Source organism: Eutrigla gurnardus (genome assembly GCF_963514095.1).
Source record: "Eutrigla gurnardus genome assembly, chromosome: 17".
In the NCBI taxonomy this organism is placed as follows: domain Eukaryota; kingdom Metazoa; phylum Chordata; class Actinopteri; order Perciformes; family Triglidae; genus Eutrigla; species Eutrigla gurnardus.
The window spans coordinates 17,961,628-18,068,662 of NC_139928.1; the positions used below are offsets into that span (position 1 = coordinate 17,961,628).

The 107,035-nt window shown below is 43.1% G+C and overlaps 2 protein-coding genes across 3 annotated transcripts; both read left to right on the top strand.

Moving 5' to 3' along the window:
- The first annotated feature begins 15,615 nt into the window (after positions 1 to 15,615).
- Positions 15,616 to 65,128, top strand: hivep1 (HIVEP zinc finger 1). 2 transcript variants are annotated; one of them, XM_084031770.1, is made up of 9 exons: positions 15,616 to 15,820; positions 18,040 to 18,170; positions 51,393 to 51,446; positions 54,320 to 60,123; positions 60,206 to 60,339; positions 60,450 to 60,625; positions 61,831 to 61,932; positions 62,623 to 63,155; positions 63,430 to 65,128. In XM_084031770.1, exons 2-9 carry the CDS (start codon positions 18,131 to 18,133, stop codon positions 64,528 to 64,530), a joined length of 7,944 nt encoding a protein of 2,647 aa, XP_083887896.1. In that variant the 5' UTR covers positions 15,616 to 15,820; positions 18,040 to 18,130; the 3' UTR covers positions 64,531 to 65,128. The 2 variants fall into 2 exon arrangements, with proteins under 2 accessions (XP_083887896.1, XP_083887897.1); XM_084031771.1 differs by having other exon boundaries at positions 15,663 to 15,799.
- Positions 65,129 to 72,629: 7,501 nt separating this feature from the next.
- Positions 72,630 to 75,016, top strand: edn1 (endothelin 1). Its single transcript, XM_084032544.1, has 5 exons — positions 72,630 to 72,830; positions 73,032 to 73,185; positions 73,290 to 73,448; positions 73,659 to 73,727; positions 74,163 to 75,016. Exons 1-5 carry the CDS (start codon positions 72,770 to 72,772, stop codon positions 74,272 to 74,274), a joined length of 555 nt encoding a protein of 184 aa, XP_083888670.1. The 5' UTR covers positions 72,630 to 72,769; the 3' UTR covers positions 74,275 to 75,016.
- Positions 75,017 to 107,035: the final 32,019 nt, after the last annotated feature.

The window sequence follows — 107,035 nt, forward strand, 5'->3', positions numbered from 1 at the left end:
GAGAAATGCATGAGAAGAGTTGAAAGTTGCTTGAAATGTTGTACAAGGTGTGATACAGAGCTGTGGATTTGAGTCGGCCATGTAAGACATCGCTGCCACTTCAAACGTATGAGCTAAAAGAAGAAGTGAACGGTCTATGAACAGTGAAGTTTTGAGCATTTGAAGAGTTGGAACAGCTGTATTCTTGCTTGTTGTTTAAGGTGAAGACGTGAGTGTGGAAGTGTAAGTACTGAAAGGAGTTGTTGAAGAGAAGGAGATTAAGCTAGAAGTGATGAAAACAGTTGAAATGTCATTTGAAGAGTAAGAAAACTATTTTTTTTTTTGTGGTAGTCAGCTCCTCTTCCCGTCTCCGAGGCGGATTCTGTTCCTGGATATTAAATGATGAGGAGGGGGAAAGTCTTTTTCTATACCTCCATTGTTCTGCCGAGCGTCTTGTCGCTACTCCCCGGGAAGAACAATGTGGGATCCCCCTGCTGGGATCCTCCTCCGTCGGTGATTACTTTCTGATGAGGCGCCATTGTCTCGACCCGTGGCGATCGCATGCGAGGGACAGTGTGACGTTAACCAGCAAGCGTCCCGATTCCTGGGCTCTGTCTCCAGACAGGAAGGACCTCAACATGCGACCTAAGGAACTTCTGAGGACAAAGTCTTCACATGTGATCTTTAGGCTTCTTGTATACATTTCATGCATATGTATTTGTCAAAAGCACATCTGCAGCTCCTTTATTAACACTCCAGACTGAAACAACTAATATGGTTATGAATTAGCATCATCTTCCACAGAAATACATCCGTAACAAATACATTATTATATTTCCTGTTATAACTGGTAGGATTCACAATTAAAACACAAAAACATATATTTATATATTATATATTTTTTTTATTTTCTCTTTCTTCCCTACTGAGATGTTCCACTCAACATGAACTTATACATTAAAACAGTTTTATATATTTGAAGATCTCTTAACAGCAGAATATTTGATTCTGCCAAAGAAATGCCGTTGTCGTTACAATTACTTGTGTGTGACTTTGTTTAAATGATTACATCTACTATACCAGAACCAACTTCCCAACGTTTATCCCCAACAATGAGTTGCAGAATAAAATATATAATAACTATATGATCCGTTACGACCAGCTGTGATATTTCAGCAGCTTCCTAGAATAATGTTGTTCTCCATAAAAGCCACAAGAGAGCAGCATCACATGGCTCACTGTGTCTGCCAGCCGTCCACACACTCACACACACACACACTCACCGGGATCACCCCGTGGTGATTCATCCTCCGAGCCGCCGGGAACGACGCCTGAGTCACGGAGCCATCACTCACTCAGCCGCTCAATGTGATCCGAGCTGCCATGATCCTCGTAAACGGAGGCATTAGCCTGATATTCACCTGTGGCTCCGAGGCGTCTCACTGAACTGTGGCTGGGTGGAGGGTGAGACAGGAGGGAGGGTGAGACAGGAGGGATGGCCTACTGGTTTTTATTTTTCCAGGATTATACAATCTATCAGTTTACTTGAGTGTTTCCATGTTATGCTGCTTCATACTTTGACTCATTTCAGAGGAAATATTGTACTTTTTACACTACGTCCCTTTGCAGATTCAGATTCTTAATACAAAATATATATTATATAATAATAATTATATATCTAATTAAACTTGCTGCAACTACAAGCTGAAGCTTGCCTATTAATGTGTCAGTGATTATATCACTGTAGTACTTTATTCAAGTAAAAAGATCTCAGTACTTCTTCCACCTCGTTGGCCTTTACCATAAAGTAACATCCATTCAAACATGTAGGATCTTAATTTAATAAATGATAGTGCATTTAAAGAGATATAAACATGTTAAACATGTATATTTGTGTTGTTTTTGCTGGGGATTGAACCAGCAACTCTGCCTTTTAACCCTTTAAACCCATTTTAATCACATCATCTTACTTTTCAGTAAAAATGTGCTTCCCTGAACAGTTTTTCCTTCCTCTCCCTTCTGACAGGATTTGGTTTTATTCTCAGCTGGCGATTCGACGTCGTGATGCGAGTCTCCATCAGATCACAGCCGACTGTCTGTTTGAGGATGACACGTTTCCACGCAGTGTGATGTTCACACAGAACGTGTCTCTCAGCCCAGATAGCGTCACGCTGCACAGCGAGCATGTCGGCAGCTTCCTCAGACTCAAGACTAAAGGATTTCCTCCTCCGTCTTATGTAACGTCTTCAGCCATGACTGCAAAGAGTCGGTTGGTTTCGTGATCCAGATGACTTGTGCTATAAACAAGCTTTATCTTCATCAATAATGGACCGCCAGTGTCAAAAACCGCTTGTTGTCCCTGCTCTTCAGGAGCGCTTCGCCTAACTCCAGCAGAACAGTTATGTAACGGAGGCGGGTTCACAAAGTTGTGAGGGGGGCGGAAAGGCTCGAGTTGGAAAGGAGGGGGGCGCGTTTCTTCATGAGTGGAAATGTGTGAACGCTCTGGTGTTTTGGCAAGAATGGCATGCAATAAAAATCACAAATTAATGCCAAATCAATAAATATTTCTTTAATTCCAAATCGGGCAGCTTATGAGACGATGGGCCCCTGGACACCGACATGTCAAAGGCCCCCCATCCGTCCAACATAGCAGCAGATACATGCTTCTTTGTGGTCGTTTTGTGGCTCTTTGTGGTTGTTTTCATCTGTTTTGAATCTATCGTTATGGTTTTGGAGGGATGGAAGCAACAAATTACATTTAGCAGTCGTACAAGTCGTTCCATCTCTGTGGTTTTGCATCTCTTTGTGCTTGTTTTATAGCTATTTCTGGATATTATGTGTCTGGTTCCGGTTTTCCCATCTCTTTGGGGCCCCCGGTCCTGAACCCGGTGTGAAGGCTCCTTCAGTAACCACCCATGATCCTAACCAGTGATCTACCTATCACTGTGGTCTGATTCCAGGGGGGCGTGCCACACGGCTGACCAGTAAAAATGCCACAAGACGGGGAGGATGAAGGTGACACTGGTGGACCCCCATCAGGCCCCCCCTCCAGACCTGCCAGCCCGGACCTCAGCCTTCCTGCCGGGCCTGGGCTCTGACATTTTTATCGAGCACGCAGGGTCGGTGGCGGTAACAAGCCCACCGCTGAGATGTCGCTGCTGATTTGGGCTTCGTCTGCCATCCTGTGCCTCCCCCCTCAGAGAGAAGGGGGGGCTTTCATCCCGGCCATTACTCTCAGTCTGCTGGCTGCAAGCGCTGACCTTTCCACCACGTTGGTCTGGAGGTAAATACTGATTATCGAGTTGTACTGAGGGGGGAATGTGACGGTGACGCGCTGACAGGTGTGAGCCGAGACTGCAGGTTGCCGGGCACAGGATGAGAGTTTGGGGGCGGGCGTAGCGTTATGTAATAAAACATAATGCTGGATTCGTGCTGACTGCAGTCTCTTAAAATTCTGACTATGCACCAAATAAGATGAGTTGTTGTCTGAGGCGGTGTAAGGAGGAGGTGGAGGAGACTTTACTGTGTGCAGCTCTTTATTTCCATGCAGATACACTTCATCATGTGATCACAGATGTATGAATCATTTCACTACATTTGAAATATTGGAGATCATTTGTATCTACACACATTTGTACAAAAAACAGTGCTTTTTTTTACAACATTCCTGTTAAAATGTTTCTTTTAAACTCAATCGAAGAGGAAACTTTACACTTTGAGATGTTGTCTTCTACAGGATGTGGAGCTCATATTAAACAATAACCCTTATAAATAGATTTTTTCCCATTAGGCTTGGTAAAAACTATACTTCACAAAAATGATTATATAAGATGACGCCCCTCCCACCATCTTGGAGTAGATGATTGGATGATGGCAGAGGCTCGTCAGCTGATGAAGCTCACCTGAGGCTGACGCTGGATGTGAGCCCTCCTGGTCTCCAACCGTCCTCTGAGGTAACGGAGCCACTTTGTTCGTACGACATAAAAGGTTTTCAACTTTTGATTGTAAATCATAAGGAAATAGTCTTGTGTGATGTAATCATGACGTCGAGGGAACGATCTCAACCACACACAGTTTTCCTCGTAAATATTAAAAGTTTGATTTTTCAATTAACTTTACGGAAAGTTCATTAATTAGTGATGATTTCTTGTGTGGAAGTTAATTTCTTGTCTGTATTATATAATGTAATGAATTTAGTTTTTTTTATACTGTATACTTTAATGTTGCTCGCTGTGTGTGTGTTTGAGAGAGAGAGGGTCAGCCGTACAACGTTCCTGTAAGTTATTAAGAATTATTTAATGGCAACGTTATGAATGAAGCTTTAAACTATTTGGTGCGTAGGCTATTCAATACTTTTGATGTTTGTTGTAGAGGAAGTCCGTGGAAAAGGTCCATCGATTTGTTTATTCTTCCCCCTCGCAGTGTTGTTCACCTACAGGAGGCTGAGTGACCGATTTAGATTTTCATCATCATCATCATGGGCGAAAAGATGCAGTAAAACATCGTACAGTTGGGAAACGTCTAAACTAATACTCTTCCTTCTCTTCTTCTGCTCAGGAATAGGCGGTGGGTGGGTGGGCGGGCAGATGTGGGGTGAAAATAAAGAGCAAAGAGAATGAGTCACCGTTCTCTCAATCCCAGTCTGGATATAAATACATCCACATAGACACTCGTACACTGGTACGCTGCTCCACGCGTGGCTGACATTACATAAGCTGGAGCGTGGGAGGTGTGATGCGAGGCATGTATAATTCAACGATGTGGGACTCTGCTGAGGGGTAGCTCTTAAACCCAAGCGAGCCCTCGAAAACCTCACCGATGTTTAGATGAACCCGAGGAGCAGACTTGAGTGATAAATCGGTCATTCGTGTAAACTGACAGACGGCCCGGAGGCTGCAGCGCAGAGAAGTTATCAAATGCGACAGGAAGTGAAGACAAAGATCAGATTGTCACGGTGGCGGAGCAAAGTCGAGACACGAGGATGTGCTGACAAATCTCCCAGGAGTTGGAGGAGGAAAGTGTTCCTTCACTTCAAATATGCCGGAGTCAATTCAGTTTGAATTCATTTTAAACCTGCAATAACACTTTTTTTTAAGTAGCTTGTTTACTCATCCAGCAGACACGAAGCAATATTATCGTTCATTTGGAGCAACGTTTCTGACCACCTGTCAAATGCAAGCCCAATATTCACTCTCTTTTAGCTCTGCTTTTGGTCTCCACCAACCACTGAGGGAAATATCTGCCTCTTCAGCTGCTCATTGCTCCGCTTTGCTCACAAAACTAGTCTTCAATGTGTCGGTCTTTCGCAAAAACGTGACTTGCTTTCAGACGTGACACAAACATCGGTCCCCTGGGTGAAAGTCCTGTGTTTGTTTGACCCATCCATCAACCCAGGTCGCAACTACCCAGTGTCAGAGGGGCCAATTCCAATTCCATGTAACATTAAGGGAGCGCAGAAATGATTTACCATTTCTTTGGCGCCCCCCCCCCCCCCCCCCCCCCCCCCCCCACCACCAGGTGCGGCACCCCTACTGTATGTAGTCCATACCCACTTTTTGCGCACCACTGCATCAACCTCAGATCCACAGTTGACAAAACATTTGCAAAGTAACTTTTTTTTAGCTACACCTGTCTGATGAATGAAATGTAGAAGTATAAAGTAGCATGAAAGTAAAATACTCAAGTTGTATTCTTACAATACTTGAGCAAAGTGTACTTTACAGTACTGCACACAAAATTGTATATATCACAACAAAGGTATTTGGCTTCAGATATATTTCTTTTGTTATTTATTAATTCAGGTGCAGTACACAATCACAGTAGAAAAAAACTGCAGGCTGAACTGTCGGTTTTGTCCACAGGGGGCGAAAGAGAGCTTAAAACACAGTGACAACCACTGCAGCAAAAGTCCTCATACTTTACCGTTTACATGATCCAGTATGAATGCTGCATCATCCTAAAACAATTTAGATTTTTTCCGAAGAGAATACTTTCTCTTCTTTGAAAGCACCCTGTCTGTCTGTCAGAGAGAAAAAGAAAATGAAAGCTGGAGCGGCTGCCAGCAGTATTATCTAGAGAGCAATGAGGATGTGAGAGAGCAGCAGCACTGGGGAAAGCCTGCATTTGATTTTGATTACAGCTACTTAAACTACTTACGATCCCATTTTCCAGCCCACATTGATCCCATTCTGACTGTAGGAGACGTGAAAGAAGTGTTGAAAGCCTTATAAAATGTTTGATTTAATATTTGTCTTCCCACAATTTGAGATATAATATATATATTTGTTTTCATAATGTTATTTGCATTAGAAACGATCCATTAAATCACTTTTTTATAACACGTTTAACCATTAGAAAAAATATATACATTTTATATATGTATATAAAAAAATAATGATAGTGGCAGTAAGTCATTTAAAGGAAGGGAAATCCCGTCTGTTGTAACCTTTAAATAATTTATAGTTACTTACACCATATGTTAATACTTTTGCTTATCAATATGCAACATTTGTCAATAATTGAGGTTGAAGGCAAACCAAATTTTAACAATATAATTTGTGTGTATAGATTGATTAAAGAAACCTTCATTCACACATTTTGGGGAAACACTTTATTTCAACAAGCAACCGGGAGATTTTCACTTCCTTCTTGTTAATGTCAGATGTCGATGCGGTTAAAGAAAATGAAACAAACTGGTTCAACCAGTCAATTAAAAACAAAAACAACAAGCTTAAAATAAACTGCCACTTCTCGTGATGTTTTTAGATTTCTTAAATCCGTCTGTCCTTCATGTTGTCCTTGGTCGACACTTTGGGACATGATTGACATCATGAGAGTCGATCTTCTCATCAATGATTCCCTAATATTCATTTTTAAAGGATAATTCAGTGGCGGTCAACAAAACACTCAACAGTTTGTTTGTTGTTTGTCTTCCAGGGTTCATCGTTGACCTATATACTTGCTGTAATTACCATCTGGGTGCGTTCACTTAGAACCGGACCGATTCCTCTTGTTTACAACCTGTCTGGTCGTCATGACACCCATCCATCAATCAATCTCCAACTTTTAGCGACGCAGAGCTAGAGAAGCTCATCTTTTTAAAAGATTAAATCAGCGTTATTTCACTCAGAAATATACGCCTCAGGATGAAATGCTGTTTCAGTCAGGACGTTGTTATCTTCTGTGAGTATTCTCACAGAAACTGAATATTTGAGTGGTTTACAGTGACAAGAGTGAGTTAAATCCTCTAAAAAAGTGAGCGGGTTGAGAATGTAATGCTTCACTTCCCCTTATCGCTAAAAGTTGCAGATTGATTGACGGATGGATGTCATCACATCATTGGTTGAAATCTCTTGGTACTAGCTGATGTAAGTATTCGTGGATTGCAGTCTATTAAATATCACAGTATGGCGTACAGAGGTGCCAACGCCACAAAACGGGAAGGAAATCACGTGATTTGTCCACGTCGTCAACAACAGTGTTGCCCTGGAGACCGACTGACAGGCGGCAGGTTTGTAGAGACGGTTTGAGTTGAGAGAGAAATGGATTTGTTAACAAAATAATGGTTGAGGTTCAGAAGTTTAGCTAATCTGCAATGGAGCACATTGACCTCACACGGTCCAGCCTTATAATCTCTTGTTTTGTGTTAAATGTGTTTAATATTGGCACAACACGACCAGGGATGTGATCTAAAAGGGTTTTTATTTAATCCCGACTTTAAGTGTTCATCAGTGTGGATGTGAGGTGAACAGCAGGTCTACCTTGCAGGACAATTAATAGATCAATACACTGGATGCTGGATTCCCCAACACACTGGCCTCTGGGTCTCTGCTCCAGGCGTTGGACTACTTTGCCGGTCCCCGGGGCCCATCCTAGCAGGGCCAGTGGAGGGTTATTAAGCGCTGTGTGTAACCCATAAATCAGCTGATGTATGAATCTCCTCCTCTGCTCTCTGGCTAATGCAGCATTTTTCCAAGCAAACCCAGTGTTTCTTTCTTTCCTCCCTTTTTTCTTTTTCCAGCGAAGGATCTAAAAGCAGCAACAATAAGCTGACACAACGCTTTCCCAGACATGTTTTTTCCCCCTCTTTTTCTTCCCGCAAATGTTTTCCAGGCATTCCGAGTGCGAACAAGTGGAAACAAACCACGAAGACTTTAATTTAATAGATGGAACGGACGATGTGTCAGAAATGTTACATAATGAATGAACTCAGAAGCACACACAGACTCATTGATGGGGAGAATATTTAGGAGCCGTGTCAGAGTCGAGATATAAAGTTAGATTCAATTCACATTCAATGCCGTTATTTTAAAAAGTAGGACACATGCCAGTTTTTAAATCACCTTTTTTTTTTTTCATTTTTCCACTCTCAGAAGAAATGAGTTCATGAATCAATGCAGTGTTGCGTAACACCATCCTTAGGAAATGACTTGCAACCAAGAAAAGTTTCTTGATTTTTATCCAGATTCTTTTTCAGTCAATTCAGTCTTAAAGGTTCTTAGTTCTAGAGCAGCAAGGTTGGTACGGATTACCATGGTTACGCATCTCCATCCAGCTCCCAGGAAGTGACGTGGTAATTACAGCGTCTGAAAAGATACAAACCTGATGGAATAAATATTTTTTATTAATAAAAGTTAATAAAACTTAATAAACTTTAAGTTAATAAACGTATTAATAATGCCCCCACCTCCCAACACCACCCCGTCCAGGTGGGAACAACCTCCCACATCCTCAATGGTCGCCATGGCACCACTTTAAAGCACCGCTGTGCATATTTTTAGCAACAGGAATACAGAAAGGTCTCTTTAATATTTCTTTTCTGCTCCACCCTGGAAAGGAATCATTGCATTTCTCCTCCCACAATGGTGCATTTACTGTCACACTGTATAAGCAGACACTCAAAGCATTTTCCCCTTATTAGCAAAGGCTGGCCTTCCCAACAGCAGGGATTTTTTTTTTCCCCCCTCTGGGGGTAACGTCACTGGAAATGTTGACACAACACCAGGCTTTTCCTCACGAAAAAAAAACACTCCTCCACTTCAGGTTCCAGGATTTTTTTCCGGTCTGGCCTCCGTTAACCCACATCCTACCCGGCGATGCCGCGGAGGCTCGCTGTCCTGCAGCCCGTCTGCAGCTTCGTGTCTGCAGCTGAATGGAAACTCAGCTGGACTGTAGTAAAAACTCACTGGCACTAAGTCTCAACGCAGGGCAAGTTAGCGAGCCACGCTTTAAAGAGTGGCTTAAAATGACATGATTTGTTTTCCCTCTGGACCATATATGGGTCACATGGGAGCAGCTATTTATTTTTCCGAACAGCTCATTTTGCAGTGCACTGGGGGGCTGGACGGAGCCACCGGGGTTGATAGAGACGGTGTTTACCTCGGCCATACTTTTCCCAGAAGAAGCGTTGCCTTCAAAGTGATTTTCTCAGCAGCGATTAGTGTCGGGATGTAAAAACGTTCCGTTTCCACTCCACATCCAATCCACATACTGTTAGATGCTTAAAGTCAGGCCTTTTAAAGAGGCTTTAGCTTGAGTGAGATTCCAACTTTAACCGAGAAGATTTACAAAACAAATTCCATATGAAATGGGTAAATGTCAGCCTTTCCCCCCTCACTCATTCACACCATTTTACACAGTTTGTATAATCTTGCACGGTGCTGCACATTGAGGTGAAACAAAGGTTTGCTATGGATTCGCTGCCATGACGGATGACACGAGAGTGCTGCCAACGATCACGTCTGCTCACCGACACGGAAACACGTAATACCCGTAATACACCCAATACACGCGGCCCTTTTTTTGTTTTGTTTTGATTAGCATCTCTGGATCTGTGCCCGACACTTTTACGATCCCTACGTGCCGGAAGACGTCTGCAAGACCTTGAGGGCTCCATTTCTTTCTACATGCATGTGAAAAATGCCGTGTGAACAGATTATACACACATACCTTTTCCACAGCTGATTTGCTGAACTTTGCTGTTTGTAAACTCTACTTTGAAGCATTTGGTTAAAAAAAGGAAGAAGAAAAGGTCACTTTTTTAGCTCTAAGTGCTAATGTCGTGGCTGTTGACATGCTCAAAATGACAATGCTAACATGCTAATGTTGAGTAGCTATAGGCCCAATAGGGCTGTCCCACTCCCACTGTCAACTCTCTTGCAGACACCAAAATCAGTAGGATTCATCCTCTTGGAACCATGAATAACTCAACAAAATGTCATAGTAAACCATCCTGTAGATGTTTGGACCAAAGTTACAGATTTGGACTTAAAGAGTGTCTTTCTATAAACTCCAGCAATCATTTGAATGGCACACAACTGTATAAACGATGTAAAGCAGCAGCACAATGTCGACTTCATACTTTTAGACTGCTTTCTTTGAAACTGGAGATAGGTTCAGATAATTGTCCAGGGGGGGGACAAAAAAAAGGCTTTTAATTGATCAGTTTGCTGACAGATGCAGCGGCGGGGGAAGTCCAGATCCTATTTCTGCCTCCTGGACCAGAAGCCGGTTCGATGGACTGTCAGATGGCGTGTGAATGGAGCTTTGAGACGGCGCCGAGAGCCGAGCGAGGACTCAGCGCTGTACCCTTCAACACAAAGAGACAGCTCTTGTGCGGGGATGCCTGAGGTTGTTGTTGTGCAGCTCAGGGAAGGCAGGAGTGCCTCCCTGACCTTGAATTCAACTAGCGGAGCCGACCGCTCACACAAAGTAACGACAAACTCGACCCACACTGTTGCCATTCAGCCGCTGACATGTGCATTGTGTTGTGCGACCTGTGTGAGAGTGTTTTTTTTTTAATGCTCAGCCATAAATAACGGGATTGTTTGAGTGCAAGGAATGAAATGTGGCGAATGTTTCATTTCTTTATCAAACACTGGGGTGGATCATCATAGCGGAGATTTTTCCCCTCCTGGAGGCTGTAAAATATCTCTGAGGGAACAGATTTTCCCGGACACCAGAGAGAAGCCGTATCATTAACAGAGAGGACCAGCAAGCGTTAAATCATCCAGTCAAGTCATGTGGTCACAGAATGTCCTGTCGCCTGAGCAGGGCGTGCATATATGTTATATATCATATATATAAATGAGTGTCTATGGGTGGTTGGCTGAGGGGTGGAGTCTTGGCGTTGCCACGGCAACAGCCTCAGTTATGTAACATCATATGGTGCGGTGTAAACAAAGCATGCGTCGATGTCTTGTATCAGTGCTGAGGGAAAATACAGAAACATTTTGTTCCAATCAATGCACAGCAGTTACATTTTAAAGTAATGATTAGAATAATGTGGATTTATGGATACAAATTACACTGAGAGCAGTGGACATGATAGCCTCCTGATTTACCTTTTACAGCCGTGCACGGTCCCTGTAATTGAAAACCCTGAAACACAGTTTGTCAGGGAGGCGAGCAGCTTCTGCATTGTGTGACGGTGTTTAAAGGGAAAGCTGTCCGGTGTGATGTGTGTATAAGGTAGCGCTTATCTCCACAGGACAGCTTGGGTGTCAGGACCATTGTAGCGTGTTTATACAGGGTGTTTATGGCCGGTTCCTTGCAAAAAAAAAATAAAAAATCTGCAGTGATAGGAAGTGTACGGAGGAAAGCAAAAAAATAAATAAAGCAGGGATGAAAGGACGCCACCCTATAAATACTTCAGCAACATCAATCTTTATCCAAAACGCCTCGCTGTGTGCCAAGAGAAATAGGACGCTCAGGCAATCCCCTGATGAATACTGTCTTTCTTTGGCAGGTCGCGTTTCAATAAATATCTATTTTTTGATGCGAAGGGAAACAAAGATAGAAAAACAGCAGCAGAACCCCCGTGAACGTCAACACAGGCGGCGGTGTCTTCCCTTCACATAAGACTCTATTGTTAAGAAGAACAGTTCTGTTGGGCAGCTGTGCTTTTTTTCTATCATCGGTCCAGGATATTAATAGGTGTGTATTCGCTGATACTGCCTTTGACACTGGGCATTACAGGAAGTCCCCCTCTTTAATGTGAAAGATCATATTGCCCCACTGATAAGAGTGCAGGCAGACGGCAGACGGACAAACACCTTGCTGATGGCACAAGAAAAAACAAAGAGTCTGACGGAATGGCAGGACAGCAAAACCAAACAGGCATGACGATGTGTTGCTATGGTGATGGAACCAAATATATGCAATAAAGTCATCCAGCAGTGAGGGAGATTTTGTGACGTTTATGACCCAACGTGAGGGCGTTGAAAAGGCCTTTACTGCATGAAACTAAAAAAGTGACATTTAAAGTCTTCTCCGATACAGCATGATGCTCATTTAGTGAATTATGGCGGTATGATTTAGGGCGGGGTATCCATTTGGCGGTATGATTTAGGGCGGGGCTACCTTGTGATTGACAGGTCGCTACCAATGCAGTTGGCTACTATGACACTTTAACACTTAGCTGTAAAGTAAACAGAAGCAGCAACCTCCTGTGACCATATTTGGACTGCGGAGGAGCGACGGGTGGATCTGACGAACACAAGCGGCAACAACATTAGTTTCCATAATTCAAGTTCAACTGCCACTCCAGTAAACCAGACCGCTAGCAGCTAGCGACCGGAGACAGCACCCACCTGTCACTTAGAGCGACCTCACCCTCAGTTATGTCTAACTATAACCCTCAATATAAATTACGCCCCCCATATAGTTGTCACCAAGCGAAAATACATTTTGAACCAGGTCGTAAACATGTTTATTTCTGCTGTAAATCTGGCATATTAACACTGCCCCTCCCCTCCAGACTTCAACCGTAGAAATCTACGAAAACCTCCATAGCAAGAAACACATTTCTGCTGAAACCTTAAAGACAAATGACTCTGATTTGATCTGCTTTTGCATTGACTTTGGCTGAGAGAGTGGCGACCGAGGGCGAAATTAATAAACAATTAGTCTACTTTTGGCACTGGACTAGCTCAAACCAAACAAGCTGTCTTCTCAGGAAAAATGTGGTTATGTAAAAAGGTTCCACACACACACACACACACACACACACACACACACACACACACTCCTCCTCCTCTTGCCTTTTTCATCCTGCACTGAAAAATCAAAAAAACATCTCAATTTTTATGTGGGCGTACAGACAGCAGAGAATTCACGGAGCAAAGTCTCCTTCTCTCAACAGAAATAGAAGCTTCTGTTGCCGTTTTAGAGACATTTCAATGGTCGAGAGTTTTGTTGACTGAAACACTTTTACATGCATGAAATCATCAACAGCACCTCATGCAAAATAAATCCCCCAAACGGACAGAAACGCTGCTCAAATCGTTGTAAAAAAAAGACAACACTTCGCCACTTGCAGGGAAGAAGAAGAAAAAAAACTTCCACTATTTAAATGTGCCATTTTAAGTTGTTGCAGTTGAAACAGGTGACTCATAAAGCAAGAAGTCTGCGGGAAGCCTGTGATAGGAAGGTGGGCGGATGTCACACAATCACTTATTAATGATTTGCCTCACTACAGCAAACTTTCTTTAGGTGTTTCTCAGTTTTTTTTTTGCAGCAGCATTAATTGCAGTTTGATATGAGAATATCAACCTGGGTTATTACACTAAAACATTACCTTTAATACAAGTTAGCTATATCTTTAATTAGAATCTTTGTGCAAAATACACTGTGATGCTTTCTCATACATATTTAATAGTTGCTCTGTGAACACATCATTAACAAGGAATGTGGTTGCTGTTGAAAACCTTTGTTTTATTCACACGTTTATTTGAGAGCTATTTCTGATGGCACAATGATGTGTTATAGTTTGACCTACTAGACGCAGGATAAAAATAACAATACGTCGTCCTCTTGGTGCTCAACCCACCAGTTCCCCTGCTGCCAGTGACATGACGATATCAACAATATTAAAGACGCATCCAGTGAATTAATGTTAAAATGTAAAATAATAAATGTATTGAAGCAGTTTCAAAGCATCTCATTGTGTTTTAAAGACTTTTCTGTGACTGTGTAGGCTGTGAGAACAAGTCGCTCTTCACTAGCTTTAAGACAGCAGCCTAACTGGCTCGCTGAGATAAAGCCACTCTGGAAAATGTGAGTTAACGGTGGAAACACACGTTTAAAAGAGTGTGAATTCTACAAAGGTCATTTTGATGTTTTAGTCAGACCTAAAGATGTGTTACTTTTGTGTAAAAATGATCCAAATACAAAAACACAGGCTTGTTTCCTGGAAGTTAGCCTTTAGAATGATTGGGGAACTTTAGCTGAAATCATTTTGAGAGCTGTCAACAAAAGGTGTAAGAGTCATGTAGGTGATTATCAATTAGCCCTTAACTTATAAAACAAAGAATGTCTGCTTTGGATGTAGCTAGCTCCTTTAGCGTTTAACCCTCTGCACTGACAGGTGCCTAAATAAACAAGCCTTTGCTAACTTTCATGAAATGTTGGCAGTGATACATAAAAAACACTTTTCAGAATCTAAAACAGATTATTTTAACACTTGCATGTATGTTTTCAAGCGTTGGGCCCTGTTTCTGTCAGTAGCTAGCTTAGCTCATTGCTAGCGAGCCCGCAGAGTGACATTAGCTAGCACTCTTTTGTTGTGGATATTTGTTTTCCGGATTGTTCTACAAGATATGTTACGACCCCATGTTTGAGGACAAGAAGAAGAAAATAACATGTTCGTACATTTCAGTCCACTGGTGTTCTGTTTGTGCTTGAGACTGGATCTGCAGTTATTGCTCCAGGCCGATAGAAGGTATGCAAATGAAGTTTAAAATAAAGCATTCTGATTGGGTGAATTCAAATCATAAAATGAATCCAATGTAAACTACTGTAACTAATGCAACAACTGTAAACAGCCAACTGAAATAAAATTATATTACAATTAAAGTTTTGAACAGTTCATTAATGAAACATGAATACACAATTAAATACCATTCAAAGTATTAACTACTACTACATTTGGATACTAAAACAAGCTTTTAAATTTATTTTATTAGATTTGGTTACATTTAAATAATTAAATGAAGTTTGTTTGATGTTAAACTCATATATTTTACCTTCAGGTTTATTTATTTATTTTATTTATTTATTTATTTTTTGGTCCGTAGAGAAACATCACAATAGGCTAAAATGTAATGGTTAAAATTAAAAATATATTTTTTATTCATACATTCACACAAATAGGCTACTTGGGATAATTAAATCCAACTCAGTTTATATAACTTAATTAAATACAATTAAAATTCGTCGAAGCTGGTTAAATTTAAAGGTCAAGGGTTATGAACTGTAGTTATGTGAGTGGTTATTTGCCCTCGGACGTCCTCCATGTTTTCTAATTTTCCTGGTGCAGACGGACCCATGCCCTGTCATGAGCCTGCTGCTGCGGGTTCGTGCATGGGAAAGCCCGGTCGCTAGTGGCGGAGGGGCACAACGTGACCTGACAACAAGGAACCTCCGGGAAAACCGTCAGTCCTAAAGTATGTGCTCGAGAGAGAGGGTGGATGGGGGTCCGCCAGGGGGGGCTCCGACAAACGACGCGACCTGCGGCCCCTCTGGAAGCGACTAGAAACGATTAACACCATCGTGCCGCGCAGAGAGGACGAAGAGGAGGAGGAGGAGGAGGTGTCGCTTTCATGACCGAGCAGCAGCGCGCGGGTGAAATCCGGGCCCTGCGGTGACGGAGCGCTCGTCGGGAGCCCCCCGCCGCCCGGAGAGGACACCCCGTGGCTGGGAGGCGGAGACGGGACCCCCGTTGACGTCAGTGGGCCTGTCTGTTTCCTGCAATAGAAAGTGAGAGAGAAGGTGAAGGGAGAAAATACAGAGCCGTACCCCCTCCTCCTGCTTACACTAAAAGGTGTGTTACAACCCTGCACCTGTGAGTATTAATAAATCCACTTGGCGTGCGCGTGATTTGTTGTTATGTGTGTTATATTTTGGGGGGTAGGGGGGGGCTGGAACCGCCGCCGGAGCGGGGTTTGTCACTGTGTTATATACGTCGCTGCGTGTAGCTGCAGCCCGGGAGAGTCGGACATGCTTTTATCGGCGTGTCGTCCGGTGTTAGCTTTTAGCTGCGAACTTTAAAGGCTCTGTTACGAGTTCGTTTTTTTTTTTTGGCGCAGTGTTGTTCGGGACTCGAGCCGCAAACCGAGGAGGCAACTTGAGCTCCCCTGCGGTGCTCCTTCTCTACGCTCTTTGTTGCTTTTTTTTTTTTGTCGCTTTGTAGGTAAGCCACGCGCTATTTCTATCACACAAGTGCGCTCGTGCGCTCACTGTCATCGCCGGTGTTGTGATAAATGTGCGCGTGTGTTGGCTGCGGAAGGGTTTGTTTTTCCATCAGGGGGGGGGGGCTTTGCTGGGAGAAGGTGGAAGTGTCCCGTTCGAGCGCCGTTGCGGAGACAGCGAGGGGTTTTCCCAGGCTCCTCCCTCCCTCACAGGGCGTTCACGTGTTGCAACGGGCACCAACATACGCTATTCCCACGCATTGTTGTTGCTGAATCCGCTGCATGCTGTTGCATCCAAATGTCTCCCCTCTCGCTGTGTTTGCACCCGAGGAACTATTTCTCCTTGCTAAAAAAAAAAAAAATAATCTGTGCAGCATCACTATATTTATATTTCCTCGCATTTATTTATTTATTTGTGTGATTATATCACGCACTGTTTGGCCAATGCGTGCGTGTGCGCGCGCTGCCGCCTCTGGTTGATCCTCAGGTGTGAGCGGAAATCATCATTAGTCACCTGCAGGTGCATTCCAGCCAGCCGGCGTTAGGACATCGCGTTACAGCGCAGCTCTGACTCCAATCATCGGTATGTTTTTTTTCTCTCTCTCTCTCCTCGTGTCAGTATCAGGGTGTTTCCTCAAATATCTGTACACGTACGCGCGCGCGCACGAGCAGACAGACCGACTGACAGACAGACAGACAGACACGCCAGAGAAAAAAACAAATGTGCACGTCTCTCTTTCCTCTGCCTCGTCACGCGCGCCGTCGATCCTGAACTGACACAGAATCTTGTGCATCGCAGGTGAGACGCATGTTTCTACCAAACCTGTTTTCACGCGAACCCTGCCGCAGCCGCCGCGCGCACACACACAAACACACACACGTACACACGCGCGCGCGCACGCGACTCCATACGCCGACATCCAGATGATGTCATTGCCACAGCGCCACATGTACCAACTGTATGGAGCAGACACCATCATCCAGTTGTAGTAAGTGTTATGTAATATCGGTGAGGAGGGGGAGACAAAGGCTGCATCCTGGAGCAACGCTGCTCTCTGCAACCCCCCCCCCCCCAGGCAGGTTGGCATGTTGTGGAGGTGATGCAAGAGACAGAAAGCTTAAAAATTATTATCGAGATATTAATTCATGATTTGTCTCGTCTGGAGGTGAGATTTTCCTCCCGAGGTTGTTCCTTTACGAGCTCACAGGAGGTTGACATCTCTGCAACATTTAACTTCAACACCCGCATTTTGTTTTTTTTGGCTCGCAGTATATTTGCATGAAGCTTTTGACATTGTGACTTTTCTGCAATGCTGGAACTTCAACGGGGAGGTTTCTCAGATAGTAACCTCTGTGTGGCCGCCCAGCTGGCCCGGCGTCATCACCGCCACACACACACACACACACACACAGGACCTTATTGTCATCCGCTCTGACATTCGTCAAAGTGCCGAGCGGGCGCCCTGTATCAGCCGCTGACATGTCAATCAGACGTTTCCCCCCCGTGAACAGCCGATCCTCCACCTCTCTGTCTTTTGTTCGACATCAGAGTGGCAGATAGCAGCTGCTGCAGAGGTTATATTGATAGGGGGGGGGCATATTCACACCTCCTCCCACTGACAGCAGACAGTAGGACGAGCCTGCATTGCACAGCAGCTCGGAGAGGAGAGGCATGAAATGAAAAAGGCCGGCCTTGTCCGGGGCACCTGTTTGAGGAATAAACTCAATCAGCGACTCTGTCCTGGACTCCCAGGCAGCTGCCGAGGACGGCGCTCGCTGCAGAGCCAGCATAGTGCCTTATTGATCCGAGGGAGTTCACGTTTTAGCCGATTCTCACTCAATACGTGTGTGTGTGTGTGTGTGTTTTCTGTAGATGTACCCAGACTGTGGCTCAGGATTCGGCTCTTCTCCAGGTCCAGCGTCAGACTTTCCCCAAGATGCACCTGTGAACTGAGGGCGGAAAGATGCCGCGCACCAAGCAGAACAACCCGAAAAACTTAAAAGGTGAGTTCCACGCTGCTGCTCCGTGCTGCGTTTCCTGTCAGCTGCTGGGTTTGTTTATTTTACGGCCATCGAGAGAAACTGCTCGGTTGTCTCTTCTGACCACAAAGTAATGAGATCGCGTCACGTTGTCGGCCTGAGATGTTTGATCGCTTCCTTCCTGCGTGTCATGAAATAGGATTACGGTAAGAGGGGACGACAGTAGATGGAGTTTTGGTAAGAGCGAGCGGTTTTCTGTCTGTGATATTGCCTTAAAACGATATTGCAGGATCTATTTCTGGTATATATGATGAAATATGAGAAATACTTTGTGGATTCTTGTTGAAACAACGTACTAGCGTTGGTATGGCGATGCTTGACTTGTTTTTTAGACCTGACATCATGTTGCTGTCATCATTTATCTAAATTGGGTGATTTTGTAAAGGAATCCTTTCATGGATTAAGAGGAATATGCTAATTCTTAACCTTTTCTCCTTCATCGACGTAGTTTTTCCACGTGGTTTTGTCTTCCCTTGTAGTCGACCGGCTGCTCGTGCTCGTGTTACTGCCTACATGTGACCTTTTACCGGGGCTGGGTATCTGCAAAAATCTGACGGAACAATATGCATCATAAAGAGGTTACAAGGCTGTATGGACATGGATCTTTAATACAAATTAGGTGGTTATTTATAATAGAATATCATCATATTCACCTTCACTTATATAAATAATGGTAATTTCATACTTTGCACAAACACAAACCCTCTCCAACCTAATGTTGTTTGACATGACATAAATTAATCATCAATTCAACCTCAATCTTCAACTTCTGCTCCATCATTGTTGGATGTAAATGGACCGTTCTGGCTTTTATTTCTTAGTAATTACACGTATTAACAAGCGGCGGTGTCATTGTTTGTTTTTAATCTCCCTCCGTGACGTTCGTGTTGTCTCATGTCTGATGAGGCCGGCGTGTACGGTTGGATGTGGGATCATCACGCAGCAGAAAAACACTTGAATACCAACAGAGATGCAACAGAAAGTAGTGAAAGCACATGTTGAAGGAGCCGGGGCCCGACGCAGGGAAGTCGACGACACCGATTGGCTTGGAAGATGTCGTGTTGTGTCGAGAATTGACAGATCTGCGTGTCAACAGACGTTTGCGGTTCACAGATCCAGGAATGTGCAGCGCGGCATGCTGGGTGTGAAAATGTGCATCACTGCCATTCGGCAGCAGATCCACACGACAGATTTCCTCACGTCTGCCGGCAGAGAGCCCCTCTGTTTATTTAGCATATAAACACTTTCCTCGCGCTTTCCTTTTCGTCGGCCAAACAACATAAATAATTAAGTTTCCGAGCGGTGCATTACATCGGCCAGCGGAGGACGATAGGAGCGGCGGCTAAATGAAACTTGATGCTATTTTTAATGGTGACTGTTCCCTCGTTTCTCGTCCTGCACACAATAGAGCTGCAGCTGCTGCAGTGTGTTTTGTTTTTTTTGTACTTGAGAGTAAAAAATCTGTAATTGACGGTAATTTGAGTGGGATTCAGGGTTTGTTGAGCAAGAAGGGAGACACGGTTAGAAAATGAAAGTATTTAAAACTCTGCTTCTCAGGAATAATAAACTGTAGCAACTGTTTTTTATTCAGTGTTTTGACTGAATGACCAATAATATGAAATTAAATCAATAAATAGGTGCTATTAGTAAATCCGTGTAGTCTACAGCCATGGACAGATTGTGAGACCGTTTTCATCAGGGATCACAATTAAAAACACTCACAATAAGTTGAATTCGAATTATGGTGAAAACCAAAATATCGTCACATGTGAAAAAGATGTCCAGCTCACCATCATGGTGGAGAAGTGAAAAGTAGAAGTAGAGCCTGATTTAAAAAAATACAGGATCCAAAAACACATTATTTATGCAGGGAGACCTTATGCTTCATTTGATTATTTCTCACCGACAAAAGTCTTGTTAAAAAGTGTGTTAAAGTGTCGTTTTAAGACTTTAAAGCAATTATTTTGCCCGAATAATCATTCCATGAACTTATCATATCCACATGCCCGGAGGCCCCAGATACAGAGACACACAACATGTCTTTTGTAGTCTCTTTGTGGTTGTTTTGCATCATTTTGTGTCTCTTTGTGGTCGTTTTGCATCATTTTGTGTCTCTTTAAGTGAATCTTTATCTCTATAATTTAAGACCTCACAGCCTTTCTAAGCTGGCTAAAGAACCACATTTAAAGGCAGTAAAACCAGCGGTGGCGTCTCATGTATATAAATTCAGTGTCTTCGAAACCTGAACTCGACACAACTCGCCATCCCCACTTCTGCAGAAATGACTCACCGTTGTTGTGCGTTCACTTCCTCATCATCGGGTAACTTGTCGAGACTTCTTGTTTTGCCTCCTGACCCGGCGGTGGATCACCTCTCCCCCCCCCCCCAGCCGGCACTCAGGGCTTCTCCACCACCAGACAGGAAGCCACGACGATAATTACACGGCATGCTATCACATGCTTGAACCCGGCTGTGGCGAATCGGAGAGTCTCTCCTCTGATGGCTAATGATGCTAAATGCTTAAGGCTAGCATTAAAAAAAAAAAAAAAAAAAAAAAAAAAACAACTGCTGTGCTTGAAGCTTAATGAGGTTTCCACACTGTATTTTCCTTGCTTTGTAACGGCAATAAATCATCTGGAAAGAAACCACATTGACATTTTCCCTCATGGCCGTCTGAAATCTGACTTGACACACTTTGCTGCGTTTTGGGACACAAAGAATGAATTGTTTATCGGCAGCGGCCGACCCGGCTGCACCGCTGACATCGATCAGGTGAATGAAGAACGCCATGAGAACGAGTCAGCAGAGCTGCAGTCTGAGCTCCAGGTCTCTGCATGATCAAATCTTCACTTTTCTCTCGAGGGAGATTTTTTTTATGACTTCTTGCATTTTATGTCATAATTTCCTAAAGAGACCAGTGTGAACTCTCTTGAACGCAGCACTGTGGCCGAGTGCGGTTAATCAATACGTAATAAAACGTCTGTTTCTCACGTGTTTTTGAGATCAGGTTAGGAGTGAATTCTTTTTTTTTTCATGGTTAAATCATATTGGAGTTTTCGTGTCGTCTGTCTGTAAACACGAATATCCACCTGAACTCACGGGTGAACTGATTAGAATTTAGAGGTCAAAGGTCACCGTGAGCTAGAGGTGGTAGAGAAGTGAAAAATAGAGCCCGATTTATTTATTTATCCAGGAAGACTTTATGATTTCATCTTATTTGTGATTATTTGATTGTTTTTTTACAAAAAAAAATAAAAATACTAAAAGTTGTCTTTTAGTCGCAAAATCTAAAGTGATTCCAGGATATTTTAGTTGAGTTTTAAGCATATCTTGATGATTATGGGGATAATATTTTGCCGAGATAATCAGGATGTGAAAATTGTTTACTGTGAGCTCACAAAACACGAGTGGTCAGCAAAACAACCGCAAGTCAGTGATTCTAGTTTGTCCTTATCTGAAGAAATGTAAAGAAGGGGGGTCAAAAAGCAGGAATTAACTCATTTTTTAACGTTTCTAACAGCAGCGAACACACTGATTCCTACCCTGCCCGAGGCTTCTCGGTATATAGTTCATGAGCTCCTGTGTTTGTGTGTCCGATGACGCAGTTTGTGGGCAACAATGCAGGAAGTGAGGAACTCCTGTCCCCCTCCTCCCAGTCTGTTTACTTTTCTCTAACAGCTGGTCTCTCTCTCTCTCTCTCTCTCTGTCTGTCTCTCTCTCTCTCTCTCTCTCTCCGGACCGCAGCAGAAACACACATAATGCTCTCTGCTGCCAGGCAAACTGTGAAGTAATGAAATATTAGGATTTCCTAATGTGTGCAGTGGAAACTGTAAAACCAACAGAAAGCTGGTTTATTCAGACGGTTCCTCCTACGAGCTTCTCTGGCTCTGTGTTTCTCAGCGAGTGAATCTGGGCTGCCTCTCTGCACTTAATTAATTCAATTCCATTTTTTATTTTTATGGCCAAAAAATCACAAATTTGCCTCAAATGAAAAAGGGGGATAAACGTCGGCGGCATCCTTCCATCGGGATGGACACAAGTGTAAAAGACGTCACGCGTGGAGAATAAAGTAACGTTGTAATTAAGACGCAGTGGATGACAGAAATGATGCATGTAATCAGAGCGGTGATGGCAGCAGTGAATACTAATGATTAACAGCAGCAGAGGATATAATAGAATAATAATAGTAAAGGAGATATGGCAGCATGGTAGTAATAATCGTAGCAGTGGAGGAGAAGCACGTCTTCACGTCAGGAGAGGGAGACTCCCGGGAGGAAGTCGACTTCTAACGAGCGTCGATGCAAACAGATGCTAATTAAATGTTTCCTTTTTTAAGTGATTTAGAGTTTGAAATGATTGTTTCTGCTGCGGCTCACACCTGTGAGACAAATTCACATGAAGTGCTTCTACACTGAGATGAAGTCACCGCGGCACTGTGGGATGTGTGGCCTAGTTAGTCAGCGGCAACGGAAAAATGTGAAACCCACCGCTTTAGAAATGAGTGCAGTTCATTAACCTTTCCTCTGCTTTCACTCTCTCTCTCTCTGTGTCTCTCTATGTGTCTCTATCTCTCTCTCTCAGTAACTTAATACATTTACCCAAGTACCGTACTAAAGTACACATCCAAGGTACTTTACTTGAGGATGTGCATTTTATTAACACATCTCTGAGGTAAATGTTGTACTTTGTACTCAGATGCCAGTTTCTCATCTCATCCCCTTCCTGTCCAGTAAAAACCACGTATCTCCAGATGTGTTGATGGTGAATGTTTTGAAATGCTCCTTTAGTTCTCGCCACCTGAGTTGAAAACAGTTTTTTTTTTACTTTTTAGACACATGTGCTTCTAAGACATGATGATTTTATAGATTATGATGCAGATTTAAACTACCAAACAGTATAAAAAGTATTAATATTATTTATAGCAGTAATATTCATCCAGAAACATCTAACCCTACTTTTACTTTTGATGCTTTTAGTACATTTAGCAGATTATACTTGCATATACTGAAGTAATGTTTTGGATGCGGGACTTGTACTTGTAGTGGAGTATTTGTGGTAGTACTTGTACGCAGTGTTTGTCCTCTGTCTGCGTGGCGTTCCCCCTGAGAATGGCCAGACTTGTTAGCAGCCCCGGTGTTTATAGAACTGACTCTTGCATTCCTCTTGTCTTATAAAAAGGCTGGTCGCTCCCGAGCCCAACAGGTCTTTAGTGGAGAACACGCTGCGTGATAAACGGCCAACAACTGCAGTGAAAGAGGGGAACGTTTAATAAGGTGGAAAATGTTTACCCTGTAAAGGCCGTGCAGGGAGGTGGGAGCTGGAGACGTCCGTCACCGTGCCGACGGGGATGCTTATACACGGGGGAATAAAGTTTGCGTGTTTTTTATCACATTAACTCTGATGGCTGATTCATGTCGGGAGGATTTATTGCACTTTAAACAGGTGCCGCGTTGAATTAGAAAGGATGGAGGCCGTTCCGACTCGCTAATTTACAACAAACTGACAACAGTTTCCTGTTAATGATCGACTTTGTCTCCTGGTTGAACATCCAGGGTCAGAATGAACTGCACTAATCACAGTTATACGATAACCCAGAGATGGCCCAACGCCGGACACACAGTTGTTTGTTTGTTGCTTTTAAAGCGACAGTGCGAGTCGGGCTTTTGAGCTTCGTTTAGTCCTAAAAGTGTCTCAAAGTAAATGTCAGAGATGGTGACGGCTCTTCTGTTAGCCCTGACCTTGGGCTTTGTCTTTAACCTGCTGGGGAGTCCCTCCACAAACCCCTTTAATCCTGCTGTCAGCAGTGTGTGTGTGTGTGTGTGTGTGTGTGTGTGTGTGTGTGTGTGTGTGTGTGTGTGTGTGTGTGTGTGTGTGTGTGTGTGTGTGTGTGTGTGTGTGTGTGTGTGTGTGTGTGTGTGTGTGTGTGTGTGTGTGTGTGTGTGTGTGTGTGTGTGTGTCCGATCTAAAACGTGTTCTTGCAAACAAATTGGCATATTCGTGATGTTCTGTACTTATTGGGTCAAAAGTTTGACAGAGAGTTGTATTTACTTTCCTGCAGACACAGTGTCCCCACAGTGTAAATATTAATTTTTGATTGGTGTGATATCTGTTTTCTGTGGACACTGAAAGGTTTTCGTAATGCCACGTAATTCTAGCCAGGCAGCAACGTCCGGGTCTGAAAAGTGAAGCCAATGCTTTAAACTTGCATTCTCTCAGGGTGGCTAAAAGAAGTCTGATTGTATAGAAGTCTATGAGAAAATTACCCTACTTCTCATTTAATATATTATCTCACATCATATTTTATTTTCAGAAATATTGTTAAATATCTGCACATTATGAGCGGGAATTAGATTTAAAAAGGGTTAAAAAGTCATTTTCATTTTCAGCTTGAGTTATAATGCAAGACTTTTACTTGTTACTGAGCATTTCTGCACTACTTATAAGTTAAAGAAATCTGAGTATTTCCCACCTTTCCAAGTGTCAGCTAGTTAGCTTCCACTTCTTCATGCAAGCCCTCATGTCAGTCAACCGTTGCCATGGAAATACCCTGAAACCTGTATGATTTAATCCTCTCAGCATGCGTCTGCTGTGCTGTTTAGACCAGGGATCCTCCACTAGCTTTGCCAGAGGGCCACCTTTGCAAAATGACACGATTCCAGGAGCCTGTTAATCATTTCCAGGATTTGAGGACATTTTAAACTTGTAGCTCTGACTGACGGTGCTGCAGCTCCTCACCTGGCTCTTTATTTTCTTTTATATAAACAAAGCCTCGTCTATCTGTCTGTCTAGCTATTAGAAGAACAAAAAAAAATTACAATTGTGAATCAATTTGTTTTCATTGTGAAATATGAAGGAGTCGTAAACTGAGATTCACTGTTTGGACTATTATAATGTCTATTAAATGATGTCTTTAAGCGTCGGAGGTGCAGACAAAGAGTTAACACGTTGGCCCCGGCGAATGGATTTTTACATGTTGTGTCATGCTCAGGCAGCCAAACCAGTGTTTCCGTACGGTCCCTTCAAATTACAGTGTGTTCGAATGCAGCGAGATTCACACAAAGGGAACTTCTCTCCCGGAGGCAGGAATAAACCGGGGTTTTAGCAACAGTAACTACAACAGAAGGGCTGAAACTAGTTCAGGGACGTCTGTTTGAATTAGCGGTAACCTCCGAGAAGCTTTCACTTTGACAGAGAGGCGGCGCTGGGACGGGTAGGGAAGGAATTTTTATGGCCATATTTTGTGTGAATGAAATTGAATATGGTGAAGAAGAAAAAAAAAAGCACCCAAATGTGGGATAATGTGTATTCCTTCTTATTAATGGAGGAATAAAAGCATATACCCTGATCCTTTTTCACTGTGTGCTGGTTTTAATGGGTCAGCCGTTCTGCAAAATACATTTTTGGTGGTGGAAAATGTGATTATCAGGATCCTTTTTTTCCATTTTTGTGAACTCTTTCATTGCGAGGTGTATCTGCGTTGACTAAGTGAAGGGCGGTCGCTCAGCCGTCGGGGTAACGAGGGCTGCAGAGAGGAACCTAGGAACATCAGCTTTAGAGGAAACCATCAGTGGCCGGCATATTTGTCAGGATTTCAGATGGCAGCTTGGTGATTAACGGCCAGTCAAATGTTGACAATACGCTCGCTGTAGTTCAGGAAATATAACAAAGTAGAAATAAATTAAGAAATATTGATTTTTAATTATTTAATCTCTTTATTAAGTGACTAAGAGACAACACGTCTTGTATTTGTTTTCCGAGCTGCAACAATTAGTCAGTTAATTAATCGTAAAATTTAACTCCAACTATTTTTATATAAGAAAAACATTAGATATTGCCATGTTCTCAAAGCCTTACTTCATAATGAACATTCATATTTTTTGGATTAAAATATAACAATGCTGAGTACTTATTTTGGTGATTTAATTTGATGCTAATATTTCTGTACATTTATTGAAGTTAGATTTGAAGTATTTTTAGTATTTCTACATTTACTTAAGCAAAAAAAATTCTGCAATACTACTTAAAGTGCAATTAATCTTTTATTTGATTATTTCCTCAATTAAGTACAGCGTTGATACGTTATTTTTTCCTGATATTCGTCTCCCATGACTTCTTCTCTGTGTCTTTAAAGTGTCGAACCAAGGAGCTAAAATTGAAAAATGTATTAATCCTTGTTATTTTTCCTCCACTTCACCCATTTAATCCCATATGACTATTTATTATATAATAATTATACAATTTTCAGTCAAAAATCAAGTCTAAATATACATATAGGCATTAATGTTTATTTTTGTGTACATGTAAATGCTAAAATGTTGTTTAAAACCTGCAACGAATGGTTATTTTCATTATTCTGGCAGTTGTTATCTTGATAATTTTTTAAAAATAGAAATCTTTTGTGCCAAAGGTCATCAGTTTACTATCAAGCACGACAAAGAAAGAGATTTGAATCCCTCCCACTTTGGCGTCTTTTCCTCCCACCTCTCCTCAAACCGCTCGCCGTGTGCAGACTCTCGGTTTCAGTGTCTTTCAAACTCTGCCTGTTTATCAGACGTTGGTGACTAATACAGCAGCCAACATGCCCGCCTGCGTGTGCAGAAAAGGTCTCGTGTGTGTGTGTGAGTGTGTGTGTGTGTTTCTACCTTCGTTAAAGCCGTGCACTCTCTCATCTTGTGCTGCGAGCGTCTCTCTGTGGAGGCAGATGCACTTTCCTGTGAGACAAAATGTTCCCCAAATGATCAAGGCGTCATTCATTAACAGGCTGCCAAAGCCTGTTTACCTGTATTGCAGCTGAGGCAGGCGCGTGTGTGTGTGTTTGCGTGTGTGTGTGTGTGTGTGTGTGTGTGTGTGTGTGTGTGTGTGTGTGTGTGTGTGTGTGTGTGTGTGTGTGTGTGTGTGTGTGTGTGTGTGTGTGTGTGTGTGTGTGTGTGTGTGTGTGTGTGTGTGTGTGTGTGTGTGTGTGTGTGTGTGTCGCCACCCACAGCCATTTACGTGCGCCCCCTGAAGACGGATGACCCGACTGTTTACAGCCTTCTTGTGTCAGCCGGCCGGCCGATCAATCAAATTATTGGGCTTCAACTCTTCAAACTGACGCGTTGTGAAGGGCTCAGGCCGGCCGAGGTAAATTGGAGCTAACGAACGGTGACCTTCTCGCTCTTGTTAGTACCTTTTCCCTCCGCAGGTGAGCTCTCGTGGCCCGCAGAGCCACTTCCTGGAAACTTTGTTGAGCAGCATTGATGTTGGCAACTCAGAAAGGTGAGCGGGAGTGACGAGGGAAGGGTGGAAAGAAACCGGGTGGGGGGGGGGCGGCAGGATTTGCCTCCGCTCACGTCAGCGCAGAGACCCAGAATAGTGGAAGAAATTCTCCCCGTGGCGTCGGCGGCGACGCAGGAGCGCTGCCGAGCCTGGACGTTACGTGGAAGATGTGTGACACATAGAGGAGGCGGGGATGTATGTCATCTGCAGAGAAATGCCCCAACAAAACCTGCCTCTGTTCCACGAGGGTCTGCTGATACTCAGGGGGTCCTTTTTTAATGATTGCGGGGAAAATGTGACGCCAGTTAAGCAGCAGGAGTTAAAAATAAAATAAAAATGTAAAAAAAAGCTTAGGAAAAACTCAAATTAGAGGGAAAAAAGTCTGTAAACCGGAAACCCTTAAAAGGTGTGTGTGTGTGTGTGTGTGTGTGTGTGTGTGTGTGTGTGTGTGTGTGTGTGTGTGTGTGTGTGTGTGTGTGTGTGTGTGTGTGTGTGTGTGTGTGTGTGTGTGTGGCTGGCGTTGCTTAATGGTTTGCACACGCAAAGCCCGATGTAGGGGTTGCCAGGGAAACAGAGCAGCATGAGCCTCGGTCTGCAGGTGCTGTTCCTTGTGTCCTACTGCTGGAACCTCCTACGACTGTGCAGGGAGGGGTAACAAGACGAAGGAGGGCAGAAAGGCATTCTGGGGCACGAAAGCTCAGCGAGACTGGTAAAAGAAAACGGTTGGAAGCAGGAAGAGTAGGGATTATTATGACTAGAGAATGGTGGGATTAAGACTGAAGAATGGTCAAAGACCCGTTAATCTGATGATGAAACATGTGGGCCTCACATCTGATTAAGTCACTTTTACACTATTAAAAAAATGTTACTAGACGTTTGAATTGAATGCCTTTGAATTATATATTTCTATAATTATTTGGGGAAAAGCAGGAACTATTTTGATAATAAATTCTCGTTCTCTTTAGTGGATGATTAAGTCACATGTTTCGTGTACATTGTGATGCATTCACTGTCCGTCTCCATAGAGAGGTGAAGTCCCGCCCCCTCTGGTGCTCCCTGTGGGACCTTATTTTGGAATAATATGTATGTAGTCCGCAAATTCTCCACCTCAACAAAACGTTAAAACCTTTCATAAACCCTTTAAATGTCTGAGGCGGGAGAAGAATAAATGGCTAAATGGAGGAGGAAGAGGGCAACGAATCCTGTCACTTCACCCCGAGTACCTGGCGGAGGTTTGAGGGAGAAGATGTCCGTGTGGATGTCGGCTGAGATCTGGTGTTTCCCCTCCTGTCCTCTGAGCGACAAGCCCGGAGGGACACTCAGACATTCCTCGCCGCTTTCAAAAGCTCCTCTGTGAATCCCCCTCTCTCTGCTCTCTGCTTGTCATCCCTTTTTTTTTTTTTCCAGGCAGCTTCCAGTCAGGGTTGCGCCCAGATCACGCGTTGATTAATTCGGCCGTCAGGAGAGCAGCTGACTCTGATTTCCTGCCGTGTTCCTGAAGCCGCTCTGCTATTAGCATTAATGGGAGCTGATTGATGCAGCGACATAATAGCTCATAATTAATTCAATGGCAGCGTCTTGATTCTGCTCACGGCTGCTTCTTTTTTTTAATACGCATTATGCTGAACTTAAGATGGTAATTTAGATGTGAGTTTCGTGAGTCTAGGCGTCCTTCAGGAGACCTTCAGGAGACTCCTCTGCTGCCTTGCTCACCAGATGTTGAGGGCAGGTGGGCAGACGGGCGAGAAGCAGAGTTTAGCGGCGTGGTTTCCTTAAGGTCAGGCCGTGGGCTGTATTTATCAACACTGACACTTGGCTGTTTCTCTGCTGCGTGGGACGCAAGCCCTCGTCACTGCAGCACGGCAGCCAATCAGGGCGCAGCTGTGTGGGGTCACATGCATCAGGCGGGGGGAGCGACTCACCCACCATCAGGCCTCGTGGGAACAGAAACTGTTGCTTACAGGCGACAAACCGAAGCAACACTTCACCGTCCACGCATCGTCTCTCGGCTGTTCGTCCCGTTCCCCCTTAAACACTCGGTGATGTGTGGAGAAGCTCAGAGGGGGAACTGGAAGATGTGCATTTAGCAGCAAAACAATTTGAAATTTTGCAGTGAGTGCTTTGTGGTGTGCAGTGAAGGATGTTCTGTTTGTTTAACACAGTTTGTGATGGAGGCGCTACAAAAACATCTCGTCTGCTTCTACATAAAAACAAGACGTATGTTTGATATCTTTAAAAACCTTTAAAGCCTTTTCCATTCCCCTTGCTTCCAGTTTTTATGCATATCTAAGCTAAAAAGTCTGCTTTTACTTGAATCATGTCATTAAACAGCTTAGGGCTCGGCTAATTTAAAAAAAAAATAGATAAATCATTTTTTAAAATAGCTTGAATGGACAATTTCTTTGTTTTTCTATACATTGTCAGAAAATAGTGGAAAATCAATTGTAATGTTTGATTTTGTCCGACCAACTGTCCAAAACTCAAATAAAATTTGTATAATTTACAATGTTATAAACAGAGAAAACCCACACATCTTCCTTCAGAAGCTGAAATCAGTCAATATTGGACTTTCTATGCTTGATAAATGACTTAAGTGGTAAACAGCAACTGAAATAGACTAATCAGTGAATACTTTGAGCCACTCTGAGTAAAACAAACAGAGTCTGGGGACACGGAGGCTTCATCAGGAGGCTGGATGATGGAGCTGAAGGTTAACTCCAGACTGAGGGCGTTTACGGGAATAAGCGGACCCCTCGCATATCAGCCAACAACTTCACTCTGTAGGGAAAAACAGGCCCCGCCTTTTATCACGAAGCCTGTTCATTCATAAAGTCTTTGTTTTGTTTCCTCGCTGCTAGCAATCAGCAGGAAATGCTGCGTCTGTGCGGTTTGTGTATGTAAAGTATTGACGGGGTGAGGATGCGGAGGAGGAGGAGGAGGAGGAAGTGAGTGTTGCAGCATCGGGGCTGGGGGTGGGGGGGGTGGAGGAGTTGGGCCTTGGCTCCAGGACCCCGTGGACTTCAGCAGGTCGATGGTGAAAGATTGAAAGCCCTCAAATAGAGCGTGAGTCATTGGGAAGGTTGGGGTCAGCGAGGTGGGGTCAATATTTTAAAGACGTACGCGTATATTTAGAGCGAGGTCAGGAGGTCGTCGGCCGGAGTGGAGACAGCAGTGATGTGTGGCGGTCAGGTGTGACAGGTCGATGGTGAAAGTGTTGCATATCATTCGATGTGGTATTAAAAAAAAAAAAAAAACCAAGCTGGTGAACCCTGCAGAAACCCTGATAACGAGGCGTTACCGCGGGGAACTCGTGCTCCGCTCCCCTCAGCAGGGTCAGGCGATCCCATTCAGCCTCCATCAAGCCAATCGAGTCAGTTGACTATTGTAGCTTTCTTTTTTCTTTTTTTTAACTGGAAAGCCACTCAGCCATGCAGCAGCAGCAGCAGCATCGCAGTGTTTCAAAGACAAATGCCTCCGACGGGAGACGGGAGAAGAGGGTGAAAGGGAAGCTGAAAAGGGGGCAGTCGAGGACGGGGAAGATGGCAGAGCGCCAGAGTTAAGGGTGGGAAAGGGAGCGTGAAGGAGAGGGGCAATGATGTCAGGTTAGGAGAGCGATAGGGACGAATGTAAGGAGGGTTAATAGGAGGCTGTGAAAATATGTGTTAGACGGAGGAGGTGGAGGAGGAGGAGGAGGAGGAAGGGGTGCCTGCCTGCCTGCTGGCGAAGCTTCATCCTCTTGCATAACACAGGGCCGTCTTCCTGCGACTTGCCACCTTCAACAGAGAAGAAGAGCGTGTTTTTTTTTTTTTAAATCCTCTGGTGATATTTTTAGAACTCGCATTCTGTATGATTTCAGTCAAAGCATGAAGCGAAGCTGCAGGCGACGAGCGAGCACGTATAAAATAAATAAGGAGGCAGGTGCTGTTTGTGTGTGTGTGTGTGTGTGTGTGTGTGTGTGTAGGTGTGTGTGTGTGTGTAGGTGTGTGTGTGTGTGTGTGTGTAGGTGTGTGTGTGTGGGCCTGCAGGGCGTCGATGTGTGACTCAGTCTCTGGTTCAGGTGTGCCTCGTAAACTGAAATCCAGGCATTGTTTATAACTGTGATTTTATTTTATTTTTTATGTGCACTGCATGACTAACAGTCTCAGCAGTGAGTGTGCAGGTGTTGTGTCTGGTGTGTGTGTGTGTGAGTGTGAGTGTGTGTGTGTGACTGTGTGTGTGAGTGTGTGTGTTGTCATCAGCCTCGTCCAGTAAGTGAACGATGAAGAAAACACGTATCGTCCTTAATGGACTCGATCAAAACCGCTCCTGCCTCCCTCTGTTCGATGTGAAGGAGGTGATTAGCTTAGCATAGAGGCTACAGCTGCTAGCTTTGCTCTGTCCAAAGATCAAAACTTTTTTCTTGTTTTTTAGATTGTGGGAGTTTAAAATTTTATGTGAAAATGATGTGAATAATAAAAGTAGATTAATTGATGAAAAGAATAGCTGTCAATGGAATAATTGATAACATTTATTTTTCAAGCAAAAAGGTAAAATATTTTCTCGTTCCATCTCGTCGTCGTAAGGATTTGCTGCATTTCTTGGTTTTGTGTTTCTGTGTTTTGGTTGGAAAACAGAAACGTAACTAAAGAGCCGAGTAAAACTAATCTGCAGATTAATCATTAATGAAAGTAAAAAACCCTCCACATCATGGTGTTTCCTGAGGCGGCGCTGCGTTCAGGTGCAGCAGGTTAACCCTGTACTCCTCACACCGTCTTCCTATTAGCGCCTTCATTAGTCCCGGCGTCACGGCTGTCCCCGGCGCTCGCCCTTCGCCGATAGGATCAATGCACAGAACGGATAGAGGAGTATTTATAGCCTCCGCGGGGGCGTGGGAGGTTGGACGCCACAAGTAGGTTAGCTGCTAATCTGATGTTGACAGCGTGTGTGAGTTACAGAGGAATTAGTGGCGTTTTAAAGCCTCCATCCTGCTTTGTTTTGCTTTTTTTTTTTTTTTATAGAAGGAAAGCTGCTGCTCGGCAGGGAGGGCTTTCCCAGATTTAAGAGTAGGGATTCTTTTTTTTTCTTTTTTCTTTTTTTAAAGGAAGACTAGGAGGGAGGAGAAGAGAGGAGGAGGGAGGAGGAACACAAAGGCAGGCAGGGAGGAGGAAGAAGCGTGGTTGCTACACTGACAGTGGAGAAAGCAGGCAGAAGTGAAAGCACAGCGACACAACTGTGTGTTAGTTTGAGGACGGACGGCCGTCAGACGCTGGGCTTCCTGCTCTGCAGTGGCATTTCAGGAGGGTTTTTTTTTTCTGTTTCCCTGGGAGACGCTCAGGAATGTCAGCGGTTATTGGTGGGGAAAGTGTCCGTCTGTCTGTCCGGGTCGGGAATGTCAGGTGTTTCCCCCGTAAGCACAACGGACTCCGGGAGGGAGAACCAGCAGCTCTCTGAGAAAGTGGCGACTTTCTTTGCGCTCCACTTCTAACAGGTATTGTGTGCTGAGGGAGCTCGTCTCCGCGCTGAGCACTTTGTGTTTTCATCTTGAACGGAGGCCGTTTGTTTCTCTGTGGCCTCAGGTTCATTGTCTGCCGGTATGTTCCTCCTCTTTTTTCTCTTCTTACATCGTTTCATTTCTCCTTCATCTTTCCAAAGTTTGTTAGTGTCTCTGGTTCGTAGTTTGTTGAGCAGGATTCTTTATTCTTCACTTATTTTAGCGGTTGTTTAAACTGCCAATTTATTTTATTTATAGACTCTATAAAGTCAGGAAACTGTGACTGCACCCACTCTGTCCTCTATTATATATGTTTAGTCTTAATGTTACTTTCTTATTTATATTGGTTTTGTTTTGCCTCTTGTTGTTGCACCTTCCTCTTTCCTGCGGTAATATTGTAAATGTCACCGCTGTGGGATAAAGGATGATCTTAGAAAGACACATATACGCTAATTTATTGTTCTATAGTGTAAGATGAGCAAAAAGCAGAAAATCCTCACATTTGAAAAGCTGGAACTTTGAGATATTTTAGCTTTTTTGCGTCAAATGATCATCAGAATAGTTGATGAATGAATTCAACGATTTGAACTCTACTTATTTTACAGAAAATCGTCAGTATGTCACGATGAAAACACGTTTCTGAAGTTTTTTGATTGTTGCATTCCACACCAGCCCAAATCATCCCCCGCTGCTCGTCCGTCATCTTTGTTATTTACATCTGTTGTGAGTTGTAGCGTCGGCCGAGGGCTCCGGGGCCCCCGCCGGCTCGCTAACCGCCCCCCGGCACTAACGAGCCATCGTCTGCGGCGGCGTGTTCGTCCTCGCCGTCTAGGCTGCAGCAGCTGACGTACAACATGAGGACAGGATAAGCCTGTGGATGAGCTGCTGGGGTTATGCAACAGCTCGGCCCAGAGATAGAGCAGAGCTGAACTTAGACACTTCTGACTTGTTCTTCAACACACCACGAGATCATCAGACTCCCCCCCTGCAAAAATAGATGTAGCTGTTCTGGAGAGGAAACACGGCGAGGTCAGTTATGACTGCGGCTGCTGTATAATCTCCCCCTGACTGAACTGTTTATTTGCAAACATCCTTTTGGTTAATTTGTCTTCCCGTTAATTTCATTCCGCTCTTTTGAATGTGTCATCTTATTAGCTCTCCTGGAAACATCCAACCTCAGCTGCGAGCCTCCGTTAACGTCTCGCAGGATTTCCTGCTTTGTCGCATTTTACTCATTAGGCTCCCACTGTTTTTATGGATATCTCCAATTTGCAGTTAAAAGAATTGAAAAAATTGAGGGAAAAAAAGAGTCAAAACATCATGTTTTTACCATGAGATGAGGTGGGAAAGTGGATGCACATTCAGAGGAAAGGCCAAAAACATCAGATCTGTAATGTTACTGAAATCAGTACGTGAAACAAACATAATTTACATCCCGTCTTCTTCATCTCCTCGCTTCCTCTTCTTCGATAGTTTAATGGCACCCGATGGGAGGATTAGCACCACCAGCTGTTTATCTCAATCATCCAACTCCCATTATTGACATAACAAACAGCGATAGATAAAAATGGGCACACATTCTCTTTTTTCTCAAAAATGTGGAAAAACTTATCTCGGAGAAAAAGGATGTCGTTAGTAGAGCTGCAACTGTTTTGATAATAATTCAAGCAAAAATACAAAAAATTGCTTCCAGCTGCCTCTCCTTGTCCTTTTGTCCTCAATAATAAACTGAAAACGGTTGTCTCGGGCTTTAGGGAAGTTGCGATGTGCGTTTTATGGGCTGAATGATTAATCATTAATGAAAATGATTGTAAGCTGCAGCCCTAATTGGGACTGGCATTGGTATTTCTGTGCTGGGATGGTTGGCTGAACATGTGAGCAGAGCAGTTTGGTTTCATAAAGCAGAGACATGTTGCTGGGTACCTCGTCCTGGTGCTGTTTTTTAACTCTGGAGGTGGAGGCAGGGAGGGGGTCAAAGATGGATGATGATGATGGGAAGAGGCAAAAAGGAGGGAGGAGAACGGGAAGACAAGGTGGGGAAATTGAGGATTTAGAGGAGGAACATAAAAAGAGAGTGAGGGAACGCCATGTCTCTCATGCTCGGTGTGGTTATGTAACGTTACCTCCTGCCTACTGCTAATGGCAGTAAAGCACAGCTGTGGGTGGCAACCATAACACCACAGAGGAAGAAGCTGCAGCAGACCTTTACAATATTAAAGGTCAAAACCTGCTTATATCTTTCTGTCATTTACAGATTTTTTTGTCAAAACCTGTTTTCTTTGACTTATAAGGTGTTATAATAAATCAATAATTTTGGGGGTTGTTTGTGCTGTTATTAGGAGACGTCAATTTGAGATTTAGGAAATTCTGAAAAGGCATTTATCACCATTTTCTGACAGAACAATGCATTGATTAATTAGCCCTAATAGGTAATTCGACAGACAGTCTGCAGGGTTATGAGAGTGCACATAACAGCAGAATGGCTGACGCACATTTCATCATGCAGTCATCAAAGAGAATGAAAATATAATGTTTTGGTTTGTCTGAGGTTGGATCCCTCCAAAGGTTCATTTCTGACACTGTTGGTAACATACACATGGCCTTCCGTCACGGCACTGTTGGTAACATGCACATTACACCTGTTGAAACATGTCCCTGTGTGTTTACCGTACCAGCCGTGTATATACGAGAGCGTGTATGTGCTAAATGAGCTATAAAAGCAGATGGTTGTCTGGCGGCATCCACAGAGAGAGAAACCAGAGAGAGCCTCGGAGCAGCTGCAGCAGAGCCCTGTGGGAGTCTGCAGAGCCGGCCACCGGTCTCTGCAGGCGAGCCAACCGCACACTGTAGCAACTCACTGTAGCAACTCACTGTAGCAACTCACTGTAACAACTCACTGTAACAACATACTGTAGCAACTCACTGTAACAACTCACTGTAGCAATGCACTGTAACAACACACTGTAGCAACTCACTGTAGCAACGCACTGTAGCAACGCACTGTAACAACTCACTGTAGCAACTCACTGTAGCAACGAACTGTAGCAACACACTGTAACAACACACTGTAACAACTCACTGTAACAACACACTGTAGCAACACACTGTAACAACACAATGTAGCAACTCACTGTCGCAACTCACTGTAACAAAACACTGTAGCAACTCACTGTAGCAACACACTATAGCAACTCACTGTAGCAACTCACAGTAGCAACACACTGTAGCAACTCACTGTCGCAACTCACTGTAACAAAACACTGTAGCAACTCACTGTAGCAACACACTATAGCAACTCACTGTAGCAACACACTGTAACAACACACTGTAACAACATACTGTAACAACACACTGTAACAACACACTGTAACAACACACTGTATGACAGAAAAACACTGTAACAACACACTGTAACAACACACTGTAGCAACACACTGTAACAACACACTGCAGCAACACACTGTAACAACATACTGTAACAACATACTGTAACAACACACTGTAGCAACACACTGTAACAACACACTGTAGCAACACACTGTAACAACATACTGTAACAACATACTGTAACAACATACTGTAACAACATACTGTAACAACACACTGTAACAACACACTGTAACAACATACTGTAACAACACACTGTAGCAACACACTGTAACAACACACTGCAGCAACACACTGTAACAACATACTGTAACAACATACTGTAACAACACACTGTAACAACACACTGTAACAACACACTGTAACAACATACTGTAACAACACACTGTAACAACACACTGTAACAACATACTGTAACAACTAGGGCTGCAACGATTCATCGAGTTACTCGATTAACTCGATTATGAAAATTCCTCGAGGCAAAACATCTGCCTCGAAGCCTCGTTAAATTCCTATGACGCGCCTATGTGCAGGGATCCAATTGTTCCACACGGACCGTTGTTCAGGAAGCACACCAGCGCGTCATACACGGTCATTCATTCTGAATTTAGTTGGCGCGATGGCGGAAAATCAGCCTCAGAATGTCCGTAAACGACAGAGAGTATCGGGGCTAAACAACGGTATCCTGCTTGCCCATGTGAGCGATTTATTTCTGACAACAAAACGAATGCGTAAAGTAGTAAAATGTGTGACTAGATGTCTCCTCGTCTCCGTGGCGCATTTCTCCGTTTTGTTGTATATCGATCACTTCTCATCCGCCATCTTGCGAGTGACGTATAGAGTTACGTTTATGCATCGGACGCTCGTATTGGCTCCCGTAGCGGCTTTTACAGCCAATCGGAAAGCCTGATTTACGCTTGGCTGTGAGTTGTTGTGTTTGCCCAAACGGGAGACACGGAGGAGTTCAGAGCAGAGAAAAGAACGGTCAAACAGTTACTGTAGTGATAGAGAAAGCTAAATACATAAATGGCACAGAAGAAGTACACTATATACACACATATTTAGGGCAGGGAGAGGAAAGGGCCATTGCTGGCAAAACAAAACGTAAATTAAATGTTATCCATGTTTTATCCAAGTTGATTTAACTGTATTGTTAAATTCTCACTGGCACTTAATAAATGGGCTTAGTTTTGGAGCCAAATTTTGGAGTTGGAATGAATACCTCTGTTTATTTTTTTTAGAAATGCTTGATCATTTTACAGCCACATCATTTTCGTTATGCATTATTTGTTTTGGTTGTTTAAAAACGCAATTTTTTTTATCCGATTCCTCGATTAATCGATCGATAAAGTGCTAAATTAATCGATTACAAAAAGAATCGATAGCTGCAGCCCTAGTAACAACATACTGTAACAACACACTGTAACAACACACTGTAACAACATACTGTAACAACACACTGTAACAACATACTGTAACAACATACTGTAACAACACACTGTAACAACACACTGTAACAACACACTGCAGCAACACACTGTAACAACATACTGTAACAACACACTGTAACAACATACTGTAACAACACACTGTAGCAACACACTGTAACAACACACTGCAGCAACACACTGTAACAACATACTGTAACAACATACTGTAACAACACACTGTAACAACACACTGTAACAACACACTGTAACAACATACTGTAACAACACACTGTAGCAACACACTGTAACAACACACTGTAACAACATACTGTAACAACACACTGTAGCAACACACTGTAACAACACACTGCAGCAACACACTGTAACAACACACTGTATGACAGAAACACTGCAACTAAACACTAACAACAACACTGTTTTGTCCAGAAACATGTGGTACTGTACAACGATTAATCATCTATCAAAATAGCTGCTGCTCGACTAATGGATTAATTATTTGGGCTCTGAAGTGGGCACAGCCTGAAATACGAATCACGTCTTCATTCTGAGACAGAAAGGACATTTGTTTGATGAAATCGTGATGGATTTCAGGCCGTTAACTCGCCTTGTACACTTAACGTACACTTGCATCACAACAGCCGTCATTAACATCTCGGCTCCTCCCCTGAGGAGTGAGTAGTGGGAGGCAGCGGATGGAGAGGCTGATGGGTGTTTTGCAATCAACAGCAGGGAGGAGGAGGAGGAGGGAGAAGCAGGAAGAGAATAGGCGAGAGGCAGCCAAGAGACAGAAGCTGATCCTTAGCAGGATACCACCGCTGTTTTGTAACATGATCAATGACCTCACGTACCTTTTAGATCCTTATTTCCTGTATAGGCTCACTGCCTTTTGTTACACCCGCTGCACTCAGCCTCATAAGCTCCAGATCTAATTAAGAGTTGTCTCTTTTCCTAGAAGGCTCGGCGGCTGGGATAGTTTCTCCTCCCGCAGCGAGCACTGTGATTCGATTCGGAGATACGAGAGCAACATCTGTCATCCGGGTGAAACTTATTGGCCAGATATGTGTTAGATTCCTCTGATTGGACTCACACTTGCATCAAGGCCTCAGAGTTATAAATGTGTCTCTGATGGTAAATGGATGTGTTCGGGTTACACTGGAATTTTTAACAGCAAGTAAAAGTCAGCAGTTGATACCCTTCAGAAGTATATATGGCTTTATTAGACTAAACGCTGATAGCATCCGTGTGTTAACAGCGTTTTACTGCTGTAGCTGTTTTAACTTCTTCTAATACCGTTTAGTCCAGTAGTTCTCAACGACATGGTCACAGGAAGTGTTAGAGGTCGTGAGATTAAATAAATTCTGTCACAAATCTGTTTTGAACTTTTCTCTAAGCTGCTTTTTGTGACTTATTGGATAGTTTGAACATATATTAGTGTATTTAAATCAATATTAAAATCTGAAATGTGACACTGGACCTCAACCCGACATTATGTTTAAGCTTAATCTTAAGGATACCCTTTACTTTTGCTATTTGAATGCAGCAAAGTAAAAGTTTAAAGAAGGCTGTAAATACTCAAAAGTACAACCATCTCACTGTTGTACTTGTGTAAATGTTCTGAGTGGCCTCGCCGGGTTCAGGCTGCACTTTGACATTTTGCTCCGGGTAAAAGTTGAAGTATTTTTTTTTTTACCATAAAATCAGCTCATTCCGGATGAACAAAAGCACTGGTGAATGTGGCCTTTGTGTGTTGCGGCGGCTGAATGCCGTTCCGATAGCGACTGTACGCATTACAGTTTTGATACGAAGCCAAGTGAAGAGAAGGGTTACGATCGGGAGCTTTGTGAGTAGTGTCGAACTCTGCGATGGAGCTTTGTTATTCACCCCCCACTCCCTCCTCCCCCTCCCACACCCGTGGTGTTGGATTGGTTTCGGTTTGGTATTCAGGGTATGAAGGGGTCAGCGTGGGCGTCAGCTTGTATGCAGACGGGATAGAAACATTTTTTGGCAACAGAGTGGATTTGAATTCATGACTATTTCCAAGCTGACTGGATGTGTGTGTGTGTTTGCATCTCTAACCCACCGGACACACAGACGACGGCGTATTGGAGGTTACTGGCTGGATTACTTCATCCGGGCAGCTCAGCTGTCATTAACGCGGTGCGTCCCTCGCCGTAACGCAAACCCACGGGCCGTGTTTCTGCAGCGATCCCTCCTTAGGTCATTTTTAAGAACAGGAGAGGCCGTCTCCGTGACTCAGTGCTTATTTTTTTTCACCAACGCCAACTTTACGCTGTTGCTCCAGCTGCCCTAATGACAGAGGATGATGCGGTCTTTGCCTGTGAAGTATTGAGGCGATGACACTGCACAAACCGCTTGGTCAGGCTGTCGTCTCCGGCCCTGCGTAAATATTTATCTGATTTTCTGAACCTCTTTTTGTGGCCAAACTCTAAAACCCTCAGAATTCCCCGTGATGAAAAAATAGAGCTCAGGGAGCTTCCTCTTTTTTTTATTATTTATTTTTCCAAGTACAGTGAGGTTAAACTTAGAGGCGTCGAGTCGGAGATATGCTGATGTCATTTCGCGGCGGGTTTGTTGTGTTTCTGTTGTCAGCCTGTCGGTCCTGAGCGGGCTGACCTGCAGCTTTATCTCAGCCGTCACTGTCAACAGCTCTGTCACTCACTGTTTACTGAGTGGCACAATTTAATGTTGACTTTTACATTCAGCAGGTTTCATGGTCACTCCCAGACTCTCGGTTTGAAGCCCGAAAACCAATTGTACTGCTCTGGGTGTCTCTGTTTTCTTTGGGTTTCCTCTGTTAAAGAACAGCAGTGGTTTGCTGTTTCTTAGGCTCAAACATGGGATACTACAGGACATCACATGTGGTTTACATTCAATGCAAGCGGTGAGAAAAGAAAGGGAAATACTGCATGTTAAACAATAAAATACACGTTGCAGTGAATTTCCATTAACGGGATCATTCTGAATAAAGTAAATTGAAAAATGTGTATCACGCACCTCCAGGAAATATATAAAGAATAGAAGAGTTTAGAGCATATTATGATTATAATAATAATAATATCCTGATTCACAGTAATTTAGCTCTTTCTCCACCAGACTGAATCAGGAAATCATGGATCTGAACACCACCTGTAGTTGTAGGTTAATATATGTATAGTGTATTCATATATTCTTTATATTTCATATTCTTTAGTGTTTATGTAGATTAAATGTGTATTTACAGTTGTTGGGTTTTTTGGAAGCCAGCTGCTGTAACACAACAACGACCCAGTTTGGGATTAATAAAGTCCATCCATCTTTTAATTCAAGCTCACATTACCCATCATATCTAAATCTTTTTAACAACCTATTAAAAATAAATAAATAAAAATGTTCCAATGGGAAAACACAATGTCGTTCCTTCCTGGAAAACAATTATGACACATCAGTTCGTACCAACCGATTAAAACCAATAATAATATGACATCCATCCATTAATCAGTCTGCAACCTTTAGCAGCACCGTTCTAGGGAAAGTAATCAATCCCAGCGTTATATCCGATTTCCCTCAGAAATACGTCACAATTGGGAAGATCGGTACTCTGGATATGATGTTCCAGCTTAAAGGGAGGCAATGAAAGCGAAAAACGTTAAGATTCCACATCATCGTTGAGAAGGAGGCGAAGGAGAAGCTGTGGGAGGAGAGTTGGAAGGCGTCCTCACCCGGTGACTGAGCTGTTGGGCAACCAGTTGAGTTCCTCCCCCTCCGACACAAACAGAGAGCGGGATGGAGAGCGAGAGGGAAGGATCCCCTGGAGGCTGCCAAAGCCGGTTTAAGTGACGTCAGCCGGCCTGCTCTGTTTGGGCAGGCCCTCCCCTCCCCTCCCCTCCTCACCTCTCCTCCCCCCTCTTCCTTGGCCTTACAGGAATTCCCCTCCTCGTCACTTCATTCGGAGGAAACCGCCCCGCACCGCTGCAGAGCCACAGCTGATTGGGCGGAAACGCAGACTTGTGACTACTTGTGTTGACACTGCAGAGTGTGTGCGAGTCTCTCTCTCTCTCTCTCTCCGGTTGTCTTTTGTTCCAGTTGAGTGTTTGTTCCATGAAACATCAGCCGGGGTAAGAAGCGAACATTTTGTCCTCTAGACTGTTGGGAAACACTCAGAACCGGGGACACATCCCGACACATCCAGCATTATTTGATGTTTTAGAGTCTCTGTGCTGAGCGGCAGGTTGCTGTCACATCGAGGTCAGCTCTATGCGCAGCTGCAGTTTTGTTTGTTCGTGCTGGTTATTCCACTTCTGCTGAAAGTCGGCGGCGGCGCGCCTTCGCTCGCTGAATAAGACCGCTGTCGTCAAAGTGAACGACGCGTATACAGGAAGCAGTCAGTGTGCACGTCGCTCAACCGTGGCGCCGTGGTAACCAGCGAGCTCTTTCAGCTTTCAGTTTTGATTTGACAGGACCCTGCGGGACGCCAAGCCGCCCTGTAGAAAACAGACTGACGCGTGAGTCCTGGCTTTAATTTGCGATGAAGTTTGTTTTTTGTTGTTAATCGTTCGTGTTCAGCTCCACATTCTCAGAGTCTTGAGTGCTCGTCATCTCTGTTACCTGTTAAGCTTTTGTGCGTACAAGTATGGCAACTGTCAGGCAGAGAGTTCATTACAATTATGCTCATTGTTGTGCAATCTGGACATTACTTTCTCAGTGTTTCTATTAACCGTGTGTTTCTTAAGGAAACGTTTGATATTTTGGGAAGTACAGTTCACTTAATTGCTGAGAGTGGCATAAATATGATGCTGGAGCCAGCTTAGCTTAGCATAAAGACTGTAAACGGGTAGAAACAGCTAGCCTGGCTCCAATCGGAGTAAACAAACCCACCTGTCTCCATGTCTGGAGTGGGACTGGTTACTTCCTGGAGTCTTTGTTGGTTGCCTGCAAACGACTCCCAGCCAAAAAATACATAATAACAATGACATATAACATGTTAATTACTGAGCTTAGACAGTCATGCTAGCTGTTTTCAGTCTTTATGCTAAGCTAAGCTAACTGGCTTCATATTTACATGAGAGGGATGTTTATATCTAACTCCAGCAAGCATGTCAACCTATTCCTTTAATATCGCTTGTGTTGTTGGTCGACCCTGAAACATATTCTAATTCATGAAGGTTTTTCCAGTTCATTCTTGACCTCGGAAAGAAGTTACGTTTGCTATCAAAACAATTTCACCTGAAGAACCCAGTTACCCCGTTGTCATAGAACCGTGGAACTAATATTATCTTTCTATTATCTATTTTGTTTTTATAAGAGCAGCCAAAGAAACAGCCCTCCCTTTTATGACACAGTAGTATTGAGCAAGCTTCAAAGTATCCAAGTTGCGATAATAAAGACATAAACACAAAGATAACTATATAATAGAACATAATTGATTTTAAACTTAACTGATATTCAGTTTACTATCATGTTAAACAAAGAAAATCAGCAAGTTTAGCATTTATCTTAAAATGTGTGATTTTTAAACGATGAATTAATACATTTTCTGTCAATCAACGAATAAATTAAACAAATAGTCATTTCAGCTCTAATTAACACGACGTCTTCTTCTTCGGCTGACGCACAGAGCTCACTGTATGTTTGCAATATACATTTTTTGGGCAGCGAATGAAACCTGCTTCCTGTCCTACGAGGAACACTGGCCGTCAGTCAGCTCACAGCACCTCTCAACCCAGAGGGGGAACTCGAGACGTTGACTTGATGGAGTTTGACGTGCAGCTTGTTTTACTTCCACTTTTTTTTTAGCAAAGAAGGAAAGAAAGAGAGCGGGCAAGAAAGCGGGTGTTTGTGTACAGTCGAGGATTCGCTGCAGAATTTCAATGACTGTTTTCACGTCGTATCTGAAGCGGTTAGACTCAAATAGACGGCGATGTGAAGGGAAAAGTTGCTCACAGTTCAGTCGGGTGTCTGTTGGAGCTGAAACCATCAGTCCAAAATACAGTCGCAATTTTCCAAACACAAAAGTTATAAGTTGCAGTTTCTCAAATGTGATTATTTCCATTTTCCTAATTTATACTTACTGATGACGGATTAGTAGCATTAGTTTCTGATGTTTTACAAACCAAACTGTTTTGTCAAGAAATCAACTCCATAATGAAAATACAGCAGCTCACACATTAATGCATCAGTAATAATATATAATAGCATAACTCTCACTTGGGACCATTTTTCTGTATTTATTATACTTTTGATGCTTTAAGTTAATTTTCCTGGTTTGCTAACATACACTATTCTATTGCAGAACTTTGACATATAATGGAGTATTTTGTAAAAGTGTTATTTGCACTTTTTAGTTTTTTGTTGGATTTATCTCTAAAAGCTTAAATAACCCCAGACATTTGTACATAGATTAGAAGGATTTTTGTGTATCTTCACACTTTGAAGACGACCCCTCAGACTTTATTAGAGTTCATGACCCCCAAGTCAATTCATTAATCGAAAAAAAAGACTTGAGGTTTTAATCGATAACGGAGATGATTGTGAGTTCCTCCTGGGCAGCGTGTGATCTTATTACTACATCCTAAATAAAACGGGCTTTACGGGATTCACACCTTCCAGGATTTGTGACTGCCAGGGAAGGAAACCGTTATTTAGTGTTTCTTGGCGCTGCTTCTCTGCATTGTGTTTGGAGTCTGGCTCTTTCTTGTCTATTTTGGTGCAGGCACATTTTATTTTGAAGTGTTTGTGGGTGTGGTCTGAATAAGATGGAAGAGGTAATATTCACATTAACGCTCATCCCCGCCTGTGCCATTAAGCCCCCTACACACACACACACACACACACACACACACTTTTCTACCCACCCAGCAGAGTTCTCGTTATATCAATTTTTCACAAGGGTGCCCACGCAGTCCCAATAATCAGTGGCCTCCAGTCTGCTGCTTCTTCCACCTACAGCTTCCTGCGGGGGCAGCAGTACTGTACAGACACCAAACCACTGTCTTTGTCTGCCTGTGATCAATATTTCATTTGTTCACTGGGTGTTGGCAGCTTCATCACAGTTTACATTCCCAAACGCATCCTCTTAATTATTGTCACCGCGTTAGAGGACGGGCCGGGTAACCGGAACGAGTAGATCCACATTTCTGCTTTTAATTGTTTGTTTACAAGATCAGCATCCGTTCTCCTTTTTTAGAGGCCTGCAGTTCTACAAGGTTGTCTCTTTTTTTAAAAGTCACTGCTGCTCTCGCTCTGTCATTTTCATTCAACACACTGCACGTAACCCTTCCTCAGCAGTGGAAGGCTGGACGCTCCTCCCTCCCTCCCTCCCTCCCTCCTTCTCTCCCTCCCTCCCTCCACCTCGATGCTTAGCAGTCAGCAGCTGATCTCAAGGCTGCAGAGAGAGAGAGAGCACGACTTGTTTGGATCCTTTTCACTCTCCTTGTTGCTCTTTATCTCCGTTTGGAGACAAATCTCTCTTTATAATGTTCCATTCTGGTGTGAAACCTGTGATTTATATATAATTGTGAAACGCTGTCTGAACACGAGCAGATACAAAATCCAGTGCAAACTCCAAATTTGACAGAAAGTAAATCCACAACTATTTTGACAATCGATTTAACAATTTTAAGTAACTTCTCAAGCAAATGTGCAAATATTTGCTGGTTCCAGTTTCTGATGATTAGTTGGTTTTGGACGGTCAACGACATTTAAAGACATGATGAAAGAACGTTTTTATTTTTTTTTACTTTTCATCTTTAAGATGTCTTCAGTGGTTTTTTGTTCTGATTAAAGACTAACTTTCTGGAAGCTGTTTAGCTCCGGTGTTTAGTGTTCAGGAGATATTATTGCTGTCAGAAAAGTACAACAGGCTCTTTCTACAGCAGCCATTTTGACATGTCAATGCAGGGTAAACACGGGCGTAATTGATCAAATGAATAGTGGTCCCATTGTATTTAGCGCTTCACAGTCATTCCAGTGAGCCGGCATGAACAACACCAGGGCCTTGAGTCACCTAAATGGAACAAGGCCGCCATTAACGTGATTAATTCACCTGCAACCACATGTAGTCGCTCCTGCTCTGAAAGTCGAGCTGACATGAAAAATACCCTTTTAACCCTTTTAGGTCATATTGTTCAACAATATTTGCTGGAAAATTGGTCATGTCTCTGCATCTTTTCCTTCCTGGAAATATGAATCAGCTAGCACCAACTCATTCCAACCAATGTTATGTGAATGACATCCATCATCCAATCAATCTGCAGAAGGCCCGCCTCCCCGTCCTGTTTTCACTCGTAATAATGTACGTAAACAAAATAATAGATGATCATCCGTGCTTAAGCACTTCTCTGAACACATTTCGGTTGTCCTGATGCTCCACCTGCAGCTCGACGCCGTCGCCATGGTCGCCACCTTCATCTTCTCCATCTCTGTCTGTCTGAGTCGATTACGTTTGATGGAGCGAGTCGCTCCGGCTCTCTGTCCGACTAATGTGAGGAAGGAGAGGGTCAGTTTGTCCCCCCGCCCCCGTCTGAGCCAGCTGATGATGATGGACTGCAGGGTAATGGGACACTCTGTGTAGGGGGGGGGGAGGGGATGGAGAGAGGGGATTCCTCTGCTCTGCATCATCGTCTCTCCGCCCTAGCGCTTCCTGTAGAGTCTCCCAGACGGCCTCGTCTCCCCCGAGGCTGTCTCTTTGTACGGGCGTGTCCGTGGCGATGAAGGATGTGTCAGATGCTGACACTAACCCTTATGGTCACTCATTGCACGGGTCAGCTGCTGACGGCTGCAGAAATCTCCTCAACGAGCGAGAAAACAGCTGAGATGAGAAGAAGACACACTTCCCCTTTTAAAGGTGGAGCTGTTGTTGTGAAGATTCTGTGACGCTGATTCACAGTCAAAGGAAAGGAAAAACGCTGCTTTTACGTAAAACCGTAATTATACAAAAGAACACCTTCTTTAGCACTTATTGCTAAGTTGATTGAGCTCAACAGGACATATTCAGATTGTTTTTTTGTTTTTTTGGTTCAAACCCCCCAAACATATGATCTGCTGTCATATAGGACGTTTGAGACGTTAGAACCAGCAGACGGATACATTTTGATTATTTTTGCCAATAAATTGATAAGAAGTGAAGTTTTCTGTTCCTGTTCTGCCTGTGGAGGATTAATCAATAATAGAAAATAACTAAAATACGCCACAAATACTCTCTTCATACTACTTGTTTTGTCTGAGCAACAGTTATTCAACTAATTATGATATAAAACAAACTTGAAAAATGACTTAAATAATAAATCCTGTAATTAACTATTGTTTTCGTTATTGATTAATCTGTTTGGCTATTAAATGTCAAGGTGAAATCCACCCTCAAGGTCGTTTTTACCAACAGATATTCGGCTCACTCCCGTCAGACAAAGAAAAGCAGAAAGCTGAATCCAGAGTTCGTCTGCTATTGTTGCTTGAACTTAAACAATTGATCATCTCCGCTCAACAGTTTCCCCGGCTGTCCTTGTTAGTGATCTTTGCGAGAAGGCATCAGCCGCTGCGAGGGTGCGTTTGATGTGTTCGTGTTTGCATGCAGCCGGGACGTGTACAGCAGGCTGGTGAAGGTGCTCCAGTTACATAATCTCCATCTCCCTCCCGCACAGTGACGGGGAAGAAGGGGGCAGCTGCCGACTCCCATCTCGTCTTCTTCAGCCTGCCGAGGCATCTCCTCCTCCTCCTCCCTCCTCCTCCTCCTCTCCCTCTTCCTCTCCAAACACTGCATTTGTTTGGTTTGCCGTCCAGCTGGTCGAGCACCCAGTCATCCACCTGCTATCGCTGTATGTGCTGTTGCTCCTAAAATATTACATATGGTGAGATGAAGTCATTTGCCACAGCGTTCGCATCATGATCACTCGTGGCAGAACGTCTAGGGACGGCTGATTTTTTAACCGTATATTAAAAAAAACCACTCAATAAGTTGATCATGGTGAATTTCCATTTTCAAGTGACTTAGAAAAAGCTGTCTAGCTCCTGATACAAAATACATTCTTATTTATTTATTCATCCTTTATTTATTCAGGGAGATTTTATGATTTAGATTCCAGTATGTTTTGGCGGCATTTTAAAAGTTATTGGGATAAAAATGTGAATTATTTTTGCCAGGATAATCGTGACATGAAATTCTAATATCACCACATGCATCTGCCCACACACACACACACACACACTGTAGACCACTGGTATTATTCTGGCTCCATGCTGGTATTACTGGTGTAGTGTCACATCACAGATGCTGTTTTTTTTTTCGCAGACAATTCCGATTCCGCCAAAATGTATATCGTTGACGCGCACGAGGAAAGCTGTGAACGCTGCGAACGCTGTGCATATGGACTCTGTGAAAAGCTGCCGTTGGCATGTTGTGGCCCAGCAGGGCAGGCTGTCGAGCAAAATATGAATGTGTTGCCGGCTGGGAGTGACGGGGGGAGGGGGGCGGCTGTGTGGAGCCGGGCGGTTATTTGTTGTCCAACAGGCAGATGGGGGCTATCGGGGGGGATCCGGACCCGGGGAGGTGCAGTTGTGCTGCTTCATGTGGGCTGAAGTCGCCACTTTGCTGTAATGTAATATTATCCTTCATTAGACAGGCAGGGGTCCAGTTTCACACTGAAGTTTGGTTTATTAGCTCCATTTGGCGCTCCGGCTCATCAGCATGCGTCTTCACTAATAATTGTCTGTTAGGCGCCTTAATGGAGTTGCCCCCCCACCTCCCGCTGAGTGACCCCCCCTCTGGCCACTGATGGGCTGTGACTTCACATCAGGTGGGCGCTGGGATTCAAAAGCGTGCACGTGTCCTCTCCAGTGACGTCACTTCAGTCCGCGGGGCGCAAATAATCACATTTCCCAGGCGTCCTCGACGGCGCAGAGAGAGGAGTGGGCTGGAAGATGCAGGGAGTAAGGGGGGGTTGCATTAAGGATTCGTGGTTGTCATGACAGCAACCAGCGAGGAGACCGACTTCCTCGCCCACAAACTCCTGCTTAATTGACACGTACCCACCCACCCCGGCCCCTCGCATATCTTTAGGTGACACGTTGGACGGATCGGAGATCACATGTCGACCACCTCGAGACTCATCTGCATTTCAGATTTTATCACCCACGCGGCCCGCGATCGTCGTCAGGCAGAGTTAGCAGCAAAGTCAGGCAGTGGATAACGGAGGGAAATCCCACAAAACAGGATGTTGGATGGAGATGAATCGCTTCTTTGGTTTAAGTAATATAATATCACAACCACATGTTTGAGTGTTTTGACTCACATTCAAGTCAAATTCTTCACATGCTTTTTTGCTTACTTGAACACCCTCATGCAAGTGCTTCAACTTGCTCTATTATTCTAATTATTTTGCGTCATTTACTGGTTGGAAGCAGAAAGAATAACAGCATGACTAACACCGTGTCTGCACTATGTAGAGTGCAGATTCTGAAGGGATTTTTTTTTATCTGTTTGAGATCAAACTTGTAAACCGTTTGGTTATAAGCGGGTCCTTTTTATTGCGTGTTTTCCCTCCGATTCTGTGGTCATGTTTTCATCAACGTACTCTGGTTTTCATCCCCAGCAACATGTGTGTGCTCATTGCTTTCCAGTTAACACAGATTTCAGATTGCAGGATGACGGTCTCAAAGCTTCGTGGTGAAATATGCAATTTAATGTCGGCCCCAGACCACCTCAGCAACACCAGCAGCCATAATGAGGGAAATAGGAACGACCCTGTAATCATTCCCTGCTGTCTTCATAACTCCGGCATGGTCCATGGAATATATATATATTTGTCGTTGCCTCGTCCCGTTCCACTGATTTGGGGGTTTCCTGTTCTTTTCCATGCTCCACAGCTTCCCATTATGGGTGTCATTCAACATGAGGGGGTCCTCTTTGTGGCTTGTTATGTAAGAAATGCAATCGATCTTTAACAGCTTACACTCCGGTCTCCTACCATGCATGACCACTAATACGATTTTTGTTGGGCAGCAATCACTTACGCCTCGGTTTTGCTAGTGCGGTCTAATGCAAGACATGTGCATCAAGCTGTGCAAACAATGAAGCGCATGCTGGCAAAAAATCTACCTTCTAGACCGCTAAAATAAGCATTTATGATCTGAAGTTGGTTTTGCATTCACTTTGAAGGAAGCTGCAGTGGTAACCACGAGGGAGGCAACGGGATCCTCTCGGCGTCGCTGCCAGGAAAACCCGACCTACCTGCTTCCTTTCGTTGGACGGCGCTCACACGGCCACTTATATGCAAATATCGCAGACACACAAACGCATACCTTCCTGTCAAAGACGTAAACAAACACTCTGCCCTCTCCTCAGGAGCCTCGGTTGCTGTGTTTCTGCTGGCAGGGTGCCTTTGTTTTGCTCCACGGCAGCGCAGGGAGGGGTGGGGACGCATTATGTAATCTATGGCGTGTGCCCGGGATACAGAGAGATGGAGAAGGGTGTGACTATAGCAACCCACACACACACACACCATATGATGACATAATCTTCTGACCTCTTCTGTGGGCCGCTCGTGTCCGCCCCCTCCTCCGAGTATTCCCGGCATCGAGCTGCAATGTTTTTGGGAACCACAGAAGAACATCCTTCTTCACGCGCCGTTAACGTTTGTGCAGTCGAGGGCAACGTTGTTGCCATTGGTCGTCGAGGATTCAGCCAATGTCGCAGAAGCTGCAGGGTTTGTTTTCCCTCCAACAAGTAGAAGGCTCATTGATTTAGTAAAAAAAAAAAAAAGAAGGCAGGTTGGTTTAAACGAATGTGTTTATGCCTCTGCACATCCACAAGATGCTCTGTTTCCTCAACAAACTCATGACTGCAGTTAACGGTAAACAAAACTGTCTTGCGGTGAGCACAGCCCAGAATATGTTTCACATAATAGAAAGTCGAGAGAAAAACAGCTTCTGATGGTGCACCAGATTTAATCAGAAAAACTGTTTGCACTCAAATATTATATTCATATCTCTTGTGTTTGTTTTATTCACAATCCTGCCTGTTGTTTTAAACTAATGTGCATGTAGACACTCCCACAGCCTTCGGTCGTTGCCCCGCGGCAGCCTCTCTTCCACCGTGTGCAACCCATTCACGCCACGTTGCTCCAGCATATATAATTAATATTGTTTACAGTAACGCACAGTTAATACCTCGCCACCTCCGTACAGGAAGGGCTTGTTCACCTGCCGGGTTGTGGGTGATGACTGTGACGTGTCGGGGTCGGGCCGTGGGTCAGCGCTCGCTCTGTGATAATGAGAGGGAACCCACCGCGTTGACTTGTTTGCAAACTGAACCCGTGTTTCATACACACTCGCGCTGTTGTTTTTGCTGGATGTGCTCGCCTGGTTGTGTTATTGTGTGTGTGCACACAGGGCTTGCCCCCCCCCTACTCCTCCTCCTTCATAATTGCAGTAGTTTCCATAATGGAATAGTGCTCTCTCTCTCTCTCTTTCTCTCTCTCTCTCTCAGCTATGGAAGAATATCTGTTTTCCATTTTGAAAGACCTTCATCGTGCTGCAGCCGTGTGGGAAGCGTCCCCAGTATCCATTAGTTACTTTCTGCACTGGCTTCGCTGTGAATCTGTGCTGAAAATGGTTTCTGTCCTTGTCTTACAGATAAAATCGAAGAGGCACAGAAAGAGCTTAAAGACCCCAAAGGCTCACAGAAAGGTAAGAGACGTTTTATCAAGACTTTGAACAAAACATTTCATTCATTTACTTTTTTTAAAGAAGAAATGGGGGGAAATGTTTTCTCTTTCATTTGAGTGGAAGTTTGTTTTGTATGTTTTTCTTGTTCACCGCCTGCTTAAAAGGAACAAAATGCCCGAATTGTGTTTTTCACTAAAAGCCCAAAATAAATGCAATTATCTCGTCTTAAATTGAAAATGTTTTTTTATATGGTGTGTATTTTCCTTAATAAATTGTAAGATAAGATAAAATAATCCTTTATTAGTCCCACGGCAGAGAGATGATTGCAGCAGCAGAGAGGATAGCTCACCAACTAAAGGCAAAACAGAACGGATATAATAAATAAGCCAATAACAGTAAAGATAATATATAAGTTAACAGTAAAAAAACTAAATATACACATTATTACACTCATAAAATAGGGAATAGATGTAGTCTAAACGATCTATTTATTATGTCATTTGAAGGATGATATATTGACGTTATAAGTGGAATATATAATAATATTTGATAACTAGTTGCTCTGTAGTTTCGAGATCCTTCCAGCAGCCATCACACTTATTTTGTCTCCTTAAATAAAAGTTATTATTCGGCTTCTACATTTCTGGGTGATATTTGATTTTTTTTTAGGTTTGTGGTGGCACAATTATTTACTTCTCTGAATGTGCTCTTGTTTTTTTGCAGTGATCCGTCATAATTCTGGTTTTAAAGTCACATTCTGCAGGAAATTAAATGGTCACACTGCAGTTAAACATTTTGCCTCAGCAATTATGTTTTCTAAATTTGATAATTTCAATAATTCATCTTTGCACCACATTGCAACAGGACTACAGCTATGCCATCACAACACACGAGGAGCATTTTCTTCTTTTAAGTGGGTTGTTACGTAACTACATTCAAGTAGAAAAGCCAGTTTGTTTGAGCCAAAGCAGCTTGGTGGTCTCCGTTTAAGCTGAGCTTAACTCATCACTGCAACATTGCCCCTTTTTAAAAGTCGCCCAGCTTATTTGTGGGACGTGCAAGCTTTGATTAAATCACCCACCGTAAGTGAGATTGGGTGGAGACGCTAAATAGAAAGAGAACAAATAAGAATATCTCAATCCCCCTCTCAAGGTACAGAAGGTCCTGATGTCCGTGCCTGTCAGTCGAATGTTAATCCCTCTGACGAGTGCCTTTAAAAAGACGTTAATTCTGTCAGAAGCTCTTTCACATTCAGTCAGTGTCTTTATCGTATGTTAAAAATCACAGGCTTCATGTGGGCGAGGACGGGAAAATTATATCAGAACAGACAGAATTTCCTGATTGGATGATTTGATTTTTATCCAACAATGAGCCTAAACATTTTTTTTTCTAATGACAGAAAGGGACACATATTTTAATAAGTATTTTTCTTTATAATGGAAAAGTTGCGGTCTCTTTTGCAGACACGTCTGGATGTGGGTAGAAAGAAGTAATCCTTGTCCCATATCTTCTAGCAGCAGTTGATACAAATGTGTTTCTGTGTAAGGCGAGTTATTGAAAAATCACAGCATTTGCTCTGTGAGCGTGTTAGTTTGGTTGTGTGCTGCTTTAACACGGTTGCATGTTTGTGTGGAGAACGGATTAACTCATGTAAAGACAAGGCGTTCCTCAATCTAATTATACGAGAGACCTTGAAGGAACCCTGACCTCATCTTGGGAAATACCTACGCACGCCAGGAAACTGTGACAGGCCACTGCTAATCTTATGCAACATGTCCTTAAAAACACATGCCTGAATTACCACTCGACAAATTATGGGACTGCATGGTAAGGCTGCGCCCTTTTAAAAACAATAGTGCTTTTTTATTGGAATGCAGTTTTGAAAGCCCTTGCATTTTCTGACCTGCCACACCTCCATACGTCGACAGCGTTATGTAATAAAGCGTGGGCCTCTGTGGTATTAGTCACAAAGCAAACAAATACTAGTAAGGGTGATATGTCAAAATTATAAAATATATACTCATCCAATTTACACAAAATAAGTTATTGATGAAAACGATGAAAATACATTATACATACAGTAAAATACAGTTAAGGTTTTAGTGAAAGCCTGGCTCTATAACAGCAATTCAAACAAGAATGTTAATTTTGATTCAGACAGAAAGTTGAGCAGTGTAAAACTATAATCAACAGAGTTTGTACAGTTAATATGGAGAAGAATTCATATTAAAAAAGTCAAGTTTTCACTATAGTGAGGATTAAGATAAAGTATCTAGTCAGTTAGCACTGCATATTAATTAAAAAATACTATTGTAATTGAAATAATACTTGATGGTCTAAGAAAGAAATATGTCTGCAGAAAAAAAAGTTAAATAGCAAATCTTTTAATTAGATCTGACAAATTGTTGAGGTGATACTTATGAATGATATCAGATCAAATCAGATACTGTTTACTCATTGTTTTGGAGGTAAAGTGTCCCCATTGTTTCCTTCCAAGTGCCAAACTGTATTGATGCAAATTAGAAATAAAAATGAAATATTACTCATGATTTAATAATACATTATTAAGTTATATATTTGACTAGGGAAGAAAATAGTGTGATATCTTTGGATATTGATGGGCACTATTTTTAAACTCAATGACTAAATGTCTAAAAATGTTGAGCCCTAAATTTAGTATAATATTGTACAATTATCTGTATTAGTTTTTAATGAAGTGTTATTAGTTCCATAAGCAAATAAGGATATTTCAACAATTGAGCCCATGAAATAGAGTTTATATTCTCAGAGGGGACTCAGAGTTCACTCTGCCCGTGTGGTGGAGAGTTGGGAAGAGTTTGGAGAAAGATTGTGTTGTTGTACCAACTGTGCTTTTCTGCTTCTGTCTCCCACAGGGATCTCTGAGAGCAGTCGCAGAAATGCAGATAACATAAAAGGCCTGAAGAGGAAAAAGGTTGTCGCAGAGAATCGACTCGAGAAACTTCCAAAATCTCCGGTCAAGAAGCCCCTGCAGTTGAAAACGTCGGACACCGGGCTCCCCGGATTATCGTCCAAGGAAACAACACCTTCTTCTTGCTGCTCCGCGTCCAACAGTCCTTCCCACAATCCTTCAGCATCACCCAGTGGGAAAAGAGACCCACAGTATGCCCAACCAGTTGCAGCATCCCCTCACAAGGGGTCACCTTCCACCGACGCTGAAAGGCTGAAGCAGGAGGAAACGTCTTCTAGGCCGCCATCACTGGAGCCCACCGATGCTGAGGAGGGCTCATTGACTGCAGTGTCTCAGCCCAAAGACGGCAAGAACAGAGACCCCAGCTTTGAAGGAGATCCTTATCAAAGCAGTGCTCCACTTGATGTTCTACTTAAGGCCATGGAGCCTGACTTTAGTACGCTGGCTGAGAGGAAAAACTCCTTGCAGGTCACAGCCATCGGAACACCAGTTTCCACCATTAATGCTCGAGCTAGTGGTGAATTAACAACAATACCAGCTGTCAATGTTGGTCTCCAGAACCAACCTTCCCATATGCAGTATTATATTGACAAGCAAGGCAACGTTATTGGCATTGCAGCACCACTACAGGGAAATGTGCAGACATGTACACAGGGTACCCCTATGCAGTCCTCTCCACTTGCTACACCACATTTTATGCCTGTTGCTTCAAATGCAGAAAAACCTAGCATGCACATGAGCTTTAATACTGGACCATCAACTATAACCCATGCACCTGTTGCCTCAGGCTCCAATGCTTTGCCGCAAAGCCAACCACCAGTTGTGCAGACATGCCATTCCCTCTCGGCAAGTGTTCCCAGCACCATTCAGGTCCCAGTAACACCTGGCAGCAACCAAGTTCAGATGACCACTGTAATGAATTTTGGCACCGATCAGGTTTCCAAGGACCAAAAGCCTAAGAAGCCAGGAAAGTACGTTTGTGAATACTGCAATCGGGCATGTGCAAAACCCAGCGTGCTGCTCAAACACATCAGGTCTCACACAGGAGAACGACCATACCCCTGTGTTACTTGTGGCTTCTCGTTCAAAACCAAGAGCAACTTGTACAAGCATAAGAAATCACATGCTCATGCTATTAAACTGGGTCTCATTGCACGCTCTGAATCTGGAGGTGGCTCACTGTCTCAAGAGTCGGACAAAGCCCTGGGAACACATTCAGAGGCGGAGGAGAGTGGGGACAGTGACGAGGATGGTAGCACTGCAGACCTGGACCCTGACTCATCACAGAGCAGCGTGGCAGCTTTGTCTGAAAATAGTTTTCAGAGTGTAGGTACAACTCAAGCAAGTCACAGGGAAGCGGACTCATCAGCTGTGATCGAGTCAGTTAAACCAGCCCCAGGTCAGAGGGCACATGAACCCAAAGTGACAGCTGCACTTCCAAAAGTTGTTGTATACCCAGTTAATGTCTCCCCTCTGAGGGCAGATAGCCCGAGAGTTACCGGTGCAGCACCGGAGCAAGCGGCTGCACAACGGCAACGAGAGTTTCAGACTGCTAATATGAGATCAAGCATCACAGTCCTTTCGTCTCTTAAAGAGGTGGATGGTACAAATCCCTCACTAGATACTGTGAGTGAAGATGAAGACCAGCAGTGCAAATCTCCACTGTTGGGTGGACATGCTCAGCTTCAGAGACAACAAGCAACAGACTTTTCTCAACAGCAGCAGGCCAAGTGTCTACTCAGCCCTCGAAGTTTGGGAAGTACAGATTCCGGCTACTTCTCGCGATCTGAAAGTGCTGACCAGGCCATGAGTCCACCCAGCCCCTTTGTTAAGATAACCCCACCAGTGGACATTGACATCACCAAGAATATTCTTTCCAATATCTCTCCTGTGGTTTCAACAGTAATGCATGTAGCTGCTGAGCAAAAGACACGAGCCATGGAAGGACAGATGCGTCCACCATTAGAAGCCAAAGCACTCTCTCTGGAAGAACGGATTTCAAAGTTGATATCTGACAATGAGGCGGTAGTTGACAACAAGCAGCTGGACAGTGTAAAGCCAAGGAGGACATCCCTCTCAAGGAGAGGGAGCATAGACTCTCCTAAATCATACATATTTAAAGACTCTTTTCAGTTTGATCTTAAACCAATGGGAAGAAGGTCAAGTTCAAGCTCCGACATCCCCAAGTCCCCATTCACTCCTACAGATAAATCAAAGCCAGTATTTCTTCTCTCGGTACCTTCTCAATACCCACCAATGGATTGTTTGCCAATAACAAGAAGTAACTCTATGCCTACTACACCAGGACACTCTGCTCTCCCCCTTAATGTTGCCCCACTACCCCACCCTCTGCGAATTTGTCAGTCATTTGATGAAAAAATGAGTTCCTTTAACGATGATGTATTTTCATCGGCGCCATCAACCCCAAATCCAGCAATACATTCTCGTACTTTAGTCAGACAAGCAGCAGTGGAAGACTTTTCCACAAGTGAGGGGCATGGCCTCCCCACTGTTCGCTCCATGGATGAGGGCTATCATGGTCCAAACAGTTCCACAGAGCTGATTCAAAGAAGCAGATCGTTTGAGCACAGTCAGGATAGGAACAGAAAGCCTCAGCAGAACAAAGGCACAATGTATGAGTGCGAAACATGTCGTAATCGGTACAGAAAGTTAGAAAATTTTGAAACTCACAAGAAATTCTATTGCTCTGAGCTTCATGGTCCAAAAAACAAGCCAATCACAGTCAAAGAAACGGATCAAGATGTTTTTCACATTAACACAATGCAGCCTGTAGTCCCTAGATCAACTAATTGCTCAGGAATACTTGATCAACAGACATCAATTAGGAAGAGAAGGAAAATGAAAAGTGTCGGAGATGAGGATGATCAATCTCCTACTGACACCATTCCACCTTGTTCAGTTAGTTTTGAGCTACCAACAGCTCAGGCAAGTCGCACTTTTTCACAGCATGCTGTCATAGTAGACACACAGCCCAAAAATAATCAGTCAAAGCTACCTCAGATTCAGCTCGTAGCAAGAGGTATTAATAGTTCAGATTCCCGATTGTCACCAATACGAGAGACGCAGATCAGCACCTCTACTAAAGGCGAATTGCAAAGGCAAGGCAGTGGTACTTCTGTCATTAGACACACCAACTCTCTCAGCAGGCCCAACTCATTTGAGACTGAATCTATTGACAGGGCCTCTCCTGTTGATATTTCAGAGAAAGATCCTCTTAAAAAACTCAAAAGTGATGCAATAACAAATGTCTCAGCTGACAGCTACCATGAAGAAATGCCCAAACCCAAGAATGCTGACTATGTAAAACAAAGGCTGGAACAATGCACAGATGGTTCACTAGAAGCAGTTAGTGAAAGCTCTACTCCTGTCCATCAGTCTCGTCTGGTTCGTCAAAATAACATCCAAGTTCCGGAGATTCTGGTCACAGAGGAGCCCGACAGAGAACATGAAACCCAGACTAATGAGCCATCAGATAAGCCTGCCGAACAATTCAGCTGGCCTCAGAGAAGTGAGAGTTTGTCAAAGTTACCAGCAGAGAAACTTCCGCCAAAAAAGAAAAGAATTCGTCTCGCTCAAATGGACCACTCCTCGGGTGATTCCAGTTATGAGTCCAGCCTCTCGCGAAGCCTCAGCAGGGACAGCAGTCTTTCTCGTTGTTCCAGCATCTCAGCCTCTTTTGAAAGAGATGAGCCGTCTAGGTCAGAGAGTCCGTCTAGAGGGGACTATATCAGCAAAGTTCCAGAGCCTCAAGGTTTGCCAACAGCCTTCAACACCCTCGGTGTCCCTGGAATGATGAGGCGTGCCGCATCTGAACAAATCACTTGTACTCAACCCTCTGTGGAGATTTCATGTGAATACCGTAGCAAGTCCTTTGACTGTGGCAATGTATCTCCCAGCAGATCTCTATCACCTGCTGGCCAGCCAAAAACTGGACAAATCTCCCAAGTTTCCCAGGTGCCACTCATTGAAAGGAGGCGGGGGCCATTAGTTCGCCAAATGTCTTTAAAGATAGGTCCAGAGAGTCAGCAACCTGTTCGGAAAGCTGTCATACCTCTCGATAAACCTCCCGTTACGAATGTTAGCTCTTTAACTCAGAATAGATCCCAGCAGATTCACATTGCCAATAGGCGCACCATGGCCCAGCCTTTTATCCTGCATACTAGAGAAGCACCTTTGCAAAAGAATGAGCAGATGGTGCAAAGCATTCATTTGGGTAGCCCAACTCAACAGCCTCAAGTCCATGGCCTTCCACACCCTTGGCATCAAACATCAAGGGTTGAAATATGCCAAAAGATTAAGCAGCCGCTGAACCAGATCATAATTTGTCGCGAGAATGTCCAAAACAAACCAGCCGACACTGAAGAAAAGAAAGAGAGAAGTTTTGTGCCCAAATACCAACTGCAGTGTCCCGCTCTGAGAGCAAGCCAAACATTTTCATTCTCCAGCACACAGGGAACTCCGATAGCCTTGCCAGTTTTAACAATACCAATTGCCAATCCTATTGTGAGCATTTCAAAATCGTCAGATATACCCCAAAATGTGTATGTTGGTCAACCCAATCAACAGGCCTCTGAGATTAAGAAACAGACTGTTGTTTTCTCAGGTGAACAGCAAAGGGATCCATTTGATCAGATACAAGCCGGTGCTATACCATTGCCACAGATCCTAATAACTCACGAGCAGATACACCCAGCTCCCTCTGTGTCCAGTAAAAATAACCTCTCATCCTCTCACAGCTTAGAGAGTGATACACACGGTGTACCAACTACTAAGAAGGATAGGACTCAAACAGTTAGCACTCATAACCATGCGGGCGAACAAGTACCTTCTCTTGGGTCTTTACATTGCACACAGAAACTGGCATCTGTGACTCTATGTCCACAGCAGGAACAAACTACCTCAAGTAAACGAATGCTGTCACCTGCCAACAGCTTGGACATCTACATGGAGAAGCACCAAAAACGGGCAAAGGATGAGCACGGTGTGGCCTGTATAACTGATGGGAGATCAGTCAATTATCTTAATTCGAAGATGTCGGAGGTTACCCGTCAGCGGAAGTTAACACTTGTTAGGCAGGTTTGCACAACGGAACCGGTGGACAGTCCCATTGAAACCGAGGCCCCACCTCTGCCGCAGGTTAAAGCAGATGGGGAGAAGGACTCTCAGGCTACTGATGATGTTAAACCCATGTCACCTGACAGTGCTGGGCTGAGTAAAGACACGAGCACTGTTGTTCATGAAGAGGCAGGCCCTGCCCTAAATAATACACATGGTAGCCAGGGCACCTCCATGCCAGCTAACAACACACTGAAAATCCAAGAGAAAGCTGAGGAACAGAGATGGACTCCTGCCAAATCTCCTATTCGGCCCTCTGGTTTTAATGGTGGTCAGGTGAAACTGACCACGTCTGTGTCCATGGTTAACACCAAAGACAGTCATCGCCTGTCTTTCCCCAGCTTGAAGACTGCCACCACTTTCACATGGTGTTTCTTGATGAAGAGGAAGCCTCTTCATGTGCCACAGACTGACCTGAAGACTTCAGCATATGCTCTCTGGACCGTCAGCCCCAACAACAATAACCCTCTAGGGTTGCCCACCAAGGTGGTCATGTCGCTGTTCGACTCCAAGCAGAGCTCCAAGAAAATACACTACACCTCGGCCATAAGTACGAGCGGGAAATCTGACATCTTGTCTTACTCAGGCAAGCTGAAAGACGTCATGCCCAGGGTAAGAGTGTGATTTAGTTTCTCTGATACTGCTGCCTTGTTTCTGAGATGAAATCACTAAATACATCAATCCCTTTCTGCAGTTGCCGATAATCCAGAAGTCTATATCAGTTGAAAGCAGAAGTAAAGTGCAACCAGAAACTCAAGGCAACAACGAGTCGGACAAGGACGTGGCATCGAAAACAGAACCACGACGGGTCAAAATATTCGATGGCGGGTATGATTCAAAACAATTAATTCATATTTATTTTTCGATGAAAAGTTTTGTTTGCTTGCTTGTATCTGTTCGTCTTCTGTGTCCCTCATGGTTATTTTGCAACCCCACAGATACAAATCCAACGAAGAGTACATTTACGTACGTGGGCGTGGACGCGGTAAATACATCTGTGAGGAATGTGGGATCCGCTGCAAGAAGCCAAGCATGCTCCGCAAACACATCCGCACCCACTCTGACGTCCGGCCGTACCACTGTGTCCACTGCAACTTCTCCTTCAAGACAAAAGGTTAGAGCTCAGCAGTTGATCGTTGTTCAAGGCTACAAACCTAAAGCCACCTCTCCTTTACTTGTGCTCATATGTGATGATATGATTAGCAAAGTTTCACAATAATCAATTCACCCTTTGCTAAGCCCTTCCTTAGAACGGCCACTCTCCAATCCTCCTTTAGCAACCATAACTAGCTACGGGAGGCCTGTCAAGCTTTCAGAACAAGGGTAATTGTTGTAGCAAACTTGTGCAGTATTTACTTGGACTTTCCTATTGTTCCTTTATCACATCCAGTGCGTTGAGCAAGCCCACGGTGTGCAAGCAATATCCAGGCATGCTTTAAACAAATGGCATAGCGGGCTAATTTAGTTTTGCAGGCAATGTGCTAACACACAGTTATATTGGATAATGAAAGCTATAGGTGGTCACAACTACACGTTGGCTTAAAATAAAAGGATATATTGAGTTACCCTGCTGTGAAAGAACATTGTTGTTCCTGCATTTGTTTGTACTTAACCAGCTGAGCTTTTCCCTTGATTTTCATTTCCACTTCACTCATAATAATAACAACAATTCCACAAATAATATAGTGAATGTAGCTCTCAAATGCATATTTAATCCTTTCTGTCTACTACTCTCTGATATTTCAGAACTATCATTCCAGAAATGTACTATTATTTCCCTTGGAATATCTCTCACTGATATTGTTGAAAATGTCATTTTGACATGCCGTGTGTGGAAGCTTGACAGGCCATTCTGGGAAATAATTTAGAATTAATTATCAGGTAAATTTATTTATCAAAATGTAATGTTTTGCCATTGAATTGTGATCTTTTATAAACTGCACTGTATGCGGTTCTAAATTACTGGATACATACTGTATGCACCATGTTTACCTCAATGAGAATAATTTGTGACACTGATGTTACATCTGAACATACAATTCGACTTCTTCCTTTTACAAAAATTAAAGCTGCGGTTTCAGCATTTCTTCAGCCAAGACAGTATGATTCATCACTCTTGATCGAACTCGCCTACCCACGCCACGCTGCAGAACAGTACTCGGTGTCAGAGCAACCCACGTTCATTTAAAAATGTCTTTATCAGTTACTCATCCTTTATATACAGCCCGCCCAAAGACCACATTCTCTTACGTAAACTCCCTCTGCGCTATTGTTCGAACTCTGCCCACCTGTAAGACCTCGCTGCCTCTCTTCTTGCAGGAAATCTGACCAAGCACATGAAATCCAAGGCCCACAGTAAGAAGTGCTTGGAGATGGGGGTTCCTGCGGGTCTCATTGACGATCAGGATGCAGAGGACTCAGGTACAGTGCTTCGCTATGCAGCCATGCAGATGTATTGTTGTGTGCTCAAAAGCTTATTATACAAAATTCTAGCAATTCTATTCAAATTTGGGTTTTATTTCTGACTTAATACAGATAGGGCTTGTATTCCTCACCAGGATTGCCCTTCTTTAAATAGTTCTCCTGTCCATGGCATGAGATATAAAACGCAGATTGTCCCCACTTGTGCTCTGTTGCTATGTCGATCAATAGCTTTGCCATGGTCTAATTAGAAATTCTAAATGCAGCTTCTTCCTCTGTTAACTCAAAGCGCATGTGGGCGGCGTGCACAGCGTTTAGAAAGGAAATTGCTGCGTCTAATTTTAGAAAAAAAGAGAGGGAGAGAAGCTGCCTGAAAGCATTCTATGGTTCGCGTCTCTTAAGAGCATATTTGTTTTTCCTCCCCTGCCTGTGATGGAGCTCAGGGGCGTATGGTGGTCTGGGCCATGAAACACTGCAGCAGCAGCACAAAATGTCAATGAATTGTTTTCTTAGTGCTGGATCTTCTCCCCGTGTGGAAGAAACCTGCATGGTAACAGAAGATTTTATTGTGTAAAAGTAGTTCAATGCTACCGAAAGGCTTATAAATATCTTTATACAAGCTCTGATGACTCATATGCTCTGCAGAATACCAAAAATAGACTTCCTTCTAACATATTAACTCATCTACAGGAGACCGCAGTCAGGTGAGCAGTGCCGACCATCAAGATTCCGACGGCGACGACTCTGATGGGCCTGACGATGAGGAGAACGATGACAACGAGGAGGAAGAGGAGGACAGCCAGGCGGAGTCTGGACTGTCTACCAACCCTTCTGTCTCCGCCAGCCCTCAGCATATCCCCTCCAAAGAGGCCGGAGTCCCTCCTAGTGCCCTCCTAGCCCAGATGTCACTCAGCTCCATCTCCCTAACCCTCTCCCAGCGTCCAGCTCCCGAATCCCACACATCGGACTCAGAATCGGTCCCCATGATGAGCCCCGTGTCTCTGAGCAAGCAGATCTTCATCTCTGGGTCCTGCTGCAGCTCAATCCCCCTCCCTTACTCCCCTCCACCTGTTGCCACCACATCAGAGTCCTACACCTCAGACACAGAGTCGGTGCACATGATGAGCCCTGTGTCACCATGCAGGCAGATGTCCATCGACTACCCTGATTTTGATGTGCCCCCTAGTCCCCCAGTGCCGAGCAAGGGCTCCAAGCTAGGCCAGGTGAGACCCACGTATTCTCATTGTGTCTCTGTTCACCCCTCCCTGCCCGCCTCCTTTCTTTCCTATCCATACCCTTACTTTGAATGCTGCATGCGAGGCACTTCCACAGAGCTCCTGTGAATGCTCTTAAAAAAAAAAAAAAAAAAAGGTGAATAGTCTTATTGATTCTGGTGGATTGCTTCAAGTATCATCTCATGTTAATCTCTTTTTCATTTCAAGCCACAATAAGGTCAAGAAATAAGACTGAATATTTCATTTTTCTCTCGTTTCACAGGACGTCTCTTCTGCACCTCCCCCCGTGGCAACCAGCGAATCGGGCATACCAGTGAACCGAAGCACTCAGACTTCCTCTTATGCTTCTCAAGGTCTCCTGCACTTTCCCCCACAGGGTCTATCCCAAAGCCAGGGAACAGAGACCCGGACGCACCTGTTCAGTCACTTGCCCCTGCACTCCCAGCAGCCCTCTCGCTCCTCTTACAGCATGGTCCCAGTTGGGGGAATCCAGCTGGTGCCCGCCGGCCTGGCAGCGTACTCCACCTTCTTACCAATCCAGGCTGGCCCCGTCCAGCTCACCATCCCAGCAGTGAGCGTCATTCACAGGAACACAAGCCCGTTGCCAGCTCCCAACACTCCGCCCCATTCAGACGGCTTGCAAACCCAGCCTCTTGTGGTCCAGGATCCAATCAGTAGTGTTGTGCCCTGCTTCCCCTTAGGGCAGGTCACTGGCCTGCAGGCTCAAACAATACAGCCAGTAGGTCTGGAGACACTAAACCTCATGGGGTTGACCAACACAGGCCTGGCATCCGCCCAGCTGCTGTCACAGCAAGGGCTCACCCTCGGCCTGCAGGTTTTAGCTGCCAACCCCACCTCCCAGAGCAGCATCTGCCCCCAAACACACATGCCAGGTCTGCAGATAGTTAACATCGCCCTGCCTGCCATCATTCCTTCTCTCAGCCCTCTCTCCCATCTTAGTCCTCTCCCTGGGTGTGCAGAGAGGCAGGGCAGCCCTGACGCTCCGGGAGCGCAGCCATCTCGAACTGAACATTGGCTTGGTTCTTCGCAGAGCTGCATGACTGCTTCACCGCCCGGCCCCTTTAAGGTCAGCAGCAGTCCAGAAGTGAGCTCAGGCCGCGGATCTAGCCCCGGCATTAGCAGCAGAGCGGAGGTCACACAGACTGTTGAGAGGCAAGAAAGGGATAAATCCCCATGGCAGCATCGATCACCAGCTCCTGAGAGACGAGCGGACTGTGGTAAGGAGGCACCAGTTGATCCCGCACCTCCTAGACCACCGCCAGTGACCAGCTGGCAGAAGGGAAATGATGACGATAATGAGGTATCCAGTGATGATGAAGACAGACTGGTCATTGCCACCTGAGAACCCCACGCAGAATGCTCTTCTTGTTCTCTTTTTGTAATTCTTGTCACTTTGTAAGACTGAAAACACTTTTCAGGGGTTTGTTTCTTGCAAATCACCTTTCAAAGCACAGATGCTGACATTCATATTGTATGTGCAATCATATAATTATAATAATGACCAATCATTTTATTTTTACTTTTTTTTTGTCAGCTCCAGACAATTTCTTTTTCTGTACATGTTGTATAGACAATTGTGCCTTTTATGGAGTTTCTTGTTTAGGAACCTGTACATAATTCCTTATAAATCCAGTAGTTGCTTGTGTTTATTTCAAAAAATAGAAGTAAAGAGAGGCATAAAAATGGAGGATATCGATTTTGTTTTGGAGGATTTGTCATTCGTAAATTAAATTTATGGAATTCTAAATGTTGTACTGGTATATGTACATTTCTATGGATTATGGGGCAATGTTTCTGTGTACAGATGTTGTGTTCAACTATTTATTATAATCCATCTAGTGCCCATTATGATTCATAAGTCCAGGTATGTGCATTATGGTAGCTTTACATTGCTGTATCAATATTCTTAACTGTATCAGTAAAAATTTGTTTACAAACATTCAAGTGGTGTCACTGAATTTTTGCCAGTAAAACAATGGTAACGTATTGTCACATTTTAAGGTGGATTTTACATTTATACTGTGTGGTTTGTCCATATGAAATGTTTATTATCGGGCTTATTATTTTCTATGAATCACAAGTGACTTTTGAGTAAATCAGAGATATTCATAGGTATTTGTTCACCTTGAGCGACTGTACGAGGTCCAACTGTCACTGACGTGATGTGCAGAGCCTTAACTAGCTTTTCATGCGCCAGTGAGCTTTCTATACTTCTATATAATGACATTTTAATAGTATGCTATGTTGTGGCATTTTTAATTACATTTTTATGGGATCCAATTTAGTTTTAATGATAATGACTTTTTATGATTTGACAAAATACCACACTGGGACATTCATAACCGTTTCCAAATACTATACTATGACTTTTCTTATTACTTTTTTTCAACATACATATAGTATAGTAGGTCAACTTTTTTCGACATGCTATAAGAAGACTTCAGTTATTTGGAAAGTTTTTGTCTTTTATTGGGAGAGAGTGAAAGGGTGGAGAGAGAGCTGCCCGTGGGATTTGAACCCAGAGCCACTGCAGTGAGGACTTGACACATTGGGCGCCAACACATTGGGCGCCAACTCTACCACTGCGCCACCCTAACCCTAACCCTAACCCACACCCTCCCCCACTTAGTTTTTTGTGCCCTCCATCCCCGACCTAAACACAAGCGCACACTTGTGAGCACTCCACGCACGCACACACACGCTTGGACACGCACGCACAGTACGGTATGATAACTCTGCCGGCCCGGGGAGAGAGACATGCATCGGCTCGGCCCACAGTGCTCAGCAGCAGAGATGTGACGAGACTAGAGCCGAGCTGTATTGTGTAGTGGAGAGGGGCCAACACACGCTATGCGTAATTGCGCACACACGCACGATCGTCCTCTCAAATGCGGCTGCATCCGGCCCGGTTCAGCAGCATCAATTTTTTTTTCCACCTTCAAAAAAAGTCCTCCCAGTGCGTACTGGATTCCGGCTGGCAGCGCCACTGGGTGTTGTTATATATTCACATTGAAATTCTGACATTGATTTGAGCCCCACCGTCGTATGAGTTAGCCCCACCGTAGTTGAACCAGAAAAAATACTCTGGCGCCGCCACTGCCTTTGATACATGTCACATCCCCCTCTCTCTCCCATGTTTCCTCTCTATCCACCGCTAAATACAAAGGTGTCTATGCAAGAAAATAATCTTTAAAAAAAAATTATTGTAAATATTGTTAAAAAAAGGTCATGCTATAGCACGTCGGAAAAAAAGTGAAAAATCGACAAAATTCATAAAATGTTGTAAAAATGATGTAAAAGTCCTAACATATGCTTCTATATCGCGTGTCAATCAAAATCTGAGTGTAGTGAGTCCAAAACAGTCATAAAAAGGCTTATTCATGGCAGGCAGGTGGCTGAGTGGTTAGAGTGCATGCCATTTACCCATGTCTGCATATATGCAGCAGCCTCAGGTTCGAATCCCGGCTGGAGATCCTTTGATACATGTCACATCCCCCTCTCTCTCCCATGTTTCCTCTCTATCCACTGCTTAATACAAAGGTGTCTATGCAAGAAAATAATCTTTAAAAAAAAAAGCCTTGATCATATTTTTAAAAAAAGGTCATGCTATAGCATGTCGAAAATTCACGAAAAAGTCAGTCAGAATATATTCATAAAAAAATATTTAAAATTGTTAAAGAGTCATAAAAATCGCTCATATCGCTTGATGCACCAAGTCTCAGTGTAGTGAGTCCAAAACAGCCATAAAAAGCCATGATCAATTTTTTCAGGAAAAAAAAAGTCATACTATAGCATGTCGAAAAAAAAAGTGAAAAATCGACAAAATTCATAAAATGTTGTAAAAATGATGTAAAAGTCCTAACATATGCTTCTATATCGCGTGTCAATCAAAATCTGAGTGTAGTGAGTGCAAAATAGTTATAAAAAGGCTTAGTCATATTCCCCCCCCCCCCAAAGAAAAAGTCATACTATAGCATGTCGAAAATTCACGAAAAAGTCAGTCAGAATATATTCATAAAAAAATATTTAAAATTGTTAAAAAGGCATAAAAATCGCTCATCTCGCTTGACGCGCCTAGTCTCAGTGTAGTGAGTCCAAAACAGCCATAAAAAGCCATGGTCAACTTTTTCAAGGAAAAAAAAAGTCATACTATAGCATTTCGGAAAAAAAGTGAAAAATCGACAAAATTCATAAAATGTTGTAAAAATGATGTAAAAGTCCTAACATATGCTTCTATATCGCGTGTCAATCAAAATCTGAGTGTAGTGAGTCCAAAACAGTCATAAAAAGGCTTATTCATGGCAGGCAGGTGGTTGAGTGGTTAGAGTGCATGCCATTTACCCATGTCTGCATATATGCAGCAGCCTCAGGTTCGAATCCCGGCTGGAGACCCTTTGATATCGATAGCTCTCTATCCACCGCTAAATACAAAGGTGTCTATGCAAGAAAATAATCTTTAAAAAAAAAAGCCTTGATCATATTGTTATGTTTGTCAGCATTGGGTTCAATTTCTCGCTCAAGGATACTTGCATGCAGACTGGAGGAGCTGGGAAAGAAGTAATTTGTCCGAGTTTAAAGCCAGATAACAGAAAGATTTTGATTTTTAACATGTTAAGGTTATTTGTTATCCATTACAGCAAACCAGTTTTTAACTGAAAGCGTTGGGATGATATATAAAATAAAACAGGTTTAAAAGACATTCACTTAAAGAGAGGGAAAAAAAAAATGTGCCCGTCAAGCTAGCTAGCTTGCTAAGCTAGCTAGCTCAACCACCTGGGCTGTCTTTGACTTACGTGTTCTCTGTTTCCTCCTCGTCTTCTGTTTCCTCCTTGTCGGTTGAAGTTGATGAAATTCAGAAATTCGCAAGTTGAAATCGACGCAAACGCGCAACGAACGGGGTTTTTGAACGCAAGTTTGAAACGGTTGTTTGTTGTTTTTGAGAGCTCACATTCATTCATGACATGCACTCCAGTGTGGCGTACCAGGGGCAGGGTTCAAACCCGCAGGTGTCAACGAGTCAATGTTGGCTGCCGGCGTCCTCAACCACTGGACCATCCCCAGCACCCATTAAGGCAAATGACGAAATAAGTAAATAAAACCAAACAAGGATGAGAACGAGGGAAAAGGACGTGAGCATGATTGAACTTCGAGTCCCATTAGAAATGTAAAGCCAACATGGAGATATTTTAAACTGTGTGACAAACTGTGGTGTTTCTTCCCTAAACTAAGTAGTTTTATTGCCTCCCATTAAAGTGTTTCTATGGTAGATAGCAGGTAGTTCAGCTGGAGGAGAAACTGCTTCACTGTCTCAAGGTTGTGGGTTGAATTCCCTCCTTTGCTCTTTGTGGTTGCCTTTTTCATTAAGGTGGCTCTGTGAGAAGAAGAATTCATTCTCAGCTAGCTGATTTGAACATTAGCTGAGTGGCTTAAGTGCCTGACCTGTAACTGAAACGTTGCTGGTTTGAATCCAGCTTTAGACATTTGTTGCACTTTTTCTTTAAAAAATGAAGTCCCTTTAAATGATTGTTAAAGTTAAATTAAACATTTGAAAAAAAAATTGTTTAGTATGTAGAAAGTCTTAAAGTCTTAAGTCTTAATTTTAAAATATATATATATAATAAAAAAAAATTAAAAAAAATCATAAACAAAGTCATAGTATAGCATTTTGAAAAAAGTCTTGATGTAGAGAGCTGCGTGGCACAGTGGTAGAGATGGCGCCCAACTTACCGAGGTCAAGTCTTTGCTGAAGTGTGCCTGGGTTCGAATCCAACAGGTGGCACTTTCTGCATTTTCTCCCAATAAAGGCCCAAAATGATAAAAAAAAAAAAAAAATTACTTAAAAACCCCTTTTTAAAGCATGTTGAAAAAAGTCATAAAAAAATTCTTACTATAGCATGTCGAAAAATGTTTTATTGTGGGGAGCCGGGTGGCGCAGTGGTAAAGTTGTCACTCAACGTACCGAGGCTAAGTCCTCGCAGCAGCGGCCCTGGGTTCGAATCCAACCACTTTCTTTCCAAAAAAAAGGTAAAAAAAAAAAAAAAACCTTAAGAAAAGGTCTTATTAGCATGTCGAATAAAGTTATTAAAAAGTATTTTTATAGAATGTTGAAAAAAAGTCTCATTATAGAATGTTAAAAAAAGTTAGAAAAAAGTCTTCAGATAGCATGTTGACATGCCTCATGTTGGGAGCTGGGTGGCGCCAGTGGCGGCGCCAGGGAGGGGCTTGGTTGGGCTATAGCCCCATCAAGAATTGTGTCAGCCCTACCGTTACGTTTTTATATATATATATTTTAAAATTAAGACTTAAGACTTTAGGACTTTCTACATACTAAACAATTTTTTTTTCAAATGTTTAATTTAACTTTAACAATCCTTTAAAGGGACTTCATTTTTTAAAGAAAAAGTGCAACAAATGTCTAAAGCTGGATTCAAACCAGCAACGTTTCAGTTACGGGTCAGGCACTTAAGCCACTCAGCTAATGTTCAAATCAGGAAGCTGAGAATCAATTATTCTTCTCACAGAGCCACCTTAATGAAACAGGCAACCACAAAGAGCAAAGGAGGGAATTCAACCCACAACCTTGGGACAGTGAAGCAGTTTCTCCTCCAGCTGAACTACCTGCTATCTACCATAGAAACACTTTAATGGGAGGCAATAAAACTACTTAGTTTAGGGAAGAAACACCACAGTTTGTCACACAGTTTAAAATATCCATGGCTTTACATTTCTAATGGGACTCGTACTTCCAGCATTCTCACGTCCTTTCCCTTCTTCTCATGTTGTCATCCTTGTTTGGTTTTATTTACTTATTTCGTCATTTGCATTAATGGGTGCCGGGGATGGTCCAGTGGTTCAGGACGCCGGCAGCCAACGTTGACTCGTCGACACCTGCGGGTTCGATCCCTGCCCCTGGTACGCCACACTGGAGTGCATGTCATGAATGAATGTGAGCTCTCAAAAACAACAAACAACCGTTTCAAACTTGCGTTCAAAAACCCCGTTCGTTGCGCGTTCGTCGATTTCAACTTGCGAATTTCTGAATTTCATCAACATCAACCGACAAGGAGGAAACAGAAGACAAGGAGGAAACAGAAGACAAGGAGGAAACAGAGAACACGTAAGTCAAAGACAGCCCAGGTGGTCGAGCTAGCTAGCTTAGCAAGCTAGCTAGCTTGACGGGCACATTTTTTTTTTTTTATCTCTTTAAGTGAACGTCTTTTAAACCTGTCTTATTTTATATATCATCCCAACGCTTTCAGTTAAAAACTGGTTTGTTGTAATGGATAACAAATAACCTTAAAATGTAAAAACATACAACTCAAAATCTTTCTGTTATCTGGCTTTAAACTCGGACAAATTACTTTTTTCCCAGCTCCTCCAGTCTGCATGCAAGTATCCTTGGGCGAGAAATTGAACCCACAATTGCCCCAATGCTGTACTATGACTTTTTTATGGCCTTTTTTTCAACATGCTATAGAAAGGTATAGTAGGTAATATGATGAATTTTTAATGACAATTACTTTTTTTTTAAATCAGCATGCTATACGATGCCCTATATGACATACTGTACTATGAATCTTTTATGTCTATTTTCCACACAATCACGTTTTAAATGGCAAATTTATGACATAATATATTATGACTTCTTTCTTATGATAAACTGACTTTTTAAATGACCCTTTTCATCACACTATACAATGAAATTTTCCAAATGAGAGGCAGAAATGATTAAATTTGTGATATTTCATCACATCCGAGAAGAGAGAAAGAGCTCTGCAGAGAACCAGGACCAAACATAACAATCTGGCCATCAATGAGGGAAACTTCTCTCTCATCTCAAAATGCTTTACAGCGATGTCCTCCTTGTTCCACTCATTGAGAAGGTGACTCATCCATCTAGAGAACTGCACAGACCCCATCGTCTTACAGGGCTGACTAAAACCTGTCAGGGGAAGCTATAACAAAGCAAACAGAGACCCCTAGAGGCTGTTATCTGCTAGTCCTGAGAAAATGTAATACAGGCAGATGAAATGAAGTATAGCCCACTAGACCCATAACTCAGAACAAATCTGTTACACAACATCAGAGCCGCTGAATGATTCAACTAGCTAAACTCCAGTGTCCTGCCTCTAATGTGATTCCGATGGCTCTGTCTCTGCTCCGAGCTCAAGCTTTTCCCCTGACCAGTGGAAACTCTTAACTCCAGCCTCTGATTAGGGGCCTCGGAGCTACAGCATGTCAGGATACTTCACCTAAGACTTTTCCACTTTTAGCATGCATGCACACACACACACAAATAAGGTCCGTTTTCCACTGTAATAAACTGTGGAAACCAAGGCTACTTCACTTCCCTAAATCACAACCGGTGCTGGAGAGAAACCATTAGCTTAACAGACACTTTGGAGCCTAGCTTGTGCTTCTTTGGTAATCATTTATCAATAAGCAAAACAGCAGTTGTGGAGCACAATGTACAGTTGGGTGTAGTGTCCAATCTTAGTATTATCCCTATAATAATATAGGGACAGAGAGCTGCATTTAATCTGATTTTTGTATCCCAACTCTCCAGTGGAGATCATGCAAAGGGCAAACTCCCCTTCTACCAGGCAACATCGTTGGCTCAACAACCGGCTCTCAAAGTTCAAACTTCAATACATGACAAGACCGCTGCTTTAGAATGGCTGGCAATATCTAATGTGAAGTACTTTATTGTACTTTTTTTAGTACAATAGTTCTGTTTCTGTCCTCATATTGTTCTGTGTAATTATGATTATTATATTTCTTTCCTCCTTCCTCCATTTTTTTGTGATCAAGGTATTTTTTTCTATATGGTTTTGTCTTCCTCGCAAAATAAGTTGTTTTTAAATAACAAAATATCTAAAAAGTTTGTGACATAAAACCGCAATTTATCATTGTAATTAATAATCATTCAACCTTTTTACTATGAAATGCTTACTTACTTTAGAATATGTAATGTCCATTCTACCTGAGTAATAATTAAGTCATGTAACACTTCTTAATATCTACACTTTCAAATAAACGTGATATAAAATAATGTCCATGAGTCTTACAGTAGTGTTTCAGTGCTCTTCAGAAAACGGAGACATTATTCCTGTTGCTTGACTGCCACCTGCTGGCTCAGAGGTGGAACTCACAGTCCAACAGGTCGCCTTCAATCACCCGGCGTCTCCTCCATCCACCAACTCGGAACCATGGCATCTCAAAGTCCTCCGCTTGGTCTGCGCGGCTCCTTATCAGCGGCCGCCTCCAAACAAACAGCTTTGTCTGGGTACAAGCCAAAGGACACAACTATAGGTCGCTGCAGGAGGAGGAGGAGGGAGAGGAGGAGGGAGGAGGAGGAGGAGGAGGGGAGGAGAGCACTTGTAGCTATAAAGTCAAAGAGACATGGAGCCACACTGACAGAGCCTCAGGCAGACAGTCTCTGAACTCCCGTGTGAATCTCTGAACGACGATCACTGAAACATTCTGCGAAGGACCGACACACTGGATGGTTGTTTTTCCACTATACCGGAATATTATTCATTTTCCTGAGCAGTCGTTTTGTCGAAGAAGAGCCTGGAGAAATGGATATATACATTTTGATTTCCGTGTTGTCAGTGATGCACTCCTGGATTCTCTACACAGGTAACTTTTGTGTGATTTTCCTTTGACAAATTTATTTAATACACTAATAATTTGATAAATTACTTAAATTGTTGATTTTTTTTTTTATTTAGTTGAAATCATCTATCTGCAATTATGCGTCTGCTTTATGCATGCTGCTTATATATAACGTCGGGTTAATAGCTGGATTGCAGTGTTTTGATGAGGATGATTTGATTACAGCGCTGTCTGCGCCGCTTGAGGAGACTCCCACCGCCTCCACGGACCCCCAGCAGCGGCCCCATGTGCGCACCAAACGCTGCTCCTGCGCCACTTTCATGGACAACGAGTGCGTCTACTTCTGCCACCTGGACATCATCTGGGTCAACACACCTGAGTAAGTCGGCACGGACGGATTCACGTCATGACGTATTAGTCATATCGTATGTGAGGAATGAAACATTGTTGCCGTGTTTAACCAGAAACATTGTTGCTTTGCAGGCGCGTGGTCTCGTACGGACTGGGCAACGCACCCAGGAAAAGGCGCGCGGCGGCGGCGGCGGCGGACTCCATGGCAACCGGCAGCGGACCTCGCTGCCAGTGTTTACGCCAGAACGACGCCGCGTGTAAAAACTTCTGCCGGCTGGAAAACAACCTCAGGTATGTCATTTTATTATTTTATCAGACAGGCAATAACAATAATCAGACGAACGTTTATCATATTCACTGTGAGCGACGCTAGAAATCGCCCCGAGTCTATCAAGAGTGTTGTTTTCCACCGCGTGTGAGAACAAGTTTCGGGTCTTGAAGTCCCGGGTTGAATACATGAAATGTGATCCTTATCGTGTGTCTCTCTCTGTGTGCTCGCAGGCATGAGACGTCCACAGACTCTGCTGAAGGCAAACACAAGCCATCAGCCGACACGTCCAGGATTCAGAGGTAAGACAACCTGCCCAGAGTATCTTTGTGTCTTCATAGGGGAAAGTATCGCGTTATGTCTGCAGAAACCTGGCAGATTAAAATACAAAATTAACCCTGAAGCAAAGAATTCCCTACATGCTGACTAATGGATTCCTTCAAACCTCCAAGATTGTGTAGAATCCAGTGCACCACTATCCATCACTTAACCATGAGAGTAATGTGGATAACAGACTCATGTACCATCATGTTTCAAACCTCTCAGTGTTTGTGGCGCCACATGTCTGAACTTTCTGACACTTTAATAATTAGGAAAATAAACCCATCTATCTGCGACAAAACCACTTCCAAGCGTGTTGGCATACTGAGCAGTTTAAATGTGATCCGCCCAGGTTTACCTTTTACATACTCTTCAGAGAGATCCGATGACTAATTGTTTCGTGTCTTTGTCTGCAGGATGTGGAGCAGGATCAGGGCGACATTGAAAACCCGTCTGCTGCTCAAGAAGTGGAGGGTGAGACAGCGCCAGCGGGCGAGATCCTGGGACGGAGAGAGCACGGCCTCCTAAAGACGACAGATAACCCCCGTCACCTTGTCATACAGGAGGGGGACGCGTTTCAAAGGCCCTTCTTCAAAGCCAGTGGGGAGCCCCATGGAAGACAACGAGGTCGGCAAACGCACCTCACGTCGGCTTCACGACACCGGAGAGATTCACAACCGGACTCGGTTGCACTTCATGAGACGGAGGGCCGAGGCCAGAGACAATACAGGGAGATAAGCTGAATACAGGACTCGGCCTCGCGCTGTGAAATCAGGGACATTCATCTGTAGGTGTCAGACCCTAAAAAAAAACACACCTTGACATAACTGGAAGGATTTAAGATAAATCTCTCTTACAGGAAATGAAAATCACTGCTGTATACAGATAAAGGCAGTCCTGCTTGTTGTATTTCACAATGTCATTATACAGACAAACAGTCTGTCATACGAGACGTGCTGTATAAGAGACGGGATCACGTCCCCTTGTGTCATTTCTGTATACAAGACGTTTTTCCACCGACTGAAACCATCGTAGCTCAGCAACACAGTAGCTGCTGGGAGTTCAACGCTGATGTGGTCCCAGATTTTCTTTGCATTTGTAATTATTTAATTATTTTTTTCTCTAAATATGTACGCGCTCTATTTATTTATTGTTTTTTTTACACGTTGTAATTTGATGGCCATATTGGTCCGTGCCATGTGTGGGTTTTGTCATTTCTATGAAATGTTTTGTCACCAAGGTGCCAAATTTTGGCCAGAATTAAATACATTTTTACTCCCCTATTTAAAAACAACTGATCAGCTCCTTCATCATTGTTGTGTTTCACCATCTTGAATGGAAGAATCTAGAACTGACGTGGCATAAAGAGGTGTGTTTTTATAAAACACTAAAAAGTGAAAGAGAAACAAGTGAGTCAACGAGTGAGGGGGGGGGGGGGGGTCGGGGATGAAGACGGAGTCAGATGTAAAAAGATAAAGGGTTGATGTGGAAGACAAAGAGGCAAAGAGCAATAAACCTGCTGTCCTTTCATCTGTTCGCCAAACCAGAGTCGATTTCTAAATCAGCTGAAAGAAGATTGAAGGTTTTCTTTCAGCAGCTTAGACTTCAAAGACACGCCCAGCACGGTGTTTGTTCTCAGCTCTGCAATGATCCGCTCTGTTTTAACGTACTTTAAGATGTCTACCACCTCTCAACCATCCAACTTTGGCTGAGAAGTGACTCAGCGAAATCCAACAAAGCCTGAGTCACGCTTATGTTATCCTCTTAACTACCTGCCCTGGCCTCTCGGCGCGCCTCTGACCACTATTTCAGATAAAGCCCATTATTTAAAGCCACCTTTGCATGTGTTCTTCTCCATAAATGAAACCAAACTTTAATTTCATCTCAGCTCAGATCAACCTTCATTACATTTCATCAAATAGAAATGAAATAAAAAAGAAACCCCTGTATCATGAAAATGCCAACTTTGTAGAAATTCAGAGAAGTGCATATTTGAGGTGATATGATCAGTTTGATCAGTCAAAAATTGATATTTTCTCAACCTATAGATAATCCTTCAAGTGACGTGAACGTCTAAAGATTACCAGCGAACACAGACTTCGATGCATTTCTTTAAAAAATCCCTTAACGATGCTCAGCCAGTGAGTTTAGGATGAGAAAATACGTCTTAACTTAAATGATTAAGTTATTTCTACCATCACGAAACCGAATGAAATCAGTGTGAATGTGTTGCATCAGATTTGTCGCTGCCATACCTCAGCTGTAACTATGTATGTCATACATGTTGTTCTTGGGCTCAGTTCAAACATCGGTGCGCCTCAAACTGGTTCCCATCACTCATCAGGGAGCTGCTTGATCTGGCAGCGGAGAACAATCTAATGCAAATGGGTTGAGGAGTCTTATCTATCCGGCCCATTTAGCAAACAAATCCACGGTGGAGTCTGTGCCTCGGGCTAAGTGGAAGTAACCGTTGTGTCCTCCTGCGTGCAGAATCCATTCAGAATAATAATGAGGTGATATTTTACAGACGAGACCTGCTTATTGCTCACAAAACAAACTTAAGATCTGTCCGCTGCAGGAGACAGTCGGGACTGCAGAGTCCATCCGAGGACAATAAAAAGAGAATAATTAGACGTTACATTCTATTTGATCCCTCAACTAACGTTAAGTCTTTGTAGCCAAACGTTCAACGCTCAATGTTATCAAGTATTTTCAGTATATTTAAGTATCAAAAGTGCAATTACGCAATATGCAGCATGTTATTGTTATTGTTGTATCATATTATATGTTAGATTACTGTTACCAAATCAGCTTTTTAATGTTATGGATAATCAAAATGGAGCTAATTGAAAGTATTTTTCATACTGCTGGGTAGTTTAATCACTAAAAAGCATGTTTTATAAGCTCATCATATATTTAATTATATCTGAAAAGTAACTGAAGCTGTCAAGCAACTGTAATGGAGTATAAAAGTACAATATCTCCCTAATATAGCAGAGTAGAAGTACAATGAGATGTGATTATATTTCTATTGTGTTACATAACAAAAAGAAAAACTACCTTTTATAAAAGAGTCTACCAAATTGTAGTTACTTTCCACCACTGACTCTATCATTCTACCATATTTCCTCCAGCCCTTTAAAACACACTGACTCCACAGTTTATCAGATCACCTTTATCAAAACGACTGCTGCGTGTTTGTTTCAATGACTCGGCTTCTTTTTATCTTCAAAAATCTTCACACGGCCTTTACGTCACGAACCAGCTTTATTAAGCTTCCAGTTCTGCACGAGAGTTGCTAATAAGGAGATGCCTTCACACGGAGGTTAGCAGCATGCCGACGGGCCCGGGACCAAACACAATGGCACTTAACCTCTAAACTATGCAGCTCTGTGCGAAGGAACTCCCCTTGGACTTTAGGTTTTGGCATAACTCATAAGTCTATTGAATAGAGCGGGCGCTAACATAATACCCCATTACACAGCGAGGAATCTCCTCGACTCCACAGGAATTCTCAAGCTCAGGAGTCAAACAATAGCACTCTGGGAGGAACATCTGGGCGGGGCGACGTCTGACCAACGCCCGAATCTACCTCCACACGCCCTGTTTTCCACGAACACTCCCAGCTGTGCCAAAGCATGTCACGAAACCCTTTAGCAACCCCGACCACAGGGGATTCATTACTGGCAGTGACTGAATAAGTCACTCAGGTTTACCTGAGCAGGGGTCGGGTCGGTGGGGGGGTTAATGGTCTAGCTTTGCAAAAGAAAGTCAAGACTGGCAACTTGAGTGACTCTCCTTTGTGGCTGAATTTGATTTGTCGTCACATCTGGCAAGCAGCGATGACACACTTCTCACAGAGCCGATTATGGGAATGTGCAGGTATCTCTCAGCACTTTGTCTGCCTGTAATCCTGCTCCGAGTCCAACCCAACCCAAGCACTACCCCCCCCTCCTCCTTGCCTACCAGGAGCACAACAAATACCGAAAAAGCATTACAGGAATTATCCCTGAGATATTTAAAAAATGCTTTGCTGGCAGACACGGATGTCGGGATGAGTCGGTTATTATGCTTCTGCTCTTCCCTGGCTTCATTCAACAGAGTGGGGGGGGGGGGGGGGGGGGGGGCTGTCACCCATTGCTCAAATGCACATTTGGAGGGAATGTTCAGAATGCAAAGAATTATGTACACCAAGTTTCAAGAACAGTTGGCTGTTTAAACTCTGCAATCCAGAATTATGTCCCGATGTAATTATTTGCATTTGAGTTGAAGTGACTAAAAGGGGTTAGTCTGAGAGCATTCCAGATGAAGTAATTCACCCTGTCGTACATTCGTCAGCGTCTGACGGGTGAAAGCCTGCGGGTGTGCTGCGTAGAAGTACACTTTAACATCCGTCAAAGCTTCTAAACGGCATAATTAACTTCTAAGAGTCATAGTTGCAGTTATTTTTAGTCATGCGAGCTGCGTTGCTCGAGGGATGGCGACGTCGGTCAGTCAGTCCAATATTTTGGTCCCGAAACAAATTGCAGCAAAATGGTTGTTCAGACATTCATGGTCCCCAGATGATGACTTTGATGATCTATATTTCAGCACCACCTCAAGGTGGACTTTTGTGGTTCTGAGTGAATAGTCTAAATGCTTAATACTAGGGATATTCAAGGTCCCCAGAGGATGAATCCTGATAACTTCGTAGACCGTCAGACATTATCAAGTCAGAGTTTTTATTCCTTCAGTAAAATATCTCAACACATATTGCATGGATTGCTGTGAAAATTGGCACAGAGATATTTATGGTCCCTTGATGTTAAATGTAAAAAGTTAAGCTATACTTTGTGTCTAATGCACATAATAAGCTCATGTTAGCATGCTAATACGCTAAACTAAGATAATGAATAGTAAACATTACACCACATGTTAGCATGCAGCATTTAGCGCAAAGCACCACCTTGTCTAGGCTCAGCCTCAAAGACCTGCTAGCATGGCAGTGGACTCTTTGTCTCTCGGGTTTCATTTTATAAAGAATTAAAACTATTTTAGTCCAATGACAATGAGCCACTGGTAGGCGAGTCCCATGCAGCTTAAAGATTTTGACCCATATTTTTCTCACTGCCATAATTGTCGACAGTAAGTGCTGATATATTGGACCAAAATAAACATTACAGTATCTGAGAAAACACTCCGCTGAGCCAACAGACAGATATCAATCTGCTCTGGGTTTCCAAAGATAATTCCAAGGAAAAATACATAAAGAAAAGGGGATACTCAATTACAGCAGCAGGCAAGGTAGTACATGTTGTTGAGAGTGTTCCTGTTTGTTTTGCTCTCTTTTATCACAGTGTTTGTTGGCATTGCTAGGAGATTAAGCTCTTATTCTGTCACTCTCTTCTTCTCTTGCTCGGCCTCTCAACACGTGATGAAAATCCCTTCAGAGAGATGCATACGGTCAATGTTGATAGACACTGATGGTGAATGAAGCAGTGAAGCCTTTTCTTTGTGTCCAAATCACACAAAAAATAAGACATTTCATCAGAGATCAATGCCATTATCTTTTTTATTTGTTAATGCATGTAAAATATCAAAGCCATGCATCGCTCTTTAGAATACATTTTAAACTGCTTCAAACACATCGTGACTGTCAAAGCCAACGTTCTTGTGAAACTCTATATGTGCAGTAAATAGTTTCGGTTTCTGACATGTTGGCCTGAAATAAATACAAAAAAAAAACATGTTTCTTTGTGGGCAAACTCACGTTGACATTGTCCAATAGGTTTAACCCAGCATGGACCGGCTGAAATATAATCAAAGCATCACAATTTCTTTTTTTAAGCAATTCTTTTTTTTACTGACACTTTTACTGCTGCAACAAATACCTTTAAATCTCACTTATTAATCCAGTATTCTTGTTTAATCTGTGTATAAACATTTAGTGTAAAAAGAAAAAGAATTGTGGTGGATTTTCTTAATGAACCAGGCTAATGCTTTCCCCCTGCTTCCAGTATTAATGCTAGGCCAGGCTAAACACACCATGACTATTTCCACATGACACTGATATATTTTCATAAAGTGCATTATGTTTTCATGGTTTGTTTTTTAATTTTGGACGGAGCAAGGCTGGCCGTTTCCACCTGTTTCCACTCTTAATGCTAAGCTAGGCTAACCACATCCTGACTTCAGCTCTCTAAACACTCCTAACCCAGTTTGTTCAGCGCTGATTGACCTGAGCGCTGATTGTCCAGAGCCTCCCTGCTGTCCAGCTGCCAGCTGCGGCCAACCTGGGCTGGGACACCAGCACCAAGAGTCCGGGTTGTTGTTTTGACAGGACAAGTGCCAAGTGATAAACTTCTGGGTTTGACTCATTGTGTCAAGTCTTTTTATACGCTCCATCATCGTCCGTTTTAGCTCGGCCTTTCACTGCAGACGGTTGTGCCAAGGTGATTGTTCCATGTCGGGGCCAGGAATTTTGTATTCTCCTCTATTGTCAACACACACAAAAAAAATGTGGTTTGATCCGACAGCAGTCTCAGCCGAAACAATAACACATGCTGCTGCCCGCGATGATTCACCTCTGCACCCGTATTACTAATATCTCTGCAGATATGTTTATGGCCTCATTCACGTTTGTTGATAAAGCTTCATGAAAATCATTAAAAATGGAAACGATCCTCATTTAATCATTTTTCAAGGAGCGGCTGGGCCAATAAGATTACATAACATGTTGACGTTTTTTGCTTATAATTAATGTTGTTTGAAAAAGCCTGAAGTTCCTCCAAGTCTGTGTTGCGACAGGTAGTTCTTTGTCATGTCAACACAGGTTTGCTCTAATGTTTAAAGTAGAATTAACAGAACAAATTAGCTGGTTGCTGCAGCCTTCGACACGTACCGTGTTGCTTGTGTGAAGGTGGATTGATGCAGTTCAGTGGAAGTTCAGAGGTTTCATCCCATCCTGCGGCTGGAAATAAGGGAGTAACAACAATACGGGACGAGCTGTAGAATGTGGTCTATAAATACGGGAGCTCACAGGAAAGTGAAGACCGTTGATATGTGTGCACTGATACAACATGGTTGCAACCCGGGACGTAAACATCGTGACTCTTTGAAGTGCAGAGCAACGCGGGCCAACAGGTCATGTTTTCATAAGGTCTCGTACATCAGAAAATCCAAACCTTTCATAGAGAGTTACATAAGAAGGTCGAGACCTTTCTCATAACTGTTTAATATAAGGCAACAGCGAGCAGCCAGTTAGCTTAGCTTAGCATAAAGACTTGAAACGGGAGGAATCAGCTATCCTGGCTCAGTCCTAAGCTAACAAAAACATATGACTAGCACCTCAATAGCTAGCTACTTTCATTTGTTTAGTCTGTATAAGAAACAACAACAATATGTGGTTTCACTGGGGTTTAACCTGCGGGACTATTTCTTGGCCGGGTACAGTGCCTTCCTGGACACTCTACTTGTTGCCTGGCAACCTCAGTCCTTTTGCTAAGCTAAGCTAATTGTCTCATGGCTGAAGCTTCATAGTTACTGTACAGACATGAGAGTTTTGGGACTATTCCTTTACTTTGAATATTGTTCAGAGGCATCAAGAGGTGACACTTCTACATATTTGATAAGAAAAAAAGCATAAACTAGAGTTTATACAATAGTGTAAATAATAACAATTTAGTGTTTCACAATTCAGGTTGGAATTAACTATCGGCAATCAACATGAACACAAAAACGTACATATTCTTGGCCGCTTTACCTTTTGGAATCCAACTCACTTAAAAATAACTTTATGGTAATTACTTTTGAAAAAATAACCCTCAACTACCACATACGAGGATGTAAAGTAGCAAAACCCACGATAGAAGACATGACCAATAACCTTGATCCCAGTTAACGTAAGTAAATTACTAAACTAAATTACTGCACATACTGATGCTTAGCCCGGATCCTTGAAATTATCTCCAAGGCCGAGCGGTAAAACACTTACATCACTGATAAACTGGGAGATTACCGGACTGTTACCGTAACCTTCGCTTGGGTCGGTTTTTAAGAGTTTGTCTCTCTTTTCTTTCCTCTCCTTCTTTCTAGGACACCTTCCAGGCATATCTTCTGCAAGACTTTGTCCCATTTCCCAAAGCGTCTGTCCGTCTGCGTCGAGGTCCCACACGTCCCAACTCAACCCTGAACGCCACGCTCACAGCACCGGTGCAGACCGTGCAGCTGCACTGGAGACCCGTGGACTTACAGGTCTTTACAGATTGTGGATCACAGAGAGATGTATGTTTACTACAATGAGAGAGAGAGGCGATTACAGCAAAGACAGACACACAAGGGCCTATTTAGCAGAAAAGTTAACATCAACTTTTTTAATACTATTTCTGGTCAGCCTTCTTTTGATAGCCAGTCAGTGTTTTTACGTTTTGTAATTATAGTGTTGTTTATAAATGTATACACTGGTTCTGGCTTTATGATTTTTTTCTGGTGTCTTGTAAGCCCTTGCAGGTGGGCCATATTCATATTCATGTAATTCGTGTGAGAAGTTACTGCGTCTGCTAACTGAATAACTCCTTTGGATGCTGCCTCACCTGTAAGTACTTCCTGCTTGGATGCTAAGAAGTATTTTGTCGCAATTCGATGTGGGCAAAACCACTGGACGAAACAAAAACACTAGTAGAGGTATTCATTGTGTGCTGTTGTGAAAAACCCTGCACCTTCTGCAGTTTTGTGGTCCGAGCTTTTCTTCTAGCCTAAATATGTGTAAACATCCCACTTACAGTGGGCTGATTTGATTGTACGACCGTCTGTCTGCATCGGCTGTCACCCGTCATTGCAAGAAACGACATCCGACTTCCAGAGAAACTCTCGCAGACAGGGAGATTCTTTACAAATGCTACTATCGCTCCATTATCCTCTTTCATAAACCGAGCTATTACATCAAATGTGCAGCTGTGATCATGTCGCTTCGCCCCGCCGTATGTATGTCCCCTCTCCCTTACTGCTATGGTGCTATCACCCTGAAGCTAAACAAGATTGTGTGCACCTGCACATGTTGAGGCAGCCGTTCCCAAACAAAAGTCAAACTCTGTCAACAGCAGCTGAGCCGGCTGACACCTCTAACCCAAATAACGTGGAAAATTATCACAACCCAGAGCGAACCTACGACTATCCAACAGAAAATATGCAACTCAGAGGAACAGGAGGGAGGAATATTACATAATGCGTTAACAATGAAACTGGAGTGATAATAGATATATCTTCAGTCTGCAGCTGTCTCTAAAACAGTTTGACGTGTGGGGAAGTCTGCTTATTCCTGTAAGTCTTGACGTTTGCCAGGCAATGTATGACCACGAAAGAAGATCAGTTTCAGACTATATGAGAACAGGAAATGTCTCGATGCATAAATATATATTTGTGTTAGACAAATGTGCAAAGTAAGGCCAGTCTTTTACTGTTGAGTCTGAAGCTGAAAGTTAGCCAGAAAGTTGCCAGACGGCATCAGTTTCCTGCTGGAGTGAAGACAGATTTAATGGTTTCAAAATGCGTGTCACGATGCTGTCAAGAGTTCCTGCTGTGAATTCAAGTGCTGTAAATTCTATTTTTAACTGCATGAAGGGATTGCCAAAGGGATTATTATGATTTATACCAAACCTTTAATTTAAAACATGTCAAAGTATTAGCATTGCTGATCCAGCAGATCTAGATGAAGGTCCCAACCCCGACATTTGGACACGAACATAAGGCTTCCTTGTCCAGGTCGGGGGTATATCCTACACAGCGTACACTAGACAGAGCAATGGAAGATTCTCTGTTGGTATATTGATTTGGCTATTGACCTTTTTGACAACAAAAATGATAGCAGCCTCCATACAAAGTACAGATTAGCTAAAGATGATGGTAAATCTCTCCGATCACGTTTGGTTTTCGGCTTTATTCCCTACTGGCTGTGACTGTTGGAAGGTCGTATCCCATCCTCCTCTCCTGCCAACCTTTCATGTGTTCTGCCCCGCCTCATCTGTGGGACTCCCGATGCACTACCTGATCCCCACGGAGGTCTTGTCCCACTATGCCTTTATGAGGGCTATTTGGGACGCCATTCAGGCGGTGATGACCCTCCCTGCGGGGGACGCAGCCTGAGGGCCAGAGAGGGAGTGTCAGGGGGAACAACGGGGTCAATCTAATCTTCTCCTGGCCTCCATTTGACCAAACTTCCCAAGCTTCAGAAAAATACAGCGGCCACCCACCGAGAATGAAAACTTGAGGGCAGCAGTAAGAGCGTAAGAGGCACACGCAAGCTTCTTGGTTATTCAACAAAGATAAAGATGTGAGTTTTACAGGGTGAATGACACTTATGTCTCACTGTGTGTCCAAAACAAACTGCTTAGCATCTTGCAGGTGGCTCGGTATCAGCCAGCTGCCACATGCAGAAACCATTACTGTACCACCTGCACATTCACAGGTGGTACAGTAATAGTCAGCAGATATCAGCCCAAACGCCATATCTGTGACTCTGTGGCCCCCAAACTATGGAAAAGGATATTAGAGCTGCTTATCAGGTTAATGTTTTGGTCTGGAACAAAACAGAAGATGTACTTCATCCTTGTTTGGGTGCTGAAATAAAATTAAATATCGAAAAACAACCCTAGCTTTGTAGTAATCTCAGACACTGTACCAAAACACGTCTCTTTTTGTTGACAATTTGAAAATAAAACTCACTCCTTGTCAGCTTGTAAACACTGAGCAGCATGTTCCATAATATTTAACTGCTTTTTTTGCATACATGGAGCCAGTCTACTACAATACCGATTGCAAAACCAAGTTCAGTAAAATAAGAAAAGTGAAAGATCATAAGTCTAAAGGTCCAATAGCGTCCCCATGAGGTCGCAGTGTTACTTCTAATCTAAAATACAAACCTTTGTCCCAATTTCATAATGCAGGGAAGAATACAGTAGAGAATTTTACTCATTTGTTTCAGCCGGCTGTTGAAGTTGCAAATTACAAGAAAATAATGGAATTTCCCATTTTGTACAAACAGGAAATAATACATAAGGTGGATTGTCGGTTTTGTCCCCAGCTGTAAACTTACTTTTTGCTGGAAAGATGTTAATTTTAACATAGGAGTCAATGGGGATTGACCACTTGTGGAGCGAGCCTCTAGTGGTCATTTGAGGAACTGTAACAGATTTTGCAACTTTTCTCAGCAGCGGGAGGAGGCTGCTTGGTTGTCAGTCTGTCACTTTCTTTGGTACATGCAGGAGCTCATTAAACATGATGGGAATCTGGCTGCTAGATGCTTCTGAGATGGATGATTTGGATTTAAGGTAAAATCATAAAGGAAAGCTTATATAATATGAAGAAGAATGGAGAATAGACCCTCAAGGGAGATTGGACGCAATCTGCTTATTTGATTTAAAGTGAAAATGGCCTGAAAGACAAAAAAGAAAGGAATGTGCTCCTGTCAAGGCATTTTATCAGCAAATTGATTAGAGATTTTGCAATTATGTCACACACAATGAAGGGAGAATACTGAATTGGTTGAACAAAAAGATCTTCTGGGGAAGAAGAACAGATGGATTTCCGGTCTAGAAAAAGAGATATACCCAGAAACTGGCTGAACACGGAGCAGTTTTTCTTGGCTTGGTGTCACACACAGTTTACTTAGTGATAACAACTCAGACAACTGGCACTGCTCTTTGTCTTCAGATCAGTCTCTGTATTTCAGTGAGTGACACTAACAGATAAATCGCAGCTCAGCCAGTGATCAAAACTCCTATTCACCTCTCAGCGAGACGCTGATAAAAGGAAAGTGTAAACAGGGACAGAATTTGCTGCTTACTCAAGTGTTTTCTCCTGTATACACATTGTAGAGATGTTCTGATTCAGATACCTGATCTCACGTGTCGGCCACCGATCCAATACCAGAGCATTTAAAGCATTTAAAGAGGTCATAATTCCCTCTTTAACATGTATTTTATATTGCTATGAAAACAGGCTATTGAAATAACTGTTTATTTGCCAAAAGGGAAATTTTATTTTAACAAACTATAAGAACATGACTCGAAAATGAATTATTTTTAGTGAAGAGAGCTTGAACGCATCGTAATGCAACTGGATGCAACCTCTGTACATTAGCTGTTAGCTCTGTTACTTAGCCAAGCAGGACTGTGCTGCCAACCGGCTGCTAGCGATAACTAGCTCTTCTCCTGCCGATTTCAACACGGATGGTTTGTTCACGATGTGGCATCATCAGGGAAAACATATGGTGTACATATAGGAGTTTGCAAATGCAGAACCTTTGATCAAGATGTACAAATCGGGCAGCAAGTGACACATCTTCTCGTTGTTCCTGAGTAGCGTAAATTAACTGATTAACATGATATCACGTACTCTCAGATACCATCGGAGGCATTTCCCATTCTGTTAGCGGCATCGGAACAACTAACATTTAAGTAGTCTTGGAGGAGGATTATTGCCTCACCCAACCTAATTAAAGCATTATGTGCACAGACGTCTTCGTAAAAGAAGTTACCAAACTGGTTGAGCTGGTTGTAAATTATCATTTAATTATGATGTCCACCATGATGTCATATCACGGACACTGTGCCGCTTCGCACTACGACAAGGGGTCTCATCGCTGTGAGAAAACAGCAACAAGTCCCCTTTTCAATCCGTTTTCTCTCTATTCGGGGACTTCTCCAGGGTCCTCTCCTGGGCCCCTAGCTGGGCCGTATAAACCCTTAAGACTTTATGGTTCCCCCTGACCCTGACTTCCACTTCTCAGACCACAAAGGACCACCAGCAACGAAGGACTGGGAAACCAACATCCGAGTCTAAGCGGTTTTTAAGTTTTCCCATGATTACCTGTAGGTTTGTTTGTGTTTCCACACACAGGTGCGTATTGCGTAATATAAAACGCTAATTAAGATGCATCACAACATTGCACTGTTGTATTGCAAAGTTGCCACACCTAACGCTTGAATCAGAATTTAAGGAGAAGATCGGCTGTGGGTACATGCTGTACTAGAGACGTGAATGAGAGTAGAGCAATGCTTAATCCGCATCTTATGATTATTAATCAGATGAAAAGAAGCGACCGCACGCGTGTCTCCGTTGCCTACACCCAGTTTATTGTCACGCAAGCCTTTGTGCACTCTGTTCGTGTGGAAACAATCAAATAATGCTCCGAGGTCACTTATTGACCTTTGAAACCTGCATCTGAATACCTGACCTCCTCTGAAGCATGTGACCACCGATGACGATTGCTTTGACCTGATAGAAATATGTCTTTATGCTAAGTTTCATGACTGATAAAATGAAAGGGTGCTTTCTTTTGATTGCACTAATTAAAGGCTGAAGTGTAACGCAGCTCACCGGTCTCCATACTTCCTTATGCATTACTAAATAGCTGAAAGGTGTGTTCATAATTAATATGAAGGAGGTGGGGTGACTGCTTAGAGAGACAAAGAAAAAAACTATTTTCATTGTCCACCATATTTTCTCTTATGATGTGATTTAAACAAAAAAAAAATGCATTTGTTTGTTGGATTCACGTCTCATCACAGACTTTCAGTATCACCTGTAACCAAGGCTGGATTTGGGCTGACACACTTGCTGCATACTGGGTCGGGTTGCAGGAGGTTTTATTTAAGATATTATAATGTCACGATCAGGAACGTTCATTTACACACAAATTTGCTTTTGTCATGATTTACAAATTATATATATAAAAAAGGCGGGAATCCCCAGAGAAATGTTTGGGAAACACTTTTTTCTTCAGTGTTTTTTTCAAATATTATAATTTTATTTTGGCTTTGTTCTGGAGTGGACTTTTAATGTGGGTCATTAATGCCGGATCATAAACAGTGGGACGGCCATTCCAAGATTATAAAAGGGAAAAATGTTGTGTTGCCCGTCAGAGTGAGAGGAAGTGATAATAGCGCTGTGACACATTTATCAATGCACAGGTCATATTTGTTTAGCCGAGTGTATCCTGTCCGCCGCTGCCCTTCAGTGTTCTTGTGTTGCCGCTCGTCTGGCTCTTTTATGTCCTCAGTAAAAGCACCTCGCATCCGGACAAATCAATGTAAATTTCCCTTTCATGCTCACTTGCCAAAAGCCACAGACACGAGGATGCAAACTGTGTGTGTGTGTGTGTGTGTGTGTGTGTGTGTGTGTGTGTGTGTGTGTGTGTGTGTGTGTGTGTGTGGTGAATAAAGCCAAAGGACAGATTGCTTTCTGCACCCTCTTAGTCTCTTGACCCTTTATCTGCCTCAGCAACGGCCCTGTGAGGATGACAGCAGCCTTTAGAACTGTGAGGGAAAAACACGGCAAGATTAATCTTGGCAGCTTGTTTGTTATTCTTAACAAGGCATTTAGGGACTGCGGGGTAAAAAACTAAATAAATCTGATGTCCCTTTGTAGATTTCAGCGCCAGAATCCAAACAGCCACTTTTCAAAAAGTGACTGCTGGGAGATCTGCTGCTGCACGCCAGCATCCCGCCTCACCTGAGTGACTTGTTGTTTTTGGAGAGGCGGGAAGTGGAAGAGGACTGATGGTGTGACGGTTTGGGGCGCAAAGGAGGACTGGTGGTTAAGTGGAAGAGCTTGAGCCCCTTATTGAGACCAAACCTCTGTATTTATGTGATTGACTGCTGCCCAGAGAAAAAATGTTCTATTTGTTTCAATTCATTCATTCAGACATGTTTTTTATGTTTCTTGAAAGGAAGATTACGTCCCAATACTGAATCTTGCTGATAAAGCTCTTGTGTTTTTCGCACAACATCAGACTTATTTGAATCTCGTAATGGATCAAAGATTTGGGAAGCGAATCAGAGGACTGGAATCACGCCAGAATGAGTGGTAAAAGCCTAGAAATTAGTCAGAATTTTTGCAATTTTTTGGGCCACTTGGGGGCAGCACAACAAGCTGTGAACACTGAATACATATAAGATAAATACCCCAAATTGTTGGGTGCAACATACTCATTTGATGAATTCAAATTGGACATGATTGCAGCACTAATAATGAGACACACATAAACAGTTGACATTAAACCCAGTGAAGAACTCAGTCTGTCTCTGTTTCCTGTCATTTACAAACTGGAAAGAACTGGATTTCTCTTGCCAGTAACCAAGTTGAAGCCGATTTCTCAGACTCGAAACTATTGTGTTAAAATGCTTGTTGGTCGCTGAACCTGAAAGGAGCACGCTCTCCTGAAAGGCCAGAGGAAGACCAGAGTCAGAGACAAAAGGCTGAAAGGAAGAGATGAATGAAGCAAGGAAGAGAAAGAAAACGTGTCCAGGAAGTGCCGGCATGGGGTAAAGTAGAATCAAGTGGGCTCTGAGCAGAACTACAGCATCTTAACAGCCTCAGCATTACAGGGGCCCCTGAGGGCCAAGCCTGCCAAGACAGGATTAATATTTTTATTATATGTTTTGTGAGCTATTAACATCACTCTTGCTGGTATTGGATGTACACCTACAGGTAGATGGCCGTGGTGAGATCCCGCCAGTGTCCTGTTGTTATTCCAGCACATTTCACAATGCGGATGTTATCGCTTGTGTATAAAAAAAACAGAGTGAGGTCTCTCCTGTTGACACTAAAATGCCTCAGTATATCCTTTAATCGCAGGAGTGAACAAATAGAGGCGAGAGAGACGGGAAGATAGTATCAGATGGAGAAGTTATCCTGAAATCTGTCAAACACTTAGAGAAAGCACGTTTAGAATAAACAACAGTCGGTCCTTTCATAGGAAAAAAATTCAGAGGGAGAATTCCACCTTTTATGTGGAGGTCCAATCGGTGCTGATGGTAAATGTAGTCTCTGGCTGAATATCACGAGTCAGCCAAAACAAAGTCAAATCCACGTCAACAACATCCTCCACACTCTATAATAATATAATTATATATAAACATCAACGTAGATGAGAGGTGCTCAGAAAAGGTGGTTATAAAGTAGAATATAGCGCGTTAAAACACATTTTTTGTTATAACAATTACAAACAAACACATGCAGGCCAATAAAATACTGACGCCGACAGCGTCAATATGTCTGCATGTTGTTATTGTTGGATGAAAGAAAAACAAAAGCAGCCAATCCCCGTTAACACCTGCTGAAAGACTTTATAACTCCCGACGACTCCACGGACATTTGTTGTTTTAAATGTCTATGCAGGCAGATCCTTGCAAACAGCGTTATCCACATTCTTCATCTTGGCCTGATGCTGGTGTCGCCGGCAGTCGCCTTACTTAGGTAATGAGCTTCGGGGAAGGTCAGACGAAGCATGAGGTATTTTGGCAAAGTAGCTGGTGACACCACCTCGTAACTCCTGACCCGTGCCCCAGAGACCCCGGGCAACAACACCATGGATCAAAGCTGGACCCAGAGGTCAAAGGGTTTATTGATTAAACCCATCAAAGACGCAGCGGAAACAATGGCTACACAAACAAATACAATACTTTAGAAAGTTTCTTGCTGTCTGGCTATCTCTTCTCTCTGCATAAAATCATTTCTGGTGGCGATCAGAAAGGCTAATGGCATGCAGAGCGTCTTCTGCAGACAATGAGGTCACCCAGTCAGCTCAAATATGAGGAAACAGACCCTTCTCTCCTCTGTCACGCTAATCCCAGAGCCGTGAGCCTGCAGCAGCCAGCGCCGCCTGACAGATACACGCCTCACAACACTCTTAACTGCTCCATTACCTCGCCGCCACAGGCCGCGGGCGTCGACAGACAGCTTCTTACTGGCCTAATCCCGCAGTAGGTTCAGGGAGATGAAGGAGTAAATGAGTCGTGGGGCGTGAGGGTCTGATCGGGAGGTTTAGGGTGGAAAGAGTTAAAGGACCATCGATGCCCAGAGCGAGCGGGGAAGGCTGATGTCACTAAGCTTCTGAAGGTTTTAGACACCTTAATTTATAATGCACATTTACTCATGAAGATACTTTTTACCTCTCTGAAGTCAAACTGTGATAATTAACTGACGGTAGGTAAATGATCACTCCCTGACATTCCCAACTGTGCTGGATGATTCCGGACTTGGACTCAAGTCAAACTTTAGTCACGAAAAAGGAGGATTGAGACTTGAAATCAGACCCCATCTGATATTTTCCATATTCGTCCAGATGAAGAAAACATGGTGGTCTTGAATATCTGATATCGTAGAATCTGAAAATTGTGTCAGACTCATCTCCTGCAGTGTGACATGCAATGAACTCACTAGATTGTTTTTATTGCACCATGGAGAAGCGCCACTAGTCTGTACTCGAACACATAAATACATTAAATCCTTGCAGTTCTGGCCTGGTGAAATCCTTAAACACTAAAAGAAAGAAATATCACAGCTGAAAGCACTAAAAAAAACACTCTTAAGAGAGCCAGATTACAGTCCACTTTGACTAAATCTACCTTCCATTACTGAGCCAAAGGAGAAGTTGGCAGAAGAGGAGGAAGAGAAACAGGAGGAGGAGGAGAGATGCCATTAAAGGACAGGAACTGTGGCGGTAATGCCCGGTAATGTCTGGCCAACTGACTGGAACTCACATAAACAAGCTGAATGTGAGGACAGAAGTGAGGGGGGAAGCTTGTGGGGTCCCTCCAGTGCAGGTGGCAACTGGCATCATTCATTCACCACCACGCTGTGAACAGCGTCCCCTTCCTCGGCACCGCCGCCACAGCTTCACGCATCCGATTTTGTTTGTTCGCTGGTCCGGTCGAGCTCACGGACCTCTCTGCAGCCCTGCAAACTTTCCATCAGCCGCCGTGTTCAGGGTTGAGCGGAATCAGCTGAAAAACACGGTGGGCGTGTTTGCATGCCTCCTTTAAAGTGTCACTTCAAGCATTGTGAACATTTTATGCTTTGGCTCAACTGGAACATTTTCCGCATGGCAGGTGGACGTCACGCCTGAGATGTTTTCCATATTTTAGGACTCCACAGGTGGCATCTGGAGGGATGAACATTAGACAGAGTTGTGGTTCAGCGTTTAGCACGCAGGTAAAGCGGTCCGAGACCATGACGAAGACGTCGCACAGAGACTTGCGTGACATCGGGGGCGCCGCGGTCCCCCTTAGGGAAGATTACATGTACAGTAAGTGCGCTTGCAGGCACCTGCTAAAGATTTTGGAAAAATAAATTCCTCACATTCATGCGTTGTGTGCTCCGCATTGACCCCTCAGTTCACACACTAGCATTCCTGAGGTGCTGGAGGAAGGAATGATAATTTCTTTCCAGCTTCACTAAGGCAACAAGCCGCAGCCTTTGTGCCGCACGCATTCCTGTGACACATGGAGCAGATTTGGCTGAACGACAGCCTGACAGCTGATCTGGAGCCCATGTTTCGGAGCCACGGGCGAGTGTTGCACGTTAAGAGGCAGGTTGACACGCTGTCAACATTGTTGCAGCTACAAGCAGCGCGGTTTGGGATGGAAAGACTGAACCGCAGCACCATGCAGAATTTGATCAGCTCCTTTTGTCGTGTACGAGGCGGATGAGCTGGCAGGCGGTACGGCCACGTCACAGCAGAGTTTGAACCCGAGTCTTTTCTATATGGTGACTGGAGAGTCTGCAAAGTTTCCTCCAACAGTCCAAAGACTGACCAACAGAATCCAAATCGCCCAGAGGTGCGAACGCTATTCTATATTTGACAGTGACAGACGTATAGGAAATGTGGGGAAAATGTACCTCCCACGGCCATAAATCAAATCATGGAATCATTTATGGTAATTCAATTAAATATTCCTAAATTCACATATTTGTCCTCACGTAGTTAATTAACTCAAGGGGAAAAAAACCACAACGCTTTGGCAGCAGAATGGGAATTTTTCTTCTTTACAGGGAGTCTTTTTAAAATCCTGCCGTGTTAATGTGGCCAAGAATGATCCAAAGGGGATATTATATCCAAGCTTTTTAAACCACATGTCCATTTCACAAAGCATACATGGCCAGACATTTAAATGTTCAGATAATCTTACAATTTATTGCAGGAATGTTAATGTCTTGATGAACGTACTTGGTGGTAGGTTATCACTTTAGTCTGGGTTTTTTGAGACCTCTAAGGTGGAGAACTGAAAACCGCCTGAATGTTGTGTTTCCCTGAAAATTAATAAACACATTTCCACCATAAATTGCCGATAAGAAATTCCTCAGAATGAGGTAAATTTCTGTAGCAATGCCTCCCGCCATCCCTGCAAGAAAACAATTGCATAGTTACTGCAGTGAAAGCTGAGTGAAGTCCAATCAGATCCAGGCTCATTCACGAACCTGGTTACATTTCTGGTTACCCTTTACTGGTTACACCCGGGACATTTTTGAGGAGAGTTGATGACACTAAAACACAGCGTGCCATATCAGGTAGGTGAAAAGTACTGATGCATGAGCATCTGATATGCCTTCAGTTGGTCCTGGATTAGAGTTATACATTTTCTAGATTATTAAAGTTATATGTCTTAGATTTAAAAAACAGTAAACTTGTATGAGCCTCGTTGACGGAGGTGTTGTTTTATTTTTCAGGCATGTCATTCTTCTCCGACTGAGCTGGCGTGCAACATTTGTGAGCGGTCAGATCACTGTTTGTTTAGGGTTGAAATATCTGTGTGTAGCTGCAGGAGGTCTGTCCTCGGCGTCGGGGCGAGACCAGAGAGGGCCCACCTGGAAGTACTTCTGCGGGGTCAAAGGTCCATGCTATTGAACCTGAGTGACAACATCTACACGTAAACAAAAAACACGGAGTGTAATGAGAGAAACGTTGGGTTCACGGGAACAAAAGGAGAATGTGGTCTTTCTTTGTCACATTGCTCTTTCATGCTGCTTCTTTCTATGGTATTGTTAATAAAAAAATAAGAGACAAAGCTCTACGGAAACGTATTATGCAAATGTTTTTAATTCCAAGATAATTGTCTCAGAATTATGAGAAAAACATTTTAAATTTTCTGAATTAACGAGATAATTATCTACTTGAAAAACAATATAAATGATATTATTCAAGATATAAATGATCTCTCATCAATTCAGTGACATCTCACAGGAAGCTTATAATTAAGTCCAACATTCCTCACAGTAGGCAGGGATCATACTACTTTCCATGAGGAGAAGCTCACAGTTTGAATATTGTGACAGAGAGAATAAGAAGTTTGATTGATGGTTTTTACCCGACACGACACCGTCGAGCTATAATTTACGGGCGAACCCTTTTCTCTTTGTAGCTTTGACCTGATTGGAACCCAATTCTTTCAAACAATAATAGGAAGCATTAAAAAGGTTTAATATCGGGAGAGGCATCTCTCCAGACGTTGTTTATCACGGGCGCAGGAGAAAAGAAGCTGACAGTTACAGGAAGCCATCTCCAGGGGAGATTCCCTCGCATGAGCAGAGAAGAATAGGTGTCACTTTGTTTGGTGGCTGTGTTGTCTCGGTGTGGAGGATGCCAGCTAACCTCAGTGGGAGAAAGTTCCAGAGTCACACAAAAACTGCACAAGGATGCCAACAACGCCACAATTATACGATGCGAAAACGCAGGGAAGCTCCATCTAATTAGAAAGAATATCAACAACAGAGCTCTTTCCTGCAGATTTATTTCTGTCTCAGAAGATACGATGAAATTCCAAGTATCAGAGGCAGATCAAACCCCTGGACCTGTTTAAAGGTCATGATGTGTTTTTAGACAAAATCATGAAGACACATGAGATCAAGAGTCCGGATTTGAACCAAGGTCACCGATCTATCTCCGTGAGTATTTAGTCTATTCAGCGATCGGCCTTCATAACATCCACGGGAGGGAGGGGGGGTCGTGGTCTTTGTGTGTCTGCTTGAGGCATGCCAGACATTCCCTCCACTGTGTGCGACGGTGGATGTGTTTGTGTGTGCATGCTCTGACCTGAGCACAGACGTGAACATAACATGTGTATTCACCTCGGCGAAATTCCAAACACTTGTAGCGACCACGAGCCAAAACAAGGGGATGGTTTCCTGTTTTGTTCTCGGCCCTTTTGAAAGAGGAGACTCCCACCTTTCCACCACCCACCGGCCACCTACACACACACACACACACACACACACACACACTCTCATCGCACACAAACACTGTCATGATTAAGGGGATTGAAAGTCTGTAAAGGAAAGCTGAAAAGTCTCCATCAGTAAGTGGTTTTCCATTTCACACGCTTTCTCCGCGGAGCCATTTAATTCTCAGCTTTTGTGGCACAAAAAGCTCTGTGTCCATCTGTAAGCTACCTGCTGCATGAACACGCAGCTCAGCTTCCTGTTGTTCACTCCGGACATTTCCAAGATCAAGTCGTGCTAACCACAATGAAACAGCTAGCTTTTAAAGGTACAGTACATTGTGAGGTGATGCCGGGCAGTTTCATCTCATTTCAGAGCTTCCACACATCGTATCTAGGAATGTTAAAGAAACTAGACTCGTTTCAGATCCTTGGAGATGTTTGACGGCCGCCAAAAAACTCCACTTCTAGGAATATGCAAATATGTGATGCCCTACATATAACCGGCAGTTTTAAAAGATTAACATCCAATAGTTAAGAGAATCTACAGGCATATTGGCCATATTGTCAGTAAAAAATAAATAAATAAATAATAAAAATAAATAGTGGAAATTTTCCCTGGTGATCAAAAAATACTTCTGATTGTGTAATCCTGCTGAACTGGGCTGTATCTTAAACTAAAATACACATGTGAAGGAAAATCATATACTAATTATGTGTTTAAAACCTCTATTTAAAAGGGCAGTCTATCAGTCTGTGTGTAAGATCACCTGCTTCGTTGCCCTGACTCACAAATAAAATCAATTAATCAATACGAAGCCGAACAAACACTGTTGTTTTCTTCCCGACATGAAAACTAAACACACAATCATGCTGCTATTACGACTACAAATGCATAGTGAAATGGACATGCCGTGATGCCGGGGAAACCTTAAAGACAATAACTTTTTATTACACATAATAATAATTACCAGCACGTTTTATGGTTGCAGTTTCACACGTACACCAATAAAAATGTTTAGCCGCATTCTGGAGGACTGACAAACAGCAACCCTGTGATAAACCCTCCCTCCAGGAAGCTCATAATCTTCACTTTGTGTTGAAACTGGTTTAGAGGGCGTTTGATTCAACTGTATGATCATTTTGGAGGCTGGCGTTTTTGGAGGTGTCTCTGTAATTTCTCCTACCCTCGGATATAAATGATAAGAAACGTGTGTTAGTTTGCAAATTCATTATCCGCTTATGTTTCCTTTTGTCTGAAATCAAGGACTCATTGCTGTAAAGTGCATACGTGCTGCGACACAAGTACGAAGCCCGACAGGCTGAGCAACAGAAACCGACTGGGCTGGGTTGAGTCGGTGAAGGGACTACAACACTATTCTACCAGATGTATGGACGTGCTGAGAGTCCCGTCTGCATGGCTCTCACTAGCCAAACTTCCAGGACATTCCTATTCAACACACTTTGTGGTTTTATGATGCCTTCATTCCATTCTTGCGTAACGTGCATTTAAATCATTATCTAATTAATTAAGACCGACTGTCGACAGCTGTCAAAACCAAAGGAAATGTGTTTTATATTCAAAAGGATTTAAGGTTCCAGTAAAGGTAAAGAATGATGACATTTTTAGGAGTCTCTGCTGTAAATAAACAGGGAAGGGGGCTTAGAGGGGAGGAGGTGAGCTGTGCGAGGGAGGGAGGCTCTTTTATTGCAAGAGTTGATTGTTCTCAGAGTCAAAACAACGCACGCTCAAGCCACTGTAGACTGGCATTGTGATAACAAACAATCCTTATTTTCTGCCATCGAGGTTTACACAATCCGAATCGTCAGGCGGTGGAAAAGGCGAGAGCCAAAAGTGGGTGCAAGTATCTGCCTGCACACCGCGGGATCGCAATAACAGGAACCGCCGAGTGGCTCCTGCAGCGCTGCAGATAAGAGCCACGCTGAATGAGGACCCAAGGCTGTACGAGCTGCCTCATAAAAAAAAAAGTTCCAGTAATGAATTATGCCGATAATACTCGGCTATTCCTGACAATATACTGCCTGGAATCTGAGAGGACGGAGCCAGAATGTTCGGTACGTGACGGGCTCTACCACCGTCCCGTGTGCATCTCGGAGTCACTGCTTGTTCTTTCAAAGACAATGTCACGGCTGGTGATTACAGAGATGCATTTGTCACGTTAAATTACAGCAATTTACTCCCCTATATGCCCTTCAGACAGCACTGATGTCATGGAAAAGGTAAAGCAACATGTGGAATGCTGATCTTCTCTTGCCTCTAGAATCAAATACGCCGGTGTGGCTGCGCCCGGGTCGACTTCCCATTAATGTCAAATGTCTTCCCTGTTGGTTCTCTATGAGTAAAAATATTATGAATATACTAACCAGTATTTAAAAAACACTCTTATCGTCTTTTATCATCAGCGAGCTAGAAGAGGCCTGCGGAGCGAGAGTTATGTAATCGTAATGAAGAGACATTTTTTTTGTGCGGTAAAACAAGGTCAGCCATTGCGTTTAGATAATAGCGTGTTTTCCAGATAACACAAGTTTGTACACTGTGGGCGTGCTCCGGCTCTCACACACCGCTCAGCGAGAACGTAGACACCACACATTACGAGTGATTAAGAGAAGAAGAATGAACCTGCTCCTTGAAGGATATACTTGTCGTAAACAAGCCTGCGGTTTGCACCGACTCGCATCGCAAGGCCTCGTAATCATCTGAGTAAGTGCTGGAGATTAATGGTTTTAAATATAGATACCGGGTTACATAAAACCTCCCCACGCTGCACTGAAGTAATACGACAGAAAACGGACAGTTCGGCAGGTATATCTGGAAATTGCTGGAATGTGAACGTAAACACCAATTACCACATCGTTACGGCTGCATTTGAGATTTGTGGTTGAAATGTTCAAACTGTGGAGACGACGACTAAACAACCCTCTCCTGGAAATTACAATTATACGCCGCTAAAAGATTTTGCGTAATACATTTTGAAGGTTATGTAATTGCTACTTGGATGATATTCATTGGCAACACTTTATGCGTGTGATTAAATTACAATTATGTGATTAAATTACAATCACATGCACTAAATACACTCTAAACGAGAGTTATTCGCCTTTTTATTTTGTGCATCAGACCAAAATAAAATCTGTGAGACGGCTATGAAATGATTCGTGCAGGGAATAGGAAATAGGAAATAGTTTTTGGTTACAAATTGAAAAAGAAAAGATGTCCTGTAGCATCTTTATTGCTAAAAAGACACACACGCCACCCTACCACAGCATGTCTAACGGTGCCGGGTGCACATTTCTTCTCACCACGCTTTAACCGCCATGTGAGATCAGTGAGGAGTGGCATCCATGAGATCGCTCACTTGCACTAACCTGCATTCAGAAGAACGTGCAGCCAACCGATTTTATCAACAAAGAAGAGAAACGATTACAACACGCACAGGTGGAGAGTGAAATGCTCTGGATGTCGTAGAGAGAACCTTGAAGGTGGGACATAACGTTGGGAGGAATTTGATTTGATGGTTGAAAACTCACAACCTTCTCCAACTCTGTGCCTTTCAAAGTTGCAGACTGATTGATGGATGTCATGCGATTATTGGGTGAAATTGTTTGGTACTAGCGGATGTAAGCATGCATCATATTTTCATTTTATTAGGAAAAAACAGTGGATTTCACATTAAAAAATACGAGCTAATTGTATTTTTTGTATTTTTTTTTGGAGGCAAATTATATTTTTTGTATTTTTTGGAGGCAAATTGTATTTTTTGGAGGCAAATTGTATTTTTTGTATTTTGGAGACATATATTGTTAAATAGGTGCACAATTGGAGTGGGATGTGATCTAAAAGGGTTAAAAAATAAAGAATGTAATTTCAGTTTAACTTTAAATTGAATTATTGCTTTAGGAATACATTTTTTTAAACAATGTCGGTTCTGATCTGAGGATATCTGATGGAAGTACCTGGGATTCCTGTGACCCTGAATGAGATGACCTGCTGTCAGTCTGGTCGGGTCCAGGTGGGGCGAATAAAGACCGCTGCACCCCCCCGATCCTCCCACAGGTCCAACAAGGTTTCCTAGTTTGTTCCTGTGGATGATTTTGGAATTTCCATATCAACATACAATACAATAACAAAGGATGTGCTCAGTAAAACACAGTATGAATTGTATAATCAGCGATTGCCCTGTAGATCATCATTTAGTGTATTTTGCAAGATTACATTTGAACAGTCTAAGGACATGCAGGACGGGGACACACAATTACAATAGAAGTCCGATTGAGTAAGCTGATGTTGTTTTTTTAATGGCTTTAAGTCTTCTTTACTCACACTAAAGAACTTCCACAGCCTTTTCAAATGATAAGTATAGACTGTATATGTCTAGGAAACAGGGCAGGAACTAAACTTCAATGTCATATCTGAAGAGATTCCAGGGAATCGTTTAGTCCCGAACAATACCGTCAACATGTGACTACATGTGAATTAAAAGTCACGGAGATGCCGAATAAAAGCACATAAAAGTGACTGACAGCTCTAATTTCGACTCCTGCATGCGATTTCAGAGCGGCATCTTTTCAATCCTAAACAAAGCCGATGACCCATTACGTTGGTGAGAATCTCTCTGAACTATGGATGCCCCGAGGAGTTTGGCATCTGAGTCACATTCTCACCACTCCTTTACGTGGAGTTCCCAACACAAGCGACGTGCTTCGAATCGGGGACTTCGAAGAATCCAGGTAAAAAAAAACAAAAGTAGGAACCAGAGACCCAATATTTTGGTGACTCAGAGAAACACAGCGTTCTTTCAAACCCTCCCAAAAACAATGAGCATTTCCACCACTTTTCCTGCCGCCTCGCTCTCACTCTCTGCGGCTCTGCTGTTGTTTTGCTGTTTGCTTGTTATTCGTGTTCAACGGGAACACTGGCACGAGTTCCTCTTCATCATAGCTGGCAATAAGGACGCCGGGTTATTATGATTGGCAGACGTGCGCTGTTATGATTGAGGTTTGTGGTTATAAGGACTTTGATCTCCCGGCTACTGTATTGCTCATCAGGATTGCGTGAAAATGTGTTGCTATGGGCGAAAAGGTTTTCACAACAGAACACTCCCATTAAATGTTGAACCTGAGTTACTATGGGCACCGTTCAAGTTCAGTCCCAGGCCTCACCGTTTTCATTTCATGTAATGTATGTAATGTATGTAGGAAGAAGTCCTAACATTTATAGTGCAGGTGAGATGGTTTTGTTACCCTCTAATTACTGTATTTTTCAAAATGCATCTTGTATGATGCCAATTTTTATTAGTAAATGCAGATGTGCAAGTTGCACAAGTAGTAATTAAGCTCAATAGTAAGTAAATATTCCATCTGCTACAACTTGAGTTCTCTAAAGGTCATTATTTGACTTGTTATTCCCAAATATTACGTTTTTTTACCACTTTTATTGCTTCAAATGATTAAAATTCACCACTTCATAATACATGCACTACAAATACTGTATATATAGCTTTGTTTAAAATGCCAACATGTTCTGGGTGAGGAGCCCCTTTCACCCTGAGAAGAATTTTCTGGTGCATCTTTGACTTTCGGCACTCGGAGCTGCTGTGAAAGGTTAAAATCAATTCAATCGAAGCCCCCAATATGACGTGGAGCCATCTCAATCAAGGTTATCACCTGATGAGCTGCTGTTATCAGCGTCCACGTCCACACGGAGGCCAATACCAACCAGACGATTGACCATGTGCATTCAAAACACTGATAATAGCTGCAGCCAGGTATAAACTCACAGCTGAGTCTAATTACTACTTTATAATTAACCATACAAGTGCCTGTATTTTGTGAGGTCTGACCTTTGACCAACTAAATCTATTCAGTTCAACCTTCAGGTGGACGTTGCTGCCAGTGCAGTCAGAAAAATCACCTACAAAAGGACATTAATGTATTAACGTCATCCTGTACGTCACTCTCTTTTTCAAGAGATTTCAGGCAAAAATACAGTATCTATATCTAGATATCACTGACACGTGTGCATGTAATTGTGTCTTTTATTTGTATTTCACCTTTACTTTCTCTGTTCATCTCTACTTAATTGTGCTTCAATGCTTTTGCAACAACCAGATAAACTAATTAATTAAGGCATACCTTATCTTACGGACCATGAATTTCAAAAAGAAACTGCTTGTCAGTCATTGTGGACAATTTAACAATCAAAGGGTCTTCATGAGCTGATGGAGTTTTCCTAATAAAATTGAAGATGTTTTTTTAGTTTGCAAAAGTTGAGATTCAACGTCCAGAACACGATACTGAACGGACATTTCGAGGGGATTATTTTGTGAACTGCTTCATCCAAAGACAATCAAGAATGAACTTTGAATCTCACATTGATTTTAAGTTCAGGACCATTCAAAAAGCAAACTGTCTACAAACCGGAACACAAGGGTTACATTTAAAAAACTCCAACCGTATTAGAGAAGAGAAGATCCCTTCATGAGGTCTTACTTAATCTGCATTGATCTCCACACATCTGCACCTCTAATAAAACACCTCTGGGAGCTCCCATTAGACGAATCTGCTTCGTGTCCGTTCCTCACATCTTTCCACGCAAAAACACACACAGTCGGGTCGCTCTATTAATAACATCGCGTGCCGGCGGTTTTTCTTTCCCCGACTGAACGCCATGACATCACGGGGTTGAACACATTCGCCGTGTTACAGAGCGGCTGGCGTTAAGTCCGACTGACAGCCGGTGACATTAAGCAGCATTCCTGACATGCTGCTCTGTTGGGGAAAGCAGTTAGAAGATCATAACATATTTGTGTGAAGTGTGATGAGCGTGCAGAGCTGAGGGGGGAGAGGCTTAGAGGGGATTTCGCTGATCATGTTCGAGCCAATAAACTGTGTCAGTCAGTTCACTTCAGAGTGGAGCACGTTAAATATAAATATAAATATATACATTGAGATGTTATGTATGAAAACAGTCATACATCTCATCCGTTTCAACATGTCAAACTGGTGTTCTTTTATGTTCCTCGGCCATAATCCGACTCATGTCTGATTGCTGACACTAAAAAGGCATGTATTTATACTTAAATACTTCTAACGACAATGTGTGCATGTCAGAAAGAAAGTAAAGTCTAGTAAAAAGTACTTGAGGCTCACTTCAATAGCTTTGTAGTAACTTTTAAAAGACACTGACTCAGCCAAAAGTGGGCCAGCAAAGGTGAATTTTGGTCATTATTACATCTTTTTTTAATATAAATATTGGACTGTAATAATAGAGAAGGTAATAGAAGGTGGACTGTTGCACGAGACATTCCTGCAGGTTATTAAAAACAATATTTCAAACGTTAATGGTATATGAATCACCAACGCTTTGAACTGCTGGTCCGCTTGTGCCGGTCTCAGACATTCACATTGAATATGATTAATGCCAACGATATTTCAGCACCATCTAAGATGAGAGATCACTTCCAATGATTGTCTACCTCCATAACTTTATCTGAAACTAGAGGAAAGTGTGATACTGATATGATGTACATTGAGAAAGGATGTTAACTCAAGTATTTGGGGATCCTAAAAGCATCAAATGTGCAAAAACAGAGCGTTGCTTTACGTTGCTTTTGCTGCATTAAAGTGTTGTTTTTGCGTGTTGTGATCGGTCGTGTAGGGGCATTTTCAGATAACAACCCGATCTCAAGAATATCCAAGACGCGCGCATCCGGTGTGTGATCTGATACGGCGATTCCGAAAGGCGTGAAATCTCCTCAGCATGACAGGATACGGGACGCATCGTGAGGAAAAGTGAACAGTCACGAATACCCTCATCGTCACCGGAGAGTGTTACAGCTTTGTCCGTCAGGTGTCAAAGTCTGCTCCGCTCAAATGTCAGCAACGTGGTGACATAACGTTTATGAAATATGGGAGAGAGAAGAACGTCTGTGTGAGGAGTACAGGTTCATTCCTCATTCATTCCTCAGCTGTCTAGTTGATAAAACAGATTCTAAGCATTCCTGTGCTAATGCACAGAGAGCCGGTGTCAGCCACCATGTTTACAGGCAGCAGCTGGAGGCGTGGCCTTTCTCCTGCTGGCATACGGGCGGGTCGAGGCGAGGCGGTATCACCTTCCTGACGCATGATGTCATGGACCGCCACCTCCGTCTATCCAACCTGTCTGTCCTTTCCGAATGGCCGCTCATCCTCATCCCATCAGGGTATGAGGGCTTGTTACATCCCTCCTCTGCTTTCAAAGCTGCTGTATTAAAAATACGTTGAATTTATTTAGTGTGACGGTTAAAAGAATGATTTTCAAAAAAACAGAAATTCTCTCATAAAGACATATGCTGTATATTATCTCTTGACAAATCCTTTGACCTGCTAAACTTCCTCTAAAAGGACTGTGCCGAGTCTGATTTCCTCCGGCGTGTGGATTCCTGCAAAGACGAAGCATTGCAGGAAGCAGAATTGAATGCATCCCTCCAGGGTTAGTCTAACCCCAGGAGAGCCCGCTTGCTTTCCTTCTCTCCCTCTCCTGACAAAGCAGGATGGAAGTGTGGCCAGGACTGCCGTGCTGGAAGCTGACAAATCAACGGCGGGCTGGCAGCAAGAATGCGGTTATGAAACAAACCGAGCTCTCATCCAACAAATTAAATACACAGCATACAGCTCTGTTAGGCTGTATTAAAGTCAGCATCAGCCCTGGGTATGATTTATCGGGCCAATACTTCTAAGTGAAACTGAATATTTGAGCTGTGCCCAATAAAAAAAAGTGATTTAAATCAAAGCCTTGACCTTTAACCTCTCTGGAAGGTGGTTATCAGCAAAAACAGTTATAAATTCAGGGAGCCATCAAAATCTGAAGATGTTTTTCTTCTTTTGCTTATATTGTTAAATAGGTGATGTGATCTAAAAGGGGTTGAAAGGCATCATTAAACTGTTCTCTCTGAATTTAGATCTGCCCATCAAAGTTCCCTAAAATACACATATTGATACACATTTTGGTCTGAATTTTAGGAAAATAAACATAATATGTGCAGCCATAAAAACAAGAAGCCTTGGGTTTAAATATCCTAATATCCTAAAGCTTCACTGACTAGAAAGAACTGATAAATAATATAACCTGTATGTTATACTTTCATACAAGCACAGAATAAGATGACTTTTGTACTTTAAATTACCCAGATTATAAACCTATTGCATCTAACTCCAGCTCATTACTGCACGATTCTCCAAGCACTGGCTGTGAAGCATGGGTACATTGTTTTCCAGTGGCCATGGCAACGTGGACGACTGATGGAGCCGCATGAACAGGAAGTGCTGCGAGGACAACAGGATGTGCCCTGGCTCCGCCGTCGAGGGTCGAAGAATTCAAGGAAGTTATTGTACTTTGTGGAATGGGCTCAGGAATGCAAGATGTCTGACTTTTCTTTTCTTTTTTTTCTTTTTGAGGTCTGAGTCGTATCATATGTCGGGGAGACAGGCTTTGAAGATAACGTGACCCCGTGTGATACATGTGCCGCACCGTGCTGGCACACGGATGTTTGTGGTCACCCACCTCCACGTTCTCCTGAGCCTGAAGGTCTCACAGACGGGAACGCAAACTCCCTCAGGAGTTATGGACGCGGGACGTTTGGTCCCATCAGCAAGGCAGAGGGGAAAGTTGTCACCTGGAAGACAAACAGATGACAAATATGGACCTTATGACCTCTCTGGAAGGTGGTTATCAGCAAGAACAGCGATACATTCAGTGAGCCATCAAAATCTGGGCGATGCAGAGGTCCAGTTCAAATAAACAGTAATGTAAAAGCAGGAACCTTGACCACGTGAACTCCAATGTTCCCCTGAAGTTTCCCTTTAAGCAGCTTGAGCTTTGGCCTAAATATTTTTATGTTCTATACGCTGGAAAAAAATACTTAATCTACAATGTTTCCCAAAAACAAATCCAGGATAATACTAAAATAATCAGGTTCCTTTGCCTACTCATCATTCCTCATGAGGGTCATGAACTTAGATGACCACTGCCTATTCCATTAAATATTTCCAGAAACATATTTTAGTGTAGAGTACCGTTTACCTGTTAAATTAGTAAGTTTGTGACCCAGTCAGATTTGGCCCAACGTCAAATTCCTCACACCAGCAACCCAAACATATTCTATCCAAGACAATTATATAATGGCTTTGAATTTGCACCAAAATAAGTCATTTTAAATGGTTTCTCTCAGTAATTCAATCAATCACAAAACAAGCAATTTGAAGGCTTTTTTTGGTGCAATGGGAAATTTTGATGGAACAATTTACTTACATTTTACAGGATATACTAGGCTGCAACTAATGATTATTTTCTTGATTAATCTCTCAGTCTATAAAACTTTAGTGCATCGAAGTTTTTCCAAGGAGATGACTTCAAATTTCTTGCTTAACAGCCCAAAACTCAAAGATGTTCAGTTGACAAATTAATAATAAAGATGCATTAGTCAGATTTAAGACTTATTATTGTTTTATTGTATTACAATGCAACTTTTATCTCTTCAATTACCTGTTTTGAGGCAGATCCTAACACATCGGCTTCAACTCCTGTTGTTTTTAAATATGCTATATAAATAAACTGAATTATCGCCAAATTGTAATGTAAAAATGACATATTACACATTGCAAACTTTAATCTTTGCATTCAGTACTTGACCCACTGATTTTTTGTGGATGCGTACTATCTTTGCTATTAATTAGAGTGTAAACTTAACCAGTCATTTAATATGCTCACTGCACACATCATTAGCTCCAAGAAACCTTTAACAAAGCTGAGCTCTTAATCCGGACTCTCCTCCAGCCTGTGGCATCGATTCACACTTTTCCTGCAGACGGATTCTGTATCCGGTGGTCTGACACTCAGCTCAGGCGGTGGTTTTGATCCTGCCTTAGTCACACCGACTCCTAATTATCCCGCCCTCCCCGTGCTCTGGATGTTTCCGTTGTGACAGCCCTTCTCCCCGACGCGTGGATGGAGCTGTCGTCCTTTAGGTCAGAGGTCAGCGAGGTCATGGGTTAACACCACAGGCTGCTCTCCAACAACAAACAGCTAGTCCCACAATCCCAAAACAGGGGCTGAAAGGCTTCACTTTCTGGTCCTATAAGTCCCATCACACCCTAAACACACCGCTAATATCTCTATTTGACACTGAGGTCACCGCCATGGATTCATGCAGCGATCAACTACACCATAAAAACAGGTAATGGAGTGAAACACGGCGAGCTGATGGGGGGGATGAGGGTTAGTGTGCTGATCCGCTGTCGGATCAAATGTTTGCTCGGTGCTGAAAGCTGCGTTCTGCCTGTGGGATCAGGGTGTCTGTTTGTGTGCCTGAAGGTGTAGTCGACTGCACATCGTGCCCCGCTGATGATGTGTTCTTCAATGGAGAGGTTAACAGGTTTGACCCCGCATCCCGCCTCCGAGGCATGATGGTCAAAGACAGACAGGTCGGCCGACACACAAACATACAAGACGCCAGGAGGGAGGACGCATGGAAACTTTAGCCGTGATGCAATTAGACCATTTACCGGTACATGTTGGAGAAAGGTTCGATCAAAGACCCTCATCATGCCACTTTTCTGAGTCACATAGAAACACAATTAATGATTTTTATGATTGATTATGCTGTTAATTCATATTGGGAAGTCTATAAAATGTCAGAAAATATTGACAAATGTTGATTCCCAGAACCCAAAGTAACATATTCACAATGTTGCTTTTACCGAGCCAACAGTACTAGCCATGGCTCTCTCCAAAAGTAAAAGAAAATCTGCCTACCCTACTGTTGAAAATGAATATATCATGTTTAAACTATATCAAAATGTTACATCTACTGATTTTTTTCAGCTCAAGTAATCTTGTCTTATAAAACCTTTGATTTATTGTGGAATTACAAAGCAGCTCACAGACGGAGAGATGAAAATGCAAACATATTGCACTGCATTCGCATCCCAGTGGTTTTCTGCTGGTTATATTCTCTATTACAATATTAATATAAATAAATACATAAATAATCAATTCAAGTAGTAATGTATGTGGTCTCTACTCATTTCTGATCTGTAGGACTATAACAACCAGCTGTGAAAACTACTCATTCACTTTATTTTAACGGCTGCTGTAAAACTAAGCCCAATGCTGCTATAAAAGGCATTTAGTGTATTACCAATACAGGTTAGGTTCTACTAAACTGTCACCTAAGGACTCAATCAATCAATGTACAGAGAAGCAAAGGAGAATACAGCAACAGCATGTGTATCTACTGCCCTCTACTGGGTAGTACTGT

What these genes read in the sequence shown, in the direction of transcription:
- edn1 (XM_084032544.1), top strand. Translation starts at nt 72,770, where the DNA reads ATGGATATATACATTTTGATTTCCGTGTTGTCAGTGATGCACTCCTGG. An exon ending in ATCTGGGTCAACACACCTGA is followed by an intron (nt 73,186 to 73,289) that starts GTAAGTCGGCAC and finishes GTTGCTTTGCAG; the next exon opens with GCGCGTGGTCTCGTACGGAC. An exon ending in GACACGTCCAGGATTCAGAG is followed by an intron (nt 73,728 to 74,162) that starts GTAAGACAACCT and finishes CTTTGTCTGCAG; the next exon opens with GATGTGGAGCAGGATCAGGG.
- hivep1 (XM_084031770.1), top strand. Translation starts at nt 18,131, where the DNA reads ATGCCGCGCACCAAGCAGAACAACCCGAAAAACTTAAAAG. An exon ending in GTCAAAATATTCGATGGCGG is followed by an intron (nt 60,340 to 60,449) that starts GTATGATTCAAA and finishes GCAACCCCACAG; the next exon opens with ATACAAATCCAACGAAGAGT. An exon ending in CTTCTCCTTCAAGACAAAAG is followed by an intron (nt 60,626 to 61,830) that starts GTTAGAGCTCAG and finishes CTCTTCTTGCAG; the next exon opens with GAAATCTGACCAAGCACATG.